At 37.5% G+C, this 144,179-nt stretch overlaps 4 protein-coding genes across 4 annotated transcripts; 3 read left to right on the top strand and 1 right to left on the bottom strand.

The window, feature by feature from the left end:
• The first annotated feature begins 12,417 nt into the window (after window positions 1-12,417).
• Window positions 12,418-13,627, top strand: LOC111600652 (serine/threonine-protein phosphatase PP-Y). Its single transcript, XM_023316873.2, has 2 exons — window positions 12,418-12,896; window positions 12,959-13,627. Exons 1-2 carry the CDS (start codon window positions 12,509-12,511, stop codon window positions 13,498-13,500), a joined length of 930 nt encoding a protein of 309 aa, XP_023172641.1. The 5' UTR covers window positions 12,418-12,508; the 3' UTR covers window positions 13,501-13,627.
• Window positions 13,628-39,449: 25,822 nt separating this feature from the next.
• LOC111600760 lies at window positions 39,450-143,801 on the bottom strand. The gene is made up of 7 exons (XM_030225071.1): window positions 143,787-143,801; window positions 64,768-65,375; window positions 44,554-44,655; window positions 44,182-44,290; window positions 41,810-41,986; window positions 41,600-41,713; window positions 39,450-39,997 (listed from the first exon to the last, which is right to left on the bottom strand). The coding sequence occupies exons 2-7, from the start codon at window positions 65,368-65,370 to the stop codon at window positions 39,858-39,860; spliced, it is 1,245 nt and encodes a 414-aa protein (XP_030080931.1). The 5' UTR covers window positions 65,371-65,375; window positions 143,787-143,801; the 3' UTR covers window positions 39,450-39,857.
• On the top strand, window positions 118,083-119,114 carry LOC111600701 (putative mediator of RNA polymerase II transcription subunit 29). Its single transcript, XM_023316955.2, has 3 exons — window positions 118,083-118,164; window positions 118,225-118,560; window positions 118,620-119,114. The coding sequence occupies exons 1-3, from the start codon at window positions 118,117-118,119 to the stop codon at window positions 119,037-119,039; spliced, it is 804 nt and encodes a 267-aa protein (XP_023172723.2). The 5' UTR covers window positions 118,083-118,116; the 3' UTR covers window positions 119,040-119,114.
• On the top strand, window positions 119,481-121,716 carry LOC111600662 (DNA-directed RNA polymerase II subunit RPB1). The gene is made up of 3 exons (XM_030225070.1): window positions 119,481-119,545; window positions 119,903-120,205; window positions 120,267-121,716. Exons 1-3 carry the CDS (start codon window positions 119,492-119,494, stop codon window positions 121,608-121,610), a joined length of 1,701 nt encoding a protein of 566 aa, XP_030080930.1. The 5' UTR covers window positions 119,481-119,491; the 3' UTR covers window positions 121,611-121,716.
• Window positions 143,802-144,179: the final 378 nt, after the last annotated feature.

Genomic DNA, 144,179 nt, shown 5'->3' with positions numbered 1-144,179 from the left:
TTAGCATTAGCATTAGCATTAGCATTAGCATTAGCATTAGCATTAGCATTAGCATTAGCATTACCATTGGCATTAGCATTAGCATTAGCATTAGCATTAGCATTAGCATTAGCATTAGCATTAGCATTAGCATTAGCATTAGCATTAGCATTAGCATTAGCATTAGCATTAGCATTAGCATTAGCATTAGCATTAGCATTAGCATTAGCATTAGCATTAGCATTAGCATTAGCATTAGCATTAGCATTAGCATTAGCATTAGCATTAGCATTAGCATTAGCATTAGCATTAGCATTAGCATTAGCATTAGCATTAGCATTAGCATTAGCATTAGCATTAGCATTAGCATTAGCATTAGCATTAGCATTAGCATTAGCATTAGCATTAGCATTAGCATTAGCATTAGCATTAGCATTAGCATTAGCATTAGCATTAGCATTAGCATTAGCATTAGCATTAGCATTAGCATTAGCATTAGCATTAGCATTAGCATTAGCATTAGCATTAGCATTAGCATTAGCATTAGCATTAGTATTAGCATTAGCATTAGCATTAGCATTAGCATTAGCATTATCATTAGCATTAGCATTAGCATTAGCATTAGCATTAGCATTAGCATTAGCATTAGCATTAGCATTAGCATTAGCATTAGCATTAGCATTAGCATTAGCATTAGCATTAGCATTAGCATTAGCATTAGCATTAGCATTAGCATTAGCATTAACATTAGCAATAGCAACTAGTATTAGTGAAAATAATTATTCTCTTTTCCCTGCATGGCTTCCAGGTTTATCAGGCCCTTTTCGTTCAATTTTTAATGGGTAATTAAGTCAAACAGGAAAAAGTTTTGCACAGGTTGTTAAAGAAAATTGCCACAGAGCTAAAAGTAAGTCGGCAGAAAGTATGAAAATGCTCACGTTCTGCTCATTAGCGTGTCAAAGTGGGAAGTTGCATTAGATGAGAGCATGCCCGGAGGGGGGCGTGGCAGCAAAATATGAAATTATTAACTGTGTCAGAGAGCTGAGTTAAAGTCGAGACATTTTCCTGTATACGTTTCCTAATTAGCGCTTAAACAACAAACCGGAGTGTCCTCGACTCCAGCAACAGCTGCAGCAACAAATTGAAGTGCTCGGATTTAATATGAATATGATAGCTGAGCAGGCAATGAAGGAGCAGAAGGAGGAGAAGCAGCAGCAGAAACAGCAAATGTTGGTTAATTGAATTGAACTGCCCTCAAGGAGCAACTGCAGGTCAGCTGCCATTATTCATCATCATGTAACAGCAAGCGATATGTGTGTGTGGGTGTGTGTGTGTGTGTGTTGGTAGGTGTGTTTGATTTGGTCATGAACTGTTGGCCAGGTCTTGAGTGCTTTAGTGCCAAATATAGACGGCGCTACCCACTGAGTTCGTTAAGCGTTAAAATTACAATTAAGCAATTTCTCACCTGTTTACAGACACGCACACACGTACTGACACGCCTGTCGCTTAGCTGTAGCTAAATGCAGCCAACTGACCAAAAATAATAACAACAACAACAGCAAGCATGACAGGCAGCCTAACTGCCAACAGCCAACAGCCAACAGCCAACAGCCAGCAGCCATAACAATGCCAAATGACTTAATGAAACCAGGTAGATGCTGCCCTGTCTGTGCCATGGCAAGTGTCAAGGATTTGTCAGGCATGCGGGCGCAGCGCATTAACTTAATGCCCAACCAAAGACATGACAAGCGGCGTGGCACAACTCAAAGCCAAAGCCAAAGCCAAAGCCAACACCCAAACAGGCAAAAGGCAAATGGAAGGGCGCAGCTTGGCGATCTTGTGGCAGACAATGGCAAACTACTAAAAGCACTTCTGCGGCCAGCACGAATAGCTGTGCATGGGAGCCACAGAGCTCGAGATAGAGGACTCACGACTCAAACTAAGCCAACAGGCCAACAACAACAGCAACAATATGTTAAGAGTGTGCTTAGATGGAGGTGCTGGACGTGCCAGATACCCTGTAGACAGGTCTAGGCAGAAGTTATATAATGTGACCAAGCTAGAGTGATGCTATTTCAGCAGCTGTTTAGCTTATGTATTATAAAAAAATTATTGGTATAATTCGAAATAGTTGCCATTTGATGTTAAATCTGCTAATTGAAGTTGGGCTTTTAATATAACTTGTAATAGTAACTGACTCCGTTGTTCTTCATTATAAAAAGGCTTGAGACGTTGAGCCAAAGTAGACCAAAAAGAACACGCCTGGATTCTTTTTCTATCAAAGCTCTAAGCTCTGCTGAATTTCACTCTAAAATATATTTTTATTTAGTCTTTGATTGAGGTATTCTTATCTGCGAATTGCTTTCATTTATAAAGTTAGTTAGTTATGAAGCTAGTAATTAGATATTGAAAGCGCTTTCTGAAATATTCTGCATCAATTATTAAGAGATACAAAAATCTTATTCAAAGCTCAATTTTATATCAGAATTAAATTCAAGAGAACAAAATGTATTTTTAAGAAAAAACTTGATTTTACCTAGCCCAAGCCGCTTTATCATTTAAAAAGTAAAATCTAGTAAGAAAGCTTTGTTATGAACTACTCTAAACCGATTTTCAACAAATTTGCTGATTGAAAAAGCAAAACAAATTTTCATCAATGACATGCAAAAGTTTTCACTCTCCAGTTTGAGTCGCCAGCACTAAAATTACGTATACGTATTTGCTTACAATGTCCTCAAGCTCGACTGGCACATATACCCTGCTCAGTCTACTGCTTATTCCAGGCACTTGCTCAAAGCTAAATATACCCCTTTCTGTTAACCATATTCAATGAGCATAGCAGCAGCAACAACAACAATGGCCTTTAGTGTATAGCATATATACGCAGGGCATAAGTTGGTCATAAAGCAAAAACCAAGCTGAAGCTGCGAAAAATGCTAATGTGAGTTGTTATTGCTGTTGTTGTTGTTGCTGTTGCTGTTGCTGTTGCTGTTGTGGTCGCCAGTTGGCCTGCCCTTTGGTTGTTGAGGCAAGGCAACCACAACAGGTTCGCGTTGCGTGTAATGAGCATGTCCTTGAAACACAATATGCCTGCATAAATTACACCCAGCCAAAGGCCAGGTGATTTCAGGTGTCAGGCCAACAAGTGTTGAAGTATCCTTCGTCTTTATTGCAAATCCCTACTCATTACGCATATGGCAGCAACTAAAGCATATCAATTCCAATTCCCCCAGATATATCCTTTCGTCCTTTTTGCGTGCAGATAATGAAATGCTTCCGATTGAATTATTCACATTGATTTATTAATTAAATATAATCAGCTTGCTCTTACTTTTAAATATAGATATAGATATAGATATAGATATATATATAGATATATATATAAATATAGATATAGATATAGATATAGATATAGATATAGATATAGATATATATATAGATATAGATATAGATATAGATATAGATATAGATATAGATATAGATATAGATATATATAGATATAGATATAGATATAGATATAGATATAGATATAGATATAGATATAGATATAGATATAGATATAGATATAGATATAGATATAGATATAGATATAGATATAGATATAGATATAGATATAGATATAGATATAGATATAGATATAGATACAGTTACAGATATAGCTGAATGAATATTTTTTAAATATTTTCCTTTATTTTATTATACGATAAATAGCTTAAATTATTTCCCATGAGAATTGAATAGGACACGTCGTTAATATGCCTCCCGCTGTTATTGTTTTTGTATATTTTGGTTTGGGTTTCGGTTTTTGTCAATTTGCCTATGCATATTTGATAAGCTTAGCGAATTTAGCAATCATTTAGACAACAGATATACAACACCTTATCGATCAAAGGACGGCTAATACGGCGCGTTGTCAGTCGGTTGAGTCTGTTGTTCACTCGTGTAAATAATCTTTTTCAAATACAATACTTACAGCACCCGAGACAAATTGTACAGCGAAGACAGAGAGGGCAGTAAAGAGGGAGAGAGAGAGAGAGTCATGCTATCTGGGAGAAACAATTTAATCAGCAAAAGCAAAGCAACAAACATATGAAAGGTATCCATTTAAAAATGCTTAACAAGGACTAACACACTCAGACACACTTATACATATACACATACATATACATATACATATACATATATATACAGTGCTCTGTCATTCGATATTATTCTGCAAGAAAGTATTAAGGATTTCTCTTCTCCTTTGCTTTGCTCGTTTTTCAATAACATGAAAGTTTGCTGCTTGTTTGATGGCAAATTCTAACAACAAATTTATACTGACACACACACACACACACACACAGCTATTTATATAAGTGCGTGTGTATGTGTTGGCGTTGATGTGCGAAACACCTGCGTGTTGTCGTAAGCACCTTACTGCTACGCAGTGTGAACTTCAACGACCGCAACAAAAAAGCAACTTAAGATGCTGCACGCCCTCGTGCTGAACTATAAGTTACCCTGTACTAGGCGCATGTACACGAGGGCTGCTTTGTAGCTGTTTAAATGTATCTTTGCTGCCTGAAATATAATTGGCTTTTGCTGAGACTGTAGCTACTGCATAATGTTGGGCCATCGAAAGCTCTTGGGCATTCAAAGACTTTTAAGACATTCGAACAGGTGAGAGAAGGGCAGAGATAGGGACTTTGAATGCTATTATTGTCTCTTTTGAGAAGCAAATTTGTCTGATTGTTAAATTATTTCTTTGTTATGTTTTAAAGCCTTTGCGATTTGAGTAAATGTTTCAGCTTCATAGCAAAGGCAAAGAATTCTTGTTAAAAGTTTAGTCTGATTCTTGCTGGCCTGTGTTATCTAGAGCTTATATTCAGTAGTTAAGACTCAGGTCTTCCAAGTTCTTTAGTTCTAATACTTTCTGTTAATAAAAGATGATCTTAATGCTTAAAGTTTATCCAGTGCCACCTTACGGCACAGCTGTCACAGGAGTCACAGGAGTCGTATTTGCCAGCCTTAGTTTATTTTCAAAAAAATTCCTGAACGTTCAAAAAGCTATCATGAATTCAAGTCAAGTCGATTAAGCAGCTTTCGATTAAGATCATTCTATAACAGCAAACATAGCAGAGCCTGCTTAGCCATGATTTGGCTCATCTTGAACTAGTTGTTTACCACTAGAGAAATACAGCATGAAGTAGCAAAGCTCTTCTTTGCTCTTTACTTCTTTGCTTCATAGTCAACTGAAAGTCTTTCTCTGCTATGCGAATCTATCGATAGCAGCTTTTGCTTTGTTTATCGACTAAAGGAAGTCTAAGTCAGCTAGCTGTTCTTATCTGTCCATCATAAACTTACCCCTTGGTCCATTACACCCCTTCTTCAGGCTCTCTTGGTTACAGCGTGTTTGCGCACAAAAGCAAAGACATTGACATCAAACGTAGTCGAGCTGTTGGCTCGTTTTATTGATACGCACTACGCACATCAAGGGTTTATGTTAGCAACATATCCTTGCCATGCAGCGTATCCTTGTTGCTAACGCGCACACACACACAGATACAGACACATTTGATTTTCGTGTAGCAAATTGAAAAGGCATCAGAACTGAGCAGCTAACGTGCTTCGTCTGTAATTGAAGCAGCTTAGTTAAAGTTGCACAAATCTGTGTGTTGCAAGTCCAATGTCAATGGCATTGCCACACACGGTCTGTGTCGCACCTTGTTGGCTGTCGCGTCACGTGTCTAATTAGCATGGCTCGAAAACACTTGCAATAGCAGCGTAATATAAAGTGGTCCGCTATGCAACATACGCAATATGCTGCAACAGTGCAACATTGTGTGGCACGCACAGTTTGTCGCTTTGTTTAATAAACGAAATGCCAGCCATTCGTCAAAACTGATGATTGGCCATTGGCTGGAATTTACGATACGTCTGCGTGTCTGCGTCTCCTGCTGTGCGTGGCAGACAGCAAAAGAACGCCGAATGGTAATTACTTAAAGAGACGACTTCCCAAAAGGCGGCACGGGGACATACAGGAAGCTCCACAAAATGCAAAGCTCATGTGGATTGTCAACGGCACAAAACGGCTGCAGCTGTTGGCAGGAGTCGTAGACGGAGTCGTAGCCGGAGCCGGAGCCGGAGTAAGTGGGATTTGTGCAGTCAACTGCACAGCTTGACTGCATTGAGGGACTACAATTACGCGCTGACTTGAGATGTGCAGATTATCCTATGTAGGCACTTAACAAGCACCAGGACTTGGCCCACCAGGACATGTGGCCGGCACACACACACACACACACACACTCGCAGGCGCATAGCGAGAAGTCAAGTGCAAAGAGGGCAAAAGTAACAGCAGCAACACATGTGGACTTCGTCTTAGTTGGCTGGATAATGGCGCCTCAAGAGCAACTTGAGCCAGTGCCACGCCCCCATTTTTGTGGCTGACTTTCGTTGTTTTTCTCATGTTTTTATTTTTTGGTGTGCGCCGCATGGTGGCGGAAAACATAATAAATAAGCAAGTGTGCAAGCGGAAATATTAAACAGCGGCTGGAGATGCCGCCAGCTGGCAGCAGAGCACGAACAACAGGCAACAATTGCAACAGCAGCCGCAGCAGCAGGAGCAGCAGGAGCAGCAGTCGCAGCAGCAGCAGCCGCTATGGAACTCATTTCATATGTCATGAGCTGTGCCCTGACATTTATGCAGCAAATGCACAAGGCGCTGCCTGTTCCCCTTGTTGCATTATTATTCCTTTTCCATGCTTTTTTGTGTATGTTGTTCCCAGCTATAGCATACTTTTGTGCGCGCTTGAGTTGATTGCAAAACTGCCAGCAGCAGCAGCTGCACATACACATAGATAGATAAAGTGTGTGTGCCTGTGTGTGTAGAAGTGTGACAGCCTGACAAACGGAAGTGCTCATTGTTATACTGCCAATGGCCTAAGTCTTGACAAAAAAAAAGAAGAAGAAACCACTCATAATTCACCAGCCACATGACGTTGTGTCAACGTTTTGCATCCTTCCGATGAGCGATAAAAGAAAGCAAATACGAAATGAAATTGGCCAGTCCGAGCAGAACAATCTCTCCTAATACTCTCTCTGAAATAAGATTAGATTTGTGGAAATTTGCGGAAATTTGTGAAATTTCTGTGAAGTGCAACTAGTGGTTGCCGTAGATTTTGTTGACTGGTTTCTTTGTCTTTGAGCTTAAAATTTTAAATATAATTTTAATACTTTTAATACTCTGAGTTAATAAATAAATCTAGAAACTTAACAAAATAAAATTTAAAAAAAAAATTAAATATTATAAAGTATAAATTGGATATTGTATAAAAATCAAATATTAAATTAAATATTTTTGGTTTTCTTCATAAAATATTATATATTAAATTTATATATTTTATTTTCTTTCACTTAAAATATATAATCTACAATTTGTATATTTCTTTTATTTTTTTGTATAAAATATTAAATAGTTCATTTATGTTTTTAATTTTATTTTCTTTAACTTAAAATATATAATCTTCAATTTGTATATTTCTTTTATTTTTTTTTTTTGTATAAAATATTAAATAGTTAATTTATGTTTTTAATTTTTTTATTGTAAAATAATATAAATATAAATATAAATACATAAATAAATTTAATGTATAATAATCTATTTATATATTTATATTTATATTTATATATAATATATTTTGTATATAAAATATTAAATATAAAATTTTTATTTTTTAAATAAAATTATATGTATAATTATATATATAATATATTAAGTAATTCTTAGCAAAAAAGTTATTTATTTATAAAGAAATAAAATAATAGTTTTATAGCAGACATATTTATATATATATATTTATATATATATATATATTTTTTTTTTAATCTAATTAATTCATTCTTTTGAATGCATCAAAGTTCTTTTAAAGTTCATCTGACTGCCGCCGCCTCTATAGAGTATGAACAAAAACTCATTGCTCTTTACTGAATTTAGTTTATGCTCCAATTAGTTGCTTCCGTCGACATCTCCGATTCGTATACTGCTGCTTCTTCTTCATCTGCCACAGCACTCGTTGCGTTTCTTTTGTGGAACGGAAATCAAAATAATGTTTTCATGCTGATTTATGAATCTATTTACGTTGACCGCTGCCCGGTCGTCCGTTCGTCCGTTCGTCCGTTTGTCCATGGTCCGTGCCGATTTGCATGTGATTCATGCTCTGAAAACCATGAATGATTTCCCTTTTGTACTGTGCCGCCTTTTCAGAGCAATGCAAAATTGTTTTACAGGCGCACCGAAAATAAATGACTTTGAGGTTTTCGCCAAGTTCGAGTTTTGAGTCGAATTTTGGGGTAAATCCCCTTGGCGCTTCACAATATTCATATACATTTGCGGCTAGCTCAGCTGGCTGGGACAGCAAATTGTTGCCCAGCGCTTGTCAAGCTTCTATCAGCTTATGAAGTGCCCAGAATGCCATTCATATTCATATACTTATGAAATTCTTGAAATAAGTACCAGAAAGGAGTTGACCAACTGAAAACTGAAAGCTGTAAAAAACCCAAAAAGAAAGTGAAGTGAAAGCAACAAGGAGTAACTGTCACTATTTGTTATTGCCTTTTTCCACTCAAACGCTTCACGCAGCCAGCAAGAACAATGTGCAGGCAGCTCGCACGTGCTGCGACTTAGGATCTGCTGGCAGCAATGGCAGCGGCGTCCGTTTCGTTTCCGTCGCCGTCTCCGTTAAGTCGCCCAGCGGTCTACAATGCATGTACCCAATAACTAACGCCCTTCCCTCTCTCGCGCTCATTGGCTCAAAGGCGGCTGCTGCTCCGACTTTCTATAAAGTTGACTTTTTGTAAGCGTTGCTATATACACGGGTATTTATGAGTATTTTATTTTGATTCCGTTTTGTTACAACACTCACACACACACAGGCACACACTCAAATGTATATAACATTGATTGCTGGAGTGTGAGGCATTAGTCGATTGCAAAAGCTTGAGTAAACAAAGTAACCAAAAGGACATTTTATGTAAAAAGGGTTAAGCAGTGTTACAAAACTTGGCTTTACTTTTTTCCTTTTCGGTATTGCACACTCAACCAACTGAGTATTAGAAGCGTTATAGAATGTTGCGAAATAAAACAAACTGGCAAAAATGATAAGGTATTACGTGTGGCTTACAAAGAGTCGTTAGTCCAACGGAAACCTTGTCAGATGACTAAAGGGAATGAAGCGAGGGCGATTAATATTTGAAGAAGAATCTTGGCTCACAAAAGTATTTCATATTTAAGTATTGGACTCATAAATATGTTTGTTAATTAAAGTAAACTTGGTTGAAATTCAAGTGGAATATATGAAAATTTTAAATAAGGGTGACAGATAGTGAGAGATAGTCAGGGACAGAGAGACAAAGGCTGGGAGCAGGATGGCCAGACGACAGACAGGCAGAGAGAGAAAGGCCTTTCGAGAACGATTAAATAGAGAAAAATAAACAGAGGAGAGACAGATAGAGATAGAGAAGGAAATAGAGAGAGATAGAGAGAGAGAGAGAGAGAAATATACAGCAAATCAAAGAGAGAGAGAGTGAGATAAAAAAAGAGGGAGAGAGAGTAACTGAAAGAGAGAAGGAATTAGAGGAACTGATTGAGAGAAATAAATACAAGTAGATAAAAAGAAAGATAGAGAGTAAGAGAGAGAGAGAAAGAAGGAGAAAGCATACAGAAAGGAGAGAATGGAGATTGAGTGCGAGAGAGAAAGAACATAACTTTTGTATGTTAAAAACTTGGCAAACCAGAAATATTTTATCAAATCATTTTTGTAAAAAAAAAACACCTAAAATAATGTTAAAAAATAATTGCTATTCAAACTACTGAACAAAATAAGTGGCGAACAAATTTAAAAAAATTTCTCAAAGCAAATTTTTTTTTTCTGGTTTTCTATGGACAGATAGATGATGTGAATCGAGTAATATTATTTTAAATTTTTTGTTTCATTGGCAGGCGAGCATTTATAGAGATAAATGTTGTTAGATTTATTTTTTTATCATTTAACATGCGTTTGGCTGCCGGCGGGTTCCAACAATAAATACTAATAGCCAGAATGGCCAAAAGTCACATAAACAATAGCCGTGAAGAAAAGTTGGCGTTACAGAGTGAAGTAATAATAATGAAATTGCCAGAGAAAGAGAGAGCGAACGAGACAGAGGGAGAGAGAGAGAGACCAACGGCCGAGAACCGAACTCAAGTTCATTTATTTTTATTGTTTTTGCAGCTTTTGGCGGCAATTTATGGCCCAGCGGTATATATATATGTAAATGTATATATATTTCAGATATTTATATATATATATATATATATACATATTTTTTTTGTGCCAAGTTGGGTCAGTTTTTATTTTATTTTATTTCATTTTACTTTTGAATGGAAAATGCCCAAAACTTGGCGCGCAGTGAAAGTGCACAAAGGCAAAAGATATATAAATAAGTCTATATATATATATATATATTGTATATTATATATATACCTATATAGCTAAAGAAATTTACTTTCCTATACTTTTTCTCCTCTCTTTTCTGTCGTCTTCTTTGTCGCGCTGCCTAGGCACAAGAGCCAACATTCTATCTTATTTTGCACTAAATTTTAACAGGATTTAGCCTTGATGCTCCTTGCTGTCATTGCTAACAAGCTGCAGCCTCTAAGGCGCCTCCAACCCCAGCAGGACAACAACAACAACAACATCAATTGTGTTCAACCGACCGCACCGAACCGCTGTCCAGTCCAGCTGCTCCCTCGGCTGGGGCGTGGTTCGAGTCGAATGAGTTTTGTCGCAAATCCGCTTACGACGACGTCGCAACAGCAACAACATTGTGATGGCACCCGCTTCGAGTTGTCCGCATTGAGTTGATGGGAATGTGATGTTGGCCTGGCCCAAATACATGACACTCCCCCTTTGAGGAACGCCCACTGCCCAGCCAGCCCACTTAAAACACGCCTATGTCCGCTCTTTCATAGCGCCCAGCACTTGCCGTTGGCATTTTTACAGGCACATAAATAAATTTCATAAATCTTTTGCACTTTAACGCTTCTCCTTTAACTTGTCCAACGGACGGCGCAAGGTCGCTGCCTGAGTGTGTAGGTGTGCGAGTGGGTCTGTGTGTGTGTTTGAAGGGCGTCTGCGCTTGTGTTTGTGTTGATTAGAGTTGGTCATGTGTCGTGTTTGCTTCTTACGCATTTGTAGCAATTTATTAGAGAAATTTAAAAGCAACAAATTACATCAAATTTCTATCAACAGCTTTGATGATCTCTTATCCTATGATGTAATGATAATATATTTAAGCTTAGTTCTATATATATCTATATATATGCATATGATTAAGATTTATAATGTAAATCATCTTGCTACTTAAATATATTTAGAAAATATTTGAAAATTTGATAACAAAATTAATATTTCAAATATTCCTTATTTTTTATTTATTATATGCCTTATCTTTTATCCATTATCCATTATCTGCTATAAATTAGCGAATAGTAATTACATATTATTCATTATTCATGAATCTCCAATATTGAATAGAGTGAGAAAAATTGTGAAAAATGGATTACAATATTAATTTTCTATATATCCATTAGCCATTATTAATTATTTGAATTATCCAGTATCTATTATCTATTATGCAGTATTCAGCATCGAGTGTAATACATAATTATTCCTTATTCTTGAATCTCAAATCTTGAATATAGTTAAATTATAGCACAAAGAAATTATCTGATTATTTTGATTATTATCATTTTCAAGATATCCATTAATCATTATTTGTTATGTGGATAATCCATTATTTATTCAATGATTATCCATTATTCTCTATCCATTCTCCAATTTTACTAACCATGGTTAATTGTCTAGCATTCCTTATATATTATTAGGAGCATTATCCGTTATCCATTACCTTTTAATATTTATCCATGATCTTTTATTCATTATTCTTGAGTATTACATATTAAATAAAAAAATAAAAATTTATCAAAATATAAATTTTCTACATATTTATTATCCATTATTATTTATGCATTATCCGCTCTGTATTATATGCAATCTATCTATTATCCATTATCCAGAGAACTTTTTCTTTATGCATGATAAAGTTTCATCTAATTGAATCTGAGTTGTTTTCCTCTATTTCGTGGCATGATGTAATTTCATCGTATACACTCAGCCTCACGCTGACATCTCTACACCTTGCTGTAGGTATGTGTTTGAGGTTTTTTTGGTTAAGGTTGGCTATGCGGAACCTTCAGCATAAATGAATTGCCAATTATGGTTAAGCCCTTTAACACACATACACACACACACACACACGTATGTGTAGGCATGTATTTGTTCGTTAAATCCTTATAAATTAGCACGTGTCTGACAACTCAAAAACTTCATAACACATTTTTTATTTTTCTACATGAATATATATGTATATATTTATATATATTGATTTATATTTACATTTACATGTCTGTAGATATAAATTTTAGGCAAAATTCTCTGGCGTAGAAATGGCCTTAAGCGGGATGGAGATCGATGGCATAATAGCTCATTTGTGCAGCCTCAAGGGCGGCTATTGCCATCTGGAGGCGGACGTAATTGGCGCACTGTGCCAACAGGTGCGTGAGGAGTTCGACAAGTATCCAATGCTCTTGGAGCTGAGTGCACCGATCAACGTTTGCGGCGATGTGCATGGACAGTTCGAGGATCTGTTGCGCATATTCGAGGCATGTGGCTGGCCGTCAAAACACAACTATCTATTCCTCGGCGACTATGTGGATCGGGGTAAAAAGTCGCTGGAGACGATTAGCCTGCTATTTGCCTACAAGCTGCGCTATCCGAACCAAATGCATCTGCTACGCGGCAATCACGAGTGCGCGAGCATCAATAAGATCTATGGTGAGACGACGTATCATAGGCATATATCTATATCCATCTATCTATACATGTGTAATCCACAGGATTCTTTGATGAGATGAAGCGTCGCTATAGCATCAAGCTGTGGCACTGCTTTGTGGATTGCTTCAATAATCTGCCCGTTGCCGCTGTCATTGACAATCGCATCTTTTGCTGCCACGGCGGCTTGTCGCCCTATTTGGATAGCATGCAGCGGATACGCGACTTGCCGCGGCCAACGGATGTGCCCGGCTCCGGATTGCTGTGCGATTTGCTCTGGGCCGATCTGAATCATAGTGGCGACGGCTGGGGCATCAATGACCGTGGCGTTAGCGTTACCTATTCGGAGGTGATTGTTCGGGAGTTTCTCAGTCGTTACGATTTCGATCTGATCTGTCGCGCCCACGAGGTGGTCGAGGATGGTTATCAGTTCTTTGGACATCGCAATCTGATAACCATATTCTCGGCGCCCAACTATTGCGGCCAAATGAACAATTCGGGCGCTGTGCTCCGAGTCAATAAGGAATTGAACTGCTCGCTCACCATCATGAAGCCCAGTGAATATTACGCGTCCTGCAAGCCAACGGAGAAGTTGGCTTATGCCTGATATTGATTGGATCTCCTTCTGCGAACTCATCCTCCTATTGCTAACTTTTAATCTGATTTTGTAACTTTGTATATAATTGTGAACATGTCCAAGTCGAATTTTATGAAAATCAAAGCATTCGGATTCAGTCAACAGGCAGACATAATTGACATGCATCTTGAGCTGTCGATTATATATATATATATATGCCGACTGGTGGGTCTGGCAGGTACGGTTCGTAACCTGTATAAAGGTCAACAGCTGGGCTCGTTGAACCCGAGCCCCAACGCCACATGTCAACGCCAGCTGACGGCCACTCGAACCTTTGCACGTATTTCTCTAGCTCTCTTTCTCTGTCTCTGTCTCTGTAGCTAATATTTTCTTTTTCTTATTTTCTGCCTTTGATGTGCTGCTGCAAAAGGTAGCTTGAGTTTGCCATCGCATATGTAACGCAGGTCTGGATAGTTGGCAGATTATTGAACAGAGTTTATAGTGGTCAGACGTTCTTAAGCTCAGCTAATCCCACTTGCTAGAGGTTTCGCTGGTATGTGCTATATATGAAAGGTTTTATCTGGATAAAAGTAAGTTAAAATATAATAAATTAATATTAGAAATAAATGAGAAACAAAATTTCAAATGAATTCTGTCGAAAATTTTTATAGTAATTTTTTTTTGATTAATTTAAAAGTCATTGAGTTTAAAATGAAGTAAAAGAAATATTTAAAAAAATAAATAAATTTGCCATAGAGAATTTAAATTTTAAAGTATTTGTTTTAATAAAAAATATCGGCATCGAAATTGGGATTGCAATTTTATATGAATCTAGAATATCTAGAATATTTAATTTTTTTTATAGAAATAAATTTTTCTTTCATATATTTAACTTGTTTTGTCTATATTGGTACTATATAATATTTTAAATACTATATTTATATTTTTTAAATTTATATTTTAAATTAATTTATTCAGAGTATTTGCTATTCTTTAGCACTTGGAAACGTCGCGCTCTGTGCACTTGGCGTCTTGGCCTGCCTTTTGGCGTTTTAGCCATGTGCTCAGTCGAATGAATTTTACATGGCGCTTAACATTGACTCTTGAAGTTGATTTGCTGCAAATGAGCGCTGATGCTGATGTTGCCACACTTTGTTGCAGTCTTCGAGCAGCTTCCTTGCTGCTGCTGCTGCTGCTGCTAAAAGTCGCCTGACAGTTGCCAGGCTCACAGATGTTCATGACGCTCTGGCAGCGGCAGGAGCTACGGGCCAAGGCGAAGTTAAGTTTGGATTTGGTTTTGTGTGCGCAGTGTTGCATACAAAAGTATTTTCGTGTGGAGTCTGTTGCTTGCGTTGCCCGCACGCTCGAATAATTTAATACTCTACATGCCGAGCAACAAACGAGTTTCAACTTTTTTACTAGTTGCCAGGCAAGGCCAAAGCCAAAAGGAAGCATATTCATTGGCCAAATATATGTATATATATATATAAATACATGTCTGTGTGTGTGTGTATGCGTGTACATTTGGCATGCACTGTGTGTGCCATTTGACTGCAATTTAATGCGCTCTCAAAAGCAGCTTCTTGAATTGTTGCTGCTGTTGCTGCTGCTGCTATATGTTTGGAAAATGACAAATCACATTTATTTATTTTGTACCTACACACATACTGGCACTCACACACACGCTGCTGTGTGCCATGGCAACTGTCTGGCTATGCATAGTTGAGCCACCTACCGTTGAGGCCTTTGAATCCGTAGAGTTAAAGGCTATGCGAATGATTATTTTGACACGTGACTCAATGATGCCCCAGCACTAAGCGCATTTCTTCTCGGTTGTGAAATCGAATTGTTATGCAACAGTTCCTCGGTAAAACCCATTTGATATGCCTCAGCAGTCATTTGATAAAAAGCATCATCAACAGCTTTAATTCGGCCTTTAAGTAAAAATATGCAACAAATTGCTGCTCAAATGGCTGCTTGGCAACTTTGATTTTCTTATGTACATATGCTAGCAGAGAAAATGTTTGAAATATATTTTATCTCTTTTTTTTAATTGCTCTTACTCAAAGAAAAGACAGATTTTGCTGTTGCAGTTGCATTTTAAATTATATTAGTTTGCCAAGTTTATACGAACCAGTTTAAAGTTAAGGAAAAGTCTAAAAATATAGCTTTATATCTATATATCTTTATATTAATATTTCTTTATATATTTTTTTCTATATCTTTATAATTATATAATAAATAAAAAATATATAATAAATATTATATAAATATTTTTATTATGAATATACATTTTTTTAAAAAATGTATATAATTTTTATAAAATATTTTATTTATCAAAAATGTTTATATAATATTTTTATAAATAAAATATTTTGTAAAAATTATATACATTTTTATATAAATAAAACATTTAATGAAAATGACTTTTTATATATTAAAAATAAAATCAAAATTAAAAAAGATAACACCAAACTTTCATAAAGACTTAGTAACAGTTTTTTTTATATATTTCTCTTTCACCTACCAACAATTGACGTTTTCTGCAAAGAAGCTTAAAATCTACCTGCAGTAAAACGTAAAACTGTTTGTTACCAGCTTAAAGTGTGTCTGGGAAAAGCTTTAAGTTTCTGTGCAGAGCAAACTCATTGATTTATGAAAACTTGTGAAGTAATTACGGCGTTAAACAGCACTGGAAATACGATTTAAGCCCCAGCCTTGATGGGCAGTCAATTCCAAGCACCTGCCTTGTCTCCGAACTGGGTCAACTTCAAGCGTAGGACAACTCCCAAACTGAGGCGTAAAGCAATGCATTTAATTGGATGAAAGGGCTGTGGTTGGCTTGGGTCTGATGACAAATGCTGAAGGAGATAAGTTTAATGAGTGATTGGCGTAAGGGTATTTTTAGCAAAAGTTTAATTAGGCCAAAGCGCCTTAATGACAACTAATGGCCACGAGCTCTGGGCCCAGTCAGCGCGCACCTCTAAGAAAAGAAAGCTAAAAAGCTGAAATATTAGTTGTTAACATGCAGCGCGGGCGAAGAGCTGTCGGCGAAGGGAGGGGGATTTGGGGGGTAGGTCAAGCAGAAAAGACAAAGCACATGATCAATTTTCATTTATGTGCCGACTTCAACTTAAATGCTGCCTAAAAAAACAACAACGAAAACGCAGTGTGGCAACATCTCGTGGCAACAGCAGCAGCAGCTCGACTCAATCAAGTTAATGGCGGCCAAATGGGTTTTTGATGCGCTACGCGCGCGCCCACACGCCACCAGCGAACCAACCACCCACACCGGCAAGTGCCTCCATAAAAAATGATTGCCTGGCCGGAAAACTGTTTCAGTTTTAGCTTGCCAGCTAACGGTACCAAAGCTCTCTCTGTCTCTTTGTCTCTCTGTTGCCATGGCCTAATGAAGAAGCGCTGGACATTTAATGTGTGCGCGCCGCTGAGGTATAAAAAGTAAATAAGTTACGTATATGTGGGAAGAGGGGGGAAGGGGAGGTAGGTGGGGCCTTGCCAACTTTCTTATTGACAATTTGAGCATTTGTGCGTTAAATTCTTATGACGCATAATGCGAACAAGCAGCCGTTGGCCTTGCTCTCGCCCTTGCCCTCTCAACCGTGGCCCATAGTTAATAACGGCACTTCATAAAGCCACGAGCCTACATTTTGAGGTGTGTCCAACAACATGCAGTCTTAATGTTGCCATATGCTCACTTTCCTGTACCCTCCGCCCCGTCCACACCCAACGCGTTCTTTCCGGCTGCCTGCCCGATTTTCTTGGCTGCCTTTTTGCATGCGATTCGCAACGCTTGCGGCAGTGGCTATAGAGGGCTTAACCCTCAAACGACTCGTCCTGCCCGAAAGTCTAATCAAATTAATGGAATATTTTGAACGCTTATGTGGGACGTCAGTTTTATATTGTTTTTATTTTTTTGCTCTTCTTGCTTTCGGCTAAGCCCACGTTATATCCTTGCATTTTTATACACTATAATACGAGTATTATGGGTTTTACTTGGGCGTACACAAAGGCTTTAAATAGTTTTGGGTCAACTGGAATTTGATTAAATTGTCTTATTTATTTTATGAATATTATAAAAATAAAATGTTGAATTGAATATTATTTGATAATAAGAATATTTTATATTTTTCACAGTATGTTGCAAAAATAATAAAAGTGCAGGGTAGCTTATGCTCTTCTACTGCCCATTTCAAATGATTGTATGCTTAAGTTGTACACCACTGCATTTGGTGTCTCGTTCGCTCTCTCATATATTTGCCACTTGGCTTTGCTAAATTCGCTCATCATTTTAATCACTACTTCCTTTGGTTTTATTCATAATATCTCACTTTTGTTGCTTGGCTTTTGATGTTAACTTCGCACAATCTTTGTTTTCGTCTAGTTGCCTTGCCTTTGTCATCATTTCACGCGCATCGGTTTACGATTTGCCTTGCTCTGTCAGTTTGCATTAACACCTCATTATCGCGATACTCTTGCACTATTCCTTTTGTCGTTCCATATCCATGCGCTTCACTATGACAGCCTAGCTTTCGTCATGTCATCATCATCGACTAGCTGTCGTTGTCACACTTGTGTGTTATCCGTGCTGAAAAGAGATGCGTATACAGATATGTTCGCTTCGGTATATATTGTTCGCTAGGATCGTGGTGAAATCTGTAAGCATTTGTAATTTCACCATTATTTTATCGCCTCTTTTGAGCTCTCGCTCTTAAGCTGAGCTCTCATCTGCTCGCTTTCGCCGCCCTACTGCAGTGATACAGCATTGAAGCGTATTACGTTTTCGTTGTTTCTATTTGTGTGTGCGCGCTGTGTTCTTGTAATACTTTTTTTGTTGTTGTTCTTATTTTCTTTTTGCGGATGTGTATCAAATTGGCCGACATAGCAGCAATTGTTGTTGTTCTTGTTGCTTGTGTTGTTATTGTAGTTTTTTGCTGTTATTGTCTGCTGGGTTTTCTTAGTGCTTGTGTTTGATCGTGTCGCGCATTGTTTTTGCTTATTCGCCATTTTCTGTGTTTTTTTCCTGTGTTCGCATCGTGTGCGGACGCGCTTTTAATAAACTGACTGCCGCAAAGGAAATGATTCCGTTAACTCTGTCGGATAGCAAAACGCGTTTTGCTTGCAAATAACTGTTTCTCCTTTTTTTTGCTTGCTCTTTTTTTTTACTTTTCCTCTTTGGTTTGGCAGCGCGTTGCTCGCTATTTATTAAATTTCAATTACAATCGTCATTTTTCGCCAGGACACGTCTCGCTCCGCCGCTATCCGCTTAGCGTTTACCACAGCCAAAGAGATTCTAATTAATTGCATAATCACTCAAACAAAACCGCAAAACCTTCCAGAGCCCGCGTCGCTTGTAAATGAGAAGGCAAAGAAACAATCAAAATTCCAAAAGTCAGTGGTGCGACCCTCGCAACGCCCCGTCTGCTCGGTCTGTCCCGCCTCCGCGCCAATTGGCGCCGTCAGCGACAATTGTACAAGTGTTTTTAATATTTAATTGCTTTTTAAATGAGTCCAAGCATTTTATTTTATTTGATGATGTAAACGTTACTTAGAGCACGTCCACCAGCTGCAGGCCACACAGCCAGCCAACGAATTCTCGACGGCAACTTGGCAAATTATTCAAAGCGTCCTTGTCGACAGCGACAGTGGCAGTGGCAGTGGCAGTCGCAGAGGCTGAGGCAGCGACTGTGGCTGCGCCAGCGCCAGCAGAGCGACAAGTAATGGCCCAAGTGGCAATTTATCAATTAAAATTGTGCTTAACAACACGAACACCAAAGACAGTTAGCAAAAATACAAAGTAAAAAGAGGAGAGCACGAAACTAAAGAAGAGTAAAATGAAATGAAATGTTACACTTAGAATACCCTGTTAATTACATAGACACTCATTGGGTGTAATTTGCTGGGTTAGTTTTGGCAAATTTGTAATCTCCAAACACCTATAAAAAAGATTGGAAAAAATTATTTATATTATTTTAATATATTTAAACACGAAAATATGTAAAAAAGTGAAATGGAAAAATTAAAATATAATTCATAAAATCAAGAAATTAAGTATTTTTAATTTAAAAAGAACAAAAGAATACATTTAAATTATTAAACAACATTTTATATATAATATATATTTCAATGAATATTCTGATAAACGACTAATTTCCAAATATTTGTAATAATATTTTAAAAATAATTTTACTTAGGTTTTTAAATGATAAATAATTAAAAAAATAAAAGTAAATGTTTAAAAAAAAAAAATACTAAATATTTATTATGTTATTTCGTATGTTTATTATGTTTATTTATTAATATTAAATTTTTTATATTTATATGGAATTTGATTTTTATAATTTAATTTTTATTATATATACAGAAATATATGTTTTTAATTTACATTTATTTTTAATTTATATTTAATATAAATTTCCTTTGTTCGCTTGTTGTTAAAAAGAAATGAAAAAGCTCGCGCAGCGTGATGCTTGTAGCAGATGGCAGGTGGAAAGTGGCAAGTGGCAAGTGGCAAGTGGCGTGTCGCTAGTGGCATGGTGCTGTCTGCCACCATTGGCATTGTCAGTTTACATAGTTGCCGTTGTTGTTGTTGTTGTTGTTCTTGTTGTTGTTGCTGGCGCTTTGGCACAGTTAATATTTGCCGTTGCCTTCGCCTTGGTGTCGGTTGCTAACCTGTCCAACTGTCCAATTGTCGAGGTGACTCCCCCAACAGCTCTCGTCCCAAACAGCGGCAACTGCAACATTGATGGCTACTCCGGTTGCAAGTCGATTGTTGCTATTGTTGTCGTATTCCGTTGCAGCTGCCACCACCGAGTGGCAATTTAATTAAAGCTCAATCGCAAGCTGCATAAATCTTGCTGCTCAATGAGATGCGAATCTTTTGTGGTTAGAGAAAATACCAAAGCAGCTTCAATTGAACTTTACATTAAATACTTTATCAAGAGTGGCATCAGTGCTACAGTTTGATTAGTTGCGAAACTCTCACTGCTGCTCCCTCTCTGTGAGCTAATTAAATTTAATTAGTTATTTCGCAGAGCTTTATTAGAATTTGCTATTTACAGGTGAACGAAGGATTTTGAGTTTGTGTGGAAAATATTTCATAATACAAATGATAAGGCAATTATCTAGAACTAATGCTAGCACAGATTTATAATTACTAACTGATATTGCTTAGCCAAAAACCCTGCTAGAAATGAGAAAATTTTAAGCATAAACAGTTTGAGAATTAGAGGCAAAAAAAGATTTGTTAAGACTTTGTCGTAAGAAAACTCTTTAAGATTAAGCTTCAGCTTGACATTGGGTTTCTAAGCCAGCTAGTCGCTCCGCTCCTATATTGTTTTCTATTTTAATATACATTCTAATATCATTTCGTACTGCTTCTTCTTTCAAGTTTTTTGTTATTGTTTTTTAATGCAACATGCTCAACTTGAAAAGCAATTTACTTATGACTTTTATCCTTTGCTCGACGCGTTTAGGGCCACTTCTGCCAGCTACATTACCCACACTTTATACACATACTTTATACATCAACACACAGCCAAACACACACACGCCCACACACACGCCTTGAGGGAGAGCACGCCGCGAATGCGTCTCAATTGCATGAAAATTTGCATAAGTTGCCAGCTAACGTCTGGCGCAGCATCGCATCCTTGAAGATCCTGTGGCCACAATTTCATCTTCTGGCGCGTGCATTTTGCAATTTAATAACATTGACTAACGCTTAAATCAAAGTGGAAAAAAAGAGAAATTACTTCAAACTTTGGCGTAAATTGAACTTTTCAATTTTTGACTTGATTTTATAGAAATACTGTGGAAGCAGGTGAAGCAGGCAGGTAGAGAGATGAGAGCAGACTAATATATGTATAGATTTCGGACTAGACTAAATCAACAAAAGAGTCGAACCAAATGTTTGCATTGCCCCTGGTACATAGATGTGAGCTGAGGGCTGAGAGCTGAGAGAAGCTGAGTAGCTACAGTGAAGGAAAACTTGCTCCCCATGGAAATCTCGACGGCGCTTAACCTCAAAGGAGGCAATGCAATTGCACTGGCAACAACAACAACAACAATAGCTGCAACAAGAGCCACTAAACAGAATGCAATTTGCTTGTTTGACCCAAATTGTTGTGAGATTTGCTTTGCACCACTTTTATTTACATTTTTTCTCTATTTTGCAGGGTTTTCTTTGCTGTTTTGTTGTGCCACGCCCCGCAACGCAGCAAGAGTTTATCTTTTAGCAATTGTGTGCTAGGAACAGGACGAGCTGCCGCTTCAGGATAACAATGAAGCGTTACTTTCACTTTCGCTTTCACCCTAGCAACTCGCAGTTAGCAGTTCGTTGTCTCTCTTTCGCTCGCTATCTCTGTCTCTCTCTCTATCTGCGCCTTTGTCTGCCATCAGCTGGCAGCCTGCGCCTTTTGTCTATCCCCATCTTCGTTTAGCCCATTTGCACAGCTTACAGCCAGTCACACACACACACACGCGTCTGGCTCGTTCTCAGCTTGAGCGCGGCGAAGGGGCAGCTTGAGCTGTTTACGCAGCAACAGGCACCTGCATCTTGAGCCAGGCACGTTTTGCATTTCGTTTGCATTTTCGGCTGCTGATTATTGCCACTTTGCGAGTGTGCGAATACTCCTGGCTTTGGCTCGACTCCGTTGCAGCTGCAAACTGCCAACTGGCAACTTGCAACTGCCAAATTGCCACAATAGAAATAAAAGTGCATAAAAATTCTGTTAAACTGGTTCAAGTTCTGCTTCCCTTTTGGCTGCTCTCTCTCTCTCTCTCTTTGTTCTGTTTCTGACTACATTTAGCTTTCACTACATTTTATGGCTTGTTGTGATCGTTAACGCTTGGATTCCTATTTGCTTTTGGCCAAAAGTAATTTTGCTTAATTTTATTATTGTTTTTACTTTTTTCTTAGGTTTTTTGGCCAAGACAAAAAAAAAACAGAAGCAAAGTTATGACAGCGCCCGAGGCGCAGAAGTGCGGCGCAACAACTTTGCATTTAGCCGCAATAGAAAATTAACGAGAAGCAGCTAGGGAAAGATAGTCAGTGACTTGTGAATACCCTGGATATAGTTGTGGAATGATAAGAAGTAAAAGGTAGTAGCAAATTGAGTTTGAGATAATTTAAGAGAGTTTTCGATGACGAGAGAGAGTTTCGTATATTGAACAAATGTTAGCGTAATCATGTGTTAAATAGCTGAGAGAGACTAGCCTCGAATTGATAAACTTATGTCAAGAGAATTTGTTGTTTTTCGAGCTTCGCTTCCGTTTAGCTAAAGCTTCTAGAGTTAAGGTCAAGGCTGAATCTACTATAAGCAAAATATCGATTTTATTTAATTATATTAACTTTTTTTACAATTTAATGTAGCTAACTTTTTATTTGCTCATTTCAATCAAACCTAACTGAATGAAGTGTGATTGCCAATCAGAAATTAACGCTGCGTATACTTAATTTATATATTTAATATTATTTTAAATAAGCTCTTACTTAATCTAAAGCAATTGTTTATTAGAAAAAAAGAATGCTAGAACTAGAATTTATTTTGTTAAGCATTTTATCATTATAAAAATAATTGCAATCCTATTTAAATAAGTTATATTATTTAACATAAGCAGATGTGGCGTATACACAATTTTTTTAATACTCCCCATTCCAAATTACACATACCCGTTACAGGGCATCTATAAGTTAAACACAAATAACAGAAGCCAAAAAAGTTAATATATATTAAGCGTGGAAAACTTGGAAGTTTTTCGGCCGCTGTTTTAGGCCACGTTTAATTTCCTTGAGGAATAAGCCGGGCAACTGCTGCTATTTCTAACATGGCTTTCCAATGTCTTAAGCGCTGCTTTGGCTAATATGGTTGGCCCACTTATGTGCTGAATTATTTACATCTATTGAAAATCCCACGCAACGTTGCCACGTCTTTAGTCTGCATGTTCATAATTTATTTAAATAAGCCCTTATGACGTTTTTAATTCACTGACAATGACGGCAGGTGAGAGAAGCTGCCGTGTGCCAGGCGAGCAGTGTGAGCCCAGAGTTGCGAACAAAAATGGAGAATTTCGTGAATCTGCCAGTTGCCAGTTGCCGGTTGCCGGTTGCCAGGCAGACGCTTACGACAGTTGCCATAGAATAATTTGAATATTTTTAACATAAAAACAACAAGCGCAACAAACAAAAAAAAAAAAAAAAAAAACAAGCGAAAAAACACCAAAAGTCTTTTTCCGCTGCTGACAATGTTGGAAAATATGCGTAAATCTAAGCAAGTTGCTAAATACCCTTTTGGGAGCAATTCCAACTAAAACTTAACTGCATTGGCCGAAAGTTTTAGTTTTGAGATTTATTTTCATTTTATATTTAGGATTTTAAAGAGTGTAAGTAGAAATACAAGGCTTAACTCGTTGCCTTAGGTTTGTTATTTAAATAGCTTTAATGTATTTTAAAGCCATTTTTAATATAGTAATTTTGAAATATTTTTATATATTTGTTTTAAATTTTTTTTTTTCAAAATTGAAAACCTTTTTCTTTAAATTTAGTCAATTTTTTATTAGGCACCAAAAATTAAATTTGAACTAAAAAAATATATGATGCATATAAAAATAAAATATGCAAGAAAAAAATTAAATAAATTTAAGTATTTTAAAAATTTGTAATAAACAATTTTTAAAGGACTTTTATTAATTTTTAGCTCTTATAAAAATTTGCAATTACAGCAGAATTAACTCTGAAGTTGTTGACTGTGGAAAAAGTTTGTCTTAAGCTTTAACTATTTCTTAAGCTACTTCAATTAATTTGATTTTTGTTAAAGCTCCTAGTTAATGTATAGGTTGGCTTATCAAAAAACTGAAAGCTCTAATGTGCTTTCAAAGCTGTCATGTCCGCAGCTAGCTAAATGGAATGCGACCATATCACCTGCAAGACTTACTGAAAATTTAAAAAATATTATGAGCTTTCATTACACAAGAAAATATAATTTGTGCTTTTATTTTTTTATTTTTATAGCCTAAACTAAAATGTAATGAAAAACACAGATCAATCGTATTACTTGACCTGCTATGCATGTTTTTATAGAGTAGCGAATATTTTGCTGATTTTAAGTATATACACAGGCAAATATATATATAATATATGTATATAAGTATATATATGTTTGTATATTTATGTATATATTAAACAACAAATGAGCGTAAGCAAAAATCTTGTCGGGTAAAAAAAAAAAAAATGAAAAGAAAAATTATAAAATTTCTCTTCAAGCATTTGCAACGTAATTTTTCTCAATTCCAGCTTCGTTGTTGTTGCTGTTACTGTTATTGTTGATGATGCTGTTGTGGTTGTTGTCACTGTCGCGCTAAATGTCAACGGGCGGTCCGTGCAACATGACGGCATACAACACGTACATGTGGCAAGATGTACTTAATATGCGCTGCCTGCTGCCTGGTCTGCAAATAATATGCCTGATGAGAATGCGGGCAGTGCGAAAGTGTGGGCGTGGCGAGGGAGCCGACGTCGGCTCTGTCGCCTGTCGTCAGTCAGGTGGCATTCGTAGGGGTCCGCCATGGCTGTGTGTCGCCTGCTGCCTTAAAATGTGTTCACTGTAAAAATTAGCATATTTAATGCGAGCGGCACGTTAGGTTATTAGAGGCACATTCTCACCAAGAGTGTGGCAGCAGAGGAATGTTGTTGCACCAGCAGCAGCAGCAGCAGCAGCAGCACTAGCAGCAGCAGCATGTAGCAACAATCACGCCCACACACAAAACGTTAAGTAAGCAGCCGCAGTGGAGGCAGCGCGGACAACAATTTTGCATAATGTTTCAGCTTCTTTATGTGGAGAGGGAGGGGGAGGGAGGCCAAAGCAATGGGCTTGTAAGCTACTTAGTTTTTATTACACTTGCCGCATTGTTTTTCATGCCCCAATGCAGCAGCGCCAGCAAAAACCAACTGAAAAAGACTCTCGACTCTCAGCAATTTGTGTTGTGCCTTTTAAGCTTTAACGCGTTTTTCCTTTTCCTTGCAATATTTCTCACCGGGCGCAAAATGCAAAGCAAAACAAAAACAACAAAGCAGCCAAAATCCACTTGAGCAGCAACTTTTTGCATGCACTGTCTCATGAATGCTTAACTTTGTGGCGTGCTGCTGAGGCTTTAATGTTGCATTTATTAAACGAGCATGCAACCATAATCAGCTGACAGAGTGCAAACTGCCACACACACAGCTTGTTGGCCGTGATATGGCCAACAGTTACACGTGTTTCGCCCGAATGCGATAAGGCCAACAACCCAGCCAATGGCCAGCCAACCAGCCAACAACAATAACAGCTGCAACAAATGAGCCTACAGCCACGCTGCTCGCGCTGGCGTTAAAATCTGCACCGCACGTGTCCTGCAATGGCGGCCGATGTGTGCGTGTGTGTGTGTGTATATTTATGTTGAGATGTTATCAATCATGGCTTTTGGTGTGGATAGTTGCGGCCAACGCGGTCGGTTTTCGTTGCCAAAAACTGCATGTGTATGTGGCAGATTGAGGCTGCAGCTGCCACGAACTCCATTTAACATTTTAAATAACCTTTTCTTATTTCTCATTAACACTTTAACGCTCCATTTAAATGCGCTCGCCAACAGCGTCTAAAAGTAAATGCTGTAAATATTATTTAATAATTATATTTAATAATTATATTTAACTTGTTTTTTTTTTTTTTGATTAAAAAATATTTTAGCACAAAAGTCTTGAACAATCACATGAAAGTTATTCAAAAAGAAATATATATATATATTTTAAGGCGGGTTCAGACTTTGCTAATACCCTGTAGAAAGATAATTTATATAAAATTGAGAGTTTCTTAGGTATATAACTAGTTTTGTCTAATGTTTTCTAGCGATATTGAGCCGTTCTCCGCAATTCTCATTTATATATTATCAGACTTTAGAGTTTAAAAACTAGATATATGTGAAATATTTGTCAACTTAAATTGAAAATAGTATATATATATATCAATATTCCTTAGATTCTGTTAAAATACTTCAGAGTAATTAAAAAAAATTTAAAGGGCCTTAGATCCTTTTTATTGATTGGCAAACTAAAGACTGCAGTCGTTCTCAGCTTAGCTCTAACTTACAGGGTATTTGTCTGTGTGTGCAGTGTAGTGCAATATGTGTGGCAAGCATTTGTACAAGCAATTTTTATGTGCAACAGAAAAAGTGAAAGAAGAAGCAGCAGGAAATGAAGCATAGAAGAAAAGTTTGAGTTTATTTTATGTATTTTGGTTCAATTTGTTTGCTATTTTTCATGTAACAACATTTTGTGTGCAGCTGTTTTCGTTGTTGAGGTGCCAAAAAGAAGGGCTAGAAGCAGCAGCGTTTGGCCATTTAGTCGCTCTCGCATACAGCCACCCACAGCCGCACACCCGAGTTGCAGTTGCCACTTGTGCGCCAAGTCCAACTGCAGCGAGTGTCTCAATCTTTAAGTGGGTCTCTGTTACGCCTGCTTTATGCTTGCTCGCTCCGCTGGATTTCTTCTGGCAACATGCTGCAAGTAGTAACCGGTTTTAGCTTCAGCTGCAGCTTCCTATGCACCCTTTGCAGCAGCGCCCCGCACACGCCGCACTCGCCCTGGCTCGTGGCCCTTTATATCCGCTTCCTGTGCTGCTGTCTCTAAAAATACTTGAGCTGCTATTTGGAGCACACTTTGCGTCTGGGCTGCGGCAAGGAGTCGTCATAGTTGGTAGTTGCCTCCGTTTTGTTGCCATTGCTTTTGTTTGCCGTTCGCACGCATTGCTTGTTAGTGCGCCCCAAAGTATGCACTGCGAAATTGCAGCTTTTTGTTTCGACTTGCACAACACACACACACACACACCCGCACACACGCACTCACGCACACACTTGCAAGCCAACTGGAAATTGTGGTCTATTTAAGTTTTAGCTTTAGCAACGTAACTCAAAATTTTGCTGTCTCACTTAATGGCACTCACTTTGACTAGTTTATTGCATAAACATATATATCTATATATCTATATATCTATATATCTATATATCTATATATCTATATAATAACCATGAGAAATATATGTGTTTTTGTAATATTTATCAAGCAATCTGATTTCAAATGAAGTGCAACGCATCTGCTGCCACATGAACCTCACATATAACCTCCGACTCTCCAATCTCAGCTCTCGCTCAGCTTTCAGTCAGCTCTCGCAGCTGACTTTTGGCAGCACGAACTTCCGTTCGCATGCAATTTCGTTGGCAATTCAAGTGCATATATGATAACAGACAGAAAACCAATCTCTACTGGTATTGCTTATACACTGAAAACAATAATAAAGAGCATTACATATGATATGCTAGAACTACAAACAAAATGCCCTAAAGCCGACAAATGAGCAGAGCAGTTCGTTTTTAATATTTATTGAAAAAATTCTAATTAAAAAATATATATAATTTATTTTATTTATTAATTATATATTTAAAAAAAAATAAATTAATACCATTTGTTTTATTTTATTTTTTTTTAATTTTATTTAATTTGCATTCCAAAAAAACCACACTCAAAATTTAATAAATAATAAATTTTAAACTTATTGGTTTATATTTTTTTTAACTCATTCTAAATTAGTAATATAGCTTATTCGAATATTTAATTTCGTTGTACATTTTTTTCTTAAAAAACTTAAAATTTGTAGTGTTTCTAAATATTTTTAAAATTTTTTTTTAAACCATTGTTTTTATAATTTGTATTTTAAATTTATTATTTTTTCTTAAAATAAAGTTGTCTCATTTAATGGTGCAAAAATGTTGGGTAATTCATACACTTAAACTTATATATCAAACTAATTTTATTTTGTTATTTATTTAGTTGAAATCAAATGTTATATAAGAAACTGTACGCATATCAGTAGCAAACCTGGATCAAAATCATATCAAATCAAAAATTTTTATTTATTTAACCATGCTCAAATATATAGTTCATTTAGTTTTCTTCAAGTGTAAACGCTTTTCTATATAAATATAAATGTATATATATATATATATACAAATATATTTGAAATTCGATTTTCTGCGTGCTGGACATGTGCGAATTCCATCAAGAGTTACTGAGAATTTTCATTATTTACAATAAGATATGATGTGTGGGTGTGAGGTGGGCTCAGATAAAACTGAGCGCTACAGCTTCAAAAATCGACAAGTGTATTTGCGCAATGCTTCTAGAAATTTCCAACACAAATACTATAAAAGTAAACATCCAAAATTCTAGCTAAGTTTCTATCAGAAGTCTCTCAAAAGTGTCAATATATATATCCATATTGTTGCTCAAGTTGAGAATTTCAATTCGATTGATGCTGTGAAAATGATGTCTGAGTGAATTAATTCATGAAGGGCGAGTGGCTGAGTGGGTGAGTGGCATAAGCAATTATCGAAGTGCAGCAGTTCAAATTTGTTGCACAAGTGCAGCAGCCCAGCATTTAGCAGGATATACAAAACATTTTATTTGACCAGATGCCAGAGGCGTTAATAATGCATGTCTCTAATGGGCCAGGGCTTAGGGACGGACGGCGCAACTAATGAGTTGGACGGACTAGTTGGGCAGCTGGCTAAGACTCGAAATAGTTATATACAAATGGAGCACCTTCAGGCGGCAGCAGCAGCAGCAGCAGCTGTTGCTGTGATTATAGCCCATAAGCCTTGTGTCTAGTCTTGTGGAAGGCAGCTGCGCGACGGCGACGGCGACGGGCATGTTGCATGCAACAATGCTACATGCAATGTGATTTGCCTTGTAATTGCAATTTAGCTAACACTCGCATAATAATGCACATGCAAAACCAGGACGCATGCCACAAGGACATGCCGCACTGCAAATATGCACAAGACAGCAACAGCAACAACGAACGTTGATGACGACATGGAAAAACAAGCAACAGCAACAGCAACAGCAGCAATAACAATAACAATAATAATACTAACAACAACAATAATAGCCATGCACTGCACTGTGCATGACAAATAACCCGAATGGAAAATCTGTTGATGTCTAAAAACCATCAGCAAACACACACGCACACACACACACACACAGGCACACCCACACACATACAGCAATATATGCCAAATCGATGCATTTCATTGCGGTCAGCGATTGTTGGAGTCGACATTGGCATCGGCTACGCCGGCTTATGCGCTTGCCATTTAGGTCCCTGTTCAGTTATTTAACATCGAGAGAAAAGTGTCGAGCAATTAGCAATCAACTGACAGCTTGACAGATCTCGGCCCAGTCCAAAACAGTGGATTGTCTTTCCGTTTCTTTTCTTCTACGCAAATCAAATGCATTCTAATTGAGTTGCTGCACTTGCTGGTTGCATGCATAACATATTTATGACAGCATTTGCTACAGAGCTGAGGATTATTTAATTTGGCTCACTTTTGTCGTCAGACTCGAGTAGACTTATATCCTTGCACAGCTTCTGACAAGTCTTAAAATTTGTAATTACATTAGAAATGTTCAATTGTTAAATGCTAAATGTTGAAAGTGCAACTTGTCGGTTGTAACTTTTAATTGAAAAGGTTTTGTTTGCAATTTTCTATCAAATAAATCTTAATTCATTAAGTTAAATATTTCCAATTTAAAACCACTTCAAATGATTTCAGATTTTCTGATATATATTGCTAAGCTGCATTTCAAAGAGATTTAATTTATTGAGCACAGCTAAGATAAATAAAAAGTATTTATCATATTTTTGCGCCAGTAATTCTTCGATTCTTTTTGTAGAAATATTTTAAGCTTTTCTCATTTATCAGGCTTTGACTGAGAAAGTCCATTTAGCCCAAATGAAACAAAAGTATTAAATGCTAACAGAAATATTTGATTGAATCAATGCTGAAATATTCTTAAATACTTTAAACATTTTTTTACAATATTCCGTTTTTTTCATTATTTCAAAAATTCCAAATATTTGTTCATGCTTTTATCAGACATTTATTTGTCAAAAAAAAAAAATGCATTCATTTGGCATTTGTTTTTTTTTATATATATTTAAAAACTAAAATCAATTCATTAATATGCATTTATAATACAAAAAATTGTAGCAAATCAAAATTGTTTTTCAAATTAGATAAATTGTCTGGCCTAACGGGATATAGAAATGCATTTTATGCATTTTGTGCATTTCGCTGCAAACAAATCAATATTAGCAGCTTTTTCATGGCTCAAAGAATTAGCGTTTTAGGGCTTATATAGATATATATATATATATATGTATTTGATAGAAAATACAATTTTAATGTAAATATGCAGCAGCAGCTGCTGCTGTTGTAGTTGCCCCACAATTGAACACAAAAATGAAACTTTTTTCAGTTGGAAAGTTTTTGTGTTGATTTGGCACGCACTTGCCATGAATTTAGACAGTTTAATTCGGAGAATTGATTGAAAAAACACGAATGCGCAATCTGTGATGGGCACAAACACGATGAAAGAAATGTTTAATTTATGCAATTTATAAATTGTTTATAGCATTGTTGTTCGAAGAAACTATTGAATAAAACAATTTCCATTTAAATTGTGTGAACTAGCCAACCCAAAGGGACCATAAAAATAATAAAAATAAATGAAATACTGCAAAGCGAAAGAGAGAGAGAGAGAGAGAGAGAGAGAAATGAAAACTCTTTTTTGGTTTTTAGGCTCTTATGATAAATAATATTTTTAGTATATCTAACTGGTTACTCTATGCTTATAAATATATATATAATTTCAAGTAGCGCTTATGGCCTTTCTATGCAAATAGTCTACACTTGTCTGTGCCTGTACGCCATGCTCAGTGTGTGTGTGTGTGTGCACACAAAGAAGCATAATAAAATTGCGTGTTGTCTCCTTCCGCTATGTGTGGCTAAAGTCCAAAAAATCCTGGCCGTATTGTTGCTAACCAGACAAAAACAAATATGGCGACAGAAGAAACAAAAGCAAAAAAAAATAATAAATATATATATATATATATCTGAATAAAAATAAGGAGTAAGGCGCAAGAATTGTAGCAACAAAAATGGCGCAAGGCAAATTCAATGGGGCTTGGCGAAGGCCGCATATTTTACGTTACTTATCTTTATCATTGCCAACTAATTTCACAGCAGCGTGGGGCTAAGAGCGCAGCATACAAGCATAGGCAAACACACACACACACACATATACACATATATAGTATATACAAAATATTTGTTTATTTCTAGTTCATATCTCTCATGTGCGCTACACTTGCTCTGATCTCTGTCTCCCTCTCTGTGTGTGTGTGTGGCATGTTTGCGCCATTTTGCGTTTTTGTTTATGTTTAGCTGGGTCATTCCAAGCACTGCATATATCTGGCTGTTTGTCTCTGTGTCTCTGCCGCTGTGTGTGTGGCTGCTTTAAGTGTTTTTATTGTGCTTTGCTTTGGGGTTAAGTTTTGTCATTGCCACGCTTTGTTTATTGCCCGGCAACCCTGCCCACATTCGTGTGTAACGAGCTAATCCTTTTGTTTTATGGCATTTAATTTATTTTTAAAGCCCGCACTCGCAACTTGCTTTCATAGGCCGCAGCACAAAGCAGCCGAGAGGCGGTGGGAGACATGAAGGGAGTGTGCTGAAGACAACAAAAAAGTGTAGCATACTTTTGTGCGCGTTTGCCAAATACACATGTATTGTCTATGGCCTGGCCAGGCGGTACGCACTCAAACTACTCTAGCATATGTGTATGCTGCACGCTTGAGTTGCTGCTGCCGCAGCACATGCAACAGGAGGCCAAAGTCCGGGCTCAGGCTCAGGCAACGTCACAATAATTGGCCACAATTTTTGCCAGAGCGCAAATAAACGAGTCTTTTGTAGCACACACACACACACACAGAGACATAATGCGCAATTGGAGCAGACACACACACACACCCTGACACTTAAACACACAAGTAATTGGCTACAAAATTGCAATAATAACAATAACAATTCAATATGCCCGCAACAGATGTTGCCGTGCTAATGCCACAAAGCCCTACAAAAATAGCAAAAATAAGGGAGAGAAAAAAAAACGAGAAGAAAACTCAGCTAACGCCCAGCTCTGGTCAGCTGCTAAGCTGGCCTAATTGACGCTCATTATATCAAAGAGTTTTTGCGTGGGGAATTCCAAGTACATATAAAACTCATGTGTGCGACGACCTCTAGCTGCAAGTTGCTGTTATACAGATTTCTCTAACACACACTTTCTTGCCTTTGACCAGCAATTGGTGTCTTTACTTTAGTTTGTATTTGGCCAACAGTGCTTTGTGACGCACGCACAGCTGCATGGGCTGTGCTCAGCTCGTGTGCGTATACGTAATATTCAAACGATTAATCTGTTATTGAGATGCAATAATGCGTGCGTGTGTGTCCGACTCTTTGCGTGTCTGCGTAGCTGACCAGCTAATGGGTTTCAATTAGAACTGTTAGCGACGGCATCCATTTGAGCGCAGCTTAACGCAGCTCCAATGCTGCTTAATCAAACGTTATTAGTTTACGCCGACTACACAGCTTGATGCGCTACAATGTGCACATAAAGGGGATTAGTACTATGATAAGGGCTTAAAGTCAAAACATACAAAGGTATTTTAAGGTGTAACCGATAAGCCTGTCAGCTGCAAGCACTCAACTGTAGCGAAGGTGTTGTAATTGAGTTTAACTAAACGGCAAACTAAATCATTTGTTAATACTCTATTTTATGTGGTTAATTGAAGATTGAAAGGGATTTATGTCTAGTAGAGTTTAGATAAGATTTGTTAAAGCAACTAAAGCTGAGCATTTAAATTTCGTATTATGTTTAGTGAGAGGTTTTATTACAGTTATGTAGTATCCATTATGATAATTGATATACTTTCTCTTGCATTCTTTAGTTTTATAAGATGTTGGCTTAGGTTAGGTCGTTGAGCAGAATAACTCAGTGAGAAGAACAGGTTTAGCTAGAAGCTTAATAGCTTCATTTAATAATTTTATTGTTTGATTGTTTAGATATATATTTAATATGAATTCTTGAAAGAACTTAAAAGCACTTTGATTTATACAAAAATGCTTTAAGTTTGTTTTGAGTATATAATTATTTGGAAAATATTGAAAGTAATGAGTTGACTGTGTTAAAAATGCTTGATAAGGAGTCTTATAGAACTTTTCCAATTTAGAATATTCAGATATTTTAGTATTTATGATTTGTATAATTCTTACTCAATGTGACCTTCTTTGCTAAAACATATAAATGAATTATTAAAAAATGTAATTTAATGCTTGAAGGCTTGGCGCATTCAAAAATAAAGCTCTATCTTTTAGCATCTTATAGCTTAAAGCATCAGCACAACTTAACAGTATTACAACTTTATTTTAAATTATATTTATATTTATATTTAAATTATAAAATCACTCCATTGGGGCATGTCACAATCCCATGTCTTAGACTTGCATGCAGCAACTGCCGCTAGGCCACAAAATTACTGAATAAACTTTAAAAACTTTTTATTTCCGTCAATTTCAAAGCAGCCTCTGCTAACTGCTCCAGCTTGCCAGACCCCTCAAGCTGCTGAACAAGTGGATTTCAATTGATTTTCTATTACAATGCTTGATTTGGTAGCATCTGTGTTCCCGCAATTAAATTCGCTGCTTATTGAATTGTTTTCCAGCGTTGAATGAATTGGCTTCATGCTGCGGCCTCTAGTTCAAATGTCAGCTAATTGCCGGCTCGTATTTCAAATCTAATGGGCCCTTGGGTCGAATTTGTGGGTCGTGCTAGTTTGGGCGTTGCTGCCAAGTGGACTTGAAGGACTCCACTGTGCACTTGGAGTTCCGCCTGAGTGGAGCTCGTCTTTAAATTCAGCGGAATAACAATCGACAAATCGACGTTACGAGGAATCGACTATCGATTACATTTCATTTGCGTGGCCATAATAAAACCATTCGCAAAACGTTTTCAACAGGCCGTTGCCATTGGTACGTGTCTGTCATGTTGAATGAAGGCCGGCGTTGTCAATGTAAAATGGCAAATGGGAAAGTTGAAGTCAATTCGGCTGGCATGGCGTATGAGCAACGTCTTCAGTAAACTGCTTTGCTTTGCATTCGCATGGGCCGCGCCCCAACTGTCAGCTTGTAGCGCATAATTGTGCGTCGTTAACTTGATTATGAAGGGCTCTTCACACACGCACACACACACACAGAGACACTTTTAATGTGCAAATGGCGCACTTTAAGTCAAGCAATTGGAAACTAAATTGGAATTTTTACGACAGGCATCAAGCTGCTCCGCTCAGTTCGGTTCGGTACAGCACAATGGCTGGCTAAGGAGGCGTATGAGCATTGTGTGTGCGCATTTGACCGACAGCCCAACAACAATACACACGCACACATCCAATTTGACTGCTGCTGCCGCTGCTGCATGTGAGTATTTGTAAAATTTCCCTTAGGCCCCGTTCGTCTGAATTAAATGTTGACGTGGCCAAAATTCACGCTTGACTTGGCTGCCCCTGCCTAGTCGACCATGAAAAATTGTCGCCACCCAAACCAAAAAAAAAAAAAAAGAAAAAAGTAGAAGAGACTAGAATATTGTTCCGCCTCAATGTGCCGCAAAATGTGTCGATAAAAATATGCTAATCAATTTGCACAACAATTATTATTTTGCAAAATCAATTTTATTCATAAATACGTAATTCGATTAAGTGCATAAATGCAATTTACTGTGCAGCATAAATAAATCAACAAGTGGCTAGAGCTCTCTATAGTTGCCACAAAGTCAGCAAGCAGAATAGTCGAATGGAAATTGGCTTTGATTATTGACTTGCGGCAGCTGTGGGAAGCGCTTGTTTGCCTCCGCTTAGATGCAATAAATGAATGTGTGGCTGCAGCTCGATACATGAAATTTGCTGAAAACGCAAGCAGCGCAGAGGCGCTAGGGCAAGGATTGCAGGGCACAAAAAAAGGATACACAGAAAGAGCTGCGCGCACAGCTAGGGGCAACGACTGTCTGTGTGTGTGCTTTGCTTTTGATAAATACTTATGCACACATTAGCAACATATAATGGTGTGTGTATGCATAAACAGTTGCCAGCTCACATGCCATGCGGCCGTGTCTGTGTGTGTGAGAGAGTGTGTTAACTATTTTTGCTGCCTGCAATTGCCTTTCGGCTATTGACACATTCACAAACACTTTGCCACAATCTGCTGCTGCTGCTGCTGCTGCTGCTGCTTCCTCCCGCATTTTTTCCTTTCTCATTTTAGCCTGCAGCCACATTTTGTGCATTTCATGTTGGGCTTTATATATATTTTTTTTGTTTTGTTTTGGGTTTTGAGGCTGGCAAATGCAAAGCATTTCGTGCGGTTCGTTTGTGAGTGCGCCGCTTGTGTGCTCAACGCAAATAACGCAATTCATTTGAACTTAAGATTTGGCAAACAAAATTGCATATCAATTGCAATTGGCAAGCAAATTTATCTACATTTTTGCCATTGCGTAATTTCTTTTTCTGGCTAAGCAATTTCACTTGACGGAAGTTGGCTTCGGGTTGGGCATTAATTTATATTGAAAGATTCATTACATTCCATTTACAAAAGAAACTCTGCTCTGCGCGCTCTGGACTCAGACAAACATTTAATAAGCTTTATGACAAGCAACATTATTGACTAAGAGCATATTTTCTATATAATCGCATTAAATTCAATGGAATTGTCTTTTGCTAAAATATTTTGACAAATTTAAATGCGTAAATAAATTTGATTTAAAAGCTAATGTTAATATATATGTAATTTTATATATATATATATTTATATATATATATATATATATATATATATATATACGAAAACCTTTTATAATAGCCCAAGCGAATTAATAATGCAAAGTAAACGGCATTCCAAATATATATATAAAATATATTTATATGTAGATAAAACAGCACTCTGTGTGATATTTAATAACTGAATTATTAAGAGAAGTCAAAAAGCAAAGAAAAAATGTGAGGAATGCTGGAATTTGTGGCATTTGTTCCTTAAATTGAATTCAAAATAAGAAAAGTCAAATAAATCTTAAGCACATTAAATGAGAATTGTGATTTGATGCAAATTAATTATTAAACATGACTCATTTAAGCTTTAACTTTAACTTCAAGAATTTATGCATAATTTTAAAGCGATTTCAATTTTGAATAAATTTAATTTATGAGCTGTGATTTGGCTGTTAGTCTGCAGCAGCTGTAAGCTTCGTGGCTTTTTAAATGTTTTTCTTATATTATTATTTTAATTTTAAAGTAATTTTTAAATTTATATTTAAAAATTTGAGTGCTGTATTTTACTGAAAATATATTTTTATATATTTAAATATATAAGACATATAATATATATATCATATTATCATACTCAAGAGATGCTTAAGTTGGATGTTGTTGAGCACTTGAAACAACTTTTTATGCCACTGGGGCTCATTGATAAGATTTGTGCTAAGATTTTGGGCGTATTGAATCGGGCAAAACTGTATCGTCCACAGTTTCACGGCTAACAGCGCTTAGACCTTGAATGGGTTTCATGAACCACTCGACGGCAAGATTCTTACTTGTTTTCTACTCGATTCTCTTGTGTATTGGAAATGGTCATAAATTACTCAACTCTGCCCGAGCAGTCCCTTTTGAAGGCGGCAGAAGCTGGAGGTCCATATCATGCTCATGCTTAAATATATTAAAGTTAAATAATATTGTTTCATGTTATTAAATAAATTTTGCTCAAATTCTGCATTAAATTTGCTTTGAAATGATGTCATTAAATTGCTTAAATTTAAATTTAAACAAATAAATTTTGTTGGACGCAATGGCCTTTCAGAGTTACTGCTTTACCAACTAACTTTAGTCAGAAAATAGCTTTGATGCAGTCAGTATAAGATTCAGAGATTATTTAAGCTTGAATCTTGAGGGTAAATTTCTATACCAAAATATTTTCTAAATACTCACACAGAGTCAATGCAAACCTCAACTTACCCAAAAAGCAGCTGCATTTCGAGTGTGAATGCATTGCTGCAGAGGCAAGGTACAGACCAAGAGTTGCAAGCGAATGCATTTATTTTGATATCGAATCAAGTGCTGTTGTGCCCATATCAACTGCTAATGGAACACATATTTCACTATACATATTCAGCTAGAGTCGGGGTAGACCACAAATACGAGTAGCAGCTGCAATCTGTGCTTGCTTTAAATTACGCCAGCAAATTAAGTTTTAGTTTATCAAATTAGCAAGAAATTAAACCGAATTAAGGCAAATTTGGCCTGGGCAAACTATTTTGTGGGCTTTTTTGATTTTTGGGCAACTAACTCGAAGTTTCCTTTAGGAACTATTTTGCATATTGGTTTTGCTTTCGTTTCTCATCTTCCTATTTTTTTTTTTGTGCTGCTTCGGACTTTGAAGTTGGAATTAAAACTTAATTGCAAGCATTTTGCCAACTCGTATTTACAAGCATCCATAAATCAGGCTTCAATTGAGTGTGTTCACTGGGCGAGCGAGTGAGTGGGGAGAGAGGGGGCTATATGTAGTCAACGTCATTGTGAGTTGTGGCTGCCCGGGCTGCAGCTCATTGTCGTTGTCTCCACGCTGTCATCATTCTCAGCACACAATTTAGTTTTATTAACCAAGCCAGCAGGCCAGGCCAACAACGTGAGGCGGCAAAGAGGGGCTGACAGTAGGGAGAGGGGGGCGTGGCACGAAGAAAAATGAACTGCACTTCTTGTCGTTTGGCTGCCGCTGCTGCTGCCGTTGCCGTTGCTGATGTTGATGACTGCCTGTTGACAGTAGCTTGGCGGTGCAAACAATGCGCTCCTTGCGCCCCGGCTTCCTGGCCGCTGCTCTGGCAGCTCCCTATGGCCGGTTGGGCTTTTGTTGAGCATGCATAAGCCAATCTGCACACCAGACAGTCGTCGGCCAGCTCGAGTCTTTTGTGTTTGCCCATGGGATCACTCGAGATTGCAAAACTAATCAAATCCCAAGCTCGAAGATTGACGAACAACTTGGATCAATAGAAAGGAAACTAGTTTTTCATATTTTGCATAATTTTATTATGTTTTATTTTCTGCATTTTGTTGATTTTTGTAATTTCTGTTACATTTAACTACACATACTTAGAAACTAATATTCTTTTAAGTGAATGCATTTAATGTATTTCTTTTGGTTTTGTTTTTCTTTAGTTTCAAATATTTTTTCTTATGTTTTTTTTACTATATTTTATCATACACATCAATTAAAGATATTATGTACACTGCAAATATTAGGGGAAGTGGGTAGGGGAGGGAGCGGGGCGTACTATATAGATTTTTGTTCTTTGCATTTAATCGAATTGTTCTTAAAAGATTTGCCCTTTGCGTTTAAAAATATGAAATATATCTTAAGCTAGAAAATAGTTTATTTTTGATTACTCTGTTCCTTGCTGCTGTTTCTGCTGCATTTGTTTGTTCTTCTTCTTCCTCTTCTTGTTTATATTTATTTACTTTTTATTTTTTGCTTCTTTTTTTTTTTGTTTAGCAACTTTTACACATGGCCAAAAGTCTTTGTTTGTAGTAACCAACATTGAAATTTCAGCTGCATCTGCAGCAAAAACGTTTTATGCTTAAACATTTACTCCACTGATACGAAAATATAACAAAAAGAGATCAAAATAATATTCATATATTTACAGCAGTGATGAAACAACAATTCGAATGGAACTCTTTGGCCTAAATGAAATTGCAATATAAACGGTATTTACACTTAACTTAATAATAGTTTTAGTTTAGTTTGAATTGGTAATATTAATAATTTCATTTATTATATATATATTAAATTTGTTAGTTTTAGTTTTTTCCATATTATTGCTAGCTTTTAATGCCAATTTCTGTTTGGTTTAGTTTTGCTTAAAATCACTTAAGTAAAAGCTGCAGCCAGCTTTTGGTTTTTTTTTTTTTTTGGGCTGTTTGGTTTTTGCTTTCAAATACATTTTGCTGTAGTAAATGCACAGTTAATAATTTATTTGATTAAATTTATTGAATATTTCTTAAGATGCAAGTGAAAAAGCGTCGCTCGAACTCTCATTCACGTGTCTCGATTACATGGAAGCTGGCAAATGAAAGGCCCAATCAAACACATGCATTAATCAAATCACACACACAGGCGCACTCACACAGCTATATAAAAGTAATTACACACGCACACATACACATACACTTACACATATGTCATTTGAGTTTCATTTAGAGCTTAGTTAAGGAGCGAGAGATGATTAAATGTTGTTCGCTTTGAAGAATTGTAATAAGGGTTTTTGACTTATGCATTACACTTAATTATCGCTTCTACGTTCTTTTGATGAATTTTAGTTACACGTGCTGCGGGCAGCCGAATTCCTAGACAATCTTCATGTAGACACTTGTGTGAAATATCCGATAGCCGATGGCAATCATTACCATAACATTGTGCAGCTGTCGCTGCGTCGTTTTAGTCGAGCCACCCACATGTCCGTGATACATGGCCGCAGGATTATCGCCTGTACAGATGAGCAAAGAGATAAAAATCAAGGTAAAAATGTGTTCAAATTAATTAAGCCCCACACACACTCATGCTCAGGTAGAAAAAATAATAATAAAAAAAACAAATGCTAATGAGCATTTGCAGTGTCCCCATAGCTGGCAGCCACACAACCTATGCTGGCCATATAAGTTATGAGCTTTGCCACGCCCACACCCCCTTTCACACATAACACTTGTAGGTGTCTGTGTGTGTGTGTGTGGCTTAGTGTTTATGGCCTGGCTTTAATGGCCGCCTTGGTGGTTCGAGCATTTTTAATCCGTATGACTCTGTGGCCCTGTAATTTTCATAAATTACTTTTATTGTTCTCTCTCCTTTGCATATTGCTGTTGTTGTTGTTGTTGCTTTTTCTCACTTGATATATGAACTGCAAAAGCGCCACGCACAACTACACAAATACGTTCGCAAATAAAGATATACAGATACGGATACGGATACTGTTACAGATACATTCGCATTTATGTGGGTGGGTTGACGCAGTTGCTCTCATTTTATTTACTTGTGCTTTTGCTTTCGGGTTTATTGTGGGCTTCAACTTTATTTTGGTTTCAGTTTTTTTGCCTATTGTAAATTGCATTTCGTCGCTGCTTTATTTAATTCAATTATAAACGCAGCATGAAATTTCAGCATTTAAAGTTAATCTGCATAAATTCAGCCACGTTTCCAGTTTCGCGTTCGCCAATAGCCTAAAGACTTGCAGCGCTTAATGCTTTTGTGAAAGTTTATTTCGACAATGCGTCAATTGAAAATGTGCGGAAAGTTGAACAATGTTTCGCATTACTTGTGTGAATATATTTTATAGAGCTTTTTCGTTAATATACCACAATTTGTCTGTTCAATATGAATATAAAAAACCAAACAGAAAAAAGAACTGAAAATAAATTAAATATTAGAGAAATTGATTAATTAAAATATATATATTTAAATATTAAAATATAAGAAAATTAAGAAAAATAACATAATAAAAATGTCTGTTAATTAAAATATTATTTTTTTTACTTCGAATAAAATTTCAAAGATAATTTGTATTTCTATATGTGGGCAATTGTTTTAAAACCAAATATAAAAATTACATATTTTATATTTATAATTTTTAAAATTTAAAGTTCTATATTTATGTAAAATTATTTAAGAAATACAATAAATTTAAGTAATTTTAAGCTTCTCAAAAATATTAGTAAAAATGTAAAAAATAATTGTTATAAAAACAAAATTTAATTATTTAAAAAAAATAAGCTTAAATAATTTTGTTAGCTTTCTCGTTTTTTTTTTTTCCTAATTGATCTCCCACAAATGAGTTAAGGAGTCATCAATAATGCGCTCCAGAAACGTTTTATAATTGATAATTAATTATCTGACATCATAAAGTAACTAATCATCTCGCCTTAAGAACGAGTTAATATAAAAAACTTATAGCTATAAATCAATTGCAAAATATGTGAGATTCCACTCGCATTGATTGTGCTGCTGCAGGTATTTTTTCGCAAGGGTATTAAGTATACGCCCAGTTACGCAACATAAAAAAATGAATTTGATGGAGTTGGAGGCGACGTGGACTCACCTTTGAAAATGTGCACCAAAATGCTGGCTGGCTGCGTATTACTGGCCACACAGGTAAAATTGCCGGAATGCTCGCGACGGGTGCGCTGAATTGTAAGCTCAGATGATTGAAAGTCTGCAATGAAGTGAACGCAAAAATGCAATCGATGTTATGGTTATGGTTATGGTAGGAGGGTCGGGCTGGGAGGCTGAACGGCCAGCGGACACTCACCTGGCTCCGTTGACACATTAATGCCCCGATCAATGTCATAATTAATCATGCGGTTGTCGTGATACCAGAATATATACTCGGATGCCTCTGTATTTTGAACCACACGGCACTGCAGGCGCAGCGTCGAACCAGGCGTCAGATAGCGTATGGGCGGTCCTGATATTTCGGCGCGCGCTTCTAACCGAATTGAATGACATTTTGGAAATTGAATTGCCATTGCCACAATCGGAAGTGTGTGTGTGTGTATTGGTGTGATAGATGGAAAGTGGTAGAGCAGTGTAGATGAAAGATTCGCAATTTAATCAAATGTAAATGCAAATGCATGTCACAGCTTTATATATATATATATATATATATATATATATATATATATATATATATATATATATATATATATATATATATGTATATACTAAACTTGATATTTGACTACTTGACACAAGTGGCGTATGCAAAGAGATATCTAATTGGCAATCTGAGATAGCTTTGTGTACAAATATATATATATGATCTATATGTGCATAGAAAGTTCATTTTATTACTTTCTATATTTGTTTAAACAATTCTAAACATTGTTTCAGTAATTCTAAACTCCGTCTTTTTCACATAATTTTTAAATATATTTTTTTTTGCTTGCAATTTGAGTAGAGCGAACAATATTAAGATGTAGTAAAATATGTATGATAAATCTGCTGTTACTCTCGATATATATGTTAGATTGCACTACTATATCTATCATATCTTTTAGTTGAGTCAAATTTGCTAGGGGTTTCCCGGCCTGCGTCAATCTCAGCGTTGCTAAAAAATAAAATGTTCTTTGCTGATAATTTCATGGTCAGATGATTTAAGCCATTCAAACTATTTAGTTGCTGAAGCAAAAATAAATTGCTCGGCCAAGCTTTTTAAAATCTCGACTAGTTCACAATTTTCTGTTTGTTTTCTCTGTTTCCACTTCGGGCCAAAATCATGTCAACGTTGGCCAACTGCAGTGGCAGTGGGTTAGAGCTGCGCATCAACTGGTTCGTACAATTTGTTCTGCATGATTCTGCCTCTGCCAGCGTTTGCGTGTTACATATATAAATATATATATATATATATATATATATTTATTTCTTTTTTGTTTTTTTTTTTTATTTCTCTCGATGCGCTCATGCCGAAATTAGAAATGTCCATATGCCAGTTGGCAGCGGGAGAGAGAGAACGAGTTGGCCAAAAAACCAAGTCAGAAAAAAAGCTAAAACTGAAAATGAAAAGCAAAGGCATAAAAAAGGGACACCTGCCCAAATGGCAGCGACTCAGCAAAGTTGCCCCCGAAAACAACGTTGTCGACGTGGTCCATTCTTGTTTTTGTTGTTGTTGTTGCCATCGTCGTGTTGCTGGCCTTGGCTAACGCTAACTGACACACATTATTCTGAATTTAACAAACAATTTACTTTGAATGTGCTGCGCCTAATGGCGTTTTCTGCACAAAAACAAAAAGGCCCCAACACACACACACTCGCTGACTGCCTGAAACTGATGCGACAGCAAAAAAGAAAAATACGAAAAAGTAAAAGTGAAATAAGAAGTAGAGAAAAGAGCCAAAAAAAATATTGCTCAACGCAACGCCTGAATCAGACAAAAACTGCGACACACTTAATCAGATTCCTACTTTTGGCTCAACTTGAGCTCGGCTTGTATATTATGAGTTGTTAAGCGGTCTTTTCCCACTGTGTAACTATAAATGCATAAACATTGGGCAGCGCTTACAGTCTGAGGACTGCGCAGTTATGTGCAGTTACTCACTGCCTTTATTTTGAATGTGATTTAATGAGATTGCATACATTTAAAAAATAATCAAGGCATTTCTAAGAGAGCTTCAAGTATTATAAATAAATTATAGCTGATATGATTTTGATGTCTTGGTTGAGTCGTGTCCAACTGGCGCTCCAAAGTGTCTACAGCTTATATGAAATCTTGTCTTAGCTAACAAATATTTTTAAATATTTAAAATATTATATTTAAATTTATCTGTTGGGGTATGAAGTGAGTGTAGACTAAAGGCCTTAAAGATACAGTTTTATATTCTTTTATTAGGTCGCTCTTAGAAGGCAGAAGTATATTGTCTCTTCTCTTTTCATATTAAAATTTCTTCTCCTAAGCGAAAGCTACTTAGTCAACTAATTACTCAATGCCTGCAGATCTTATAAATATTTACTGTGAACACTTAAAGCTATTTTTACTTAACTGAATATATATAAGATAATATAACACATAGCATAGCCACTTGCATTCAATTGACCAGGGTATATAAATATTAAACGAAATCCTCTTTCAATTTCTACTACTCTCTGTCTCTCTCTCTCTGTCTTGCCTGCCCCTCTTCTACTTACCGACTACACTCAAGTGCAAAAATATGGATGTGGGCGGATGTGTGGACACTTGACACTCGTAGACGCCGGCATCACGTAGCTGCACAAATTTGATTTGCAATGTCCAATCCTGCGAAGAGACAAACAGAAAGCAACAAATGCAAAATATTGTGCCAAAAAAAAAAACAGAAGAACGTCAACAACAACCAGCGGCGCCGTCAGAGTCACTCTCAATTGTTTTTTTGGACTGCAGAGCTCTCTTAACTTGCGCCAGTTTTTGTGTGATTTGACGCATTTCTGTCACGTATACGCCGCGTTGTCGATTTGGCATGCAACCTGCGTTGCCGTGGCACAGCTGTCGGAGCGTAAATGCAAATTAGTTGCGAAACTCACCTCGGAATGTTTTAAGTGCGTCGCACTGAAGCGCTCATCGCTGCTATAGGTTGTTAAGCCGACCGTGAGCAGATGATAATCCTTTTTGCGTATCCAGGAGACCTACAGAAATTGAAAAGAGCGAAAAAGCAGACGGCGCCATTAGTCAAATACGATTGAGGCTAGGCAGGCCTAAAACACACACACACACACACATTTTAACATATGCCAGCATTATGTTGGCCAGTCGTGCGTTGCTCGTAGCCAGCAAATGTTTGTCAATCCATCAAAGCGAACGACGACAACACGATGATGATGCAATTTTTCACAAAAAAAAAGAGAGGAAAACAAGATACAAACTTAAGACCCGTTGCTAAATCGAAAATATAAAAAATGTGGGCAACGAAAATATCAAAAAGCAATTACGTGAAGAAAGCAATATAAACAACAGCAACAACAACGTCGACGGCAAACAATAATAATAATAAACATAATAGCAGATTGATTGATCCCAGGTTCAAAGTTCAAATTGGCTGCTTAACTGCAAATAGACAAACAAACAAAGGCAGCAAACATGTAAGGGCCTCTTACCTAACAGAGTGCCACGCCCATGCTTTACCTCCCTGTCTCCCTACCTTCCTTCCTCACTCTCTCTCTGGCTGCGTGTGTCGACTTTTAGCTAATCTCAAATGACCATTAATCATTTCGATTTCGACAGCAGCCACGTTTTGGCTGATAGGTAGCTCACAGCTCGCACACACAGTTAAGCAAACATCTATTAGCCCAGCAGGCCCAGATGAAGCCTAAAGAGCCTGCTGAAGAGTCTGCAGTTACGCTAGCTTGCTGAAGTTTGACAGGCAATCGTAAAAGCTACCTAGCCATGGCAGCTAGGTGAGGTCAGCTTGACTGCCAGCTGCTCTATTTAGGTTTTCGTTGAAGGCTTCAGCCACTCAAGCAACTAATCAATTCTTAAATTAGCTTGGCTTATCTAATTCGACTTTATTAAAGTTTAAGTTTGCAAATAAAATAATTGTAGCAATGATTGGGCGGGCGAATTTTCATAAAGAATTTTTTAAATGATTTGTGATTGATATATCTATCATCTGCAGAAGAGCTATTTTACAGAGCAATTTTTTTAATATAACCAATTTACGATAAATGTATTATATATATTCATAAATATTATAAATATATTTTTATTATAAGAAAATATAAGAAAACTATATATATATTTATATATACAAATTATATGTTTTCCAGTCCTGTGGTGACTGAAAGTTAGGTTGAGAGGCGACTGTGCCTCTTATTGCTGGCCTCGGGCTCAGACAATGAAATAAGCCATTTAACGAGCAAATGACGGAGTGAATATTTATTTAAGCGGTTTACTGGAAGAACGCTTTTTAACCCTGCTTTTAATTGTTCTTTTTTTGAATAATCGAAACAGTTAATTTTATTGGTTTTTCTTATTATATTCACTATTTTTAGTTTTACTTATATGACACCAATTTTTAGCATGTCCTATCAGTACGAGTTAAAACACGAGACTGATCTATATTTTTACAAATCATAGCCTCGCCGGCGTAAGTAGAGTTGCTCTTGCCAGGGCTGTTCCTTAACTTGTCTAGCACCCGATAATAAGTGTTGAATAATACCTTATATTAAGTGTTATAAGCTAACTAAGTGTTATAAGTTAACTACCCCCCCCTCAAGTGTAAGGTCGTCCTCGACCGACCCAATTCCAGCGACGACTCCTCGCAAGTGCTTCGCGGACTTCTTTGCGTCGATGATCCACCAAAGAGTGAGGCCAATGCAGATTAAAGTACAGCATATGGCTCCTCTTTCGGAGTGCCGTACAACGACACATCATCAAAGTGCACCATTTCGGTTCCTTGGTCGCATATTAGCAGCGGTGACCAGCGAGTCGGTGCAGGTGTTCTCGAATGAAATCCGCAAGTCGTTCTCATTCACATTCAATACGGAGCAGTATGAGCAGCGTACTGATTCTTCGCTATCGCCGTTCAGCAGGCGCTTACTAAGCTTGCTCTTGCGCCTACGTATGTGGCGTCTGTTGAAGCTGTTGGTGCCCGACGTGGACGTGAGCCTTGGCATCGGATGACTTGAGTGTGGCTGGCGCCGTCGATGACTGGCCGTGCACGTGCCCGTGATGGCCGTGATGACTGTGTCCCACCACTCCAGCGATGCTATGAGCCGTTACTGGACGAGTGATGTGTGTAGTCTGTCGGCGCGCTCAGCTGGCGATTGAATTCGGCCTTGCGGCGCGTCAAGTCCGTCAGGCAGTATTTGTTCAGATGGCCGTTGCTGGAGACAGGGCTCTTGGGCGATGATGCCAGATGCTGCGTATAGGCCGAAGGAGTTGCTGCTCACGCTTAGCTTATTGCCGGCGTTGTGCAGCAGATTGTTACAGTTCTTGCCGCTGATCTTGGCCGCCAGCGAGTGCGACACCGGCCGACTTTTGCCCGTCGTCGGTATCGTGTTGCTGCTGCTGCTAGCCGCCCTGTACTCCTTGTCGTCGCTCTCGCTGCGCACCGATGCTCGATACGCAGTAAATGTCTTCGTCTTGCTCTTCAGCGAGCCGTTCAGCAGTAGCTGCTGTTGCCGTGCGGCAACTGCCGACAATGCCGGCAGCTGCAGTTGACGTGACGCCGCTGCCGATGAGGATGAGGATGAGCCGGCAGCTGTGGCAGGTGTCGACAGAGATGGGCAGCGGTTGGAGCAACCTGTGGCTGTGAAACTTCTTGAATTAATGCAGTTGGCGGTGTTTTGGGGATTTCTTGACTTGGTTCTAGTATGGATGAAGAGTCGCTTGGCTCTGCCGCCGCGAAGAGTTCGTTAGTTGTTGCTGGCTGATGAGCTTCTACTGTTGGTGGTGGTGCCGTGAACAAGGGGGTTTCCTCAACGATTCCGCTTGTAGATTTGCATGCTGTGGTTCTGGCTTAGCATCCAACTATGGGGCGAATAGAGCTGTTGCTGGTTCTTGTGGACGACAGGATAAATCGTAATTTTTCTGCAGGCTTTTTTAATTTTTGGGAATTTGGTTATAAAATGTATAGTGTTGACGGATTCCTCTAGCCAAATTGATTTTAAATCTGAGGAGTCCAAAATGTTTGGGCTAACAATGAGCCTTCGCGAGAGTAATAGCAAGCATTAAACTTTGCAACTCGATCGTCCGCATTCTGTTTCTGGACAGTGTTTCAGTGTTTCAAATAAATAAATCAATTTGTGAGTTTTGGCTATCCCGAGAACTCCATTGACAGCAAATGTTAACTGGTTAAGCTGGTCTTGAACCTCAGTGTTTACTTCTATCCGTCTACTGTTGGCATTCATTAGTCGCATTTCAGTGGACCTAATCTACTCTAAATGACCGGCATCGGGTGTACCCGCCACCAAATTGTTTTATAAAAATTATGCCAAGTGGCTAAAGGTAAATTGAAAAACTATATCTAACTTATTCTAAATTGCCTAGCGGCTTATAATAAAAGGTGTAATAAAAAAACAAGGGAGTCATCTTAGGTTGTCCTTGTGGACCACCCTTCCTTTAATGAGGACCTCGGTCCCCAGGTCTGCTTCCACGGCCTTCTCGACACATAAAGGTGTGAGTTTGTTTCCGAGCCGTCGGTTGGACTTGACCAAATCCTTGTCACCAACATCGAAGACTCTATTCTGCCGCTTTGCGTTCTCCCTAGCTCTGAGCGTCGTCTGAGCGTTTCTGATCTTTTCTTCTATCTTTTCTTGTGGCTCTTGTTTTTTGGGGTGTCTATCATACTTAGCCCTAGCACATGTTTTGCAGTTTTGTACTATTTCCTTGGCAATTTTTGCCATCCGTGGAAAGTAGTACTCCGAGAGTACCTGCTTAACATTTTCCTGTGCAGACCTATGGGCCCTATTATGCTCGACTGTGAGGATTTCCCTTCCTTCTCCAACCGCAAATATGTCCACTACGCGATTTTTGCAATGCCAGAACTTTGTGGCTGGGTATCTTCGCACCAATGCATCTTGTATCATTGCAAGCGTGTGTAAATTACAGTGGAGAGCATTTACGCATTTGGGTGAGACTACATCTTCGAGCTCGTCTAGCAGCGATTCGACGCATGTATAGCTGATCAAGTAGCGTTTCTTATTTCCAAAAAGAATAAAACTTCGTTTTAAGGGGAAACGCGCCTCTTCTAGCACTATCTGGTTTTGAAAACAGTTCAAGGGTTTGTCTGTCGTCTCAATGGTGTTGGTGAGAGATACCTCACTGTGGATCGTTGCTGCGCAGGACTCAATTTCTTGCTCATTTATAGCGTTGAGCTGCTGTCTTGACAAGGCATCCGCAACCAGATTGTCCTTGCCAGGTTTATAGAAGATACGTGCATTAGACTCGTCAATGCGCGCTTTCCACCTTTTGATTTTCGCATTTGGATTAGATTCCGAAACTGCGAAGGTCAAGGGTTGATGGTCAGTGAAGATATTAATGTCTTTCACCCCATACAAATAGTGCCTTAATTTGGCAAGTGACCATACAATGGCCAATAACTCTCTCTCATTGGTTGCATAGTTAACCTCACTGTCCTTCAATGTTCTTGAAATCATTGTTATAGGACGACCCTCTTGAGACAAAACTGCACCTATGCCGTGAGCCGAAGCATCGGTCGTTAGATCGAATGGCTTCTTAAAATCGGGGTACCTGAGCATTACATTCTCGGATGACAAAATATCGCGCAACTTCTGAAATGCCCTCTGCTGCACTTCAGAGAATTGAACCTTTATATTTCTGGACCTATGCTTACTGACTGTTCCATTTTCACCCTTCAGGATATTCGAGATGGGTCTTGCTATTGCGGCGAAGTCCCTAATGAAACATCTGTAATAACTTGCGAGGCCTAGAAATGATCTAACCTCGAACAGCGTTTTTGGTTCTGGATACTCCTGTATTGCCCTAACCTTTTCAGGATCCGTCGTGGTGCCAGTGCTGGTGACTACGAAACCAAGAAAGTTCACGCTTTTCTTAAAAAAACGTGACTTTTTGACGGAGACCCTCATGTTTGCTTTGTATAAGCTTTTTAGGACCCGATCCACGTGTTTAATGTGGGATTCCTCATCTTCTGAAAAGATGATTACGTCATTGACATCAACATAGCAAAATTTGCCAATCTGCTCTCGCAGTATGTCGTCGATGGTTCTTTGAAAAATGCTTGCTGCATTCTTTAATCCAAAGGGGAGTCTTTTGAACTCGTATTTCCCCCCGTTCACAGAGAAAGAGGTTTTTTCACGGTCGCGTTCAGCGAGTATGATCTGGTGATAACCAGACTTGAGGTCTAATGTTGAAAAGAATTTGGCTCTCCCCAAATTCCCCAATATCATTGATATATTTGGCATAGGGTATTTGTCCGGCACGGTTTTTTCGTTAAGTTTACGAAAGTCCATTACCAACCTCATTTTCCTATTGCCCGCTTCATAAGTGCCCTTCTTGTCTACTACCCATATTGGGTTATTGTAGGGAGAGACGGACTTTTGAATTATATCATTCTTTAGTAGATCTTTGATTTCTTTATTAACGAAATCAGCCGCTCCCATTGGATATGGGTAAAGCTTGGTATAGATCGGTTGCTCATCTATGGTCCTAATGGTAGCCACGACTGATGTGTTATACGGCAACGTCTCGTCTGGGTCTGCAAAGGCCTTTTGTCTGGTCTTCAGCATTTTCAAAAAAGAACTTCTAACTAATGGGGATGCATCTGCTATTTGTTCAGCTAACTCATTAATTCTTTGAGTCAATGCATGCTCCCTCTGCTGGTTTACAGCAGCCTGTTCGGCTAAAGCTTTGCTGATAGCCGTCCTTATTACTTCCGTAAGCTGATCTACATCCATTCTACCTGATGGTGGGAGAACTGCACAGTCGGAATCTGAGTCGCTAGACTGCCTGCGAGGGTTTCTCTATTGGTTGAACCGAGACATGCGCAGGTCAGTGGTCGCGAAAAATAAAACGGGCCGTCAGAAGATGGGTCGAATTACGTCGCAGTTCTGAACTACGAGAACTGCATGCACAACTTCAGACACACAGAAAGTAACACAATGTAATTTTATTGACGATCTGAATGATCAATTGCTGCCACTAAAATTCCCAAAGTAGTCACTCTCACTTGGTTCTGATCATTAATTTTTTTTTTTTTTTTACATGCAATTGCAATATAGAATACTCGCTAGTCCTAGCTATTTTTTTATAAAATAAATTTTAACACTTTTTGTGTTTGAAGAAAAATTTTGGCTAGAGTATCCACTTACAAGATTCAACTAACACAAAACAAAAAAAAAAAAAAAATCCCTTTATAAGATCTGTCAATTGCAGCTCCCGCGCTGCTGTCTTAATTGTTGTTGGTTGTGGAGTCCGACCACTAGTTGGGCGCCAATTATATGTTTTCCAGTCCTGTGGTGACTGAAAGTTAGGTTGAGAGGCGACTGTGCCTCTTATTGCTGGCCTCGGGCTCAGACAATGAAATAAGCCATTTAACGAGCAAATGACGGAGTGAATATTTATTTAAGCGGTTTACTGGAAGAACGCTTTTTAACCCTGCTTTTAATTGTTCTTTTTTTGAATAATCGAAACAGTTAATTTTATTGGTTTTTCTTATTATATTCACTATTTTTAGTTTTACTTATATGACACCAATTTTTAGCATGTCCTATCAGTACGAGTTAAAACACGAGACTGATCTATATTTTTACAAATCATAGCCTCGCCGGCGTAAGTAGAGTTGCTCTTGCCAGGGCTGTTCCTTAACTTGTCTAGCACCCGATAATAAGTGTTGAATAATACCTTATATTAAGTGTTATAAGCTAACTAAGTGTTATAAGTTAACTTACATACATGTGACTGGAGTGCAGAGTCGCACTACTATTTTTTTGAATATATATATAGCCTTGTTCAAAAAAATAATAGTGCCACTGAGTAGTTTTATGTTTTCTTAAGCAAATATAATTAATTATTAAAAAATAATTCTTTTTTATATTATATATGAAATATATATATATTTTACAAATAAATTTTACAAATAACATTAATAAAATTGTATGCCTTGTTAAGTATTGGCAGATAAAGCAAAATGTTATTTAAACTTTAAACATTAATAGTTAATGAGGCTAATATAAGATTCTTATGATAAACGACTGGACCTCAGCTATATATATATATATATATATATATATATATATATATATATATATATATAAGGTCTATTCATTGCTTGTCGCTAAGCACAAAGCCACATGTCTCGCAAAAGAACCAAAGCACAGCAAATGCCTCTTTGCCACTGCAAACAGTGTATGTCATAAGGGTTGTGCCTTAGCTGTAGAATGCTGTTTGTGCAGTTTTTGCCAATTTTATTTTTTGTTAATATTTTTTTTTTTTTTTTTGTTACCGCGCGTGGATCAATCAATACGCAATTGATAGAAAATTGTATTTATTGGCTCGAAAAAGGGAATAAAAAATAAGTAAAAAGCTTTGAGGCCAATATTGACAAGCGCAGGCGAAGAACAAATGTTGAAATTAACTACAAAGTAAATTGTTAAATCGTCGGCAATTGGCAGCAGCAAAAAGAAGGGCAAGTGGAGCAAAATAAAAAACACTCGCGCAAATTGCTATCGAAATGTACATTGCGGCGTATACGCAATGCGCCACAAATAAAATGGAAAGAATATGACAGCTGCTATCTAGAAAATTTCCAGGAAATACAACCACAACAAATACACATTTACTCATACAGATCGGGAAAGTATATTTATTTTGTGTAAAATTGTAATGCCTGACTCTGATTTCTTTAGGCGCTTAAAATATTTTTGGCTCAAATTTCTTGGCTTTTTTTTGTATTTTAAATTATTCACAGCATATTTAATGCTCGAGCATATTTGAAATTGAATTGTTTTTCGGCCTCGAAAGTCATTTTTTATCGTGATTTCGCAATAGGTTATGTAATCAATATATCTATTCAATAAAAAGCTGAAAAGTGCAAAGCATAAATGGCGCATAAATTGTGAGCATAGAAAACTGAACCAAGTTGAGCTGAGCTGAGCTGCTGTCATATATCTATCTACCTAGCTCTATCTCTCCAGTGGGCTCTAGCTGCCTCTCTTTTCTTTATAACTCTGCTGCTGCTGCTGCTTCTTTTTGTCTTTTTTTTTATGATATTTATGATGGCTGTGTAGTTCGCTCTAGCTGCGACGTGTCGGCAAATAAACTCTGAACCGTGCAGTGCTCAGGCAAAATGTTGCAAAAAGCGTAAAGCGGAATGTGTGGCGGGAAGATGTGGCTATGGCAGCAGTGAAGCCATCACGAGCAAAAATGTCTGTGTCTGCCCGTTTCAGCCAAAAGAAAATACACAAAGCAGCAACACACAAAAAAAAAAAACATGGAATATATATGTATAAAATGTTGCGGCAATTAATCAAAAGCATGCGAATTCCTTTGCCAAAGTGTCTCTGTGGATGTGTGTGTGTGTGTGTGTAACTGGACATGTTTGCCATGAGTGTGCGTGTGTGGCGCATAAATCTCAGCTGGCTGTCATTTGAGTGCGTGTGTGTGTGGTGTCTGCCATTGCGGCTGTTGCGGTTGTGTGCGTGTGCGCTGCAGCTGCGAGCGCGCAGATAATTGTTTACATTTTACCTTTTTTTTTACAAAATACACAAAAATAAAAAACAAACAGCGAAAGCTGCAAAAATAAAAAATCAGCATTTAATTTATGGCCAAGCGCTGGCTGGAGGCGCTGTTTGTTAGCGGCGTCAGTGGGGTGGCTCGGGTGGCTCGGGTGGCTCGGGTGGCTGGGGTGGCCACAAATCACTTGTTAGCAAATTTATGGCAAATTTATGCTAACTACATGTCCTGGCCAAGCTGCCAACAGGCGTAAGGTAGGCGGCGCGCATCCTTTCCGCCTGTCTCTGGCTGCCAATGCAGAAATTGTAGCATACTTATTGGCGCTGCGATTTGTTGAGCCAACTTTACGGCTGCCCTCCACCCAGCCCATTCATATGAAGTGTGAGCTGTGCGCTTATCGCTGAATCTTTCGACAGCTGCGCGCATATGCAAACTGTCTAAAATGCAGGCACAGGTAGAGAGCGGCAGCTGCTGCTGCTGTTGCTGCCGGAGGGCAGAGCAAGTCGTAATTGCGTGGCAGGGCGAAAAATTCAATACAAAAGCCGATTGCAAAAAATTGTTGTCCTTTTTTTTTCGCTAACTTTTATATTTTATTTATCTTTCGGTGCTGCTGTTGTTTTTGTAAGCCAACTTTAAATTGGCTTTCGTTGTACTAGTTGTTGCATGTTATTGACGAGCGTTTTGTGTACTTTATTTGGCGCTGTCCATCCAATTTCCGTTGCCACAAGCCCATGGGTCAATGCAACACGAAAAAGCGCATGCAGCGCATAGAGCGCCCTCTGCCGGTCGGTAGCAGTCGAAAGGGCAGTTAGTTGCAAATTGCAGCAACTTTCCATTCGTTTTTGTTGGCTTTTCTATTTTTTTTTCTTTGCCAATGTACGAAAAAGTTTTTAACAAGCGATTTTAATAAAATTCTATTTAGATGCTGCTTTTTGGCAGCCATTTGTGCAGCAAATGGAGAGAAGATTCACACACACAGACACACACATATATAGATATGGATAGAGATATATCTATAGATATAAGTATATATAAATACATTAGTATTTGTGCTAGAATTTTTAGTGGCATTTGCGCGCAATTTAAAAAGGTAAAAATAGAAGCAAAATAAGCGAAAACTTTTGCACAAAAATACGCTCAATTTAGTGTTGCTGTATGTGTGTGTGCTGTGTCTGTGTGCGTGTTGTCTGATAACTATTTTGTAGCAAAGCGCTCTATGTGGCTACGTGGGGGCGCTGCATGCAGTTATCAAAAAAATGGCAGCGGGTGAGAATATATTGCACTAACTGTACAAGTGCTTATGTGTGCGTGTGTGTATGGGTTTTCAAGTGCGCGCCATATCCATAACAAACTGCAGACAAAAATGGGTCAACAACTCATAAAAAAAAACTTACGCAAAAGAAAACTTTTACGAAAAATGCGCAAAAAATGTTCAAGTTTACGTTTTATCAGCCAAAAATTTATTTTTTTTTTAATTTTTTGCTGCAAGTTTCAAGTTCAATTTGTGAGTATGTTTTTTTGTCTTACTTCGCAGCTCAGCATAAATAAATAATTTTAAATGCTAAAGACTTTAAATTGTGAATTCTTGTGGAGCAGTGAAGGGGGCGGGGTCACGCACCTTGTGCTCAGCTGCGCATTATTCATTACTCTTGAAGCGGAAGTGCGCATTAAATGCAATTAATGCATAATTAAACATTGAGCATTTGCTAATTGTGCTCGGGCGCGGTCGCCTTCAAATTAGCCTGCCAAATGGAAAGGCGAGGCGAACCCTTTCACAAAAAGACCCCATGCCAAAACAATAAGCCATTATATATATTTTTGTGTAAGAACCAAAGCGAGCATTAATAATAATAATAATAATAATAATAATAAGAGTAAGAAGCAGAGTGAGCTGCCAGAATTATGGGCCCAGTCCAAAGTCCAAATTACCATAGCCTACTTTTCAGCTGTCAAGGCAGCGCGAATCCACAAAATGAATGTGAACAATTTCGAGTGTTTGAGTGCGAGTGCTTTCTTCTTCTTCTTCTTTTTTTGGCTCGCTGCAGGCGCTCATTTCACATTGCTCAGTTCCCATTTCTCTCTCGCGTTTTTTTTTTTTGGTTTCATAATTCATAATTCATATTTCTTTTTTGGGCTTTCATTAGTGCCGCCCACAACAATTGTTGTTGTCATCATAATTGCAATGCAATTAAAGTAATTAAAAGTGAAATGCAGCCCAGCGTGGCAATGCTTAACTTTTGAGGGGTTTCAATTTTTCTTCATTTTTTTAATAAACTTAAATACCCTAAGAGCAACAATTAGGTAAGGGGTATAACTGAGAGAGAAGCACTGAGAAGAGCTGATTGAAATTTGAGCCGAACTTTGAAGAGAATCTTTGAAAATATAGTAGGGATGGAAAATTTAAATTTCTGTTATTTTCATTCTATGCAAGATTAGGAAAAACCAGCTAAACAGTTATATATATAGTACACAGTTGTGTTCATAAAAATAGTAGTGAAGTATTTAATTTCATTCAGTAAAATATAAAAAAATTAATTACATTTATTGTTGTTAAGTTATTTTAAGATTTACTATTGTTATTACGTTTTTTCTGCTTATTGCAGCCAGCACTACTATTTCTATGAACAATTGATTTTTAATGCAAAAAAAAATAATTCTGATTTTTTCGCTATTTTCTTTTATGCCATCTATTCTAAATAAAAACTGAATAAAAATACCGTTTCAGTTGGTTTAAGCTTTGTGTAGTGCACCACTACCATTTTTTTGATACTACTATTTTAATGAACACAACTTTATATCATAACTAAATATTTAGTTTTTTAAGAGACAAAAACTGAAGGAACATATAATAAATACAAATATAAAGAGGAAAATTTTTTTATATAAAAAATTACTGATAAAAAAGCTAAGTGGAGAACAGAGCGTCCATAAACTTGCGCTGAAGTCAACCTTGGCTGGTTGCCCAGGTTTAATTAGTCTTGCAGTGTTATGTTTTTATTATAATAATTAATTATATTTTATATTAATATTATACTATGTTATAGTTATGATTAATTATTTTTATCGTTTGCTTTTCTTTTCTTTTTTATTGCCCAGCTGAGCCCTTAAACCTCTTTTACAGCCCATCATGTAGTCGCTCTTTTATTTCTCATTCCAAAATTGTTTTCAAATTTCTGTGTCTAGAGTTAATTCATAATTTATTTCTCAACATTGAACTTTCACCTTTTGGGTCGTGTGAGCTCAATCGCAGTGCAGGAATTTGCAGCTTTTCTTAATTGTTCTCGGAGCGCCATTTGTCAAAACAATACACATAAAACTTTATAGAAATAATGAATCCATTTAGCATAGACCCACACACATACCTTTACACTCATAGAGTGAAATGTGGGTCAAAAATTGTTTGTCTTTTGTTGTAGCATTTGTTTTAATAAACATTGTGACAGGCAACGACAGGACCAAACAAAAGGACACAACTCATTCACTGCGGGCGAGCAGCTGGCTGGCTGCCTGTCTGTAAGCCTTTATCAAGTTGTCTTGGCCAGCTGCCGCAGCAGCACAAGCAGCAGCAGCAGCAGCATGAATGCCTTATTAGCTGACAAACACTCTAATGGCAGAAAACAGAACAAGCAGGACAAACAGGACAAACAGGACTGCAAGTTCCGCTCACTCAACACCCGCTGCCGCTGCCGCTGCCATTGGCCGTCACTTGTGTAATTACGGTTCAGGCTGCCAGCGAACAAAGTGATAATGATTTGTATTCATTAAAAAGGTTTATGGCAAATTTCGAGCAACATTTACTTTTCGGTCAGGCTGCCGAGCTACCGAGCAAAGTGGCTGACGTTTAGTTAATGTTAAATTAGCCAACAGCATACAAAGGATGTGGCCTTTTTTGGGGCCAGGATGTGGTTTTTGCTGCTGTCATAAACTTTTCTCATTTAATTGCCAAGCTCAAGCCCAAGCTAGACAAATTTCTCAAGCTATGCGGTTTTATGGCGACGGCAACTGCAGTTGCCAGCTAATGCAAGTGAAAGACAATGCCAAGACTTTATTTCTATGCTAATTGAATGCTTAACAATTTGAAGTGTATGTCAGGTGTATAGAAGGCTAATAAAATAAATTTAATGAAGTGAAGGACACTAAAGTGATGAAATTGCATATAATGAGGCGGGCGAATGAGAAACTTAAGATATTTTGACATGTCGTCTGAAGTAGACGAAGAATTATATGAAATGAGTCACATTTAAGAGGAATATAGTTTACAATATATCAAATGTCAGACGATTGAATGGAATGAATACATACACATGTTTGTATATGTATGTATGCATATAGCTATTTCTAGCTATTTCAAACAGCGGGAAAATTTTTGACTGATTAGATTGATTAAAGATAAAATTATTGACTGCCATTTTGCTTAGCCATCCTCGATTTTTTTTTACTCCCAAAATTGAAGCAAAGAAGCTTTATCAAGTTTTTAGTTTAAACTAAGATACGAATGACCCTGCAGTGAAGTAAATACATTTTTTAAGGTACACATCATTTGCATTACTGTTTTTAGCAGCTGGCAAGACAATACTTAAAAATATTATTTATTAAATATTATTTTTGCTTTCTCAGCTATTGCCTGCCAGACTGCTAAATGACATTTACACATAAATATTATAGCCACACATCCACTTAGCCATTTGCAACAAGCATACATAGAATATATGCATATTTAATGTTTTCAACAATTTGATTGCTTGAAAAAACTTGGCGTGATTCACTTGAGAGTTTCAAATTAAATAAAGCTCTGTCTGCTGTGGCGACAAGTTTTATTTAATTTGCGCTGCTTTATGGAACTTTTGATAGCACTAAAAAGTCTCGAACAAAAGAGAAGACTGGGAAATACGTGATATTTATTTAATCGACAAATTGCGTTTCTTAAAACTTAACAACTGCCTATGAAATTGATTTCAATTGTAGACAGAGCTCAATTTAAATAGAACATGTGAATACAGCAACAAGTTTAGCAATAAGAAAATTTAATACTGCTCGCTGACTGTCAACATTTTGTATTATTTTAGCTTCGTTGAGGAAGCTTTTTCAATTCTGATTCCGATTCCTTAAAGCTGCTTTGCTACCTCTGGCATCAAGTAATACGAATAGCTAGAGTCACACACATACAGTTGGTAGCTATAGCAAACAATAATAACAAAAGTCTATGCAGCGGCACGTTTACATATAACAGAGACTGTGACTGCCGGGCACTACAAATATTTTATAATTTTATATGCTATTTTAAGCAGCGTTGACGGCGACTCTGGCAAGAATGCCAGAAGCCCAGACTGCCAGCCTCAATGCCACATTGCACAGATGTATTTCATATGTGTGATTGTATGTGTGTGTGCGTGTGAGAGATGAATGCAAGTGCCTTTAAGCTCACACAATTCATACGTAACAAAAATGTGAGCTATAAAAACGGGCCAAGAACAAAAACAATAAGAAAGCGAGCAAAGCGAACAATAAACAAAACTTCAAATAAAATGGCACAAAAAAATTATATATATATATATATATATATAAGTGTATGAGTCGGACTATATAATATTACGAACTCTGAGCCTTCGCATACATAAAAAGTAATTCATGTGCAGAAAAAAAAAAATGGGAAAAAAGGGCAAAAAATAAAGAAAAATCAGAAAAGAAAAGAAGAAAAATAATTTATAGCAAACTAAGCTGGGCGAAACAAGCTCCGGTTCTGCTCTATAAACGACAAAATGTATTTGATTCGAGCAACAATAAATACAAATTATTAGACACGAATTATGTGCTTGTTTTGATTAAAAACGCGCTTGTTTGCACTAGCCTAAAATTATATGTACAATAGAACTATATAAACACATATATATAAGTGTATATACACATGGCTTTGAATGTGATTTTTGGCAAGTTTGTCGTAACCCTCATCAATGTGAAACAGTCATACATACCCTGTCTAATAAGGCAATTGTTCTATTGGGTATATAAATTTTAAAAGACATTTTTTTTATTTTTATTTATTTATTTATTTTTTTTTGCTGCTAAAATATTCTATTGCCACATATTTTCCATAAAAATGATATCTATGCAGAGTCTTGAGTATATATTTATATATATATACTGAAAGCTATATATAATATATAAACAGTACTTATTGAAACGTTTATATCTGATATGAAATGTTTGGAAAATTGATAAGCTTTAAGCTATATGTGTATGCAATAATATAACAATAATTTCATATATTTTTCCAATTTATAGTTCGCCTACAGCATATCTGTTAGTGCTTAATTCTCTTTCTTGTTTTTCGAAACTGTTTTCTGGTTTGGACAATGGCAAGTTGCTGCATATCAGATCTTAAACTTTTAAAATTCTAACAAGTTATATGCGAGCTATATGTGTGCCTGGGTGACTGTGGCAATGGAGCTGGGTTTTTGCTTAAATATTTGTGTAACCTTTTTTATCTAAACGACTTATCTAACTGCGGGGCTGCTGCTAACCAGAAATTCAATCCATAGAGTCAGAGAGGGAGAGAGAGAGCGAGTATAAACCCTTGAGCGTTAATTTTCATAAAATACCAATTTCGGAATTTTTATCTCGAATTTTGTTTGCACTTGCTAGTGGCTCTGTCTGAGTGTGGGTGGAAATGAAATTTACCTTATAATTATATTCCCTTTGTAATCTAGCAAATTATATATAAATTAGCTGCTGTATCTGCGAAAGTTATCTAACTGCTCCGATGCTCACTTTTCTAACATTCGTGGCTGCTGGAGCTGAAGCTGGAGAAGCTCTTAAGTTGCTTTGGAATTTAAGCAATTGGCATTTGCTTCAGCTCTTGCTCAGGCGCTTGGTGACATGCTGTGAGCGCATTTAATTACTGCCACTTTTCTCTATGAAAATATCTAAAGAGTCTAGACATTAAAAACGACAATTTATCTAAAAAGTAATTAAGTGCTCAAGTCGCAAGGACGCAAGGACGCACACGCGCAGCAGCCAACAGCCAACAGCCAACAGCCAACAGGATGACAGCCGGGCTACCTACAGCCAGCTTTTAGTTGTGCAAGGCTCTGCCTCTGGCTGCTGATTAAGTTCAATTTATATATACGAGAGTGTGTGCGTGTGTGTGTATGTGTCGTAGCATACCGCATAGCTCATAGCTCGTGCTCAATGTATTTGCCTCAGTTTAAATGTATTTGCTTTAGTTTATTTTTAATACCATTTAAGCTGCTTTCACACACACACGCTCACAGCATTGCTTAACTGACGTATTTTAATGTCAACTTTGTCTCCGACTCTGAAATGTGTCGTAATTTCAAAATTTCCAATGGAGCTTTTTCCAGTCGACTAGCACGATTTGCTGCTGTTGCCGTTGCAGCTACTGACATTTAGTGCTTATGGCTTTTGTTTGCTGTTTGTTGCTTGCAATTTGATTTATGCGCTTTAAATTTGCTGTTTGTCTGGCTCGTCTTTCTGGCTAATCAAAGATTTGCCTCATTGTTGTTTGTCATGCCAATTGCTTTTGCAAATTTTCCAAGACATAACTTAATTGGAATTTGCCAAAAACACAAATCGAGCAAATCAACTTGGCTTGGCATATTTTAAGCTATTCAGTGGAACATTTTTGGCAATGTTTTTATTAGTAAAATATTTATACAAATTGAGAATGTTTGATTTTATTTGATTAATATGCTGCGAGTAATTAAGTTGTCAAAAAGGAAAAGTCGAAGGCGTACGAAAATTTAGCTAAATATATTTTAGTTGCCTAGCTTTTATTTTATTTTGTATTTAAAAATATTTAAATTAAGCTTAAGTATGCCAGAAATAGCTTTAAATTAAAATTTCAATATTGAAACAAACAGAAACCCACACATAATTACTTAGCGGCTGCGTCTTAAGGGAAACTGCCCTACAAAGGTACTTCCCTCACACTCATAAATAAATATATATTTATATACATAAGTATATGCTTCGATGATTTATACATTTGCCGTTGCCGCTGTTTGCCAAAGCAACGACTGCAAAATCGCAGCGCGACAAAAATTAAAATTGCAGCAAAATGGTGAAACAAAGGCTCAAAGCAGAACAGAACGCATTTACGTGCTGCTTCTCGCGGAAGCAATTCATTTATTTAATGTTTCCTGCATTTTATTGTCGTCTAAAACTGAACAAAATTTACGACAATGGCAACAACAGCGACAGCGCAGAGCGCGCGCTGGCAAAAAGCACGCAAAATGCTTAGAAGGCAACAAAAAACAACCTTCATTAAGGGTGCAACAAGCAGCGACACACGCATAAACCACCAAAGCACAAAAACAAGGGGCAAACCTTTGCCTGGCATTAGACAAAGGCAAAAAGTTTGCTTGGCTGGAAAAGTGATGTGTAGTAGACTAGTCGAAATACACTGTAACTTGAGAAGAGGCGATTCTTAGAGCTAAAATTATTTGTAAAGGCGGAGAAAGCTTGGGAAGCATGCAGTGTGGGGTATAACTGTAGAGTGAGAGAGATCAAAGCATTAGTAGAGTATAACTAGAGACTGGGAGATATTAGGCGCGATTAAAGTATAACTAGAGATAAAGAGATCAGACATGAACAGGGCACAACTAGAGAAAAGGAGAGATTTTAAATGAGCTGGAAAATTAAGAGTAGAGCAAGGCATGTAAATAGATTCTTACATATGCAAATAGAATTTAAATATTTAAACTAGTTTTTTTTTATAAATTTAAACATTGAATCTCTAACTAAAATATATAGAAATTAAAAACATATTTTGGAAGAATGCACTTATTAAATTTGTACTCAACCTAGGCTTCTTTCTCCAAAAAAATCATAACTCTGCGTTGACTTTGATAATTTTGCAGAGACAGCAAGCAAATAAGCTCCAAAATAAAGAAAAAAAAAAGAAAACTTGTTTTTTTTTCCTAAATATTGTCTTTCTATGCGATTTTCAACTCTCTACTTATAACATTTACTCAACTTTCAAGTTTTTTACATTGAATTTGTTAAGCAACTCAGAAGCTGCGCTTGCACTGACTTCTCCATATACTCTGCATAGCAACAATTGCTTACCCAGCCACACACACAAATATATATATAGCATATTTGTTTGCATATACATACATACATATATTTGCTATTCATTGAACCTTTTCCACTGCAAAATACATTTGCATATTACAGTCGTGTGTGCCCTTAATGCTGTTCATAAATTTCTGCGAATATTAATGCGCAGTCGGCAAAGGCAGCTGTGTGTGCAGCAGGTGTGCAGGGTAAACTATAGATATACATATAAACACGCACACACACACGCACACACATGCAGTCAGAGCCAGGCAAACGTTTATGAAAATGCATGAAAAATGCTGTGAAATGTAAATGCATTTATAACAACTTGAGACTATCATCGATGTGTAAGAGCGTGTGTGTTGGATGGAGTGTGTGTGCGTGCTGTGTGTATTGTTAGTATGCATCAGTGTGTGTGCAGCATAAGCAGCTTAAAATAGCAAAGGCGATGCATTTAAAACTGAATTCAATGCCAAAGACAAACGACTTTAACAAGCAAAAACCGAATTGAAGCTCTGCTGCAACCCGTTGAAAGGCAGCTATCAACGTTGTGTGTGCGCGAGTGTGCGTGTGTGTGTGTGTTTGCAAAAGTGTGCACCAAATGATGAAAGTAGCTTTGCCTGCCTCGTCTCTAATTTGTGCGCGCCAATTACGTGGCGTATGCGTGATATGTGCGTATACGTACTTTGCGTTAATGATTCACAGCATCACAACAGGGCAATCGCTATTCCAACACACACACACACACACACACACACCCATGGCTGCACGCTGCAATCGTATGGGTAAATAAACACCGTGGCAATAACATCACATTTGGGAATTATTATCATTTTCAAGCAACTGCTAAGCTTTGGGGCGACTGCTGCCATTTAGGCGATTCAACTTTAGTAGCTGTCCAATGGCCACTTAAGCACGAGCATGGCCCGGCTCAAGTACAAGCTGGACGACGAGTTAACACACTTCAGACTCGAGTGTGTGTGTGTGTGTGTGTGCGGCCCAAAAGCCACACAGCTTGCCGAAATTTTGGCCTACGGACGCTTAAGTGCTTATTAACTTCTGCACACTTGAAGGCGCAATTATGAAATCGTCAATTTAAACCAGACACATACACGCACACCCAGAGAGAGCGAGAGGGAGAGAGGCTGGCAACACACGCTTCTAATCGTGTCCAGCATTTTGGGGCATAAACACGTTGAGCCATGGCGAATTCCCCGAAGAGCGGTGCGAGTAGGGGAGTCGGGCTTAAACAAATAGGCGAAGCGTGCGTGAGGCGAACGCTGCGTATGAGTAATAACTCTAGACAAGCGTAAAATTAATACCACTTGAGGCCATATAGCAGCAGCAGTTCTCACTCACTCTCACACGTACTCCCTCCCTCTCACCCTCACCTTCTCTCTCACTCTGTGTGTCTCTCCCCTCTGCGTATTGCTTGATTATTTGTAGTTGATGTACATTAGCTATTGGTGTAATTTGTTACCCCTAGACGACGAATGTGTCTGCCCGTGTGTGCGTGTGTCTAATGCCTAATGCAGAGCTCCAAACATGTTGCCTATGTGTGCGTGCGTCTGTGTAACATAATATTTAGTTTCATTTTATTATTACGAGCCAGGCTCGCTGCGATGTAATTTCCAATTCGATAGCACAGGAAAAATTTAATTAATTCTGCGAAATTGTCAGGTGTGTGTTCAAGCTAAAGGCGGCCTGTAAGTGGGTGTGGCACAGGCACAAATATAGCTACAGCCAGGTGTGTGCTAAATAAACTTGAAGCTGCAGAAGTTTTTGTTTTCGACTTTTTGTTATGTTTGAGGAAAATAATTGGAATTTATCTGCAGAATCAGTTGGAAATTAATAATAAATATTTCTAAAATATAAAATAAATAAAAATAAATAATAAATATTTATAATATATAACATAAATAAAAATAAATAATAAATATTTATAATATATAAAATAAATAAAAATAAATAATAAATATTTATAATATATAAAATAAATATAAAATATAGAGAACATTATATAAATAAAGTAAATTATTTGTTATAATTAGAAGAATTGAATAAATAACTTTTGGTAAATCAAGGAATATAAACAGAAAATAAATAAATAACAAAAAATATATATATATAAAATACTGTTGAATACAATTCACAATTCAATTGTTATATTTTCAATTAAAACATTGAGTGGAAATGCGCTCGATCTATTTGCTATTGTGAATGACACTTTGTTAATTTATGCGACAGACGAAAGCAAAGAGAGAGAGAAAGAGAAAGAGAAAAACGCTGAAAATGTGGGAAAACTTCAAGTCGAGCTGCCCACAGCCCGGGCAAACAAAGCACAGTTGATGAATTGATTTTAAATAAAATATTAAAAGAATGGCGCGAACGAGTGCGTATTGCGGTGTTGCCTGACTGAGTCATTTGTTGGCACAGGTATGAAGCGGACTACAATTATGCACGGCGAGCGAGTCGTCGAGTAGGTGAGCGTGTGTGGGTTTACTTACCACACCCTCGCCAATATGATGTACGGTGCAGGGCACGTGGGCTGTGGCGCCAATTTGTGTCGTCACCAGGGTTGAGTTTTCGGTGCCAAAGTACATGGGCGTGCCGAACACATTATCCGTACCATCGATGCCGTGCGTCGACTCCAGATGGTTCTCGACGGGCTCCGGCCTGTGGGCAGGTATTGGTATTGGATATGGCCCGGCCGTATCTTTGGCCTGAATACGTGAGTGTTGCTGCATCTGAAGCTGTTCAAGTTGTTGCTGCTGGTGTTGCTGGTGCTGGTGTGGGGATTGCGGCAGTCGCTTGTCATCGATCAAGTTGTTGGAGTCGAAGCTTGTTATGCTGCTGCCCGAAGCGGACGACGACGACGATGATAATGATGATGAAGAAGAAGCAGCCGCAGAGGCTGACTGTGGAGCTGTCAGTGCGGCCGCCGATGCGGCGGCAAAGCTCGAGCCGAGCTCGTGCGCTGGCGACATAATTAAATTTTGATTTATATGCCGTTGTAATTCCTCACTTGGGCCGCCCGACGTCGCGCTGTGAGCTGGCGCCAGCGCCATTGTTGTTGGCTCCGCTGCCGTTGTCGTTGCCATCGCTGCCATGTTGCCTGTTGAGTGGAAGTTGGAAGCATTTTAAAATGTGTTAATATATGCGCTGTCTGTCGTCGGATAAACAATAACAGCGTGAAGTCAATTAATTTGAATGTGCATAGGCATTGCGTATACGTAATATCTTTCATTGGGATTTTCATTAGCAGCGGGCGGTGCCAGCACTCGCCCCATCTAAATATCATTTGCATAAAATGACACAGCTAATTAAGGTGCCCCGAGCACATTATGATGCGCTTTAGCAGCACCTGCTTGGCTCCATATGCCCCGTGCGCCATGCCCAGGCTCAGCTGCCATTTGCGCATAATTTCCGAAAGCTAACAAAACGAAAGCAATAAGAAGAAGGCCAGGTATGGTCATATATTTACATGCTTGTTACACAAAACATATGCTCGAGGCAGTTGTTGGCACACGTGCTCAAAAGAAAATACAATTTATACAAATGCAAACGTTTCTTTTAGCCCCGCAGCCAAGTTAATTTTCTCTAACAATTGTCGAGGCAAAAGGCATGAAATTAGCTCAAATTGAATATAATTAAATTTATTTAATTTTGAGCTGAAGACACATTTTGTTTACTTCTCTCAAAATGTAAACAGAAATTGATATATTATTCTACACACCCAACTCTTTAGCTGCAAATGAGTTGCGTATACGCCCCACACGCCCACGCAATTAACTTGCAAATGTTATTTAAATGCTTTCATTAAAAATATATTACGCATACGCCACATGATTAGCTTAAGTCACATGAGACTCAGAGCATATATCAAAAGCTAATAATTGATAATTTAATTATATAAGAAACCAATGTTTATGAGCTTAACATTTTAATTGACAACTCTTCTCCTGCCAGCGGCTGCTGTCAATCAATAATACCCGCCTCACCAAAACACAAGGGTTAGGGTATACAGCGCGCTCTTAGTGTCTCTTGGAGAGGGGCAGAGAGAGGGAGAGACTGTGCCCACACCCTTCGGTGAGTCGGTGGTTTGCTTTTTGTTTATATGCCATGTTTATTAACCTTTTATGCTGTGGCTCGGGCTTCGGTCATCAAGGCAAACGCAGAGCACGTTTCGGCATCGAGTGAAACTCATTTGCAGTGCGTAATTTGTGTAAACCCAATAATATTTTGCCATTCAACATAATTGCATTGAACAAACTGAAATTCGGTTTTCTGTATTTATCCTTGATTGGCATTTGGCTCATATCAATTAGGGCAAAATGCCAAATTGCCAAAATTCAAATCTCAATTGCTTTCTATTAATTTGGTCACGCATTCCTGAGCCACAATTTTCACAATTTACGAAAATTTCATTTCACAGTTTTCCTGCGAGAGCAGCCCACTTCAATCAGCATAAATATTTCCCAATTACATTTGTAGTTGCCAAAGCTAGTGACAACTATCGATTGAATTAGCAATTTGATTTGCATTTAATGCTGCATTAATTGGACCCAAGACATGCTCAACAAATTGTTATCTTCTCTTCATTTGTTACAGTTATTAACGGGTGAGAATTTTGGCAAAATTTGATTTTCCACAAATCATTTAAGCTGCTTTACATGTTCGCAAATTTATTTAAAATTTATACATTTCTGTTCAGCCTAATGCCCGATGTGAGTTTAGTTCAATAATTAATTTAACTAAAACTTAATTTTAGAATGCATTTATTTATTTCATCATCATCATCATCATTGTCAGTTGAGTTATGAAAATGTAGTGTGAAGTTGAAGTTAAGTGATTTTGTGAATGTGTATGTAACAGGCAGAAGCAGGCGTGGCACAACCCATAAATTATATATATATTTACTAAATCAATATAGTCTTTCTATGTCTGTTAGCCTGTTCGTCCAGCTAAAGACTTGCCATATTTATAATGTATATTTCTGTGTGTGTTTCGGTTCATGTATTCTTTATCTATGCAGGCATAAAACAAGCATTGAGCGATTGGAATATTAGCTCTGTGCAGTGTTTAGGGTATATGTCAGTCGAGCACTGCTCACAATAGCACCGTTAGTTGCTTTGCTTAAAAATCTATTCAATTCAATATTAAATTATTAAATTACTAAACTATTGTTCATTTTAATACGCTTGAAACAAAATATTTAGATATTTAACTAAAGCTTTTACACTTATATTTATTTAGATATTTAACAAAAGCTTTTACACTATATTTTAAACATTTTGTAGTTTTTTTGACTCAAATTCGAGCTACATTGAAAATCATATGCAAAACACTTGCACTGAAAAATCTGTCATGTATCAGATTAACAGAGATACACATATACCGAACGGAGACACACATATATAGCATTTATATATCTGTTTAGCATAGTCAATATATGGCATTAGGGTGCAGCTGCAGCTGCTGATGACACATGCTGCTGCAGCATCAATTGACAATCTATTTGAGCGCATAATTCACAGAGTTATTTTCAGGAGTTTTGCACTCGAATGCGGCATAGCTCTCCAATGCCACAACCCACGAATCTCTTACAAACTATATCGCATTTGCGGTTCAGTGCATTGTTGTGGCTCGACCTCGGCCATAAGCCGTACTACGTACGAAAACAGTGTAATATGAAGTCTGCCACACACACACACACACACACGCATACATAGAGTGCAAATAACCAGCTGCTGCGTGATCACAATGCGAGTCAAGCTTTGCATTCGTCTCCAGCTCCGTCTCCAACTTCGTCTCTGTTGCCGTGTCTGGTTATGGCCATTGGTAACGGCTCAGGCGAGAACTTGGCCAAAGAGCTTGGCGCATCATCGTGGCATTTTTGTCACGTTCGCACGTGACTGCTTACAGAATTCGGCTAACATTTGCCAGCTGCCAGTTTCCCGTTGCCCGTTGCCCGTTGCCCGTTGCCCGTTTCTACTTCTGTAGCTCGCAGAGTTTTTTTCCAGCTGACGACCACATAACACACAGACGCAGCTGAATGTCGCTGGCGTTGTTGTTGCAGCATTTGCATTTGCTGCAAATGCCATAAAAAAAGTTTTGTCTATACTCTAACACGCTGCATTATAATTTTGTTATGAACTATGTATAATGCAATAATGATAGTCTGAAGTCGTTGTGCCTGGCCTTCAGCTGTGCATTGCAAATATTATAGGCTGAATCAAATGAAGCCATGAAATATATTATATATAGTTTTCTAGTCAATTTCAATGCAGAAGTTCTCCTTTGTAGACTTTTAGTTTTTCAGCAAGTTTTGATACGCAATGGCTGCAGACATTTGGTATCACAAGCTGCACAAGTCGAAGTAGGCTAGATTAATGCACTACGGAACTCTATGGAGCTGTCATTGGAATTAAGAGTGAATCTCCTTGGCAGAACTTGCTGTAGCTTAAAATATTTTTATCATAAAAATATTTATAATTTTTTAGTATTTATTCTTCATTCCTCTTACTGCGCAGTCTAAAGAAGGTTGAATAAATATTTCCTTTTATTTTTAGCTATGAGTTTCCATTTAGGGTATTTCATTTCACTTTCTCGAACGTCCCTTATATTCTTTCTTTTTGTATTTTGCATTCCTTCGATTGAATTGAATTTTTCACAAAGTGCTGATGCCGGCTGTTGCTAACGTTGTTTCTTTTGGATTTACAGCTATTAACGGGTGAGAAAAAAGAGCCACAAACATTTAAGCTGCTTTACATGTTCGCAAATTTATTTAAAATTTATACATTTCTGTTCAGCCTAATGCCCGATGTGAGTTTAGTTCAATAATTAATTTAACTAAAACTTAATTTTAGAATGCATTTATTTATTTCATCATCATCATCATCATTGTCAGTTGAGTTATGAAATGTAGTGTGAAGTTGAAGTTAAGTGATTTTGTGAATGTGTATGTAACAGGCAGAAGCAGGCGTGGCACAACCCATAAATTATATATATATTTACTAAATCAATATAGTCTTTCTATGTCTGTTAGCCTGTTCGTCCAGCTAAAGACTTGCCATATTTATAATGTATATTTCTGTGTGTGTTTCGGTTCATGTATTCTTTATCTATGCAGGCATAAAACAAGCATTGAGCGATTGGAATATTAGCTCTGTGCAGTGTTTAGGGTATATGTCAGTCGAGCACTGCTCACAATAGCACCGTTAGTTGCTTTGCTTAAAAATCTATTCAATTCAATATTAAATTATTAAATTACTAAACTATTGTTCATTTTAATACGCTTGAAACAAAATATTTAGATATTTAACTAAAGCTTTTACACTTATATTTATTTAGATATTTAACAAAAGCTTTTACACTATATTTTAAACATTTTGTAGTTTTTTGACTCAAATTCGAGCTACATTGAAAATCATATGCAAAACACTTGCACTGAAAAATCTGTCATGTATCAGATTAACAGAGATACACATATACCGAACGGAGACACACATATATAGCATTTATATATCTGTTTAGCATAGTCAATATATGGCATTAGGGTGCAGCTGCAGCTGCTGATGACACATGCTGCTGCAGCATCAATTGACAATCTATTTGAGCGCATAATTCACAGAGTTATTTTCAGGAGTTTTGCACTCGAATGCGGCATAGCTCTCCAATGCCACAACCCACGAATCTCTTACAAACTATATCGCATTTGCGGTTCAGTGCATTGTTGTGGCTCGACCTCGGCCATAAGCCGTACTACGTACGAAAACAGTGTAATATGAAGTCTGCCACACACAACACACACACACGCATACATAGAGTGCAAATAACCAGCTGCTGCGTGATCACAATGCGAGTCAAGCTTTGCATTCGTCTCCAGCTCCGTCTCCAACTTCGTCTCTGTTGCCGTGTCTGGTTATGGCCATTGGTAACGGCTCAGGCGAGAACTTGGCCAAAGAGCTTAGCCTGTTCGTCCAGCTAAAGACTTGCCATATTTATAATGTATATTTCTGTGTGTGTTTCGGTTCATGTATTCTTTATCTATGGCAGGCATAAAACAAGCATTGAGCGATTGGAATATTAGCTCTGTGCAGTGTTTAGGGTATATGTCAGTCGAGCACTGCTCACAATAGCACCGTTAGTTGCTTTGCTTAAAAATCTATTCAATTCAATATTAAATTATTAAATTACTAAACTATTGTTCATTTTAATACGCTTGAAACAAAATATTTAGATATTTAACTAAAGCTTTTACACTTATATTTATTTAGATATTTAACAAAAGCTTTTACACTATATTTTAAACATTTTGTAGTTTTTTTGACTCAAATTCGAGCTACATTGAAAATCATATGCAAAACACTTGCACTGAAAAATCTGTCATGTATCAGATTAACAGAGATACACATATACCGAACGGAGACACACATATATAGCATTTATATATCTGTTTAGCATAGTCAATATATGGCATTAGGGTGCAGCTGCAGCTGCTGATGACACATGCTGCTGCAGCATCAATTGACAATCTATTTGAGCGCATAATTCACAGAGTTATTTTCAGGAGTTTTGCACTCGAATGCGGCATAGCTCTCCAATGCCACAACCCACGAATCTCTTACAAACTATATCGCATTTGCGGTTCAGTGCATTGTTGTGGCTCGACCTCGGCCATAAGCCGTACTACGTACGAAAACAGTGTAATATGAAGTCTGCCACACACACACACACACACACGCATACATAGAGTGCAAATAACCAGCTGCTGCGTGATCACAATGCGAGTCAAGCTTTGCATTCGTCTCCAGCTCCGTCTCCAACTTCGTCTCTGTTGCCGTGTCTGGTTATGGCCATTGGTAACGGCTCAGGCGAGAACTTGGCCAAAGAGCTTGGCGCATCATCGTGGCATTTTTGTCACGTTCGCACGTGACTGCTTACAGAATTCGGCTAACATTTGCCAGCTGCCAGTTTCCCGTTGCCCGTTGCCCGTTGCCCGTTGCCCGTTTCTACTTCTGTAGCTCGCAGAGTTTTTTTCCAGCTGACGACCACATAACACACAGACGCAGCTGAATGTCGCTGGCGTTGTTGTTGCAGCATTTGCATTTGCTGCAAATGCCATAAAAAAAGTTTTGTCTATACTCTAACACGCTGCATTATAATTTTGTTATGAACTATGTATAATGCAATAATGATAGTCTGAAGTCGTTGTGCCTGGCCTTCAGCTGTGCATTGCAAATATTATAGGCTGAATCAAATGAAGCCATGAAATATATTATATATAGTTTTCTAGTCAATTTCAATGCAGAAGTTCTCCTTTGTAGACTTTTAGTTTTTCAGCAAGTTTTGATACGCAATGGCTGCAGACATTTGGTATCACAAGCTGCACAAGTCGAAGTAGGCTAGATTAATGCACTACGGAACTCTATGGAGCTGTCATTGGAATTAAGAGTGAATCTCCTTGGCAGAACTTGCTGTAGCTTAAAATATTTTTATCATAAAAATATTTATAATTTTTTAGTATTTATTCTTCATTCCTCTTACTGCGCAGTCTAAAGAAGGTTGAATAAATATTTCCTTTTATTTTTAGCTATAGTATTGCCATTGGCTTAGGGTATTTCATCTTTCACTGCTTCTCTGTAACGTCGCCTTATATTCTCTTCTTTTTGTTATTTTGCATTCCTTGGCTGCAGTTGTAATTGAATTTTTCACAACGAGTAGCTGATGCGGCGGCTGTTGCTAGGGTACGTTGTGGTTCTTTGTGGATTTACAAGCGCTGCGCATTGTCAACTCAGTGAGGTGCAAGAAAAACCCAGCAGCAGAGGCAGCAACAACACCAAACAGCGCCACAAACATTTTGCGCCAAGGCAACAACAACAAATTGCCTTTGCTGCACAACATGCACTTGCACGTGTGTGTGTGCGTGTGTGCGTGTGTTTACGTGTGTGATTATTACCGCTGCGGCATTCGCGAAACTTTTGCATATGCAAGCAGCCAAGCAAGCATTTATTTAGGCTGTCAGGGCGTAGCGGGTGTGTGTGTCTGTCATGACATTTTAATCAAAAGTTGCGTCTTGTTTGTTATGCTGGCTGCCTAAAACAAACAGTGTGCATTTACCTATCGTCTGGCAATAATTAAAGTTAACTGTGCACAGGGCGTATGCGTAATGTGTGAGGTAAACTCCCCAATTATGTCTTTCATTTACAATATAATTTAATTAAAATATATTTTTATTACATATTTATATATAGTATATGCATTTAATTGCATTTTATAACCACATTTGTTACATTTAATTCGATTTTTAGCCGCTGGCTACAATTTTAATGAAAGTCAATTTTTTGATTTTAATTGATAAATATGTAAAATATATAAAATTAATATAGATACTTGCATAATCTAATTCCGCACGCACATCAATTTCATACACTTTTGTTATGTTTGTATATCTAATTATATATTAGGAACAGCGCAGAAATAATATGAATAAAATAATCAACGCATATCAAAAACGTCAATTACATATCCAAGAATAACATGAATGAGGTGAACTTTAACCTAAGCTAGAGTTAAATATATATTAATAATTATATTAAATAAAATAAAAAATATATGTGATATACTTGATACATATAAAATAATTTATGATGTTATTAATACATTAGAGACTACTAAATTAAATTAGTTATTTCCGCCTTTTTTGTCAGAACTACTATTTCTATAAACAACTATTATTCTTTCTAACTGAAGCTCTTAACTACACAGGTTTCTAACTGTAGCAAAAATGCATATAAAATAATAAACATATATTAATCTAAATTATCTTTTCAAATTGTTTTCAAAATTTAGTACTCGCTTACTCGCACTACTATTTTTATGAACAAAGATGTTCATATACATTGTTACTTATTAACTTCCAACTAAACATTTATATTTAAATTTTTTTATTTAATTTTTTATTTATAATGCAGTGTATAAAAAGTTTATGTATTTATTAAGTATATAAGATTTTTTTATGTAATTTGCTCTCATAAAAATTTCTCTTTAAATTTCTACATTATAATTATGTTGTTCCTTATTAAACATATAAATATATAATATATATATATATATATATATATATATATATATATATATATATATGTATATATATAATCGATACATATATATTAGATAATATGCATGTTTGTTCTATAAACAAAATCAATCAAACTTTTATGGCTCGCAGCTGTGTTCATCTCAAAAACTTTTCATTCTTTTTTAAATCAAACTTTTTTTTAGAGATGAATATGGCTTGATTTGTTTTTGAATTATATTTAGAGACTTGCTAAAAAAGAAAATTGAAAGTATATATATAAACATAGTCTAAAGGTCAAAAAAAAATATAAGGAAGTAATTTGTTATATGAACTCATTATGACAGATCCCTACTATTTGTATGTTCAATTATGTACTACAATTTCCAAAACAAATTTAATATACTCAATACTCTCTGCCTCTAATGATAGTCATTACACACACACACAATTATGTACTACAATTTCCAAAACAAATTTAATATACTCAATACTCTCTGCCTCTAATGATAGTCATTACACACACACACACACACACACACACACACATAAGTACATATATTATACTTTTTGCATTCGCATTTGGCATTGGAACATTTCCGTTGTGGCCGCCGCAGACTTTGCGCTGCTCTGCTGCCTGGCAGCGCTCGCTGGCGGCTGTAAACATAATTTATTTGTCGCTGTTAACTGAATTTGTGGTTTGGCTCTCATTTGAAACAGGGCACACAAAACAATTGACACGAATAATTTTTGGGTTGCAATGCATTTTCTAACAATGAGGCCAAAAGCAAATTGAAAAGTTTTAATTAAATGCTCAAAATTTATCAATTAGCGGCGAATGGCTGGGTGTCTGAGTGTGTGTGGGTGTGTGGCCAGCAGCATTTAGTTCTGAATTTTGGCAACAACTTTTGCAACATTTTTGGTTTTCCAGCGAAGTGAACATTCAGTTTTGTAGCCCGGATACACTTGACGTCAGCTGCCAAGTTTTTGAGCTCGCGCTTTGAACGTAAAACTTCTGCGAAAAGCACTGTGGGTGTTCCTCCTCTATTACTTCTTCTTCTTCTTCTTCTACTTGTTATTGTTGTTGTTTTTATTGCAAATATTGTTGAAGCGAAATGTTTGCATTTGACACTTGGCGGTAATTTAGTGAAAATGCGTCAACTGGCCTTTGGGCAGGAAGTGAACCAAATAACGCCAAAGCAATGTGGCAGAGTTTAATTGTGGCACGCCCACGCCCATGCCCACACGTACAACAAAATGTCCGCCAGAGCGTTTAACTTTGCGACTGTCATAATTTTTATTGAACGTTAACATTAATAGCCAAAAGCACCGTCAAGGCGAGTGCCAAACACAATGGGCAACAGCTTTTTTGGCGCAGTGTAAAATCAAGATAAGTGCGTGTGGCAAGCGTCGCGACGCGTTGCAGTTAGACGAACCGACTATTTGCCATTTATTTAACAATAAAGCGTCACCGAACTGCGCTCCCAACAATCATTAATGGATGCTCTTCCAGCTACGCCCACGCAAAACTAACAGCTGCCCCAACGTCGAACCGACGGGGGCCACTAACTGCGCGCCCCATAAAAAGGCATTAAGAGTAAAGTAAAGTGCCTATTTAAGTTGAGTCATAAAATTGGCTTTCTATCTGCCAAATGGCAGCCCCAAGTCCAAGTCGCAGTCCAGTCGCAGCAGCCAGCGCTCCCACTAGCCTGTTCCAGTCACAATAGGCATTCAGCTATCCCATGCCTGGGCCACGTTTCTTGTAATTTTATTTATTTTATTTCAATGCGTGTCTAAGTGCTCAACTTTGAGCATTGCACAACATCGACGCCAAAATTCCGTGAACAATTTTCATCTGTTAAAACATTTTACAGCATTTTGTTTGCCATAAATTGGCGCATAGTTCAAATTGTTGCTCCAATTCTCCCTTTTCGTCGTCTTCGCAATGTCTTCGCAATAATATTTGCATAATTCTTGGGCGTGGCAGTTGTTAACTAACTTCGAGGCAAGCCGCTACAACTTTTACACTAATTAGCAGCACTTTTGAGGCAGCCAAAAATTTAATTAGCACCTGGAATATGCAGTATGCCATATATAATAATATTTTCTGTTTCCTGCCAAGTTGAAGAACAACTTTAAAAGTTTATTTTTTTTTTATTAAAAATATTTTCTTTTCTCCTTGCAGGAAATTTCAAATGATAAACTTTGCGTGAAAGAAAATTAAAATCTTTCTAGTAAATTGGATTAAGCAGATTACTGTTGATGTGTAAATTGATAAATATTAGTAATTATTAAATTATCTAAATTCGTTACTTAAGTTATGTAAAGAAATTAAATGTAATAAAAAAAAATTAAAAGCTAAAGAAATAACAAATAGTAGAAAATGTATTTAATAATTAAGTATGATCTTCTGAGGTGCTGCTGCAATCATCTTACTGAAATCTGTATGCTCAAGTACCCTAAATAAATGCTATACCCTGTATATTATATTAATTCCCAATGGCTTAATATATTATTGCCAAACCTATGACAGCATTTCCCAAATCTCTACAATAAGCCCAGCTATTCAATTACTTTAATATATGTCTGCATATATATGTATATATATATATATATTTACATTTTTTCCCGCCTTTACCAATTCATCACTCAAGTTCTATTTTTGGCAACTTCGTCGTACGTATCAAATTCTGATTTTTATGCCACTTCATCAAATGAGGCATCAGCATTCGCTTTTTTTGTCAATAAATGACGCCTCAGCGCTGAAGCATGCTTGATGGGGTGACATTGTCAGCGTCTACTTAGATATTTATAGAGACTTTCTGACTTATATAGCGCCTGCACACACACACAGATAAATAAGCAAATGGCAGAAGAAACAGCTTGACGAACTAATGTCCTGATATAGACATTTGCTGGCAGCGACACTTGTGCAATAGATTAATCTACGAAATGAAAGAACAACAGACTTGGAAGCACATAAAAGCTCTTGAAGCCTTGAGAAAATAAAAAGCTCGAGTTGCACTATATGATATAGGTTTGCGCACTTTGAAAGTAGTTGAATTAAAGTTATTAAAGCTTTCAGCAGCTTTTGAGCTAATTGTAGCTTCAGAAAGCTTTTAAGTATAATGGATTTGTGTGTAGCTTTTAGCACTTCAAGTCAGCATTATTGATTCATAAACAAAATTAATGACACTGATTAAAAACTCAGACTTAATACGTTTTCATGATTTGAATATACCCATCAATATTTATGTGACTATGCAGTATCAAAAGCCAAGGCGAGGCAAAGAAAAAATATTGAAGAAAAGTATGCGCAACATTAATAAATTATGCGAAGCAAAATAAATAAGGTACAAATATGCTACAGCGGATTTTTATATCTGTAAAGCCGTTGAGCTGTGCTGCATATATGAGTGAGAGAGAGAGAGAGAGAGAGTGATGGAGTGAGGGAGGGAGGGAATGAGAGGGAAACGCTCTCTGTATGTGTGTGAAATCAAATGGAAAAGTCAGCAAAAGCGCAAAATATAAAGAGCATAAGTTAAGTGCGTCATGTGGCAAGTGGCATGAGTGAATCTCTGTGTATGACTGTGCGGAGGGCATGCGAATACCGCCAGCTTGTGTCTGAGTTTGAGTTTGAGCCTAATGAAGATTTATACCTTATACCCGCACTCCCACATACATACACATTAGAGGCATTTGGCAATGCGTTTGGATTTTGTGCCAAATTGCAAGCACGTGCAAATTAGAATACGATTACGAATACCAAGTGAATACAGTGAATGTATGCTTGACTAAGCACTTTGAATAGTCGACCTCGGAGCCAACGGCACAAAAAGAGAAAACCTAACGAAACGAAAAGGGCAGCGAAAGCAACAGCAATGCCAAACGGCCACGACTTCAATAAATGTTTAGTATCTGTCTGTCAAAATGCGTACGGGCAACTATGGGCCAGATCCGGCCAGTCCTTTAGTACATAAAATTAAATTGTCAACTTCCGTAATGCGGCGCATAAACATGCAGCGAGAGAGGGACAGAGAGACAGAAAGAGAGAGAGGGAATGAGTGGGAGAAGGAGATGCAGACAAAGTCTTGGGCAAGCGCTGACCAAAGTGGCCTCAGCATCAAAGTAAAAATATTATTAAAAGCAAAAACAAAAAAACCAAGCGAAAAAAAAAATAATAAAAATACACATAAACAGGAAGAAAGTGAGCGACCTCCCCGACAATTTCGAGTTTTCTTTTTTGGCCAGTCCACTTAATTTGAGCCCAGCTCCCAGACACGCTCTTGACACACACAGGCGACGTCGCGTCGCAGTCGATATCAACTGCTGCGCAGGATGTGGCAAATTTGGTGGCTCTTCTGTAGGGATTCGGAACGTAATCAAAGTCAAACAGTCTTCAGCTGAGGCATAGCAAGCAGACGGATGCGCTAACCGCAGACATCAAACTTTGGGTATCAAAAGTAGCGAGCAAACAAATTGTTTGATAATTAAATTGCAACAAGCCTCAAAGGTCTCCACACTCAGCCAGCTAGAGTCGAGTACACTTGACTCTACTTATTACAGTCACTTTGTAGCAGTTGCCAGGGTATCTGTAGTGCGTTCAGTCACAGTTTGTAGCAGTAGCCATTGAATGCCCTTTTCTAATCGATTTTGTCGTTTTGAAGCATTTTCTGTTAAATAAATTTGCTTCGACTGTAATAGGTTTCTTCTCTTTCGATTGTAGAGCATATAGAATAGGTTTGTTTGCCCTTTATAGCCATGTCCATTTCATTATAATAGATTTGCCATTTGACAACAAAGGCGCAGCTAAAGTAGCTAAATCCTGGCCTAACATGAGAGAGCATTAAGTGCATAAAATTTAAGCTGTAGCTGAGGAAATGGTAGAGTATTTAGATATCTTAAATACTCAGTTAAGCATGTCAGATAACACACATAATTTTTTTTGCTTCAAATAGTTTTGGGGATGGTAAGCTCTAGGGTATCTGGATATCGTCTATAATCCAGCAGCTCGCTCGCTGCATACCTTTGGCTTCGGGTTTAATGTCCTTGACGTCACCTATTTAAGTTCAATTTATTTGCGGCCGAAGGGACAGCTAAACGAATGCCATTGATCGATTCCCTTTGCCCATTTGCCATTTCCTAGGGCTCATTCTTCTGCGACTTTTTCTTCATCGTCAGCTTCCAGTGGCCATTTTGGCCATTTCCATTCGCAGTTCGCAGTTCGCAGCTTGAAATGTGGCGCCGAGCATTGACATTGGGCAAATCTCGTCCAGTCCTTTGTTGTTGTTGCTTCTTAACATTTTCATGCGGCGGCAATGTGAAATGTCACATTTTATATTAGGGGCAAAAGTAGGGAAGAGACTATCACAAAGAGAGACAGAGATAGAGGCTGAGAGGGACAGAAACAGGTCTGACACTGTTTGGCCTTTATCCGTTTTATGCCATTGACATTTCCACACACCAAACCCAAATACCAATTGACTTTGGCAGCAGACGAAAGTGTTCCGAAATGTTTTCCTTTTACGTCTTTCCTTCCTTTTATTTTTCATTTTTCATTTTTCATTTTTAGTTGATTTGCTGACGAACGATAAAACCAAACGCAGGAAACAAATCAAATTGCGGTTTATATTTTGAGTATATTTTGGCAATTTATTGAGGTTGAGCCTACACAGAGAGTGGTGGCAAGGTAGTGCACACTCAATCAAACATGCGTTCAGGTGTGTGGGTGTTCGGCGTGCTCATAGTTTGCATTTGCAGCATTTTTAATAGAGCTTGTCAGCCGAGGTGTTGCCAGGGAGCGCAGCTTGCGGCTTCTCCACAGACTGCAGTTATCTGGCTTAATTCAAGAATTTTGCTACCGCCAAATTTTGCTGCATTAGAAGTGAGAGAGTGATTGACTAGCATATACTCAGCTCAAAGCACATACTCTGACATATCTGAGTACAAATTATTGCATTTAATATTTATATATATATATATATATATATATATATATATATATATTCCTGATCAGCATGGCAAAGGAAGTTGATTAACCTATATACACTTCGTCTATATGCTCTAAATTCCAGCTACTCAATGCAGCAACTCTTCCCACTCTTGTCTCTTCCCACTCTTGTCTCTTCACAGTTGAGCATAGAAACTCAGCTCAAAAAAGACTCAGTCGATGTGCTCAATTTCGAGTGACCTGTCGCCTATAAAAGGCGAGCCCATTGCAGCGCTCGATCAGTCGCGTCTTTGACCTTTTGCCAGGCAGTCGTAGTGAGGAGCGCAGCAGTTCAGTGGGTGAATATATTTAATTATTTTCTTTTGTTTATAATTTATTTTTAAGAATTGTATTTATTTTTAATATTGTTTATTTAAGTTTTATGTTTAAATTAATATTGTATGATGTTTACTATACATTTTTTTGTTTATTATTTAATAACAATTTTGTTTTAAACATTGTATTTATTTAATAATTTCTTAAAAATAATATTTTTTTAATAAATTTTTAAGAAGTTGTTTTATAATTATTTTTTACTTGTTCATATTTTGTTATTATTTATTATGTAGATATAATTCTTAAATGTATAAGTAAATGTAATGTATAAGTATATGTATATGTATATGTACATGTATATGTATATGTATATGTATATGTATATGTATATACATATACATATACATATACATATACATATATGTATATACATATGTATATATGCATATATCCATGAATTTATGTATGCCTGTTTTAAGCTTCATTTTATATATAATATATTTATTTAAATATAATATTTTTTTGTATTTAACTGTTAATACAAAGTAAGCATTAATGTAAAGATCATTCTGTTAGTGATGATATAGTTTTTTTTACTGATTATGTTATTCATGTTACTTATTTTAATATTAGTTACCTTAAAGTTACAATCAATGATCGTTGGGATATTGATAATGTCACTAAAGATCATGATGTTAATTCCCACAATAAAAATGGTTTATGGTAATTTTAACAAATGCGATGATGAATATGGAAATAATTATTATGATAAGAAATATTAAAAATGAGGATTGTTTTAATTGAAATTGATTTGTTTAAAACAATAATGCTAAAGTAGACGAAGAAAGACTGCATTTTCTACATTAATAAACATGTAAATAAAATTAAAATATATTTATAATATAATTATATATATGACTAATTGAGAAGTGTGAATATTGAAAATGTTATTCATAATTTAAATATAAATATATAATAAAAATTTGTAATTTTCTACTTTTTATATATATTCCATTATATTTTATTATTGTTTATTATAGTTTATTTAAAAAAATATAGTTTATTATATAGAACAGTCTCGATTTTCCCGTCTACCTTAAGACCTTGACTGCTTCTGCTACACATATTAGCAGTAGAGTAAAATACTCCCTATGCATGCCAACTTGGCATAAATCTGAGTTAATTTTTGGGTTAACTGGAACTGCCGACAGACAGTTAGCAAATTAAATGCAAGTGCCTGCCTGAATATGATTCCAGTTTGTGGCTTACAAAGATGCTAAATCGTATTTCTAAACAGGTAGCATTGTTGTGAGCGCTTGAGGCCCTCACTACAGCAGTTGGCAGAAGGCAACAGGCAGCAGCAGCAGCTGACAGCTGGCAGCAATAGCAAATTCTGCCCAAAATTGGTTTTGATAGAGAATTTTTTGCACGCGCACGCTGCGTATACGTAATTTAAGTTAGCCCTCAATGCAGAATATGCAGTGGCAAAAGTTTTTGCTGCTACATGCAACAACTCACTCTCCCCTCTACCTCTCTTACACAGTCTTACGCCATGTTTGGCTTACAGTTATTATCTAAACAAATTGACTTTAATTTTGTTGTTGCAGCAACTGGCGCCGCGCTGCACTTTGCATGATTTCCGGCCATTAAGTTTTCTGTGCAACAATTTATATAAAAATTGAGCTGCAGTTGCCAGCTGGCAGTTGGCAGTTGCCAATTGCCCCGTTGGCTTTCGTGTCTGGACAACATTTTGCTGAAAACTGTGTCCCGTTCGTAGACAGGCTAATTGCAACAGTTTCCGTTGCACTAATCAATTTGGCATATGCGCAACTTCTTTGCATGCGCATTACAACTTGCCAATGTTCATGAGTGTTTCGGCTAGTGTGTCTCAGTGTGTTTGTACAGCATATTTGGTTAGTCGGTTGTGGTCAGAGTCACATGTATAGCGTACACAGTCAATCTGGCATAAAGAAACTCATCAGCCAGTTAGCCCCGAGAGTTGAGCGCTAGTCAGACTCGACTGCCAAAGCAAACATTTCGATTGTTCAAATATTCACAGTTCTCTGTTTGAGCAGCAGCGGGTAGGAAACTATGTTGGAAGTTGCAGTCCATGTTGCAACACGAATAGCTGGCAGGTGTTTCGGTTGCAATTGCTTGGCAATGGCATGTTCTAGTCGAAAGTCTTACACCAGGAATCAATTCATGTTTTGAGCTTTTCCATATTCATGAAAAGCAAACGAGTCTGGGCTTGAGTTCAGATATTGTATATTTATATTATATAGATATTATACAGCTGTGCTCCTAGAGATTTTGGCGATATGCATAGTTATATGCTTTATGCATATTCAGTTTTGTTAAAGTTACTCTTTTGTTACGAAAATTTAAATTCAGGGTCAATTGCAAAATATTATGTAACAGGCAGAAGGAGGCGTGACAGATTAAATGTGATGTATATAATCTTGATCAGTATGAGAAGCTTAGTCGATCTAGAAGTTATTTCGTTTATATTGTTTCTTATGAATGCCTAAAAGCAGCGCAGAATGCTTGGAATATCAGCTCAGTGCAGAGGTAAGGGTATCTCCCAGTGAGGCATTCCCGTCTAGCGTACTACTACTTCTAATATATTTATAATTATTGCACTCGGCTCGACTGCAAAACTTTCTTGATTTAATATTAAGATATTTTCAAGATCTTTCGGCCTTTTAACGCCATTAAAATCTTGACCTTTCATATAACATTCAGTTGAGCCAGCAACTTTTCTGCTTAGTTTCCTAAATTTATGGAGAGCAACAAAGTCTCAGAACTTTGCAACCCTTTCTGCAAAGCTAGTATATAGCCGGCGGCTTTTACCAATATTTCGGAAATTTTTAAATTAGCTTTAAGCTTCTGAGCGCGGCAGCTCAGTCAAAATAATGTCAAATAAGCGTTCAAGCCACCTCACATCTACCCACACACACAACATATATATATGTATTTATTAACAAGTGGCCCTCTCTTCTCTCTTTTTGTCTTTGCGCATTCTGTTTATGTTGGGCGTGATGCTTAAGCCACATCTAAATTTACTGCGCTTTAAACTTTAATTTATGTAGAGCGCCCCAATGTGCAGCCAAATGGGCTAAAGTTAAAGCGCGCGCTGCCAGCGAAAGTGTAAATTATCAACGGTAATTAAGTAAAGCCCTACATACATGTAGCACACTCTGTATGAGTGTGTGTGTGTGCGTGTGTTAGCCATTAGCTGTAGGCTTCGCGTTGCCTATAAATTTCAAATTTAATACCAAAGACAAGCGCACCAACCGCAAAAGCACCGCCCCGCCGCGCACCCTACTCTCCCCTAAACGCGTTTTCATAGATCAGACAAAAATTTTAGGGCGTGTTTAATTTGCGGAAAAGCGCGGAAAACCTAAAACACATTCATCATAGGCAAACAAAAAAAATGAAACGTCAAAAAACCGCAATTAATCGATTCATTAAATTAAGCGGTTGCCGTGCGGCAAATAAATTAAATAATTTAATTTTGTTTATACATATCAAAAACATTTAGACAATTTATAAAATATACACAACATTTGATTTATATCAAAGCAGAGCAAATTATGCATGTTACATGTAACTTTGCCGCCTTGAGCTATTTTTTGTTTAACACATTTTCCAGCTACCTTTACTCTGACTAGAAATTTCGGTCATTTTTCTTTTTTATTTTCAAGAATTTTGTGTTGCTCTTTGTTAATTTATTATTTAGAATTTCATGAGTTTTATACTGCAAATATTGCGAGACTTTTCTAACTATAAAAGTTCTTGCTTTGGACACTTTTCTTTCTATCTCTTGTTGGAAATATTTGTATTTTTTTTTATTTAGAATTTCACACTTTTTCTATTGCAAATTTCCAATTACCTTTAATATATAAGCATTTCAGAATTTTGTATATTTTATTTATTAGAATTTCACACTTTTTTAATTAAAATGTTTAAACATCAATATTTAAAAAAATATGCATTAAATATGAATATTTTATATATTGATTGAATAAGAGTCACACGTTAATTATATTTGAGCATTTTTTAAGCAATGTTTTTGGTATAATTGATGTTATTTAATCTTGCTTTTTAATGACATCTAAAATATTTAAATATTCTTATAATGCTTGTCTTTACTGCCTTTACTTTTGTCATAGCTCTTATATGGTATATTCAAAAATTGACTCCATTTTAGCTATGTTTAAATAGTTAGTTATATGAATAAAGTTTCAAACTTTGAATAATAATTTTAAGTGAATATAATTTCATTTTAAAATTTATTAAACTAAAAAAGAGTCATCAATTTATGTAACCTACAAATGAGCTGCATTTCATATTAGCTTTTATCTAACTGCCCTTTTGCACCATAATTTATTATATTTTTTCAAGCTCTCTTCAATTTAAAACAATACATGCAAAACAATAAATTTAACGTTAGATTATATCATAACATAATTAAGTGGAGCAAGTTTTAATAGCAGCACAGCTTCACCCGGAGCTCACATGACACAGATGGAGATGGATACGCTTATAGTAGCAGCCAGCTGAACTCGTTCTAGTAGCTTTTTTTTATATGAAACTGAGCTCATTGTTCAGATGAAGGGCATAAATCGCAGCGCTGCTTAGTGGACAGCACACATTATTAACTGCCAGTGCAACCTTGGCAGCTAAATGCAGCATGTACTGACTGAAATTGAAGCTCCATCCTGCTGCCTTCAGCTCCGCCTCCGCCGCCAGCTACAGCAACTGTGCTGGGAAATTAAGTACCGCATCATGGTGCAAAAATGGGCAACGCCTCAAAAGTCATGTTCCCAACTTTTTGGTTTTTTTTTTTTTTTGTGCGCTGCTAACTAAAAAAAGTTTCTAATTACGACCGTGAAACCGGCTGGCGGTTTTTTATTCACTTAACGGGAAGAGGGTGGGGGTTGTTGTTGCTGTCGGGTGTCGCTTATCGTATTTAAGTTTTTAATATAAAGAGTGCGGGAGCAGGGGAGCAGGAGCTTGCACTTATGTCAGTGTGTGTGTTTGTGCGCTCTCGCAGTAGCTGTCGCTCCGACTGTAGCTGACAGAATGGAAGCCATGTAAATTGTAATTACACTTAAAACCATAATCCGGCTTTATGTGCAAAGCGGAGCGCGCCTCCATTTGATATGGGGCGCAGCCGTTTCGGCGCATTAAGGAACCTGCTAAGCAGGGCAGCTTTGCCCTGCCAGCATCAGCAGCAGCCCAAATAAGACAGCGATGCGTAGCCAACTTACACTTAGATGTATATAATGCCAAATCCCGCAGGGAAAGCGAAGCCTCCAATAAAACACTTGATGCATTAAAGCAAGGCAATATGCATTTAAAACAAGTTTATTCAAACTCGCTAATGTTTAGCATGTGCCAGCCATGCTTAATTTATATGCTTAAATAATTTATGAGAGTGATGCCAGCAAAACTTTTAATTCATTTAGAAAAGCTTTTTTAAATATATTAATATATATAAATAATTTCTTTAATTAACTATTAAAATCTTCCGATCTGTAATAATTATTTTAATTTCTTATAGGAAAAATATTGAATTATTTTTAAAATATTGTTTTTATAGATTAAAAATAAAAATACATATTCAACCCTTTTTTGAGGTTAACAAATTAATTTAATATTTAAATAGTAATGAAAAATAAAAATTAAAAAAAAAATAATATTTGAATATCAAATTGGAAAAAAAATAATAAATTAATATTGATAAAATTTGTCTTTTTTTATAGTTAAAACCTTTTTCAAAATATTTTTGAGTTTATTTACAATATATAAAGCTAATAAAATGTTCACCTAAATAATCTTACATCAGCAAAGCGCATCAAATAAGTTTTAAGTTTAATAAGAAAACTTTTATTTCATATTCACTTCATAAGGATTCATCGTGTTATCGACTCGGCCTAAAACACATATTTTTTTGGCAGCAACTTGACTTGCTTTTAATGCCCCGTTCACATCTAAAACTAAATACGCTGCTGGAGAAGAAAACTCGAAACTTTCGGCCAAACTAAAACAGTAGTTAAGTCTGATAATCCGCATAGCGAGTGCACACTGTATAAGGGAAGCAAGGAAAAGAAATGGAAGTTCATTTGCCGTCGACAGGCTGCAAGACAAAGTGCGGCGCATATGTCTTTGCCCCAGCTCTAGCGGCATGCAACATAATTTCAATTTTGAGAATTGTAACAACATGCAATACTTTATTCTGATGACTTCTGCTGAAGCTGAAGCTGGAGCTGAATCTGAAGAAATTGTTGGAGTGGCTGTAGTTTGCTGGCTCAGCTGCTAAAAGGATACGACGCCATTTGGCATTTAGCTTTGCATTTTGGCGTCAATGTGCTCGTTGGCATTTAAAACGCAGACAGTTTGCTCCAGTTGCCTCAGCGCGCAATTACTTAGAATATACTCACGCACACACAACAAACCCCAAAAATATAAAGCGTATGTGTGCGTGTGCGTGCACAAAAAGTTGGCCAAGAAGAAGAGTAAAAGAAAAAAAAGCAACGCAAAACCCGAAAGTTTTCACTTGAAATTCAAGCAATTGCTTTTGAAAAGTTTCAATTTCTGCGCGAGTTTTGCAGCTCGAGTTGCGCGAGCTGCCGAGACAAATTATAGGCAAATTCGCCTCGTCGTGTTCTCCTCTTCTTCTTATTTTTCTCTTCTGTTTTTTTTTTTTTTTTTGGCTCTGCTGACAAGTTCTGTAATGAAATTGTGTCAGCGGGATTTTGTTTCAGCCGCGCGTTGCCTTTTTTTCTATTTGAAAATTTCAATTTATTTTTTTTGTGTCTTTTGCATTTTGCTTGTCTTTTCAGACAACATCAAGAGTGACGCGAAACACACAGCAATGAAATCAAGCTCAGCCAAATTAATTGCTTCAATAAATTGCGCAAAGAGTTTGTTAAGCCTAATAATTATCAACAGAGAGAAAAGGGTTTGAAGAGAGGGAGACCGAGCGTGACCGAAGTGCAGCGGCTACTTGTCAAAGTTGTTCGGCAAGCAGCTCGTTAGCAGATAGCAAAAAGGGTCCAGAGCGGCGGCAACTATGCACGTCATCAGCATCATCCAGAGCATCCATAGCAGCATCAACAGACCATAACGATGTTGCGGCTCAAAAGTTTAAGCCCAAAAATAGAAGTTGCTCAGAAAAACAACAACACAAAAAGTAAAGGGAATTGAAAAGGAAAAAAAACAGAAAGGAGAAAAGTAGCAGCAGAAGTAGGTAAATCAGAAAATCATTTGCATATACGCTAGCTAAGCAGGGGAAAGTTGAAGTGCCTGTCAGCTCAGGTAAGTTGACTCTTTGCTTGTCTTTAATGGATTTGCATGATTTGCAAGAAAAACGACACTCCAAAGAACCCACACACAATCCAAGAGCCCGACCCAACTCCACCTTAGCCGAGCTCCGCCGCCGCTAACTGAAGCCACATAAACGACTTTAACGCGCACAGATTGACATAAGTATTATAAATGCATAACCCGCTCTTAGCTAACACATTTGCCAAGCAGCCAAGCGCATGTGTAAAGTCAACTATGCTAATACCCTGCAAATGCTCTAACTCTAGCAGAAGTTAATTTTTGAAACAGCAAAATTATTTGCATATGATTAAATATTTGTCGACTTTGATTTAGCTGCAGAACTCATCTATTTTGACTTAAAACTTTACATTAATAATTATTAAGCTAGCTTTCAGAGTAACTGAGTTCACATAGCTCACATGAATGATGGTAATAATTTATGATTAGATGGAAAGCATTGCGCATAATTTGAATTCCTTTCCGTTTGTTTTCTGTCAAGCAAAAGTAAAAATAATATTGAAATAAATTGAAGCTAATAAAGGAAATTTTATTTTATTATATATTTTTTAGTTATAATAATAATATTATAATATACTTTAACTGCTAAATTCTGCTTAATTGAGCATCTATTATAACAAGTAAAAGATTCTCTAGTCGGGAGTGCCCAACTAGTAAATACCCAGACCCCTTAGCAGAACTGCTATTTGAAACATTCTGCGCTTCATGCATGCCTATATAAAATAAAATTATGCTTAACTATCAAAATTAATTTAATGGAATGGAGTATAGCAGAAAAAATGATAAGCTCAAATGGAGACATGAATTTCTTTAAAAATTTCAAGTCTCTAGGAAGCAGACATGGCTAGATCAAGCGTGGCAGACGCCTACATACATCTTAACCCGAGCATTATGCCCTGTAGTCTCATTGACAATAGAGTGTACAAAAAGATCAGCTCATTTTTATCAGCCGAAAAGCATTAGTTGAAAATGTTTGATTCTTCCATAAGCATGATTTCAATGACATCTGAGTAAGTTTTCTCTAATTATGACTGACATGCAAGAGCAACTAAATTCCCCTAGCTCTCTGGCATATAAATACCCAGTTCATATGATTAAAGGCAGCCAAATGTGAGGAAGGAAATGATTTGGCGTTTGTTGCTTTTTACGCAAAAGTATATCTATGAATATATATAACACACATCCATATGGAATATAGTATATATATGTATATATGTATTTGCCTAAGGCAAATATTTTCACAACTCTGTCTGCGCTCTCTTTCTTGTTGTTTCCGTATGCACATCGCTCTGACTCGCTCTCGCTCTTTTTGCTTTACACCCTTTTATCGTAGCCGCAAATCTCAGGTCGCACTCGCTCGCATCCGCTGCTCGCTGTATCCGTATTGAGATTGCCAAAAAGGTGGCGCCGCCTTTGAATTTTTTTTTTTTTTTTTTTTTTTTTTTTTTTTTTCGTTTTTATTTCTTTATTTTGTTGCAGCTTATTGTCTTAGACTCTATAGCGCATTTAGCTCTAAACCTTAACTAATGGGAGGGCAGATATGCCAATTATTCTGCACTTGTAGCTACTATCTTAATTAGTTCTAATATTGTCTAGAGGATGCAATCTCTTCAGTCTTCGCCTATTGTTGTTTATAGCCAGGTTGCTTGCGAGATGGTTAGGATGCGCTGCAAGTCTGTCCGCGTATCTTGAACTGTGTCGCCCAATGAGTTCAGCAACTGTGGGAATTGCTAAATCCCTATGTAAGACTGAGTTTCTTACAAACCAGCTGGCTCCAGTCCATCTGCGTAGTGCTTTATTCTGCAGGGTCTGAATTTTGTTCCTTGTAGTCTTCGCCGAGGAGCCCCATAGAGAGATACCATATACGAAGGTTGGGACAACTATTGCCTTGTAGATGGCGGCCTTGCTGCTGTAAGACAACTTGCTTGAAGCTCTCAGCATCCAGTCGAGGGTTTTTAGCTTGCTTTTGCATTTTGAGGTTACTTGACTTATGTGCGCTTTAAAAGTCAGCCTTCTGTCAAGAGTGATACCAAGGTACTTTACTTTTGAGGCTTTGGGAATAGTGGGCCCCAATGCAACGCTTGGGCAATCTCCTCTTCTAGTGGCGAAGGTAGTATGTACAGACTTTTGTGCATTAATGGTGATACACCACCGTTTTGCCCAGCGTCCGAAAGAGTCCAGATATTTTTGTAGTGAGTCTGAAGCTTCTTGCGCAGATACGTGACGTGATAAGATGGCGGTGTCATCTGCATAGGTCGCTATGAGTACTGCATCTGTACTTCCTATATTTGGCTCGGGAGTTGGCATATCTCCTGTGAATAAAGTATAAAGTGTTGGGCCTAGAACACTACCCTGTGGTACTCCAGCCATAATTGGTCTAGTCAAGGATACTGTTTGCCCCCTTGACACTTGGAAGGTTCTTCCAATAAGGTATGAGGATAGCAACGCGAAAAATGGGGCTGGAAGGGTGGTCCTCACTTTCTGCAGCAGTCCCAGGTGCCAAACTCGATCAAACGCCTGTTTGATGTCTAAAAAGACGGCAGAGCAGTACATCTTTTCTTCAAAGGCTCCAAGGATATGGTGCACAACTCTGTGAACCTGTTCCGGTGTTCCATGCTGTCTCCTGAAGCCAAACTGATGGTTTGGAATGGCCTCCTGGCGTCCCAGATGTGTCAGTACTCGTTCCAGAAATATTCTTTCGAATATTTTGGAGAGTACTGGCAACAGGCTAATTGGTCTGTACGACTCAATTTCTCCCACGGGTTTGCCAGGCTTAGGAATCATCACAATCACGGCGCGCTTCCAGCAGGCTGGAAAGTGCCGGATGCGGAGCATGGCGTTGTACACCATAGTTATGTAGTCTATGGTGGAGTCAGGCAGTGCTCTAAGGACTCTGCCGTTTATTAGATCATATCCAGGGGATTTTTTTGCCTTCACTCTTCTGATGTGTTCAAGAACCTCTTCTTTTGTACATCCAGTTATCTGGTCTTCAGCTGGGAGGGGCGAGAGAACGATGTCTTCTGTTGCTTCGATTTCTGAGGCCTCTGCGGTAATCACCGGCGTGAATTGGTCTTGAAGGTGGTTTGCAAAAGCCTCAGCTTGAGCTTCGTCTCCAATGTGCCAGGAACCAGAAATGCTCCGAATGGGATGACGTCGTATTGGCTGCCGTTTGAGCTTTCTTGTAAATTTCCATAATTGAAACTCTGCGTCAGTGGGCGATTCAGCTCGTACCAGCGCATCGCTGATACACCTCTTTTGAAGCAGGGCGAGAGCAGCTTTAAGATGCCTCGTGGCTTCGTTGTACATGGATTTGGCATCAGGCGTGCGTAATCTTAACCAGCGTCTCCTGGCCCATCTTTTGTGTATTAGTAGGTGTTGGGCCTCCAAGGTGAGGGGGATGTTGTACGGAGACTGTTGTCTTGTTTGGCAAGATGGTGGGGCGGCTTGGTGCGCAGCTTTGACTATTTCTTCCTGCAGTTTGTTTGCTGCGTAGTCCACGTCTTCAGGAGTGTTAAGTTCCATTTCTATGTGCAAAGAGTAATGGAGCTCGCGCCTAAAGACTCCTAAATCTGATCCTGCTGGCAGTAGTTGTTTCCTAATGGGCAAGGGCTGTGGCTGCGCGTGGATTGTGACTATTAGTGGCAGGTGGTCAGAGGATAGGTCCAAGGATTCTTCAATGGTCAATTGCCGGTCACAGATGCCTTTGTAGACAGCGAAGTCGATTGCCGAGGGCCTGTGTCCATTAATTGGGTAACGGGTGGGGGCTCCAGTCGCCAATATGCTGAATTGTAAGTTTTGAATCGCCTCAAATATGACTTCTCCGCGACGATTCGCACTATTGCTTCCCCAAAATGGGTGCCATCCATTCCAGTCGCCGCCGATGAGGGTCTTATTCAACCTTTGGCCTAGAACCTGTTCCATGTGATGATCACACAGACCAGTGTTTGGCGGAAGATAAATTGACGCAACTTCGATCGCTCCAATAGACGTAGGCAGGGTGATGGCTGAGACCTGCATTGTTGCGTTGCAAATTGGCAGTAAAGGTGTATGCGGTATTGTTGCTCGTATGAGGATTGAGGATCCACCAAAGCAGTTTGCTCCTTCACCATGAGCCTGATAGTGTTCGTATCCGAAAATTTGTGTAGTGGGGCACTCATGAGTTTCTGTTATTAACATTATATCTATGTTTTCTTGTGAGAGAAACGCAGCCAGTTCCTGAGTCTTGTTTCTCAGGCCATTGGCGTTCCAGATACCCACACGTAAAGCCATTATTTGTAGGCAAGCTTGGTTATGATGGCCATTAAACTGTTTAGCATGGTTGCTTGTTGGGATTGTACTTCTCGCATCGCTTTGAGCTCGGCATTAATTGCGTCAAACTGACGTTGTTGTTGCTGAAGCATTTCAGTGAACAAAGTGTCACTTGTGGTATTCTTATTTGACGGTCCACCTCTAGCGGCCTGTGCGTAAGAAACACCACTAATAGGCGTTGCAAAGCTCGTGGCTTGGGTAATGCTCCGGGGCCTTGTAATTTCGGAAGCAGTACTCGGACCCGTAGACGGTGTTTGTGTGGGACTCCTTTTTTGTGCTGGGGATTGCAATTTGCGCAACCGCTTGTATACTTGGCAGCCCTTATAGTTGGCTGGGTGCTGTAACTCACAGTGCACACAAGTTGGTGCCTGGTCCTTTTCGCGGGTGCAGTCTTTGGATGCGTGTTTCCCGGCGCAACGCACACATCTGGGAGCTTTGTGGCAGTAGCGTTGTGTGTGTCCAAATTCTTGACAGCGATGGCATTGTGTCAGGTCGTTGTATCTTCTTGGCAGTTCCACTGTGCAGCGTTGCCTGCAGACAACTCGAATGTCCAAAATTTCTTTGTTGTTGGGGGCCTGAGCCACGTCAACAAAAAATATATTTAGCGGTGTTTTGTCCATACGGCTCAGTGGGTTGTGCACATTTGTAATTGTGTGGCCTTTGGTTTCCAATTCCTTTTTAATTAGTGTTGTATCAGTGCTGGAGTGAAGCCCTTTGAACACGACTCTATATGGTTTGTCCTCCTTAAGCTGGTAGCAGTGGAACTCCAATTCCAGCTTAGTAAAGTGGTCTATAACTCTGCGATAGTCCTCACTGCATTGGGTTAATACACCTATGTTATTCTTCTTTGGCTTAATTACGTATGATTTAGCATCAATTACTTTATCTATTATCTGTTGAAGTAGGGCCACAGACTTGATGTTTGGACACCATATGGGGGGCGGACGAGGTTTCGGAGTAGTTTGCTGGTCGGTCAATACTGGGGCTTCTGGAGCTACAGGTGATTCGCTGTAGTCTTCATCTTCTTCTACGAGCAGTGAAAATCGATTTTCTGATATTAATGCTGCATTGCTGGTGCTTGGTTCGTCGAAGATGAGCCTTTTCTTGATGGTTTTTGGTGAATTTGGCTGTTTACGTTTCGTGTTTTTGTTGTTAGTGATGCCTTGCACGGAGGCGATATCTATTTTTGAGTTTATTGGCATGATGGAGGCTTGCCTATTTGCCATCACAACGTTAAGCTGGGCTTGCATTTCTGCATTTACCTTTACAGCTGTAGCGAGGTTATTGACATTAGATGTCATCGCGGATTGTGCTTTTGAGTGCAGGCGCACTCGCGCCAAGCGACGAAATTTCGTAAATTGCAATTAAAGCAATTGAGTTACGCGGAAGCAAGCGATAAGAAAACGCTGCGTGTGCGGTTTTTGTTGCTGTTGCGTTGAAGAATGCACCGCAAAGTTCTATTTTTAGAACTCTGCAGCAGTAGAGCTTAAGCGAAGGCTGTTCGAATTCACGTCTTTACAGGTCGAACGACTGATCGCGATTGCCTTTGAATTATGTAGAGTTTACGTGCATGCAGGCGAAAGTGCAGGCTCAGCGGCAAAGACTCGCATGTGTGCAGAGCACATGTAAGCTGCTTGCTCTAAGTGTGAGTGTGTGTGTGTGTGTGTGTGCGTGTGGTGTGCACTGTGTGTGCGACCATTAGTTTTTGTGCTGATTATTATGGCTGCCATGGCCACAGCAACGCCCACGTGTCGTTGCATTTGTAACAGGTGAACTTTATGGCTCTGTTGCAGCGGCACTCAGTGCGTGTGTGTTGTTGGGGGTGCATGTGCACTATTAAATTATGCTTGGCAACGCGCGTTGCCGCCCCGTTCAGGCCTTGACCCGCAGCAAGGCTCTGCCGTGGCTGCTGACAGGCCGACTTCAGTTTATTTAAAATTATTACGCTTGAGATGAAGAAATATTGAAGTGCCAACGTATGCGCGAGTGTGCGTGTGTATGTGTGTGTGCTTGGTACGTGCCACGTGCCACCCTTTGTTGCACAGCAGCTGCCATTAAGCGAATGAGCTTTCCCAATTGCTTTTGCGCTTGTTTCGCTTCAATTAAAAGCATCAATTTGAACGCAATTGAAATACACAGCTCACACCACGTTACGTATACGCCCCGCAGCTCATATTACGCATACGTCCCGGGGAGCTAAACGGGTTGGCATATCCCGGCAATTAGGCAATCGAACGGGCTCAATTTACACGACTCGACGTTTTTTTTTTTACTTTGCTGTATGCCCCAATTAAGTTGATTTGCCCAAAAAGTGGCCAACTAATCGCCGGGTTCTCTAAATGCCAAACAAGCTTTGAATATTTGTTGACTGCATTTTCTTTTTTCCTTTAAAGCGTTTATTATCACACACACACATACAGAGGCAGACAGCTATGTCCATTAGCTATCTGCATGGCAGTCGTCTGCCTGCACAGCTGGCTACATTTTCAACTGCAATTGCTGCCAATATTTCAAATGCCGTCACGTAGCTAGACAAAACACCTGTGTCTCGACAAATTGCCCATGGCGTTTGCCTTTACCTTTTTTTGACAGCGTTTTAGGCTATGTGTTTAAGCTTGTTTGGGCTTGTTAAATAAATAAATTGGAAATATATAAATATTTATATATTTTCTTAAATCCACTTTTCTATTTTTTTTATTAATATTTTTGAGACGTTTCTAGATTTAAACATTTCTTTTTATAGACCACAAAGTCAAGTGGTTAGCTTATGGATAAAATAATTGGTCTGTTTTAAAGTCTTAGGTATTCTCTTATATTGAAAAGACATGGAATTATGTTATATAAATATTGAATTTACAAATTACAAAAAAAATATAAAAATTGTTAATATAAGAAATTTGTATGCTTATATGCATTTATATCAATAAATATAATTTTATCTTAGACAATTAGAAATCTGGCTTACTTAATTAAGATGCCTAAATAATGCATAGATCCAAAGAGGGCCTAGAAATTAATTTTTCAAATAAAAATAAATACAATATATAAAATAAATATAATATACAAATTTATTGTTTATTATATTTTTAATTTATTTAATTTTATATAAAATTGTAATAATAATTAAGTGTCTAAAAAAATCAAACACAAAAACTTCTTAATAAATTGGCAGTTAAGTTGTTTATCTAATTTATAATATTTGAATATTTGTCATATTGCAAATGCTAAGAGATTGAGTGGAAACACAATAAGAAAATAATTGCAAAAATAATTGATAAAAGGTAGAAAATGACTCAATGCGAATACTGAGAAAAAGTCTACTCAAAATAAGGTCAAGTATTTGTTAAGTTTAGCATCTTGCAGCTTCCTTCAGCATTATTAACTCAAGACCTTTCATCTTAAGGAACGTTCATAATAGCATAACTTTAAGCTTGCTAAGGCTTGTCTCGAAATTATTTTCAAAGTTTTTGTTTTCTTTGTATTATAGCCAAGCCAAGCTAAGCTGAACGAACCCTTTTAAGCCTTGACAACATGTTGTTAAGTCGCTTACTTTCATTTGGGATTTGGTTTCTTAAATAATGTGCTTTCTAACGTTGACTAAAATACAACCGAACCCAGCTGAGACTCGTATTCAAAAATAAAAAACAAAAAGCAAATGTGGCTGGAAATATTTGCGCACATTTTATTTGCAAAAACAATGCGCATTTTGTGGCGTTAGTTTTCATTTTCTCGCCAAATCAGTGCATGGCTATGGGCCATGATTTCTTTTTTAGGCCATGTATTATCATATCGGATAGCAGTTTTTCAATATTTCTTTTTGCCTGAATTATGGAAATGTTTACGTGCATTGAGCTGCACAAAATGCGGTTGTGCGCGCATGGATTTCTAGCTGTCCTTCGAATCCCTGGGCTCCTGACATGCATAAATATTGATATACGAGCGCCTGATGCTGAGCTAAATATTAATGTGGCCCGAATAAGCAGAAAGAAATGAAAAGCACACAAAATAGAAGCCAGCAGAAGAAAAGCAGCTAGCGCAGCACAACAGAGCAGAGCAGAGCAGAGCACAGCATTAAAATTGTTTTCATTTAAGAACTAAGCTTTTGTTTGCTTTGTTGTTTTCAAGAATTTTTTATTACAACATTGACAGTGACAGCTGAAGTGAGCGACTGTGTGCGAACGTGTATGGGCGTGCGTGTGTGTAACCCAAAAAGCTGGCATAACACATGCAACAATGGCTGCTCTAGTTGCGGCAGAAGTGCACAGCTCCAGGGCCAGCAACTGGGTCGCTTTATTTGACGATTTCACCGACCATTTTGTAGCCCCCAAAGGAGGCAGCAGAAAAAAAAAAGAGGCGTGCCTGGCGATAGATGGCACGCACAGAACGGTTGTAGCTGCTCCAGTTCTGTTTTGAGGGCCAGCAGTCACACACACTAGCACACACGCACACACTGTACTCGCATGTGTCTGCTCTTTGATCGGTTTTTCTTTTGCACTTTGCTTTTATTTGTTTCAATGATTTGGCAACAAACATTCGCAAAGCTCAAGCGTCAAGCGGCAGCACCTTGGGGCTACAGAACGCCCTTCCTCCCCTTCTCCCCTCTCAATCTATCCAACACACATGCTCTGCTCCATGATCCAGCGAGCTGGGGGCAATTTCTGGCTTTGTTGATTGCTTGACAAATTGCCAACAGCAGCAAACGGCTGTGGGGCAAACAGTTTGCACTGCAGACAAGTGTTCGCATTCGTGTTTTCTTTTTCCCCGTCCCACGCCTCCATCCGTCCAGTTGTTGTTGCTGTTTCTGTTGTCGCTCTGTCAGGCATTGACAAGTGATGCACGATTTCCGCGCTATCGCTGACCTGTCAGTAAGCGACATTGCCAATAAAATGTAACACATTTACCATCTGCTCATATTGCGATTCACACACAAACAAAGGATTCAAACTACTGCGGCACAGGTATGCAATAAAGGACCAGGTGCAGGCAGTCAGCCAGTCAGCCAGTGAGACTGACAGATTACCAAATCTGTTTTTGATTAGTTTTACAAACTGTTTTGTAAACTTTGAATAGCACGAACTGAAAATTCTGCTCGATTGGCGCCTTTGCTAGGGACATTACGCAATAAGAGTTAAACATTTATTTGGTTTATTATAAATGTAAAGCTTTAACTTTTGTTGTGTCTAGAAACTGTACTAGTCTTTAATATTTTGAAGTGAGCTTTGAAAGTCTTTTAAGGTCCAAAGGCTTTTCTATCTATCTTACTTTCTTTTTAGTATAGCCTTGTTTACAAAAGCTTTGAAAGTACCTTCAAGCTTTTAGTCAATAACTAGAATAATTGCATTTCATTTATTATAACTTAAATATTTTTAAGAAATTTAACAAACTTTTCAAAATTAATTAAAAGCCCATTTAAGCCTCATGCTTCAATTTCGTTTATCAGCTTCGTTAGACGCTACATTTCTCCGCCCTTTGACCTGACCAGCTCAGCTGAATAATATTTTTAAATATAATAAAAGAAATTGTAAGTAGAATAGCAGAAATTTTCAAGCATTTAAACCGCTTTGGCCACCTAAGCTCATTAGCAAACTGATTGCAAAGCTTTGCTAATGCTAACTTTACAGTTTGTTAGAGAAGATTATTTTGACTTATAAAAATTTATAAATTTTATGTAATGTGTTTAGCATAAAACTTTATTATGATATATGATAATTTGTGTACTAGATATGGTGAAGATTATTTATTTACGAAATACTTGAATTGATTTTGATGTGACAACATATAGAATCTTGGGCTGAGCACGATACAAAGCAACGGACAATCAAGTAGCTCAAAGACAGAGACAACGGCGGCAGAGACGCAGCGTAATAGCTATATAAACTCGACTGACTTGATGGTCATATTAATATATGAAACTATATTATGATATATATGGCTTAATATTAGCAAGGAAACTTAGATTGGCAAAGATCATGTATATTAGCTATAGCTTATATCAAGGATCAAGGAGACAAACTAACATACTTTAGCTTGACCACTTCTAGTGACTTGAAAGGAAGAAACAGAGTTATGTGTGGGCTTAGATAAAATATAGACAATAATATAAATATAAATATAATACATGAAATATATTAATTTTAATATATATATATTTAAAATATTGTGTTTATCATTCAATTTTGTTATTCAAGACTATGCGCCCAATCGCACTACTATTTTTATGAACAACACTGCATATACACGACAGATTCTAAGCTCCAAGAAAGATATCTGATATCATTATAATGCATATTAATATAACTAACTTGTCTCTGATGGCAAATATGCGATTGATTGCATTATTAATTAGCCATTTATGATTGTCTCAATATGCCAAGGCATGAGTGAGTGTGAGACAAATTCTTCATGTTTTACGCATAAATTTAATTATTCGTATGCATTTCGCTTGTGCGAGTTAAACGAGAAACCGCAATGAAAATTTGATATGTCATAATTGCCATGAATACGAAATGAATGAAGTTTTTACTTTATTTTTTGTTTTTCCTTTGGCCATTTTGCAGTTTGTTTTATTATTATTGAGCAAAGGTTTGGGCTGTGTGTGCGTGTGTGTGTTATATTTACCGCAAGTGCTGCATGCCGCAATGTATGCTATAAAAATAAGTGCCGACGTTTTTTGCACGCTGCCACCAAGGACACGCCCGTGCTTGATGCGATATAATCCACTTGATGCCGGCATTTTGCTCCTCCTCCTCTCGTTGTTGTTGTTGTTGTTGTAGGTTGCTGCTGCTTTTCCTGTTTTTCTTTTTTTTCCTTTTTTGTTTTATTTTATTTTTATGTACTTTGCATTCAATTGTTTTGCATACGTAAATCAATTTATCAATGTTTAATTTAATTTTTGTCTGCTCACTGCCATTTCACTTGAATTTGCACGCGCACACGCTGCGTATGCTTGATTTTTTCAAATATATTATTTTATTTTTAAATTTAATTGTTTAAGCATATCTTTGCTGCACAATTGATTAAGTCGTTAGTCGCTTCAATTAAGTGTTAATTTTTTAATTTTTAGCACACTCTCTATCTCTCTCACACACACACACAATAGCTAGCCTCGATTTAATTTGGGCCTTTGTTTTTTTTTAGTTTTCACTTTTTGATTATTTTTTGCACAAGTTTTGGATTTTTATTTGGGCTTTGCCTGCCGCACGCGTTGCACGAGCCACTTGCCATATGCCACTTGCAACTTTTGCCCTGCATTTGACTTGGCAACTTAGTCGCTCGTAATTCTTTTTGGAGGCCTTTTGGTTTTTTTAATGCACATATTGCGTCTACGCTACGTTAATTCAGTTTCAGTTCAGTTCAGTTAAGTTTCACTTCAGGTTTGAGTTGCGTTGAGCTGACTCCAGCAATAACAATAAAATGCCGAAGCGAAGCGACTCGATGCGCACGCAACGCGTTGCCGTTGCTGTGGTCAGAAATTAACTGAATGCACGCGGCGTCAAAGGATGTGGCAAGCGGCAACAGCAGCGCCAGCAGCAGCAGTAGTAGAAGTTGCTGCCGCTGCTGCTACGTCTAACCGATTAAAAGCGTCGCTGTTGACGTCGCTGCCGGCAGCTGCGTCACTTTTACTGCGCGCTCGTGCGACTTGTCGTAGTTGCTGCTGCTGTCGTCGATGTTGCTGTTGCTGCTGCTGTAGTTGCTGTTGTCTGTGGTTGTCGTTGACGTTGGCGATGCCAGCTGCTTTGGCATGCTCGGACGACGCTTGTCTGTTTACTTTACGCTTTCGCAAGCGACTGGCAATGGCGACTGGTGTTGGCGAGGACACGGACACGGACACGACACCGACGCGACAAGCCAGCCAGCAGCAGCAAAGTCTGCACAGGCAGCGACGTCAACAGCAGCCGCAGCAGCGACAGCCGAGCTCTCTCTCTTTCTCTCTCTCACTTAAGCATTTCTCTCTCTTTATGGTAAGTTCTATGCGCTGCGTTCAAAGTGCGTTAAATTGGTCCATGGAGGAAAAGTTTGAGAAGCATCTGATGGAAAAGAAAACATGCGTTCATTTCGCGGGAAACTCGCATATGGACTGTCTCACATATTATTTACAGCAGGTTACAATTTCAGGAAATTTAAATATTAAAAAAAAAATTAATATATTAATTTAATTTAAAAAAAAGGAATTGTAATGATTTACAATTATTTTATTTATGTATTTTCTTTTATTTAAAAAAAAAAAACAAAAACATTTCCTTTCTGCACTGTGTGGTATATATTACATTTTGGACTCCGATAAATATTCTGAATAATTTTAAAAGCTTGATCCAAATAGTTATATATGATTATCTACCAATCTAGCTTAAGTGTGTGTACTTATATCTTTTATATCTAATCTAAAAGCTATCTAAATATTGAATCAGATAACCGAAATCACAGCTGAAATTCAATTACCAAAATAATCAAAGAAACGCTTCATATTTTAAACTAAATTCTTTAAGTTGTTTCTTATAATAAAAATTAGTTTAATTTAGTTAATAAAACCGCGCTATATTTTCACTGAAAATGTTGCAATTCAATATTTTCATACCAAAAACGCGCTACATTTTAGCTCTAAGTATTATTTTAAGCTATGCATTTAAAAATAAAAATAATTTTAAGAAATGTGTAAGTCTTTGAACCTGGTAGTTGGATCTATACTAAAAAATGGAATTTTTCCTGCTTCTTTAGTTTTATCTATATTCATTTATATCTCTAAATATACTAACATTTTCAAATGTATTTAAATAATAATAAATAATAAATCATAATAATTTTTTGTAAATTATTTTTATTTCCATTTATTTATTTATTAGTATATATTTATTTAATTTTCTCTATAATATTTATTTATTTTTATTTAATTATTTTGATTTATTTACTTTTATTTATGTATTATTCTTTAATTATTTTATTTATTATTCTTCATTAACTTTTATTGTTATTATTACTTTTAATTCGTTATTTCTCATATTTATTATTAATAATATTATTATTATTATTAATATTTATTATTAAGTTTATTCAGAAAATATTATCAGTTATTTGTATTATATTTATATATATATTTTTTTTTAATATTTACATATTTATTTTTTATACCAATTTCCTACTTTAAAATTCCATAAGCAGCTACTCAAGCCAGCCACATGAGGTCTAGTAATTTGGTAAAAGCAGCAACACAACATGACGTCGAAAGCTGCTCACTACGTAACATTGCTAATGTTATGTTTATTATTATGTTTATTATGTATTTTAATTAGTTTTATTGCATATGAAGTACTTCATCATAGTTGTAGGTCCCTTGTGAACAACTTGTGGGTTAGTTTGTTTGCCTTCTTGAGTGGACTTAATTGATGCTGCGTTTGAGGACAATAAAAACAGCTGTTACAATTTTATAGCAAACATTTCTCAAAACACTCTCTCCCACACGCTTCTGCGCACTGCAGTTGCCATAAAGAGAGCGTTTTCTTCCTCTCTCTCTCGCTCTGCCTGCGTCTCAGTCTTGCAGCAGTTCGGCTGCGTCTCGTGCTTCGAGGTCTGCAAACAAAACACAAAAACCGCTTTAATTTGGGTTATTGTGCTGAAATTAGTAAAGGGCCAAGTTTGGCTCTTTTTGTTTCGTTTTCCCCTACTAGCTTTGCCCCTCTGCTGGTTGCGTGCAGCAGCTCTTGTAACCAGTTTTTGGCTAACACGCATAGTCTAGTGTAGCTCTAGGTAAATAGCCAAATGTTTAGCATACTTTTTGGTTAGCTGGTCAAAAGCATTTGCCCTGCAGCCCTGCATTGACACAGTTCGGCCCATTTAGACGTGTTAACTGAATTATTAAAAGCATTTTTGCGTTGAACTCCTTATACATATATATATATATATATATATAATGGATTTTTGCTGACTGCTGATATATAATTTATGTGCGATTGGTCAAGAAGCTTAAACCAAGCAGCTCAATTTCGAGAGACGTTAATTTTTTTTTCTGTTGGGCATTGGCAAATAAATGGGCCACAATTTCAAGCAGCCAAGGCACATAAAAAGCAACATTTTAGCTAACTCTTACTTTTATGTGCCCGCACAAATAATGGACGTGCAAGTGTGTGTGTGTGTGTATGTGTGTGTGCGCTCTTTCATTATCTAAAAACAAGAAAATCACAGACAATCAGTTAGCGAGTGCGTGGGGAAATAAACTCGTCAAGAGTTTGTGTTTTAACGGCACACACACACACAGAGTCAAAGAGCAACACAAAAGTTACATAGAAGCGGCGAGAGAAAGAGACAGAGAGAGATGGAGAGGCAGAGAGGGGGACATAAACTTTGTCGGCTGAGTTCAGCTTGATGCCAGTTTTGCCGCATCCGTCGCTTTGCGAGTTTGCAGTCAATGGCTACGTCATTATTTTCATTTATTGGCGCAATCAGTCAACGTTTTATTTCCGGAATGTAATTAGGTAAACACACACACAGAGGTACACACACACACCCACATGCAGCACCGGAAATACGCAGACAGTCTGTGCAAACAAGCTCACAATGCGCTGCAGCTCAGGGGACACGCAGCAGAGTATTTTTTTACGAGCAGATGCTAATGTCCCTTATGACATAGTGCTAGTCACACATATGTATGTGTGTGTGTGTATGTGTATGTGTGTGCAGTCAGTCAGCAGAGTTGCAACTGCAGCTGAGACACACTTTTGCTTTGGCACTCAACTGTGTTTACTTGTCTGCATGTCCGCCTCTGTTGACCTCTTTTGGCTCCTTTTGATTTTTATTTTTTGATACTCTTGCATTTTAGCCATGGCCATACCCTTCAAATTATGTGTGTGTGTGTGTGTGGCTCTTATGGCAAAGCCATCGCCTAATTTGAGCGTTAACGAGCTGAAACTTTTTGTTTGTCATGGCTCGATTACGCGAATTCTCAGAAATTCTACGCCCCAAAACTCGCTTCTTTATATGCTAGACAGTGCTCGAAATTGGTTATCTTAGCCGTTTGCTTTTGGCTGTGAAAAAAAGGGTTTACAAGAGAGATTTTATTACGCAGCAAGTGGTAAAGGATATTCAATTAGGAAGTGCTAAAAGTGAGTTATCCTTAACAACTCGCGCGGTAAATATCAACAATTTATATATATTTCTTTTGTTATGTAATTAATTGTAAATTAAATTGATAGAAAATTTCAAATGTTTAACTAAATAATAGCTAAAAGAATTTTTTTTTATTTTTTTAAATGCTCTGCTTAACATTCCTAAAAAAAAAGTTGCCCCAGCGTTAGCCAATGTACTCAATCAATAATTAATTAAAAATTTAGTGTTTCCCCATGGAAGCAATAGCAAAAGCAATTGCCACATTTTGTCGTTGCATGACACATCAAACCCATAGCTGCCTCGGCTGACTGCAATTTTTGATGACTCCATTCGACATGTGCTGCAAATGCGCCTCAAAATATCAACGTTGCTAGGTCTTCTGCTTAACGGGTTGCTACGGCGACTATATTTTCTTCGCTTCATTCCTATCGACGTCGACGGGCTGGCTTAAGTTCCAATGAAATGTACTTCTGCTCAAACTTGTCAACTATGCTTCGCACTGAAGCCATACGCACGTCTACCGAAACGCACTTTGAGCTTTTAACATCGAGCCAGAATTTGGCTACAGCTCGGAACTATTTTTATAGCGAAGTAACTAATTAATGTAAATATTATAGAATATATCAAAAGCTTGACATTATTGTTAAATTTAACAGCTGCTGATATATAATTTTTGGAAATAGCATAATTTCTGTTTGACCAGTCCATGTATAAAACCTATTTTCAGCCAACTTTAGGCTTGTACTTCATTAAAATGTGCCACAATTTCAGTCAAAAACTTGAATTCACCTCTAAAATTCCACATTTTCTAGCTTAGCCTGTGTTGTAAAGTGCATTTGTGCTTCGGCATTCTCGAGCCGTTGCTTAATTATCGTTGCTGCAACTGACTGCTAATGCATTTCCTATCTACATACAACAGGTTAAGTCTGTCTTATGTTTTTTGTTTTTCTGCTATTTTCTTTACTTTCAACTAATTGCTTTTGGCATGGAGCACAATAAGAAATAAGCTATGAAAAATCAATAAAATTAACATTATTCCCAAATACAGAAAGAAATTGCAATTATTTGCGAAAAAATAAGCAAAAACGATGGCAGAAGAGAGAAACAGAAGGAGAAATAGTAAATTGCCTGATGGCTCATACGCCACGTGGCCCAGGCCAAAAACAGTTGAGTGAATTGGAGCTGCTTAAATTGAAAACAAATACACAATAACAATGGTCGAGGAAAAAAGCAAACAACCGAATACTTAACAGGTATAACAGCTAGGTAAAAAGTCGTGGGTGGCAGTGAGCGGAGTCAGGTAAATGGCAATAGGAAATGCTTCTCAACAAGCTGCAGCCAACAACTGGGCAAATTGAGCGAATTTCATAGAGTGCCACACCTTAAGCTGCATGCCAAAAATTGCCAAAAACAAGAACTGGAAAATAAAACGAATTCGAGCTGCGTGAGAAATTCGCTGGCGAGAAGATGAATTGTTGGCAGTCTCAACTCCAGCTAGGCCCCATTCAACAGGGCGCCAAGTGTGCAAGGGGGGCGAGGGGTACCGAACCGAACCACTCAGCCAGCAGCAAGTGAATTGAAGCGCTTCAGATAGAATTTCGAGCGCACTAAATTTTTCAATCGACTCACTAATAAAGGCAATAAATATTCCATTCCATTCGAATCCATTCGCTGCGCTACACAGCTCGAAAACTTTTCAATATTTCTGAAAGAAACATGACATAGATTAAATTTAACAAGCAATTTATTGCTATAACATGAATCGATTTCAATGAGTTGGGAACGTAGTTTCTAGATAAATATGAATCGATACTTTTAATATAGATATACAGTTATATGGATAAGATAAATCTTGGGGCTCAGGAATTGGATCTAAAATTTACAGTAAATGAAAATTTTTCTTTTTCAAATTTAAATTTTTTAATGTGTGTTAATTAAAAATAAATTTACTATTATTTTTCTATTTCTTTTACTATGAATATGCTTATAAAATTGATTTTTGTTTAACTATTAATTTGATCAAAAAACTAAAAAACTTTTTAAAAACTCCCAACATTTTTTACTCTAAGAAATATTCGAAAATTCATTTAATTTTCTCATCACAGGCAAGTTCTTAGCTGAGCCTTTCTAACTTGTGACAACTATTTGATTATTCATTATAGATAAACAATTTATGTTTATAATTAGTTTGTCTTGACTGTAAGCATAACTTAGACTCTTAGTTTAGTTAAGTTTCGCTGAAACACAGTTTTTGTACAATTTGTACAGAGGGCGAGAGCGGACTGACCGCTTGAGACGACTGACTGACAGCGAAAATTTCATTACGTTTCATTGCATTTCAAGTTAAATTGAATTTAACGTGCTGGTATTTTTTACGTAGCAAAGAAAGAAGAGGAAGACAACAGAGGAGGAGGTGAAAGTAGAAGAAAATAAAAAGGAAAACTTTGCACTATTTTCTGGTAAACATTTCTTGTGCTTTTCACTTTCGGCTCGCCTTTTGTTGTGGACCCGCAGTAAATAAAAGTAGCAGCAGTAGCAGCAGCGACAGCAAAGCAAAGAATGAAGAAATTGTACTCTGTAAAACGTTTTCCCCAAACCAAAATGGAAATGTGTCACACAATGTCGACGTTGTCGTTGTTATCGTTGTCGTTGTCCCTTACATTTCGCAGTTACAACTGCCAAAGCCCTGTCCCCTACCTCACCCCTCCCCCCTTGCTCTAACCCGGCAAGCCGCTAGAAAATGTGTTAAACGCATAAATGAGCTAGAGTCAAGTGAATTGCATGGCTATGGCTTCTAAATTGCTGACGTTGACGAACTGGCCATAGTTTAACTTCATTTAGGACCAGCGCAAAAATCTGCGTATTATTTATAGAGAACATTCCACCCAGCTAGCCCCACGCACCCACTGCTCCTCTTTCTAATTCGCTTCTACTTTCTCATCAAATGACCAGCTGGCAAATAGAGCTGAGCAGCAGTTTTTTTTATTTTTCAACCATTGTCAAAGTTTTGTATGAGTGCATGTGTGTGTGTGCGTGCCACTTAACCAAATTGAATATGGAAATTGATTTTTATTGTAATTTTTGTCGATTATTTATATTGGAAAGACGGTCGTGGCCTGACTTAAAACATTGAAATTAGATGCTTTTGATTTGCCTTTCCTTTTCTCCCTCTCTCACTCACGCTCTCTCTTATTTTTCTTTTATTTACTTCTCTTTCCTTTTGGCTTCGTGGCCTCCAGGAATCTGGCTAAGTAGATAACCAAGTTTGAGAGCGCAAAAAGTTTATTGAAATATTTAGCTAGAAACTTAAGTAATAAGTTGCCAAATCAGAGCGCAAAAGATTAAACTCCAATAAAGCTGAAAAGCAACCCGCGACTAGCAAAAAAAAAAAAAACGAGCAAAATAAGAAAATGAAGAGTTAACCAAGGCATAGCCGGAAAATTGAATGCCCTCTCGAATGGCCGTTTGTTTAATGTGATATGCTGTGAAAAACTCATCAATTTGAGTTGAGATTGTGTTGATATTATATGATATAATAGTGAATAAGTTAAGAGTTAATATGCCAAAGAAATGCTTGAAATATTTGAATTAAGATTTTCAAGTTATGAGTTGTACAAAGAAAATAAAGTCTTAATTTTGTTATTTAAAGAAATACTCGAAAGACAAAATATATGTCGGCAATTGCCGAATATTAAATACCCTATGCAGACTGTTGAAAGGTAGACTTGACATCTTGGCCAGAGATACATAATTCCCAATATCTGAAAGTGAAAATCAATAACAAATTTCTTTCAAACAAAGAAGATAAATAACTCCTGAACATAAATATATGTAGATTATATATTACATATTTATATATATATATATATAGGCTTACATAAATTTATATATGTTTCTATAAATTCCTAGACATAACTACTGCAGCATAACTAAATAGTTCTCATAGTAATTATATAAGAAAGGATTCATAATTCCTTCAGCCAAGCATTAAAGATTCTGGCAGCTGGGACTATTTAGGCTTCAATAGCAAGTTACTTCAATAGCCAATATTAACTCCAGCATTTCCCATATCAACTACATTTCCCTCACCTTTAGCAAGTGTATTTGCAAAAAGTCTTTTATCGTTTGCACCTCATTTTTTCTCTCTCTAAATTAGTTCAGAAAGTTGCCGTTGTCATTGCCGCAAAGTAACCAACATAATGGCTTTCAATATTTAACGCAAATGAACATCGTTTGCTTCTTATATAATTAAACAAGTGTAAAAGGCTGGCTTTAGTCTGTGCCATGCCACTAGCTACAGCTCTACCTCTGTTGCGCTTGCGGCACCGTTGCGTATACGCAACAAAGGCACAACACACACAATGGACTTTGCTTTTGCTTGAGTTATGTTGCCTCGCACCGTCAACTGCATTGATTACCCTTCTGCTTTTCTTTCCATTTCAGTCGTTCAGGCAAGTCGTTAATTATTTTTACACACAATATCGCTCTCATGAAAATGTCGCCTGTCGCCTGACGTCCAATTATCGGTCATAATGCTCTGATTTAATTTAAAATGCTGCCTTTGGCCGCCTCCGCTCGTCGGCCACACACATATCGCGATGTCGTCCAGCTTCGCATATTGCTCTGCCATTATATCTTGTTAATTATAGCCGCGAGCTGCACTGGCTCAGCAGCTATGAAATTTTGCCACTGGTTACGCTAGTGGCCCTACCATCTGAAACACTTAGAGAAAACCAAAAACGAAGAATTTTTCCACTTGAACAGCCAAAATTGCTAAGTTGACAAATTTTGTCTGCTAAATTCTTTTTTAATAATATTTTAAAATTTATTGAATTTTATTTTTAGCTAAACGTTTTTCTTCCTTATTTCAAAAAATTTTAAATAAATATATATTTTTTTTTTTAATTTTAAAATTGATTTATATATTTTTGTTCTTTATTTATAAAATTTTTTTAATGTTCAAAGTTATATATTTATATTTTAAATTTTTTATAATTTAAGGTTTTTTTATTTGTTATTTATATTTATTTATTTTCATACTTATAAAAAGTTTATCTTTAAGGCCTTGGACTAAATAGTATTTTTAATGGAAATAGTTTAGCTTTGTCTTAATTATATATAATTATGTGTAAGTTACAACTGTACTTAACACGTTTTGTAAGGAAATTATAGCTAGAAATAGACGTAAGATAATCTTGATGTATTATCAAGGGCTTTTCTTACAAGAACTTTCCTTCAAAATTCTGCTGAAATTCGAAATACGGAAATTATTTGTTCTAAGAACTCAGTTCATTCCGAAGGCTTTACATCATTTTCCGCAAATATTACAGTTATTCTATGAAGGCACTTAAATCTGCAATTATAAAGTTCTAAGAAAGTTCTAAGAAAATACTTTAAGGAAATGCTTAAAGTCTTTTATCTTTCCATTTTAATGTCTGTCAAACAAGCCCAACTGTTCTCCTAAGCTTCAATCAAACGTAGTTAAATTCATTTTAATATATAGCCCATATATGAAATGAGCTCAACAGCTTTCGTACATTTCGCTAAGTGTATAACGTCTGCCTCAGTTGTCAGTCGGCAAATATGATGACAATGCTCTTCGCTGACAGCACCTTCTGCATGTCCAAATATGGCAATTTACGACATAATCCACGCTTAACCGCTGCCTCAGACAATGGCATGCTTGGCCAAAAAGATGAGGCTGATAATTTCCATGTGCCATGCAACAGAAGCAGTCGCAGCACCGCAGGAATCGAAGGCCAGATTTCACTCACTCTCTCACTCTCTCGCTCTCTCAGTCTCGCTGTGTCTCTCACTCTGCATTCGTCCTTTGGCAATTGCCTTTTGTTTGCTGATTGCATTACGTTGTCCTCGAACGTTCTGCCACTCGACTTTGCTTTCAGCTGCTGCCTCGGCTGCCACTGCTGCTGCTCTTGTTGTTGTCGCCAGCCTTTTGGCAGAGTGCAAAACTTTTAAATTAAAAGTCTAAAGCTGGCTTATGGCTCAGTTTATATCCGCTTAAGCCGCTTCATTACGACTAACTCAGCCGAATAAGGGAGCGACCGATAGAGAGAGAGAGAGAGAGAGGACTATAAAGTGAGCACTCTCATATTGCAACAACGTTTAGTTTCTCAGTTTCTTGGCACACAACTAAAACAATGCAATTAGCTGGCCAATATCGATGGCTTGTTAGGTAAACCGTAACACAACACAATACAGAACACAGAACGCAGCGAGAGACCCCCGCTCAGCTCCAAAACCCAACTCATATTCTTGTCTCACACAGCAGCTGGCTGACGTCAGAGAGCTTTAACAATACATAAATTGTTGGCCCTTTCTTTTTAAGACGAGCGACCGAACCAACTAATTTTGTGGCAACAGCCTTAAGGCATTTATTAAAAGACGACACGTGTGTGCTGCGCCGTGTTTGCTGCAGCTAATTTGACATCTGTCGTCGTGTGTTTGTCTTGGCGAAAATAAATTAAATTTCTTGTGTCAGTTAAAAGAACATTTAACATTTGAACCCGACCATACTTTTTTGCCAGTCAAGGACTGCCGCTGTGAAACTTGTCAAAATCAGAGCCAAAGGTCTAACTTCCAACTTGCACAGGAGCCAAAGAAATCAAATGGATCTACAAACACAAACACACCCACACCCACACCCACACACACACCGGGAGAGATAGACTCCTTTGTTCGGCGGACCACCTATGAGCAGAGAAAACCGCTGATGACAGCAACTGATGCCAGTTGCCGCATAACGTCGCAGCAACAGTTGCTGCTATAATTTTGCATTTGCCAACCGCAGCTAGGCCGAGCCAAACATTTAATACATATACCAGCAGCTCGTACAGCCATATACCCATTGAATGATTGCTAAGAGCAATTTTCTTTGGTTTATTTTTGGAAAATCATGAAGGTGCTCTCTATTCAGCATTTTTCCTTTATATAAATGTTCAGCAACTTCACTAAGCTCACAATTTGGACACTTTGTGTGATAGATGACAGCCAATAGAATAAATAATCAAGCTCAAGTGTAAAAGCTGCAAAATTCCAAGATCCCAGTAGAGCATATCAAATTGAGTTTTATTGAATTTATGGTAACTGAGCTTATTTTTAATTTATTGAAATATAATATTTTAATAATAATTGAATGAAAAAGCTCTCAATCTTGGCATGTTGCTCAATAGAACTCATTTTGTGTGTACATATATGAAAAGTAGAACTAAAAAAACTCTCAAGGTTGAAGCAGAGCTTATCAAATTGATTCTTATGGACTTTTTGAAGACCGACCGAGTTTTCAATGATTTTATATGACATTTTTTAATGAAATTTTAAAGAAAAGCCTTTGCTTTTGTAGTCATTTTTTAAAAATGGCTCCACATTTTGAGTTCAAAACTCTGAAAAAGCAAAGCTCATCCAATTGATAGACTTTATAAAGGATATGCAAATTAACATGTAATAAATATAATAAGAATAATAATAAAAATAATAATAATTAAAATAATAATAATAATAATGATAATTATTAAATTCTAGTTAGCTACTCCTATATAGCCATATTTATAGCAGGACAAATAGGTTAAGAACTGGAGACATGATTTTATATATTATATATTATATATATATAATATAAATTTATTGTATTATATTTAATTATATGTATAAACAATTCTATCTTAAGAAATAAATATTCAAAGGAAATTGACTTTTAATGAACAGAGCAACAACTGAGCATTATATGAATAATGCTTAGAAAAAGTATTTTCAGTTAAATAAAATTTAAGTTAATGTTTTAAATTATTTTAAAATATATATAATTGACCCCAAATGATCTATATTATATATTAGCCTTTATATATCTTACCAAACCATGCCTCTAAAAACGAGCTCAACTTATAGGAAAATATTTTTGTAATTTAAATTTTGAGTCCACAGCTCGCTTTCAGCTGTCAACGAGATTATGCCACAGCTGACACACGTAAATTGCGTGGTATATGCATAGAAGAGCAGAACCAAAAGCACAAAAATGTGAATATCAACAAGCTGAAGCGGCTTACAGATGCACACAGCACTGCAACTGACGATGTGGCCAGGTTTGGTCAGCTGCAAAGAGCTGACCCAACCAAAAATGACCTGACCAGAGCAGACCGGACCGGACTGGAGCGGTACCCCTGAGCTAACCAGACCAGACGAGCAGCCTAATTAGTTTTCATTGGGATGCACACGTGTCCGCTAACCTGACGCAATGGACAGGCTCGTGACACGGACAGTGGAGGCAGCTGGGCGAGCAGGTGTGTGCGCCCGTGTTGGGTGCATCATGAACCAGGACGTGGCTTGGCGCCTGCCGGAAACGGATGCGGATGCGGATACGGAATCGGCGTGCACCAACTGCACTAACTGCAATGCCAGTTACAGGTTGCAGCTTGCGTTGCTTATTGCACACATGCACAGGTGTGCTTTTCTGGGTGTGTGTGTATGTGTATGTGTTTTTATGCGTTGGTTTTAAGTGCAAAACGCATCATGTGGTTAATGGACTTTAATTGCCGTTAGCGTTGTAAACGTGGCTGTCGGACTGAGGCTGGCTGCGCCTCATGCGAACCATTTAACTTGATTAAAGTTGCGTGCCGCGCAACTAACTAAGCCCAGCCAGCTGAACATTAAATGCGCTTACAACAACCTAACAAAAGGCACAAACGCACTAAAATTTAATCGCGCACTTATTCCGATCAGCTCGCCCCCACTTGCTCTCTCTCTCTCTCCCTTTAACTATATATATATGTGTGTGTTTATGTAAAGTGTAACTGTAAATCTACGGCACACAAAAGGCCCTAGTTCTAGTCCTAGCATCGTTTTCCAGTTGCGCATTTCCCCAGCGTGCAATGAAAAGCTTTAATAAATTTCCCGAACGCAACTCGCATAAAAACTCCGCTCGCGCGCCTTTTCAAATGCAAATCTCATTTGACTGCCCCAGGCAGCCCCACCAGCCCGTCGCTTGTCTTGACACCACTGCCAGGCATTCAATTTAAATCACATTTTCGATTTTTACAATCGGATTAAATCTAAATTCAAATGCCGTTTGCCACTAGACCGCAAAATGTTCTGTGGACCAAATCAAAATCAGGGCCAAACGCTCGCTCTCTGGCCTCTAGCCGTTTGCGCGCTGCCTTTAAACTGCGTTCAAGTTCTTTCGTTTTTTTTTTTTTTGTTTTTCTGTACGAATGCGGCACACATGTGTGGCAGTTGGCTTGTTACCATTTATACATAACATGCAACACAGCACGAAATTGTTAAATCGAATTAACATATAACAATTTCGACTGCCGTTTTACACCCACAAAGCAGGAGGCGGAAAAAACTTGTACAACTACAAGTTACACGTATATGCCATGTTTTTGTTTTGTATACCCTGTAAAAATGCAAAAAAAAAGAGACAGAAAACTGAGAAGTGAGAGAAGTTACTAAAGCTTGTTAGCTAAGCCAGCAACAATTGCAGCTAAGCATGCATAATGAGCGCAGAGCTACGCTAGGCAACTCGGCTGGGTTTAAAGTTATAGTTGCCAAAATTTGTATGCAACTGGCTATACAGCTGCTCAGCTTCGTTTTATCAAATATTTCTTATATCTATTAGCTATGCGGCCGATTCGAAGCCGTCTCAACATGAACATGTTCTTCATTAACTAATTTCCGCTTACAGAGCATTTGCTAGCCTAAGCCCTCTTCTCTCTCTCTCTCCTTTTTTTTATTGAAAACTGCACAATAAACTTGCGTAGCACACAAAAATAATTTACAATGAAATAAAATGTGACAGTCGAAAGTTTAACACGCCAACGCGCCACATTTGCATAAAAAACTCATTATGAATTTCAATTTAGTGGCCAGCAGCAGGACCTTTCAAGGATGCAGCCGACAATGGCAACTATATTGTGAAAAGCGCACGGAAAAACGTGCAAAGTCAATGTTGTGCTGCATTAGCGGATGTATAAAGCATAAAAATTTATATCACAAAAAAAAAGTGTTGTAAAAAAAACAACAAATACAACTGCTAAAATATGTTTTATAAATATTTGCTTTTGTGTGGCACGCAGAGGACAAAAAAAAATAATTTTATTTAAATTTTGTTATAGGTTCTATGATATTGTAAAAAATATAAAAAAATATAAAATAAATGAAATTCAATCTACATTATGCATTCATTGGCTCACATTTTTTATTAGCTTCTTTATTTTTATATTTGATTCTAGCAAATTGAATTTGTTTTAATGGCAAAAAATCAAAGCTTCGACCCGCGGCTATTGTTTAAAGCGACTTTTTTTGCTACAAAATTTTAAAAATATAATATATTTAATAATAATTAAATTAATTTACTTGCTATTGTAAATAGATTTTTTTGCAGAAAAATATTTACTTTCTGCCATATGCAAATGCATCGAAAAAAAACATTGGAAACACATATAATTAATTTCAAAAATTATTTAAGTAACAAATTTACTTTTTTTCGCTAAGGAAGTCACTAGTGAATTGACTTATTGTTATTTTTATTATTATAAATACTATTATTATTAATATTATTATTATTTTTATTATTAGAATAATTATTTTTATTATTATTTTTCCCTTTAAATGCTAACTACCTCTTAATTTTTCAACACTTTTGAATTGTCTTTCGTTTGGCTTAAAATTCAACATTTAGCTCGAATCGTCTGTGCCGTTTTGGCCATAGCATTATAAATTTTTTTCCATAAATATTTATATAATTTTGTACAAATTTCAGCTTCAATGAACATTTATGAACATTTATTTAATTTGCAATTTGACAATTATTTAAAAACTTTCCAAAAATATTAATTTATTCCTGTCTTTCATTCGCCTCATATAGCTTATATTGAAGTCCCTTATCATTAGTTCACTTATAAACTGAAATAAATTTATACTATTTTCTCTTCAGAACTAAGAAATCAGCCCCCGCCTAAGTTCGCAGAATTTGAAAGCATTATCATCTCAATATATACGATTGCCTGTTGCCATATCTTATCTCAGCTCGCCTCTCATTGGTCACTTTTGTGTCGCTAGCAACTAAGCAGCATTTTGCTTTCATTGCCAAAATTGCACATATTTCTAAGCAAAGAACACGAACGTAAGAGCTCCTAGAGTGCGTGATTCATTGCTCTTCGGGTTCTGCTTGAAACGTGCTCATATTCAAAAAGCCAAAACAAACTTTATAAGCCAGTTAAATATTATTAAATAGTTTATTTTTCGTTGTTTTGTTCCTTCTCCATTCAAGCAGCATTTCTTTGGCCAGCTTTTTGGGAAACACTGTCTAACACGAAATAGATTTGTATGCAGTTTTCTATTTATTTTGCAACAATTTCCCTGCTTTTTGTTTAGGCCACAAATGTCGACACGTTCTGCGTATTCACATGGGAAGTTTTGCGGTTGTTGCAAAATTCGAAAATAAAAATAAAAATAAAAATGAAAATGTTTTCGCCCCACTCGGCCCTCAGTGGCGGCTGTTGGTGTTGCAGCAGCCACTTTTCAAATTAAAACTGCCATTGTGCGTGCCCGTCTAGACCGCCCATTTATTTGCATACAAAGCTGCAGCAGCAAACAAAAGCGAAACCCCACTGACGGCAACAACATCGCAAACAGTGTGCAACAATATGCAATGTCCGTGTGCCGTTGACTGGTCTTGAAAATGCGCAACACTCACATAGCCAGGAATTGCATGCTATGAACGAGACATGAGCCATGAAATGCCATTTTTTGTATATTGTTTTTAATGATAAACTGCGCACAAAGCTCAGGCTTCAGTTGTGACTGGAGAGCCAGAGTGGGAGTGGGTTGGGAGGTAGCTATATGGCATGAGTGTTTAATCCGCTGACAGCGGAACGAACACGTGATAACGGTAGTCGGGTTCTTGGCATAAATCATTGTGCATTTTGGCGTGTGTAATGAAAATGCTTAACAGCTACTTAAAACGCAAACGGCAAACAGCAAACAGCAAACAGAACAAAAAAGCCGGCAAAGTGGCAGCTGGCGTTCTGTGGCAGCTGCCGCAATACAATGCGCGTGTAAATGACACTTCAAGCCGCATTACATGACGCCCACTCGGCGGCAGCAAACAACAAATGAGCAACGACGCGAGCGGGGCGCATTTCACTTTTTGGGGTTGGCCAAGGTGACAATGGTGTCATTAAAAGTGCCCGACCATTGAGATTACAAGCAAACAAACGAACAGCATACAGCAGACAACATACAACAGCTGAGCAGCTGTCACACTTGAAGTGCTGACAGCTCAGCGCACAAGACTTGCACTTGCCTTTGCAGCATTGCCAAAATGAAAGAAACTGTCAGCCAACATTTAAATTAGCCAACATTGGGGAAATGGGAAACAAGTGCAAAGCCAGGTGACATTCGCTTGCAGTCGTCGACTGCCTAATGCTCTACACAATCTACACTAATGAGTTTTTCACTTTTTATCTTTCTTTATCTGGATTTATGCAACTTGCAATTTTTGTCTGTCTTTCTCTCACGCTCTTTCGTTTGCCTCTATCGTTCTAACTCTCTCTCACATTATCTCCCGCTCTATCTCCCGCTCTATCTCCTCTCTCCCTTTATCTGTTCTCTGTCTGTCTCTTTCCTTATCCATCTCTGTCTCCTAATATACCTTCCTTTGCTTCATAAACAGCGTATGACGAGCACGTGAGCTGCGCTGACTTCTTCTCTTTGCCTCTATCTCTTTATCAGACTCTCAAGAGGCTGCGTTTGTGGCATGCCACAATCCTTGCCACAGCTCTTGTGCCATTAGCAGCAGCTGCCACGCCCAACGCCGCGGCCTTACCTTAACAAAAAGTTGCAGCCAGCGCCCGCCTGCACTTTATACTTTTTTGATTAATCGTTCGAGTTGTGCGCCCAAACATAAGCAAAAAGCACAAAAAATAGATTTTCTTCTTAAGCCGCGAGATGTTGACGTTATTTCTCTTGAGTTGCTCGAAGCATGTTTTACCTTATAAATCGTGTTTGCCCCGTCGCATGATATATGAGAGCGACGCACATCTACATACGCTCAAATTTGTGAGTCTCTCCCTTTCTCTCTCCTCCTCTGTCTCTCTATGTCGTGTGTCATGTGCTGGCTTGTTGTGATAAATTTGTTGGCAACTGTGAATTTTAGCCACTTTTCAAAATTTGTTTTGCCAGCGTTCACATGAAATTTCTTGGCACTGATTTCCAGTCAGCGTCCCAAACCCAGTTTTGATAAATGAATTGAGTTTCAACCTCATTGTTTGCCAATTGAGTGCAAGCTGAAAGGTGACTACCTGTATTACTCCACTAATGAGCTGCCCGAATTTATTGGCCAACATGTGTGGAAAGCGGGCGAGACAATGGCCAAATGAATCGTAATGCCGCAAAAGGCTTCCTTTTCAGCAATTTGCTGGAATTCGACTGGCGAATAAATGGGTTTCAATTTAATGAATTCTGTATATCACTTTTTGAAGTTACTCAGCCTTTATATTTCTTGTTTTGAATATTAGCGAACATTTTTTAAAGAAATTTAAAAAAAAAAATAAAAAATTTTATAATATTTATTAAAAATTATTTATTTTATCGGTTGTTAATTTGGCAAGTTACAATTATTGAATTATTTTTGTATAATATAAATATTATCTATATCTTATAGACTTTAGCTGCAGCTTGAACTATTTGAATTATTTTTGTATAAAATAAATATTGAAATATACAAAAATTATTTATCTGTTTATTATAGACTTTAGCTGAAGCTTGAATTGTTTGAATTATTTACGTATAATATAAATATTAAAATATGTAAAAATTATTTATCTATATCTTATAGACTTTAGCTGCAGCTTAAATTATTTGAATTTTTTATAAATATTAAAAAATATATATAAAAATTATTTATCTATATCTTATAGACTTTAGCTTCAGCTTGAATTATTTGAATTATTTTTGTATAATATAAATATTAAAAAATATATATAAAAATTATATATCTATATTTTATAGACTTTAGCTGCAGCTGTGTAGAACTGAATGCTTACTTCATTATTTGATAATAGTTTTTTTTAATAAATATTAAGTCACGTTCTTTGCATTGACAATGTCCAAAGAAAGTATGGATCTTATGTAGAATGTCTCTCATTATTAATTCTTTTTAATATTAAATATTATTCATCTGATTTTCATAGCTCTTAAAGCAAGTCACTTCAAGATTAGAATAGCTAATAGCTTGACAAATTGATTCACAATTTGAAGGCGAACAGATCGAACTTTCTCTAAAATCTATTCACAATAATTGCTCTTAAAGAGCTTATGATCAGAGATAAACAACTCTCTTTCTACATATTTTTTTCTGTTCTATTTAAAATTTATTTTAGCCACTTCCAGAACATTCCACTGTTGAGTTTAAACTACTCTAACAAATTTTTTTATGATCATGCAACAAAGTAGTGCATGTTTATCTGATTTCCTAAAGGCAATTCATCAATTATATATATCGCAAAACGAAATTGTTTTCATGTTTGTTTATTTGCTGCTTAAGCAATTGTTGTCTTTTGAAAGAAACAAGACAAAGAGAAGTTGATATATAAATATATGGTTTCTAATGAATTTTCAAGGCTTTCTTTTCTACTTTCTACTTGCTTTTTTATCACACAAAGATAATTTCAATTTGCATAATAAATAAAGAAATTGTTCTTATATATACAGATTACAATTTCAGCAACAAAAAAACAATAAACAAGATATATAAATATTTATATTATATTAGCTATTTACGTTGATATCTATCTAAGCCCAATTAAGTTGAAATTGTTGTGTTGTTTAAAGTACATGAATAAGTACAGTATATAAAGGTACTTAAGTGATTAATGCCCTAAAAAAAAAACCGTAGCGTAATGTGTTTTTCCATTCATACTTTGATCAAATAGAATAATAATTGGCCACAGCAAAAAAAGTACGAAAAGGCAACGATAAGAAAATTATATGGAAATGCTTTGTACATTATCATGAACTGATTAAAGAGTTTTATAGCCGATGGGTGGGGCCGATTTACAATTAGTTCTGAGAAAATGCCAGATAAATTTATGAACGAACAATGAAAAATCATTCGATTCTATTAACAACCACTCGAAAGGTGAGCAGCGGCTTAATTAAGACGCGTGTAAATGAATGAATTGAATTCGATGCGATTCGGTTCGATTCGACTCGATTACACATGGGTATTACATGCCGCAGGTGATTCAGTCGATTTATATATATATATAATTTAAAAATAAGCTCTTATATCATTTTTGTTTCGATAAGAATGCAGACATCAAGACACTGTTTGAAGCTGTCTGATAAGCGCAACTAATGGGACATGAACACTGATTAGTGTGTCTAACTGTGTGTGTGTGTGTGTGTGTCGGTCTGTATCTATTGTGTTTGTCTTGAGGGGCCAATTTATCATAGCTGCTGCTTTACACAATAACCTCGGCCAAGCTATCAGTGCAAAGGGTTGTCGCTACTTGTATTAAAACTGCACAAAAGCCAATTAAGCCTGCCAATTGCCTTGTACGTTTCCCATATCTAATCAAATGTTGCAAAAACAAGGAAAAAAAGGAGAAAAAAGTGTAGAGAGAAAGATACATAGAGCAGAAATAAGAAGATATTTTTGCAGCATTTAGTCAACTATAAAAGCAACGCCAACTTTAAGATGAGCAATTAGTTAGCACTTGAGAACGCAACTGGAATAAGATGCAATTGCTTACACGCACTCTACTGATCGCCGTCACTGTGCTGGGCGTAAGTAGGGGACATGGAAATACTCATTTTGTAATTACAATTGAATTCATCTGATCGCAGGCCAGCGCCTGGCCCCGCATGGTCGACGAGACGAGCCTGCTGCGCATGGTCATGACACAGCTGGGCGCCCCGCTGGCTGAGTCGCGCGCCATATCGCCCGCAGAGACCGCCTGCTTCAATAGGTATACCAATGCCACCAACAAGATCGGCTCGGATTTGGCCAACAGCACCGCCAAATGCGAGGATATCGCCAATCGTACCGTCGTCGAAAACCAGCAAAGAAGCAATGCCACCATCAACAAAATTCGCAGCCAGCAATTGGAATTGCAAAAGAATTTGCAAAGGTGCTTGAATGAGACTGACAGCCAGCGTTTCATCAACTGCACCGTGTCGACTGTGAGCGCCAAATATATATTTATATATATATAAATTAATATCTGCTTTGATCTGCCTAGCTTGACAAGAACCTGGAGCTGCTGGATAGCTGCAATACTCTGGCTTATCAGACCCAATCGCAGTTTGTGTCCAATGCCTCCGTGGTGGAGACACAGCGCTCGAGCTGCATTAGTTCCGCGGTCAGCGAGTCCAAGGTGAAGTCCATTGAGGCGGCCAACGATTTCGATAACTGCATGGCCAAGGCGCCACAGCAGCGTGAGCTGCCCGCCAAGCTGGAGGAGCAAAAGCAGGAGCTGGCACAGGCACAGGCACAGGCACAGACACAGGTACAGGTACAGCCTCAGCAGCAGTTGGAGCAGCAGCCAGAGCAACAAGTGGAGCAGAAACCCGAACAGAAGCCCGAGCAGCAGAACGAGCAACCCGCGCAGGCCGCTCTGGCCGGTCAGCCCCTGGCCGCAAACGAACAGCCAGCAAACTAAATGTGAGCTATAGAATTTATGGCCGAAACTCAAGTTTTATTGGCACACAATAAAGAGCTTTAATATTCAATATATGACTTGACCTCCTCAATAAGCCATTATCGAAAAATCACGATCTAATTAGCCACAAGCCAATGGCTACTTATAAATAATAATCAAGTTAAGCCAATCTATAGCTGCTGTCAGAGGGACTGTCAACTGCTTTAAGCAATCGATGTTCCCGGAATTTCAGTTAGTGAATTACTCACAATTATCTAACTATTTTATAAATATATATATATGCAGATAAATGTGGTTATCGAACAAAAAAACTTTGTTGGGTGGGACTTACAGGCACTGGTAGAGATAAGGACAAAGAACCAAAATAGAAAACCCAAATCGTCATCGATTTTTTGATTTAAAATGCCTCGGCAGACCCATTGTCCAAGACATTAACGAACGGAGGCCCCACCATGGAGGTTCTCTGCAAATTTTTTGTGCTCTTCGCACTGCTATTCAGCGCAACGGTATGTATAATCAAGAAGGGTTCACGTGCACCTATTTCGAGTGTTAATTGTATCTCATAAAGTCGGTGATAGGCAGATGATTCAGTCTGTCATATCTGTCTTATTGTTGCTTTAAAGTATACTAGATTCAAATCTTTTTAATTTGAATTAAATTAAATTGCTTATCTGTGAAGTGCTAAATCAGTTCGGTGATAAATTTGTAAAGTAAACTATAAATAAATAAAGTTGTTTTATAACAGCTTAAAAAATTGAAGAAAAAATAATGTTTCATATATGGAAATATCACTTCTATTCGTTCCATATATTAAAATCTATATTATACCAACTTAACCTCACAATCCACATCTTAACTGCCAGACATCATCTGAACCCATCCAATCGAAAGATGCTAACTTACCGAACGAGCTATTCAATGCCATTGTCGGAGATCTGAAATTGCCCGAATTTGGTATCCTCAACAATTTGGATCAATGTACGGCCACTTATACGCTCAGAAATGTGGAGATATTAATGAATGCGGGCAACAAGCTGCGTCAATGCAGCAATGTGGCTCAAGCCGAGTTGCAGAGCTATTTGCAACGACCCAGCTCAGCAGGCGTCAGGGCTGCCTTCCAACAGCAGCTGGCCAACTGCCGCACGCGCAAATGTTACACGGATTCGGTGAGACAGCAACGGAAACGACCAACCGAACGAGTTACTAATCAAAGGCTTTTTAATTTAGGTCATGAATCTGTTTGCCGGATTGCGTCCAATGTACAAGCAACTCCGGCAGACGGAACGTTGTGTCATGCATGAGATTAGTAAAATTTTGCATGAACTCGAAAAGTCATTCAGAGTCCTGGAATCTTGCATTGGAAATGCTTTTGCACCGTCTTGGAACTCTAGCACTCCCAGCTGGAACTGGACCACTCCTACTCCACCCAGCTGGAACTGGACCACTCCTACTCCACCCAGCTGGAACTGGACCACTCCTACTCCACCCAGCTGGAACTGGACCACTCGTACTCCACCCAGCTGGATCTGGACCACTCCTACTCCACCCAGCTGGAACTGGACCACTCCTACTCCACCCAGCTGGAACTGGACAACCCCTAGCTGGAACTGGACCACTCCTACCCCACCCAACTGGAACTGGACTACACCTAGCTGGAACTGGACCACTCCTACCCCACCCAACTGGAACTGGACTACACCTAGCTGGAACTGGACCACTCCTACCCCACCCAACTGGAACTGGACTACACCTAGCTGGAACTGGACCACTCCTACCCCACCCAACTGGAATTGGACCACTCCTACCCCACCCAACTGGAACTGGACTACACCTAGCTGGAACTGGACCACTCCTACCCCACCCAACTGGAATTGGACCACTCCTACCCCACCCAACTGGAATTGGACTACACCTAGCTGGAATGAGTCTACCCCAAGCTGGAATTGGACCACCCCCGGAACACCAAGCTGGAATTGGACTACTCCCGGCTTGAATGAGTCTACCCCAAGCTGGAACTGGACAACTCCCGGGACACCAAGCTGGAATTGGACTACTCCTGGCTTGAATGAGTCTACCCCAAGCTGGAACTGGACCACCCCCGGAACACCAAGCTGGAATTGGACTACTCCCGGCTTGAATGAGTCTACCCCAAGCTGGAACTGGACAACTCCCGGGACACCAAGCTGGAACTGGACTACTCCTGGCTTGAATGAGTCTACCCCAAGCTGGAACTGGACAACTCCCGGAACACCAAGCTGGAACTGGACTACTCCCGGCTTGAATGAGTCTACTCCAAGCTGGAACTGGACCACCCCCGGAACACCAAGCTGGAACTGGACTACTCCTGGCTTAAATGAGTCTACTCCAAGCTGGAACTGGACAACTCCCGGAACACCAAGCTGGAACTGGACTACTCCTGGCCTGAACGTGTCTACTCCAAGCTGGAACTCGACAACGCTCAGCTGGAATACGACTACTCCGATCCCAAGCTGGAATGTGACTACAGAGGCACCTGCGACAACCACTGAAGAAAGCTGGTGGGACAAGCTGATAAATAAGCTCGGTCTCTAAAGTGGGGCATTAGGGGGCATTGCACTGAGGGCAACACCTTTAAATTAGATATTAAGCAAGCTAAATAATAAATGGATCAGCATTGAAATGTGTTTACTCGATAATACTTGCCAGACTTGTAATTTAGTCCGCGCAGAGCAATGAATGTCCAGTAATATGATAAGCCAGCAGGAAAAAAGCGAAAGAAAAACGTGTTTATGGCAGTAGAAGCCCACAAATAGGACACGCCCACATAGCTGCGGCTCGACTGGGCAGGCGTCTGATTAAGATTTATTAGCAAAGCTGAGGGGCCACGTGTCGCAGATGGCTGCACAAAATGATGGATCTGAGCGAAGCGTCAGCAAAATATTGCACAAGAACAAGGGCACAGCCAGAGCAGAGGAGGATGAGGAGGTCAAATATGGAGCTGTGTCAATAAGTGCGGCACAAAAAACCAAAAGAGAGAGAACTGGCAATAATTAGTTACACTCGGCGAGGCTAAATAATGAGCTGGCTGTCAGCATCTTGTGGTGCAGGGTTTCCTTTTCTTTTTTTTTTGCTATAATCAGATATCTGGCTAAACGGACTAAGCTCGACGTAAAAGGCAAATCAAATAATCATAGTTAAAGCCAAAAGTTAAGTCGACCGAAGTTATGCCAAAAGTTTAATAATTGCGTTGAGCGTTCAGCGTAAGGACTAGCATATTATTCAACGCACTCTGACAGCTCTGTCAGGTCGAGAATTTGCATAGCCATTGAGCGCAGTGCAGTGTCTATAGCACATGTGGTGCATAGGTGTGTGTGTGTGTGTGTGTGTGTGGGAGTGTGTATGTGCTGTGCATACAAAGGGAATCCTGACCTAAACAATGAGAGTATGCGCAAAACTTTTAACCTCAGCGTCAGTAGATAAATCACGTTGGATCATCACCCTCAGCATTCATTGTCCATGCCGCAGCGCTATTATGTGACTGAGTGTGTGCGTGTGTAGGTGTATACACACGGACACACACTGCAGGTGCTGCACATTCAATGGCGATTTGCGGCCTGTTCTGGTCTGGTGTTAAACCTGCTGCCAGTGCCAGTGCCAGCGCCAGCGCCACTGACCAGAGACCAGAAACCATAGCCCCGAGCTAGCCGCTTTTGCCTTTGCCTTTGCCAGGACTATAAATTACTGCAGAAGCTGTGTAAATACTTCTCTGCTACTCCTATATGTCTAGCTTTCTCTCTCTCCCTATGCCTGCCCTTGAGTTGTGATTCGTGATCCAAGCTGAAAAAGTTTTAATGAAAATGCACAAATTCAAGTGATCAATTAACATTAATTGCGAAAGGCAAAGTTCATAAAAATTTCATCCGCCAATCACGAGAAAAGAGCATTCGATAAATGAGCCAAAACAAAACGAAACTGTGATTAGATAACGCGCTGTAGGAGTTAACTTAGCATAAGTAAAAACAAAAAAAAAAAAACAAAGTAATAGCCAAGCAAAAGATAAGGAATATGAGCTAATAAATACCCAGTAAAAAATGATAAAGAAGCACATAAGCAAATGTATTAAATATTCAAGCTTAAAAATTAATTCTGGTTAAATAAGTTCTTTGACTAAGAAGCAACCAAACTTTTATTTAAAACTCTTAAAAATGCTTAAAAATTTTAAAATATATTTTCTAGTATATATTTCTCATTGAAAAAGATTTCTAGTATAGAGTGTGTCAAATATGTATTGTAAAAAATTCCTTCAAATTCCTCCTTAAAATCCAGTTCAAGCCGCTTTCAGAAACAACTTCTACCCAAACAAGTTTATTTTGCTTTAGAAAGACCCAAAAAATAACAAGATTAAAACTCCACGATTAACAGCTTAGCAAAGGGACTTGTTCTTATAGATTAACCTCATAAAGGCGAAGTTTGGCCGGGGCAAAACCCTTTTTTTTAGCTTTGCTGTTTACAGCAAATGTTTGGGGCTTGTAATTTTTGAAATCAAAAAGTTTTCGAATGTCTTGGCAAACATAAACGTTAACTTTAACGATAGCCACGGACAACGCCCCTAAAACGACAATTACGAATTTTTAAATAAGAGTCTGGCGCGCACAAAGCTAACTGAAAATTAGTAAGTCATTAAAAGCAAACGCCGCCGACTTGCCAAAAGGCCAATAAGTGCACGAAAAGGTGTCCAAAATGGGAGGCGCCAGGCAGTCAACAGCGGCGCCGCCTGCTTTGCTAAGAGACACGCAGCAGCTGACAGACTGACGTTTAGGTAACTAATAGGCCTTATTTGCATGTTAATTGCTCTTGACTAAGTCAACAGCAGCAGCAGCCGCAGCAGCAGTCGAAAAAAGTATTCTAATAAGGGCAACAAGAATAATGAGAGGCGGGCGGCTGCTTAAGTGTCAGCAACAAAGCAACAAGAAAACAAAATTGAAACAAAAAATAGAAGCGAAAAAGACATTCGCTAAGGCAACAAGAATGTTGCATGAATCCATCAGCAGCCAGCCACTCGAGATGCGTGCGCAACGCTGCAAAGTAGGCAACACTCGTTAAACCGAAGCCATTAAATTTGCTGGCGCTGCAGAGTATGCAACGCGTTTGCCACCCGAAACCAAATGCCAGCCGCCATGTGGTCTAAACTTGCCCGTAATTATACGCAGCTGCCTTTGAAGTGTTGCAGAGCAGCGGGTAGCATCGAGCCTGGCCTGACCTGGCCAAGCGTTGCTGCAGATGAAGCTCACTAAAGGTGCTAAGGCATTAATTACAAGAGCATAAACTAATTAATATTAAGAAATATTATTCAATCAGAGTTATTTCTTAATATTATGAATATATCTAAGCCACAAAGATGATAAGCAAATTATTCTCTTTATGACTAGATTGATATATAGAAGTTTTTAAGAGACTAGGCATAATATGAAGATAGGAAATATAGGAGTATTTATTTATATAAAAATGCACTCTTAGAAGACTTTTATAGTTCATAGATTAAAATGTGAAGGATATGAGTAGAATGAAGCGAGCAAGCAAGCTCTCTCTCTCTCTCGCTCACTCTCTTAGTCCTTCATTCCTTAACTTTCTCACTCTCTCTCTATCTATCTATCTATCTGTCTCTCTCTATCTGTATCTCCCTATTTGTCTCTGTACCTTTCTCTATCTGCTTCTCTTTCTATCTGTCTCTCTCTGTACATGTCCCTCTCTCTCCATCTGTCTCTATATACCTGTGTCTCTCTATCTGTGTCTATCTTTATTTCCATCTCTCACACACTCTCTCTCTCTCTCTCTCTCTCTCTCAACCTATCCATCTCTCGCTCTCTAACTACCTCTATTTACTAAGTTTCTTAGCTCCCACTCCCCGTCTCTGCCAATCAATCAGCTACCACATCTCAGCCCACTCGTACAGGGTATCTTCTAGTCTGGTTCCGTCTAGCTCACTCACATTTTATTGTTTAACTCAAAATGTCGTGTCATTGCCATTAACTTTGAAATGTGCATAGCATAGAGCAAATAAATTGTGTTTATGTAGGTATTCCATGGCGCTGATTGCGCCGTAATTGTTCCATTTGGGCAATGCGCGCTGCATATGTGAATATTTATGCAACTTTTTGGTGCAAGCAGCGAAGCGTTAAACATATATGATGTCGCCTGAAAGTCAACTGAAAACCGTACAAAATTTGCACATTTTGCATTTATGTCTGACATTTTTATGCATATTTCACAATATTTGCGAAAACAATTCGAAAAATAATCTCAGTGAAAGAACTTTTTAGGCTAATTATTTCAAATATTAGATTAGAGCAGGGGAAAGGCTAAACAAATTGAAAATTCTCAATTTATTGCACGTGGTTTGAGCCAAGAACGATTGGAGCGCCTTCATGGCTCAGGTACAATCAATTTAATGGCGATTGGTTGTGGCAACCGCAGTGTGGCAACCACATTAATTGCTCATAAAACGTTGTCGCCCATTTTGTTGAATCGATCAAAGTTAATTGGCATGCGACCGCCATTTGCATGTCATGCATATTTAATAAACAAAAAACCAGCATAAAAACTGCAAACAGCAGTCAAATTAACATAACCAAACGACAAACGACAAACGACACGCAATCACACATCACAGCACATTATACAAACTCCAAACATAAACAATTACAAAAAATAATCATAAAAAAAAGCGACGCTGCGTGCTTTAACACAATTTGCGCATAGTTTGCTCAAATAGTAATTGGAGGAGAAATCCAACCACAGAACTTAATAATGCCACATCAAGTTAAATGCCCAAAAATTAGGCACATCAATTCACTTCAATTTGTGCGCACGCAACGCGCGGAAATCAACTTTCAATCTACAGCGACTGGGGAAATCAAAGGAAGAAAAAACCGCGCTTGGATTCCATTTTTGGCACATCATAAATAAAACATTAAAAGACAATCCGAAAGGTACGTGCTGAGCTCCAAGAAATCAGCTCAAGCTCAGCTGACGAAGCTAAAATACTCTTGTTGCAGAGGCAATTGTTGTAATTGCATATTATAGATATATTTACATACTAAATATCTATCTAAGATTATATATTCTATATTAACATAAAGCTATTTTTAGTTATAGAATATTCATTAGTTTGCAACGATTTGAAATTGCTTAGGCAAACAGTCAAACTGATTAGCATAAAATACTTAATTCTTTTTAAACTTTTAATAGTTCTTGTTAAATGCAATTCCAGTAATTTGACTAACTTCTCTCTTCTTAATCTTCTACTTAAAATTCCACTCAATGTTTTCTATGCCAGACAATTTTATGTATATTTGATTAGATATTTTATATACGTTTCAAAACTCTTCCATCTACACTTATTCACAGGCTTTCATGCAACTTCATACACAAGCTTAAAGTGGATATCTTTTAGGTACTCAGCTGCCAACATAATACTTGTTCACAGTTTAAATACAATTAAATTTAGTAAGGCATCTAGAATTTCGTTTTACCAAGCACTAAATTTCAGTCTTTATGAGTAATAATACATTTCAGCATATATTTAATATCTTAATATACATTTATACATCTTGAGTATCAAACAACAAAAGAGCTTCAACAGCTTTAGTATAGCTTTGTATATATGTAAATGAATATATTTAATATATGTATATATGTATATATAAATATATATATACTCGACATGAGCAGATGCTGCAAATTGTAAGTTTCTATATTCAAAAGCTCCAACATAAATTTGCTTCAAATAGAGAGATGAATAAACATCAAGACAGATATTGCACCTCAAGCAATATATGTGAACGAGCATAAGAACAATAGCAGGCTTAGTTCATATTACAAAACCAACTTGCAACTCTTCAATATTTCATGATCCGCATTATCTATATTTTAAATTGTATATATTATCTATATTTTAATTTGTATACATTAGATAAATTTAAATAATATATGTTTTTGATTTAGAAATGCGCGTTCTCACACAGAGAATATGTCAAGGAGTTCATATTTTCATAAACAACACACGCTAGATCTTATATAATCTCTAAACCAAGTTGAGATCTTTGAGATATGCCAAAATGCTTAGTGCTTAAGGACGTTTAAGTTTCTAAAAATATAACATATGTTTATTTAAGGCTTTCAATCAATTATTCTAGAGCTCCTCTTTACTGTTAAAGTTTAAAGTTTCAGCTCGAAGTCTTCTAGGGACGCCTTCTATTACCTCAGCTCAATATAAATACTTTATGAGCACAAAATGCACATCTCATGTCCAAATTATTGTACAATACCCTTCCTCTAAAGTATATATATATATATATATATGAAACCCTTTTGGAAAGACAAACGCTTCTTTATTTTACAGTTTTCAGTTGAGTTCTCGCAGTTGCCACGTGCCGTGGCTGCTTTTATGTGCCGTATACATTTTTAAAAATCGCATGCTATAAAAATTGTAATTTGTATAGTGCGGCAAGGTGTGAAGCAGGCGAAGACCATAAAATGGTAGCCAAACAAGGTAAATGTATTCCACACGCATTGCCAATACAATCACAACAATATGAGCGCACAAGCAACTCATGCACGCACAACTAACTACCTACACGAGAGAGGGTTGTCAGAAGAGTACGTGTAATTTAGATTAAATGTAAATTCCATTAACATAATTCCAAGTTCATTGTGCATTTAGCCACTTTAGTAATTGAGATGTCTATAGAAAACTTATCTTAAAAAATTTTAATGAGGATCTAGGAAAGCTTTCATATAAAATAAATAATTATAAATATCTAAATAAACTTGTAGAGGAATTATTAGTTGGACGACTTTGAAATCGTATTTGTTAGAGTTATTAGCTTTACATGTACATACAAAAGGATTAATTTTTTTTGAAGACTTTCGATTATCTTAAAAGTTTAAAGGGAAAATTTAATAATTCTTTTACTAATCGCTTCATAAAACTATCAAGCAAACCTTATTTGTGATAAGTATTCAAAGCTTTAATGAGCTTTAAAAGCTTCAACCCCTTCCTTTGTAGCTCTCAAGCTCAATTTAAAATGTGAGCTCTAAAAGCTTTTTGTGATTGAAGACAACTTTTCACATTCTAACCAAAAATATCTTAAGGACATAATTTGCTATTAATTCTTAACTTTAATAAAATCATAACTTATAAATAAATATCAAATCCAAGTTCTACGAGCTACCCTCGCCACGCACAGACATAAAGTTTCTTCAACTATTCGTATAACTTTGCCCGCTGCTTTGCTTTTAAAGACTTTGTTAGTCTTTGGCATTAATGGGCCGCACTTGTGAATTTATGGACATGGCCTGCGGCTGTTTAGCCAAATGCATAAAGAACGGATGAGGCTAACCATTTGGGAGAAATCTTTAAAAACGATTTTTGCCTTTTATCAGCCAAGAGCTGTACAATTTAACGAGCCAGCCTCGAGGCCATCTATTCAAAAGCTAGAGCGAGCTCATTGATTAATTAACTATTTGAAGAGCCATCTGGTTTATCAGCTGATTGTTGTGCATTTAGTCAGGAACACCGCGGGCCATGTCTATAAATTCACAAGTGCTTGGCTGCTAAGCAGAGACTGAGCAAGATAGATAGAGCGTGAGAGGGATAGAGAGCGCGAGGCTCTCTTAAAGCACTTGCTGCTGTGGCCGCATTGCCATAAATTTTGCACGCTTAATACAATGTCGCCTCAGCCGGTCCCCTATAATGGCCTAAGTAAGCGGTTAGCGGTAGTCAACACTTGCGGACGGGAGTCTTAGCCGCAAATGCGCGAGGATCTCAGCTCCATTAAAATTGCCATTGTGCAGCGGCTTGCGGAGCGGAACGTGTAAGACTATTTTATGCCATTGGATTTCAATGCGCAACAGTCGCCCGGCCAAGCCAGGCGCAAATGGCATCGAAGTTAAGAAAAGAATGAGCAGAGGATTCAAATGAAAAAGTGAATATGATAAGCAGGCGGATATCCTGCATGCAAATGTCGAGCTACTCCTAATAAATGCTTAAATAACATTTTTAATATAAGAAAAAAATCTACAACAAAAATTTTTTAAAAATGTTAAAAATATAAAATAAATAAAATTATAAAAATAAAATATTTAGATTTGTAACATAAAAAAATTAAATTTAAAAAAATTATAATTAAATAAATTATATAATTATCTGAATAATTAAAAAATATAAAGAATGTGTATATGTATATAAAACTTATTTTTTAAAAATAGTGTTAAAATAACTTTGATTTAATTTTTAAAAAATTTAAAATTAGAGTTTTAAAAAAAATTTTTAAATATAATTTAAATAAAAAATAAAAGACTTAAAACTATAAACCAAAAAATAAATTATAATATTCAAAAAAATGTAAGGTAAAACAAAGCAAATAAAAAAAAAAATCTTTTATATTAACATGAAATCTATTAAAAATAAGATTAGATATATTTGTTAACATAATAATATAGATATAAAGACATACCATAAAAATTACATTTGCTTCAGCTTAAGAATATCATTTTTATATACTCAAAGAATATTTGAAGCATCATACCCATTTCATACCATTTCGACAGTGCAAAAACCCAACGTAGACAGTAAAATACTTTATAAACCTGCTTACATGCATACATATAAATACATCTGTATACATACACATATATATGCATATCGAGTGCGTAATTTAACTTTACAACTGTTTAATTTACTGCAATTTTATGGCGTCCACGAGCCACGGCGCAAATGGCCAACCGCTGATTGAAATAAATCGAAACTTAATGCTGCTGCTGCTGGCATTGAAAAAGTTGAAATGGCGCATACGCCGCGTGGTACGGCGGTACGTTGTATTCAATTAAAATTTATAAAATATATTTGCGCTGCAGCTTATTTATTGTTGAAATATTAATCAAATTTCGCTGATGATTATGCTCATAATTCGGCATAATTAGCGCGCACAAAGGATTCAATCAGTTGGAAAGCAAAACTCTAACCCTAAAACAAAAGGCAGCCACTCCGGCCCCTCAGGCCAACGAGTTTTTCGTAATCACAATCAATTTTCGCACATAAATTAGCGCATTATAACTGCAGCGAGGTAATCGCTTCTTTTTTGTTGTTTTTTGTTTTGTTGTTTGTAAACGAAGCTGGTCAGATTTCTCTATGAGGTTTTATGGTTTTACGTAAAGTATACGCCGAGTGTGGCCGACTTTTTGCGGATAGTTGGGCTGCACAGTTTTCGTTGGTATTTGTGCATATGCGGTGAAATGCATTTGTTTATATTGCAGCATTCAACCGCAATTGAACATTTTGAGCAAGCTCAGCGGAAGCCATAAATGGACATTTAATGTGCCCGTGCCATAATCGTAATGCCGTTAACCCAAACCTAACCCATTCATATATTCATTCAGACTCGCTTACAGCGCATTATCGTTCATATTTTATTTGAAGAATTAACAACGCAAACTAATTATTAGTTAAATTATACGCTGTGGTATTTAATATGCTGGCCTAAATCATGCGTATTTATTTCATTCTGTTTGCATTTATTATGCGCGCCGTTTCAAATAAATACAGCACAGTTTATAAAAATAATATTTATGTGGCATTAATTACGTTTACATAAAAATTAAAATTTATGTTTAATTTTTTATGGCAGTTTCAATGAAGTGAAAGTGTTAGCAGAGCAAGTGCATGTTTGAATAATACTCGCTCGGTGCTTTAATGTTAGCTTAAAAGATATCGAATCTGTGAATATCTTAGGCTAAGCTTAGCCATGTGTATTGAAAGCTTGAAATATAATTTAAATGGCAAGAAATTAAGATTATAGAATTAATTTGAATCATTTGAAAACAAATTCGAAGCAACAGCGTCTTGGCCCAAATGATCTACTTGGATAGAAGCGCTCGCGTGGTCCAACAGTTGTCCAGGAAACTCTTAAACCTTTTCGATTATTAATTATTCCGATTAATGGCTTGAGTACAAAATATTCAAGAATTGAGTCAGTTCTTGAATCCTCTCAAAAGTTGTATGAAAACTGGGCAAAGGCTAATGGCAAATATATATTAAAATACTTGAAACTAATCATAAAATATTTTAAAATTAGTTATATTTTTTTAAATTTTACATTAAAAAAAATATGTAAAAATCTAGTAAATTATTATAAGTTAATATACCTCATTTAGTTTATTAACTGCTATAAAACGATTAATAAATTATGTAAGCATATCTGAATATACATATAACATATATGCATATGCATACATACTTTTGGGTAGATTATAAATTTAATAATTGCTTTTTAGGCAGCTGTTAAATAATTGAACGTAGCTTTAAGCTAAGCTGAGTTAATAAGCTGAAAATGTTAAGCACAGTTAAAGTATATATAATTTTATATAATCCCACAAAATTTCAATTGATTTCCAGAGCTGACTTTTATTCATTTAAAAATCTCAAGTTGAATTTATGATGGCCATCAGGGCAGAAATGTGAGGGCTCGACTCTCTTTTGTGTGAGCTGGGACTGCTGCTGCTGTTGTTGTTGTTCATTTGTAGTTCCGTTTGAATGTTTAACCTTTTTTGTTATTTTAATTAAAAAATTTGCCTTTTGCTGCACTGGCAATTGGACAGGGTAGAGCGAGCGCTTGCTGAGATTAAAATCAATGTCCTGTTCAGTGCGTTCAGTGCAGGCGGTTTGTCAGGGCCAGGCCTGGCTAAAGGCTGAAGGCTGAAGGATGCTGCAAAGGCATCAGCACAGTGACATTGGGACCAAGGAAGGGCTGGATGGGGCGGCAGGCGTACAATAAATTTCATATTGCCATAGGACATAAAAGGGCGTGTATAATATGCAAACACAATCAACGCGTCAGGACAGTTGTGTTAGCTGCACACGCACTGTGGCGGTAGAGAGAGCGAGAGAGAGAGAGAGAGAGTGTGCAAGGCAGGGAAGGGATTGAGCGAAAGGACTCGCAATGAAAGAAAGACGCCGGCAAGCATACACACACGCGTGCACACATATGACAATTCGAAGCAGAGTGCCACACACATACACGCTAACAACTAACTGTAAAGCTAAACTTTGAAGTGCCACGCAGCCACATATTGTATAGGAGTGTGTGTGTGCGTGTGTGTGTGCGCCCATAAAGCAAAGCAATATAAAAGGAAATAAACCGGCGACAGCGCTGCCAGGCAGCTCGACTGAATATGAGCAGAAACTAAACGAAAGCATATAAAAAAAATGAGGAAGATGAAAAAAAAAACTGAGAAGCAAGAAAGTATATATATAAACAGAGATACATACATATATAAATATATATATATATGTATATATATAATACAGAGAGAAAGAGAAAAGTTTTTTATGTGGAGACGTGCAGAAATTTTTAATTTGCGGTTTGCCACTGCTGCTGCAAATAGCAAGAAGAAGCAGCGCCAGCAGTGGCGGCCTTTATTGCGTGGCACAGAAGTCAGAGTCCCGAATGTAAAGCCAGTTGCCAAGAACTTGGACCCGGCAGCACTAGAAGCCAGCTAAAGCACTGCTATGCCGCTTATTATGATTTACATATTTTCTATGGCCAGCGGCTGACTTCGAGTGCTGTAGACGGGCACACACACACACTCACTCACTCGCTGCTGCGCTGGAAGCAAATGTGAGCTTTAGATTGTAATTAAAGTTCACGAGGTCAAAGCAAAGCTGACTGCCAACATCGATGGACCAGTTGCTGCAGCTGCTGTTGCTGCTGCTGCTGATGCTGCTGCTGCTTCGGCTGCTGCTGCTGTTGGCAAGTTGCATTGTTGCAGCTGCGGACTTTGGCATATTCATAGCATACACTCAGGCGCGCCATGGCACAATATCCTTAGCAGCAAACGAGTTAAGTGCACTCTAAAATATGTGGCGTTGAGTCCTGCAGACGCAGTTGCGACTCAAGCCGTGGCACGCAACTCCAAACAGAACAGAACTCAGCTCAACTATGTGGCGTACTGAGCACGAGTTGCTGGAGCGAGCGGCACAGCAGCCAGGGCAAGTGAAGTCTGTGGCAGCAAATGCAGGCAGGCAGCTTCCGCATCTTGTCTGTCATTTGCATATTTAAATTGCAGTCGGCAGATTGTCATCAGCGTCGTTTTAAATGTTGATAAATGCGCGCCATAATTTAATGTTCTCCCCTCCATTTCGCCCTCGCCCGCGCTCTAGAGCGAGTTCTCTTTGTCTTTGTCTTTCGCTTTGTAGTGCAGTTTTTGCATGGCCCACACGGCGTATGCGTAACATGCGACAGCTGCCAACGCCAATGCCTTGAGCCATGATTAATAAACTTTTTCGCCTCTCATGTTTGGCAGCTAAATAATTTCAAAGTGAATTTTCTTATTAAGTCTTAAGTGGCCATAAATTGCTTCACTGCTTCAAATCGATTAAAGTCAAATGAATGATTTTGATTATCGAATGACAAGAGTTGAATGCCCTGATTTCAGCTTGTTAATCTAGAACATATATAAATTTATATAAATTTAAATATAAATTTTCTAGAACATATATACATTTTTTTAAATTCAATTATAAAATAGACGCTTAAATATTCTACAGAATTTTACTCAGGATAATTTTGTTTTTCCAGAATTTTACTCAGGATAATTTTTTAATGTTTTTAAGATATTTAATATATTTTAAATAAATTTCCATTTTTGTAAGTTAATGAAAACTTAGTTTAAGACAAGCCTTTGTTAATACCAATGTATCCAATTCTCTATCAACCAAGTTTGACAGCCTTTACAGCCTTAATCTCAACTAGTTGACATAACTCCATAGGCAACGCCAGGCTGCCACACAAAATGTTTATGCCGCAATATTGACTCAGGGTATAAATGCTATATCATTAGCCATTGCAGATCAGTGAATGCAAAACAATCGACTGTCAAATGCTGCGCTTGACAGAGCACCGCCCTCCCTACTCTTTCTCTCTCTCTCTTCAGCTCTATCTACTCTAAATGTTTCATCGTCAACTGACTGGCTGGCTGGCTGCCTGTTGGCAAAATGTGCTTGAAAAATTATGCAGTTATTTTGCTTGGTCCTTGGGCTCTTATTTAACACTTGGCTGGAATAGCGAGCAACACAAAAAAGTACAAAAAATAGATGGAAAGTAGGGAGAAAAAAGTGTCGTCACGTCACAAAAAGCATTTCAAGCAGCAAAAATTCAACACTTTGTTAAAATGTCAAATGAAACATGTCATTTATCATGCCGGCACTGGCACTTACAGTTGCCAGTTGGCCCCACCCACAGCACCTCCGCCCCCTCTGTCGCTCTCCCTCGCTAGTCGAGTGCATATATCCTGTGCGCTCTCTTATCTGTTTTAACAAGCGTTACACTTTCAGCAAATACGTTTATGCCCCTCGCGTAGAGTACGACAAACAACCGCACGCTGTTCCGGCTGTTCCGGTTGGCATTTCTTTTGCTATCCGCCCGGACGAGTCTCGCGCAGCCAACAGCAACAGCAACAGCAACAGTAACAGCAGCCAGTCTTTGCTAGGAGTAACCAAGTCCTGGGCGCAGCCAGTTTGTCGTTGCCGTTGCTATTGCTGCTGCTGTTGCCGTTGACATTGCTTAAGTGCGGGTCCAACCTTTTCGCACTCGAACGCAGCGTCGAAACATTTTCAGTGGTAATTTTTAGAATACCCTTAACAGAAGGGCATAACGATTGTTTTTAAAAATATGTTAAGCTAAATTCTTGTCTTATTTAAGTCAAATCTTTTGAGTGAATCTGTTTTTCTTATAGCTCCCAAATATCAACTATTATAGCTCTATGATATCTTTATTCAATATATGATTATGACTAAAAAAAATTATTTTATAATACAAAAAGATGAAAATATATTATATTATATAATATTACAATATTTTATTAATCATTTTTTTATATTCGTTTTTAATTTCTCATAATAGAAAATATTAAAAAATAGCTAAAAATATTTTAAACACATTAAATATTCCTAATAAATATATAGATTATAAAATTCTTTTTAGTTCTTTAAGAATGATTTTTAAATAAAAAAGTCAACATTAAAACATAAAAAAAAAATATTTCGAAACTTTAATATTTTTTGTAGTATTTTTCTTATATTAAAAAAGTTGAAATAAATTCTTAAAAGCAATTTCTTAGTACTAAAAATATTCTCATTCAATATAAAATCATTTAGAAACCCATCAACACTTTAAGCTCATGTTCTTCTAGGGTATCAAAGCTTCGTCTAGTCAAAGCCAACAATTCACGCTTGTTGTTTTTTCTGTTAGTTTCTTTTAAGTGTACAAGAGCAGCGAAATGGCAGCTAAAGGCGCCAGGCAAAGGCACAAAGGCACGCCCACTCACAGACATACATTGGGAACGTATACACAGTGCTCACTAAAACTACACGTACCGCAGTCAACATTCAAGCAGCTGTTGTTACAACACACGTGTGTCTTTATATAAGTGTGTGTGTGTGTGTGTGGGTTTGCAAACCCGCGACAAGGCATTTAAAATTGAAACAAATTGTGAATGATGCCGCGAGAGAGCGGGTAGAGTGTGGCACAAGGCGAGCAACAACAGCCGCAGCAGCCACAGCATCCGCAGCCTTGGCGCTAGTTGAATGGATACCTTGTACATAGCGAATATCCTTTAGCAGTCGGTGTAGACGCTGCTGCTACTGCTGCTGCTGCTCTGTTTGTTTCTGTAACTCTCTTGACGATTTGCTTTATTGCTGTTTGCTTTGTACACCTCATACAAAGCAGGCAAACACCATAAATATGTACATGCTACATGCCACATGCCACATGGCACATGGCGCATGCTCTTCAAGTGCAAAGTTATCTAACTCGGACTTGCTTAATTGGCGAATTTAGATTACACAATTTCAAACTGCAAATCTGAAAAACATGCTACAAATTCGTGAATATTCATGAGCAAACGCGACTTTCTAATCAGCCCAAAGGCGAAACATGACAAATTGCATAACGGATACCTGGGTGTGTGTGTGTAAGTGTAAGTGTGTTAGTGTGTGAGAGTTAAATTGGCAATGTTGACTCGGCACATATGATATGAAACTGTATATATATATTTATAGCTGTGCCACACTTGTATATGTATTTGCCCGACTTGCCAGCTTTGTTGTGTCAATGGCAGGTGCTAAAGCGTTGACAAGAATAAGGCTAAAATGTTTACAAAAGTTGCAGCAATGCAAAAACAAATGCAATTGTTGATAGCTCAGCTTGAGTCACAAATATTTGCCTGACTCTTTTTATTAGCTTTAGTTTCTTATCTACTTGATTTTTTTTTCGAAAACAGTGAGTCAAGTTTTCTATTAGTTTAATGCATGCGCTTTTTAAGCTGAAAATAATGCAAGTAAATATTTTCATATACAAAAAGCGCAAGATTTTTTTATAGCCAACATTTTGAGGTGCTCAAATATGGCTATATAGAATTATTCGTTTATTTTGTATTATTTTAGTTTTTTGCAACTTTAATTTTTTTTTTGTATTTTTTATATTTTTCTTATTAATTTTAATTTATTTTTAAAAATTGCTGTAAGTTAATAGTTTCATTTTTTTAATTTAAATTATTTTATTTAGAAAATTATTATTTAATATTTTGAAATTCATTTATTTTATTTTAAAAAATATTTTAAAATCACATTAATTAGTTCAGTTTATAAATAAGATATTATTTTTAAACTTTTTAAATTGATTTCTAATTTTATTTTTCAAAATTCTCAATTTTTTCTAAATATTCAAAAATCTCATTTAAAGGTTACGTTACCATGCATCAAGAACTGCTGAAAATTTGCCAAATAAAGCTTATTTTTTTGCCTTTAGCGAAATTTAGTAGGTAAAAATCGTGGCAATGCCAAAGCACAGAATTTTTGATTATAAAAAAGCTCCCAATGGACGTTGGCATAAAGTATTAAAAAAATCGGCCGAATCCATTTTCAAAAACGAAAAAAAAATGAAATGGAATGGAAGTTGCACTATCGCACATTTAATGCACTTCAAATTGACAAGTAAAACCGCAAACATTTGCTGACCCCGAAAAAATTGCAAAAGCCCGTCTGAAAAACGCTTGACCAATAAACCAAAAATTGCCCAGGCAAAACCAAAAAGGAAGAGGGAAAGCCCCCAATGCAGCTGCAGTTAAACTGTTGAAAAAAAGCGCGAAAAGGAACTCTAGTGGGGCGACTATAGCATTCGAATCGTTTTCTTTTATTTTTTGGTTTTTTGTTTCTTGTTGGATGGAAATGTGTAAACATTTGAGGTGGCAGGAGGCAAACGCTAAAAATGTTGAATGCCGCAAATAAAGCGCAGTGGCACGCAGCGTGCGGCTGCATTGAAACAAAGCCAAGCCATAAAAATAAATATAAATTTAACAATTTCTTTTGCCACTTTAGCCAACGTTTTTTTGGGGGCGTTGATGGCCTTGTGGAGCGGGGAGGGGGTGTGGCTACACGTATACGCAATGTAAACGTTGCCAGGTTCCAAATTGTCGCAACGGCAGCAGCCGCCACGCCAGGTGGCATTCAGTCAGCCAAATAAAAAAGAACTGTAAAGGTCGCTGTTCACCTGAAAGGTACGACGTCGACGTCGACTGCGACTGCGACTGCGACAGCAACCGCGACTGCTGCAAAACGTTCGCATGCGTTTTTATGAATTATTTCATAATATATTTTCGAGCGCGTGTCTTTTATTTTTTGCAGAGCATTTATGCCAGAGACAACACGTTGCGGCCTGGGACTGACCAGTTGACAGCGACACCTGCACCAACCACCAACCACCGAGCCAACCAGCCAAAAAAAAGAAGCTGCAAAAGGAGCCACTGGACAATGCCCAAATTTAACGCTGCATTGACTTGGCCGTTATGCAACGACTCGCCTGACCGTATAGCTGCCAAAGATACCCTGCAAAGAGCATAGATAAAGAGAGATTGATAAAGGCGGGTTAAATTGATATAGATCATTTGCTTATAGTCTTGCCCTTCTTAGGTATACGTGAGCTTGTTGCCACATGTGTAATCACCGGGTATGAAAAGAGTTCTGTAAACTTTGCAGGTGCTAAATAACAGACGATTATAGATCAAGATATTGATGACAACTCAGGCAAGAACCTTATCAACAATAATTGACACCGTTTATTGGCGAATTAAATCTCAAACTTAGCAGTTTGACAAATAAACAATCAACAACTTTATTATATCAGTAATACTATCTGATTACTAGATAAAGGCTTCACTTGCTCCACTGCAATTATTAAATATAAAAACAAATCCTCAATCAAAAGTCGTAAATAATAAAACTTTTTTCCTGGAACATTCTTGAGACCCATAAACAACTGACGCTCTTTATCGTAGAATCTATTTCCTATCTGAAGGTAATAAACCTTGACTTTAACTTAAATGTAGTTCACGGGAATGTCATCTAAATTAAATAGATAAGATAGCTTTGAAAACGCGATAAATAAGAGGTTTGCAGTTCTATTATTGCAAGGCAACAGTCAAACAGCTGTAAAGTGACTATAGAGCGAATGTAAAACAACAGCTGTAAAGCAAACAGTCAACAGCTGTAAATTAACTATAGAGCGACTGTAAAACAACAGCTGTAACGTAAATGTACGACAACAGCTGTAAAGCAGCTGCAGAGCAACTGTAAAGAACTGTAAGACTGCTGCCAACCAAATGCAAAGCTACTTTAGAGCAGATGTAAAGTAACAGCTGTAAAGAAACTGTAATGCAATAGCTGTAAATCAACTGTAAAGCAACTGCAAAATAACTGTGTACTAACAGCTGTAAAGTGGCTGTGAGGCAACTCTAGATGAACAGCTGTAAAGAAACTGTAAAGAAACTGTTAACTAACAGTTGTAAGTCAACTGTAAAATAACTCTAGTGAGGCTGCTTTAAAGTCACTGTAAAGCAACAGCTGTAGAGCGACTTTATTGCTTATTTTGCTTCTTAGCTCAAGCGACTCAAACGGACTAAAACACTCCACTGTGAGGCCCTCATTTTTGGTACAACCAATAAATATTCCTTGCATTTATATAAAAAACCTGACAGCAGGCAGGCTTCGGCGTGGTAAGCGCTGCGGTTTTTATTCATTCCATAGTGCGCTTAAAAGCCAGTCAACAGACACTCACACCAGCAATATTGTATATGAACTATAGATGTATATGAGGACACAGGGAGGGAGAGAGAGAGATACTCGATATATGCCACACAGGAGCAACGCACAATGCAAATATTTAAATTTAATTAACTATATTTACAAGCAGCGCAGTGCTGGCTATTAAATTGCCCGCACGCACATGCCAAATGTTTGTTCTAAAACTTTGCGTCAATCAAATCGAAGAAGAAAGCGAATCAACAACAACAGCGGAAGATGAAGAAAAAATATGGCCATTCAACTGGATTTTTATGCTCACGCAAGCGAAGCTGACAAAAAGTGTGAAATACCCTGTATATGGTACGCTTCAAGTGGGCTAGTTTGACTGATTGAATATGCAGAGGTGGAGTGAGAGGGTAGTGGAGAGTTTAAGGCGCTGTAAGCTGAAGCAAGTGAGAGTGTGGCAAGAGCTACAGATACCCTGTAATTAGATAAGATGTACTATAAGATTGTTTGACTGAGAGTTATGTATGTTAAACATAGTAAGAGAGTAAGGAATAGGATGTGCCAATAGAAAATATATAATGATCGACTTTAAATTATCCTTTACAGCATATGAGTATACTCTTTACTTTGCAGTTAAGTGTGTATCGATAACTTGGCATAGTTTAAGAACTGGGTATATAGAGCTAACTTGAACCTAGGCCTAGTTGGATTTTAAAAGAGTGTTGGAAATACTTGGAGTAAGCAATAAGGTATAGAAATTTTACACTATTTATATAGATAATCTAAACTCGATAATAAGCTCTAGATGATTTGGTATAGATAATACCAGATGTATGATGTAAGAGAGATGATTTGATATAGATGATATGATATATTTGATGTGATATACATGATATGATATGCGTGCTATTGTATAGATGATATGAATACGATATATATATTTAATAATATATATTATAATATACAAGATATGATATACATCTCGCAATAACTCCTCATTACATTGCCTTTCTGTTAATGAAATGTCAGCTTTGATCATGTTTAATTCAAAAATCTATATCATCCACTCAACAACAACTGCTACAGGGTATACACAAGCAACTACTGCAGCTGAGTTAAGCTCTTGTTCGCAGCATTTTAGTTTTTACGACTTCCTATCTATCCATTTATGCTCCATAGCTAATTTAGTGCCACAAAAGGAGTATCTAAAAGTGGCACACGATTTTGTGTAACGGAGAGGGGTTGGGGCAGGGGGTAGAGGGTGGAGTGTGTCGAGAGTTTAGTGCCACATGCACAAAGGATCTACGGAATTAGCATTAAAATCAAATGCAGGATAGATGGGTTAAATGGGCGGGCAGTCAAACAGTGTTTAACAAATAGCAGGGCAAAGGGAAGGGGGTGCAGCGGGCAGAGGGTAGCGGACAGCGGGCAGAGTGTAGCGAACAACGGACTTTGCCTCAACCATGGCTACAGCTGCTGCTAAACTATTTCTATTTTTTTTTTTGGGTATATTTCGAACTCGTAATACGTCCGCTCACACAACCCATACCACCACCCACCCCCACCCACACACACATAAGTAGACCCTGCGCATTTGCTTAACTCAAAACTGTAACGGAAACGGAAATAAATGCTGTCAGCATTTTATTTGTTTGTGAGTGCGTGATTTTCATATGCCTACACCCAAGCAGCCGAACAAGCAAACAAACAACGAGCAGAAAGGGCTCAACAATAAAAAATAAAGAATGTTGGAATAGAAAGAAAGGCGCAGAGCGAAAGTAATAATAAACGAGTGAAAGACGCAGCCGGAAAACGGAAAGCGACTTAGCCAAAAGCAAAAATGGTTCGTGGCTGGAACTGAAACTAGTTCCATGTCCATCGCCCGAGGCGTCATTTGCGGAAATGGCTTTTATAGTTTTGCAGTTTAGTTGTTCTTTATTTTTCCCCCAAAGCTTGACATAGTTTTATTAGATTTCATTTATAACAGCAACTCCGCTGCCATTTGCAGAGACAACACTGTATTATGCCCCAACCGCCCTAACTCAACTTCCTCAGCCATGTATCTCTGTATATCTCTGGCTCCAAGTCCCTTTGCTGTTAAGCTGCAATTGATTTCGAAATTAAAGCCAGTTAGCAATGCCATAAAAAACAATTTACACTGTGTAAATGCAAACATGGTCAAACAAGAGGAAGTTCAAAGGCAACTAGACTTGGCTGATGTACTACAAAATACCTTGCACAGTTGATGAGCTATTAAGCAACTTCTTAATTAACTAATTTGTAGTTTCTTCTGATAATCCAGAAGTTTTGCAGCAGTTTTCGCGCTTTTCAAGCGCTTTTCAAATATTCTCTTATCGATAAAAGTGCATTTCATCGACTTATCGATTATTCTTTTTTATTATATTTTATTGCTTTATATTTATCACAAACTTCCTACAATGCTAGAGCTGTTTGACTAAGAGAACTCGAATTTTCCTTCGTTTTAGGATTAATATTTGCTGAACTCCAACAAGTTGTTCATACCTTCTATGTTTTTCATTACAGGGTATAATGCCGCTAGCTACTATAGATTTTTAGCAGTAATTATTTTTTAGTTGTTGACTAGTTGGCAGTTTTTAGGCGCTTTACCATCGACTTAACTTTAAAATAATATTTATCGATAACTATTTTATCGATATATTTATGTAAGTACTATTAGTACTGTTATATTACTACAATTTATATTCTCTTGCTATATTTAATATACTTGTATCGATAACTAATCGGTTTATCGATTAAAATTTTATACAAAACATAAAACTTGATTGCTTAAAATTTTAGCCTAGCTTAAAAATCAAAACTTGAGTTCATTAGCTAACTCAAATTTGTACTTTCTTTTTATTTAACCAAACTTCCTTTGCTTTGTTTTATATAATTACAGGGTATCTTGTTTCGCGTGCACAGTGACTCTAAAACCTGTGCCACTTTGTAACCATAATAATACTTTGCTATTGTTTATCAGCTCAGATGTAGACCAGCCCAGCCCAGCCAAGCCGTGCCAGCGAGGCGACGATGACGTTGCATTGCCCAAGCGCATAAATAACTGCAAATGTGTGTGTGTGTGTGCGTGTGTGTGTGCAGATACTGGTCTAATGGTCGAGTAGTGCGCACTGCCTTTGGCCACTCAATAGACACACACACACAGAGGCACAACAAACAAAGAAAAATATTGCTTCCGGTTTTTGTTTTCATAAATTACGCCGCATAAATTCCGCATTCAATCGTGTGTGTAAAAGGCAAACCCAAGAGCTACGGACGTGTGTGTGTGTATGTGTGTGTGTTTGTTTATACAAGTCCTGGTGTCCTTTTTAACTTTACGATGGTTTTATTTACTTAGACGCTGGGCGCGTGTTTGCGCTTATGTTTAACCCGGCATCTACAATTCAATTGATTTTTAGCCCATTATTTGTTAAGTACGCCATGGCCCAACACTTGGGCCAATTATAATGGTCAAGCTGCTTCCCTGTTTGTGTGTGTGTGAGAGCAGTTGCTAAATGTGCGTCAGGTGGCAAAGTTTAATAATGAAACACATAAATTGACAAAGGTTAGCGGCAAAGCCCAGAGCGAGAGCCAGGCCAGAGCCCAAGGTAGAGCCAGAGACAGCCATTCAGCAACTGTTGTTTGCCTCATAAAGTAGGCGAGCAGACACGCCCCCTTTTTGGCGTCTGCTTTGCTACGTGTGTATGTGTGTGTGTGCTTGTCTCCAGGACTTTGATTTGGACAGCAGCAGCAGCTGAAGCCCGCAGCTAAGTAAAGCGAAGTCAAAGCCCTAAATAACTGCAGGTGCCTAACACTCTCCCCATGTGTGTGTGTGTGTGTGTGTGTGTGTGCGCCCGCATCTGTTTGGCTTTTCAATTTTATGTTAGGCTAAGTAAATTAGCAGCTAGTTTATTAAAAATGTTTGTGTTAAATGTTGGGGCAGACTTTAGCGGCGCACTGTGAAAAGTTTAACATAAATACCCTATACTCAAGAGGGGAAAGGGTAGTATCATATATAACAGGAAGAGTATACATACTAATAAAGAACAAGTGTTTACATTTGCTTGAAAAATGGCAATTTGAATATATATTTCCTATCATACAACCCTCGCGTTTAGCTTTGCATATGCCCACACAGGGTATCTGCTAGTCGCACACTGCCCGCTTTAGTCTCTTTTTATACTAAATCCAATTAAAAGACTTTGGCAATGGCCACAAAGTTGCGCCTTGAACAGCGCCTGGAACAGACGCTCGCTCAGTCCATAGTTGACCTCATTTCTCTGTTGACATTGGCCATATTGTGACGCTTACGGCCATATGGTGACTGCTCACTGGGCCAAGCTGTCCAAAGAGAGCGCCCCAACTGACCGCCGTCCCTTGCCCGACGACTTGACAAATTTGCGTTTAATCTGAGCATTCTGAATTGACTGAAACTAAGTGAACTCCTGGACTGACACTTCAGCTAAACTACAATATGCTCAAGCAGTCACACAGTCAAGCAGGTCACAGCGAAGTGAACTCTGACCGCATCAGATATATATGTATAAATGCGAGGTGTACTTCGTAAATAATTGTATTTATGTACAAAAACGAAATTGGATATGACTTACCATTCAGTCTACCGAAGCTACACTAGTTATTACAGCTTCAATATATCACTTTACTCAATCACAAGCACTTTTAATTATAAATTTTATTATTTTCTCATTAATTTTTTCTATTGCATTTTAATTTCGTAATTTCAGTAAGCCGGTGTGCCCAGTTTATGTGTTCAGTTAAATGCCTTTTGCTTTAAATACCTAAAATACTAATTACAATCAGCGCTTAATCGTTGTGAATTTACATTAAATGTGCGAATTAGCGACAATACAAAAAGTACTAAAAATGCACATGTTTCTGCGCTGTGTTAAATGCCCAAAACTAAATACCATAATCAGTGGCGCTGCTCGTTAGTCGAAACGCGTAGACTGCGAGGCTGCCAGAGGGAAATTACAAACAAATTT

Source organism: Drosophila hydei, unplaced genomic scaffold (assembly GCF_003285905.1).
Source record: "Drosophila hydei strain 15085-1641.00,03,60 unplaced genomic scaffold, DhydRS2 tig00008122-arrow-pilon, whole genome shotgun sequence".
In the NCBI taxonomy this organism is placed as follows: Eukaryota; Metazoa; Arthropoda; class Insecta; order Diptera; family Drosophilidae; genus Drosophila; species Drosophila hydei.
This window is presented reverse-complemented; position numbering and strand designations above follow the sequence as displayed.

Excerpts from the sequence above, each read along its gene's own strand:
- LOC111600662 (XM_030225070.1), top strand. The coding sequence starts at position 119,492 with ATGGAGGTTCTCTGCAAATTTTTTGTGCTCTTCGCACTGCTATTCAGC. Across the intron at positions 119,546-119,902 it reads CACTGCTATTCAGCGCAACG|ACATCATCTGAACCCATCCA; the intron begins GTATGTATAATC and ends CTTAACTGCCAG. Across the intron at positions 120,206-120,266 it reads GCAAATGTTACACGGATTCG|GTCATGAATCTGTTTGCCGG; the intron begins GTGAGACAGCAA and ends TTTTTAATTTAG.
- LOC111600701 (XM_023316955.2), top strand. The coding sequence starts at position 118,117 with ATGCAATTGCTTACACGCACTCTACTGATCGCCGTCACTGTGCTGGGC. Across the intron at positions 118,165-118,224 it reads TCGCCGTCACTGTGCTGGGC|GCCAGCGCCTGGCCCCGCAT; the intron begins GTAAGTAGGGGA and ends ATCTGATCGCAG. Across the intron at positions 118,561-118,619 it reads TCAACTGCACCGTGTCGACT|CTTGACAAGAACCTGGAGCT; the intron begins GTGAGCGCCAAA and ends TGATCTGCCTAG.
- LOC111600760 (XM_030225071.1), bottom strand. The coding sequence starts at position 65,370 with ATGGCAGCGATGGCAACGACAACGGCAGCGGAGCCAACAACAATGGCG. Across the intron at positions 44,656-64,767 it reads ATCATATTGGCGAGGGTGTG|GTCTCCTGGATACGCAAAAA; the intron begins GTAAGTAAACCC and ends CAATTTCTGTAG. Across the intron at positions 41,714-41,809 it reads TAATGTGTCAACGGAGCCAG|ACTTTCAATCATCTGAGCTT; the intron begins GTGAGTGTCCGC and ends ACTTCATTGCAG.
- LOC111600652 (XM_023316873.2), top strand. The coding sequence starts at position 12,509 with ATGGCCTTAAGCGGGATGGAGATCGATGGCATAATAGCTCATTTGTGC. Across the intron at positions 12,897-12,958 it reads GAGCATCAATAAGATCTATG|GATTCTTTGATGAGATGAAG; the intron begins GTGAGACGACGT and ends TGTAATCCACAG.